This window comes from Electrona antarctica (assembly GCF_951216825.1).
Source record: "Electrona antarctica genome assembly, chromosome: 9".
Lineage (NCBI taxonomy): Eukaryota > Metazoa > Chordata > Actinopteri > Myctophiformes > Myctophidae > Electrona > Electrona antarctica.
In genome coordinates, this window is record NC_136790.1 from 32,806,088 (window position 1) to 32,950,266 (window position 144,179).

Sequence of the window (144,179 nt, forward strand, 5' to 3'; positions counted from 1 at the left end):
CCTGGCAAGCCGCACCCCGCGGTCATTTTCCGCTAACCGGAGCGGTGCTCCCTAGCCTGCTGGAGGGGTTCACATCATCCCATGCACCCTCGAGAGGAAAAAGAAGGAAAATAAATGCAGCCTTGAGCCTACCTACCAATGTGGTGTTGTGGAGCTTGATCACCTCCTCCTCCTCCTTTTCTCCCCAAATTGCCAATCCCAATAAATGCAAAAGTTGCCTAGTGTGAATACTTCCACAGCCTAATTACTAAAGGATAAACTATCAGTCTTCTCCGAAATCGGTCAATGTTTGTCAACTCAGCACGTGTTGACAACGCATAGTAAACAGAAGCCGTGTGTGTGTCACACCAAAAGTGGTGACCTATAGAATCCTGTACATAGAAGCATCACGCAATCGTCTCCCTCCCTGTGTGGGTCACGTGGTGGGCTTTGACCAATTGGGAGAGGGAATGTAGTGTTGCCAGGTCCGCGTATTGTAAGCGAGTGGTAGTGTGTGTAAGTAGCGTGTTGAATGGCACAGAAGCCGTGTGTGTGTCACACCAAAAGTGGTGACCTATAGAATCCTGTACATAGAAGCATCACGCAATCGTCTCCCTCCCTGTGTGGGTCACGTGGTGGGCTTTGACCAATTGGGAGAGGGAATGTAGTGTTGCCAGGTCCGCGTATTGTAAGCGAGTGGTAGTGTGTGTAAGTAGCGTGTTGAATGGCATTTTTTCTGTGCTTGTTTTCATAGACGTGGCAACAAATTAGGCGGGGGTGTCGGTGCTTGTGGCGTGTTTGTGTTTATTATTGATATTGATATTGTTTGCGAGTGTGGACGGGAGCCGGCTTTAGTGGCAGTGCGATGACAGTTTTTACGCGGCTGGTGTTGAGTGTGACCGTGCGGCGCGACATGAGGAGATAGGGAACGAACAACGCGGAGGGTAAGTGTGTGACGTGTTAGTGTGTTGTTGCAGTGTGTGTTGCAGCGTGTTGCAGCGTGTCAGTGACGTAGTAGCTGGTGACTTTCTTTTCGTGGTGGGCACACCTTTTCAAATGTATAATAGATATGAGAATACTGTAGATAGATAGATAGACAGACAGACAGACAGACAGACAGACAGGCAGGCAGGCAGGCAGGCAGGCAGGCAGGCAGACAGACAGACAGACAGACAGACAGACAGACAGACAGACAGACAGACAGACAGACAGACAGACAGACAGACAGACAGACCCTATTTACCCTCTTCTATGCAACACATCTGCATACACAACCTTCTCTTTTGAAAATGTCAGGCTGTCCTTACATTTCTGTTTGTTGCTGTTTTGAATCAGAGTAGGCCATAAGAAGAGTGTTACTCACAATCTTTCACAAAGTAGTGATTAGCAATATACTCTATAGTTTAATTTAAGTAAATTTGTGAACATAGTCATCTGCTGATTGACTACAATCACCGAATGAGATGTATCGAAGTGCCTGGTTGCCTGTGTGTGCGTATGTGCGTGCATGCGTGTGTGTGTGTGTGTGTGTGTGTGTGTGTGTGTGTGTGTGTGTGTGTGTGTGTGTGTGTGTGTGTGTGTGTGTGTGTGTGTGTGTGTGTGTGTGTGTGTGTGTGTGTGTGTGTGTGTGTGTGTGTGTATGAAATTGAGAGTGTGAATGAATGGGTGAATGTTGCACTCATTGTAAAGTGCTTTGGATAAATTCTCTATTGATCTGCATGCAATTATGTGGGCATTGATCGTTTGAAACTAAACCTTATCATACGATGCATATGCTTCAGCATGACAGTAGTGTTCAGGCTTGCCTGTAGCAAGTGCAATGATGGAATCCCATAAGCAACTGCTTCACCAAGAATGATTGCTGACAGACAAGAGCTCTGTATGGCTCTCTACAGTGTGAAGACTGTGTAATTCTATTTTTAACGCAGGAGAATCCGGCGGACAGTCTGTCAAATCCATCACATCACAGACACAATGCAAAGTGTTCTCATATTCTATGCTGGCACGAGAGCCTTTAATCCATACGCCTGCAGCAGCACATTGCTTGCAAGTTTCTCCACACCAATAACGCACACAACACTCTTCATGCCACTTCTGTTAGCAACATGAGATTACAGGGCATTTCCAGTGGTGGATGAAGTACTCTGTTACAAGCAAAAGGCCTGCATTACAGTTTTTTAATAACAGTAAATAAATTGTCATCAAGATACCTAAAGTATAAAAAGCTAAGCTATTATGCAGAATGCCCCATTCAAAAAATCTGATCATCTGATCTGATCATTTGTGATGCCACGTCTTCTGCTATAGTGAGATGAGATTTCAGGTTATATTGATATTTATTTTATTGGTAGGTAGTAGAAATGTCCAAAACCGTTCCTCTTTTATTGTTATTTAAAACATTTTAAAATAGTGAAAATAAACACGTCAGAGCTTGTAGATCAGCTATTTTCGCAGAGTTTTGTGTGACACCCATATGATGAAGTAGGCCCAGGGCATTCATTTTGAAGGTTTATAATATAAACCTTCAAAATGAAGGTGAGGATATGAAGATGGGTGTCACTGTTGGGATATGAGGATATGAAGATAGGTGTCACTGTTGGGTACCCAACAGTGACACCCATCTTCATATCCTCACTCATTTTAAAATGGTACAATTTTTGTCTACTCTGTCTGTGTCCAAGGAGGGCTTGGACAGTTCAGAAAACCCATCTAGAAAACAAAAAAGATTATCTGGGCATTTTTATAAATGCGTCAATTTGCACGCTAACTTTCCAGGAATAGAACGCCTGTGGTTTCTATTAGCTTGGATTCCCCGTCGATGATGTCACCAGTAGGGTTTCTGAACTGTCCACAGCCCTCCTCTGAGACACAGATGAGAATTGTACCATATTATAATGAGCATTAGTGAAGACCAATTACGGTATGAAGATACGGTAGGTTGTAAATGGTCATCCTTTAACCACTTAAATACCACCAACTGTCACAGGACAGGAAATAAATAAATAATAAATACATTTAAAACCCAAGACACATTTAAGACACAAGTTCTCTGCCCGACAGCAACGATATTTAACTTGCTTCTATACAGCTCGAAAATACAACGTTGTACCTGCATTTCTATGCGGACCTAAGGGATGCCATCACTAGCTCTATCAATATGCAGCAGTAGCTACAGCAGCATGAAGCGTCGGTACCTGCATATATAACGCATTAACGTGTATTTGATGGACTGATTTGGAACACATTACAATGAAAAGCCATACTGCATATGGAATCACATGCATGATGACATGAAAAGGCCTCCAACTGTGCATCTTTTTTTAGATTCTCTTATACAGTACAAGGACTTGTCATCAATCATAAAGCTCCATTTCAGCATAAATAATAAACAACATTATATCTATTATATCTATTATCTATAGAGCTCAACCGATATAATTTTGGCTGTTTATTTGACAAAATAAATAAATAAAATCAGTAGAAAGTTCTGTCCATTATATGTCATTGGCTGCTTGCTAATCACTTAGGACTTCCAAGTGTAGATTGGGGATCCCAGAGATAGGTGTAAAACATTGTCTCAAATGGGGGGGCCGTGGCCAAATGCATATCAAACTGTGGGTCCCTGAAATGGAGTAAAAAAGGGTTAAGAACCAGTGATCTACATGCATTCAATGTATTATGAATGACATGCATCCCAGACACAGAGAGATGCTGCATGGGAGTACAGTATTACATGGTGGGGGTTTCACTATGCATGTCATTTACTGTATACCGTACGTTTCAGGTTATCACACGGGGTCCTCAGGGACAGAATACTGTAGATGGATTTTCCATGTTGAAAGAGAAAGGCACATGAGTCACATACAGCACAGCCAGTGTATAAGCTCTGCTGAGGGGACACCGGTCTCGTCTACCCTCGAATTCTAATTCTCATGATAAGATATGATCAGATAAAACCTTTATAGGAAACTGAGTTGCCAAGGACAGTTAAAAAACACATACAGTTGTACTGTAGTGTAGAGATCCATGATGAACATCGCAGTCAAGGCAACATAGTCAGTAAGTAAAAAAATAAATACTAAAATATGCACATACAATATACATTAAACAACACTATACACCCTCAGCAGTGCCTGAACTGCTCGTTTAATAACAATTAGTTTGAGCGAGCTGAGCAGCTGAGCAACCATAACCATATATATATATATATATATATATATATATATATATATATATATATATATATATATATATATATATATTTAATGAAAACAGTAAATGAAGAATCATGGCCCGGCCCCTCACGTATTAGGAGGCCAGTATCAGTTACCAGAAAAAAGATGGATTTTCGATGAATCTATCATGGTTAAAATGGAGTTTGACGTTACAATGGGTTTGTGTAGGAAGGGGGGAGAGCTAAAATGAATATCAAATATCTAAATACTGAATCGAGCAACCTAAAATCTGCCTGGGTTGATCACATAAGCCTGAGTAGAAATATCCCTTGAAAGCACTACTTCGTCATACAAGAGTGTCGCACAAAAGTAGGCTAGTGAAAATAGCCAATCTACAAGCTCACAGCGGTCAATATATTTCTAAAAATGAAGGAATTTGATCACACCTTGCTATTCATTATACCACAGTAAACCATGTTTTCTATCAGTGGATGTATTATTTTTGATGATGAGATCCGCAGCCTCATAATTCAGACAGCGATATTGCAAAGGACTAATAACGGGTGAATGGCGCTTGTCTAAGCGCATCACATTTACTCCATTTCCCCTCCGGAGCTTGTGGCTTGTAGCTGTTTTCACTGCAGGCTCATTTCTGTGGACCACATCTGAAATAGACCTGTCAGACTGGCTTACTGAGAACATGGCCACTTCGCAACTTGTGAGCTTGTAGATCGGTTATATTTGCTGCACGACACTAGCGTAGGTAAATATTTGTTAAACGTATACTGTAGGCGTGGCTGATTTGTGAGAACCTTCGCCTATAATGACATGCCCAAAATAGGGATGCTATAGCTTTAAAGGTGCTTTGTTCAAATTGATGTTAAATATATTCTAATCAATGAGGGTTCTCCCCATCTCTCCAGCCCTTAATCTTAAGTGAATAGAAAATTAATTTTCAGGTTGGGATACCTAATGTTATCCAATCAGGAGGGAGAACTTGTGCAAGATACAGGATCAAGTACATTGGAAAACAGGAACTGGAACACTATAAAACATCACACCTGTGTGGGGGTCCCCAGGGGTCCCCGGGGGGTCCCTGGAACATCCAGAACCCCAGGAATGTGGCCAGGGGGCCGGGCCATTTCCGGCGAGCCGCCCCGCGCCCGAAACGGTTGAGAAATGACAGTTACCTGAAAACCAACCAATCTATTTTCGTGCTCGGACAGACCCAGGCAGCCAGGGACGGACCCAGGGACCTAGCCAGGGACGGACCCAGGGACCCAGCCAGCCAGGGACGGACCCAGGGACCCAGGGACACACATAACAAATGACAGAGTTACCTGAAAACCAACCATGCTATTTTCATGCTCGGACAGACTCAGGCAGCCAGGGACGGACCCAGGGACCCAGGGACACACATAGCTCTGTAATGGAGTGGTTGCACCACTCAAAGAATTTAAGCTGAGAAATGGGTTCTCACTTCTTAGTCTGACCAATAAATATCACTTACAGCACCTTTTAATGTGGATAATATGGCAGCAATCTCTTCTGATGGCGTTTCATATTTCTAACGACTAGGCATAATTCCCAGCCCCAAAAATGTTCCACTTAAGCCCGTCTTGCATATGCTCAATTTCATGCGTGCTGCTGTCCTTGATATGTCCCTCAAGGCCGGGATGTGTGAGGAACGACAAACGGTTTGATGAGTTAAACTGGCAGTCAGCGTCTCTTCAAGGACGCAGGTGCAGATGCCTAATTTATTCATCGAAAATAGCAGATCTACAAGCTATTTTCGGTGCGTGACACCGTCGTGAGATGAAATATAAATCAGGCTTTACTTTGGTGTGTACTTGAGTACAATTTTGAGGTACTTTTACCTTACTTGAGTATTTAAAAAACATTACATACAGTATATCAGAGGCAAATATTGTACTTTTTACTCTACTACAATTAACTTTAACATTTTTTTTATATATATAATTTTTATCCCACGAATTTGCAACCCATTTTTGAGTGGTGTAAACCACTCCTACAACTGGCTTTGTTGTGCAGAAAAAATGAGCATGGTTGCTATGTTCACCCTGTTCACCCGGGTGTGATTTCATACAACTGGCTTTGTTTGTGCAGAAAAAATGAGCATGGTTGCTATGTTCACCCTGTTCACCCGGGTGTGATTTCATTACGTCAGACATGATTTCATTACGTCAGACGGGCTAAGACCTTACACCACTCAGTTCACACGGGTGTGATTTTTTTATCTAATGATCACTTCCAGTTAGTAAATCATAATGGATGGCACTCTCTGTGTGTCAGGAGCCACATGATGAGTTCAATAGTAAGGAAACAACTGCGCTATCACTGCTCCAGCCGATAAGACCAACTTTGAAGCTGGTCTTCAACTCTTTGTGGAAGATTGCGCCCTGATTGCACCACACCGCAGCTCATTTTAATACGCCATTAGTAGGCGCAATATTATTTGAGGTCAATTAAATTAAGTCTCCTAGCTCACATCTGTATGCAAATTACCTCCTGCACATAATTATTCATTAAAACTCTGAAGTCTGACTGGGGAGGGAGTCTGGGAGATCTAATGATCATTACAATGTCCTGATGTGAAAGAAAATAGCTCAGAATAAGAAGAAAGAAAGTTATTATGTATATGGGAAATCAAAAGCTTGAAAGGAAAGTTGGAAATATTTGATGTGGTGTTATAATTTAACTTTGCTCCTTCTTGGAACGATGCAAGTTGGAAATTAATGCCCCACCCAGTTATTATGTCTGTGTCCCTTTTATGTCCATATATGGAGTTATTTGTCAGGCATGCCCAAATATGGAGTCTATGCAGATGTCAGAACATATTGTGATGTCAGAACAGGCCAGCTTCATATATGGAGATCTAGGGGTGATCAGGTGTGATCAATTGGCTAATTTGGGCCTTGTCCAGAGCCTGGGCAGGGGCCCTGTGCAGAGCCTGGGCAGGGGCCCTGTGCAGAGCCTGGGCAGGGGCCCTGTGCAGAGCCTGGGCAGGGGCCTTGTCCAGAGCCTGGGCAGGGGCCCTGTCCAGAGCCTGGGCAGGGGCCCTGTGCAGAGCCTGGGCAGGGGCCCTGCCCAGAGCCTGGGCAGGGGCCTTGTCCAGAGCCTGGGCAGGGGCCCTGTCCAGAGCCTGGGCAGGGGCCCTGTGCAGAGCCTGGGCAGGGGCCCTGCCCAGAGCCTGGGCAGGGGCCTTGTCCAGAGCCTGGGCAGGGGCCTTGTCCAGAGCCTGGGCAGGGGCCCTGTCCAGAGCCTGGGCAGGGGCTTTTGTGCTGGTTCTAGAGTTACGTGCATTACAGCCGTACAAACGTACGAACGTACAGATAGAGACGTGGTGCATTTATAGATAGATAGATAGATAGATAGATAGATAGATAGATAGATAGATAGATAGATAGATAGATAGATAGATAGATAGATAGATAGATAGATAGATAGATAGATAGATAGATAGATAGATAGATGTTGATATGGCACACAATCAACAACATGGCACTTCATGTAAAAAAGGTTGCAGACCCTGAAGGAATGCGGGATTGTCCGGAGGGGAGAGACACTTCGGACCATACAATCATGGAGCACATGCAGTATGCATGAAGAAGGTCATATTTTGACACCACAAAATGGATTGACAGCAACGGTTAATAATTCTCCTGGGAGGAAATTACTGGGATGGGGAAAGCAATGGGAATTGTAATGTAACAGGATTTACTGTGGAAAGGTACGGTCACAATTAGATCCACAGGGATGTGTGTTTGGTTGGGGAGCCCAAGGAACGCCTGAGGGGGGAATTACTTACACTACTTACACACATAGAACCTGGGAAATATTGTGATAATTGCCATAATACTGTATTATTGCAGTGACCGTTTCATCATGGTCTTATTTCATGAATGTATTTATAAATTAATTATGTAGCAGTTAATGTATTCATACATTCATTTACATTTAGTAGCAAATTACTCTTTCCACTTTTTATTTCTATTTTGCGTTATGCCAATCTACTGACTTACCTGCCAGTGAGGATCTCACACCGGGAGGAGCGACGCCTCCGCGTTGGTCCTGAGTCGGACCAACGTGTTGTCAAAATAGTGCACCGTCTGATCTGAATAATGACGCTGACCCCTCTGCCCCAGCCCATAGGAGTATATGTGCAGTGCACAAATATCACCTTCCGCGGAATCCCCGCCCCGGCTTTCCTCCTCTGTACACGGGTCAACTATATTCGTATGGATGCACTACGGTGGATTTGAACCATATTTGAATCTACATAAGACCTTAGGCTGATTATACAAAATAATGCATTCTCATCCTTTCAAGATTTTTCAAAAATGTTCAAAAATAAGCTTGCAGCGTGGCACAAAGTGATATCTGCTATTTTAACAATAGACACTAAAATCTAAGATGACACAAATGTTTTACCAGTTTTAATGGGCTAAACCACATATTATTCCACAAATAAATATTTTCCCTGGTCTTGTGAGCCTTGAAGTGAGGTTTCATAACGTTCTTGTAGAATTGAATTGAACTCAGGGATATAACAAAATACATGTCCAAGAATCTTATCTGTATGCAACTGTTGCTGTTGTCATCATGTGGTAGGATGTGTCACAGTCAGTGGAGGGATTTTGTGGCACTTGCTGCTGGTGCAGTGAGTGTTTGACAGGAGGATAAACAGATAGTATGAGATTTGAGATGAGAGGTGCATGGAGGTGCACGCGCCCAATGCGTCTGACGGACAGTAGGTCTCTGCTTGAGTGGATACGGGTCAGATAGCAGTGGCGGTTTGAAATACGATTCACACCTGATTTCTAAATGTGTGTCTCAGTGTAGACCAGCAGTTCTGTGGGCAGTGGACCGCGAGGATATTACAAGTGGGCCCTCAAATAATTGGCAAAACACTAAGATTTTAACAATGAACATTCATATGTTATCAAAGATAATGTAAAAAAATGCTTTCTGTAAAACATTGAAAATTGAGTTTTAATTGTTATACCGTTGAATAGGTACTGATCCAAGCAGAAATATAATCGATTGATTGAATTCATCATTAAAATAAACATGCACTGAAAATGCATGTAGCCCACCCATCTGAATACTTAACACGGCACGCTCGCTGAAAATAGCCAATCTCCAAGGCCACAGCATGTATTGTAAGCTTGCAAGATCTGCTATTTTCGGTGAGCAACAACAGAGCATATAAGTTACTCACAAATACAAAAGAAACAAATCAGATTGGCCTGCAGTCTGAACGGAGAAGACTTGAGAGAGAAGCTTGAGAGACTGACATACCGTCACTGTTGGGTGGAAACCAACCGCCCAAAACCAACCGCCCAAAACCGTACTGCAAAAGGAAGGGTTACCTTTTTTATTATTGCGAAGGCAGTGATTGCGAACGCAGTGAGCATTTACTATGAGACCCAGCAGATCATGTCTGTCTGTGTGTCTGTCACGCTGTAACACCACCCGCCCACCACCAGAGGGCGCAGCTGTATCGCACACAAAAACACACACACACGTGCACACACACACACACACACACACACACACACACACACACACACACACACACACACAACTTAACTTAAAAAAAACTTAACTTAAAAAAAACTTAACTTAAAAAAAACTTTAAAAGAAAAAACTTTAAAAAAAACTTAACTTAAAAAAAACTTTAAAAAAAACTTAACTTAAAAAAAAACTTAAAGAAAACACTTAAAAAAAATTAACTTAAAAAATCTTTAAAAAAAATCTTAAAAAAACAAAAAAAAGAGAACTTAAAAAAAAACCTTAAAAAAGTACGTAATTTATTCTAATTGTTGTTATTGCAATTTACGAGCTGCGTTCGCTTCCCGCGTTCGCGTGTCTTACTTGTTATAAAAAATAATATAGTGAAAATCACAATGCATCTCATCACGATGCGTTGTGACTGAGCTTATAGATCTATTTTCACTACTTTTGTGAGACACTGTAGTATGAGGGCATTCATTTACGGGAAAAAAAATATGAAATATGGAGATTCAAGGTTTCTGCATGACAGCATCAAGATGCTGTAGGATCACATGATGGGTTATTCTGATTGAAACGATTCATACGGGAGGGAATGTATTGTTTCAGGGCATTTCATCACTATTTGCAGGTTTTGTTGATGCACAGCAGTAACGAACGGTACAAGCTTACCAAAAATATATATTTTTAGGTGTCTAGCCAGATAGCCAGTATAAGAACGTCTGCAAGACGTGTCTGTGTCCACAGCACAAACTGTTGGACCAATCAGCCCCATGACATTTCTTGTGCACATTGCCAGCAGCTCACAGAAATACCTCCACTAAGTAGTTTTCTTATTATGTTAATTATACTTTTTAATTTTATAATGGAATTCAAGGCTGCTCTGATCGGGTTGAAACCACATTTGAAGTTATGCATCATAGATATGTCATAAACAACTGTCATCATAGATGATTGATGCTAGGCTCGTGTCCAAGATTCACACTGGAGTCTAAGTGGATTACTTAAAGATGGAGTGCCACAATTTTTGTATTTTCCCAGTTTTGCATGTGTCTATGAGGTGACAGTACTTCATTAGACACCCTGGAGTCGTTTTTATGTGCAATGATATATTCACTTTGTATTTAGGGTTTCTTCCTGGAGGCTGAACCCTTGACAGTCAAACGGGCCAATGAAATAAACAGTAAAATAGTCACATCACACTATCAGCCCCTCCCCTTTTATCATACAACTACAGCTGTGGGTGCGGCTTAAGTTCAGGTGGATCACCACCCACCAGGCAAACCAGGCATACTTAATGAACTGGTGGGCGTGCCCACATAAAAACAACATTTTAACAAATACTGTACACTTTTTTGAAAAAATTATACCTCCTTATATAACAATAAGACCTGATGATTATGTTTTAGGGTGGAAAAAAACCGTGGCACTCCATCTTTACGTTTTTGTTTAAAAAAAAATGGTAATTCAGCACATGCAATATGTCGTTCTATAAGCTAGCTTTGGACTCTAAAGTACCATATCTTTCTCCAGGTGGCCAACCTCCTCCGCCTGTTCCAGATCCCTCAGATCAGCTACGCCTCCACCAGTGCTAAGCTCAGCGATAAGACACGCTATGACTACTTTGCTCGCACCGTGCCTCCAGACTTCTACCAGGCCAAGGCCATGGCTGAGATCCTGGTCTACTACAACTGGACCTATGTGTCGACTGTAGCATCAGAGGGTGACTATGGTGAGACCGGAATCGATGCTTTCCAACAGGAGGCCCGCACTCGCCAGATCTGTATCGCCACTTCGGCCAAGGTGAGTCAAGTCACCAGTGTTGCATTAATTTATATTTGGAATATATTACTTATTACCATTTTTACTTTACATATTACTGTCTGAGCAAGAGTAATATATTAATATTACTTTACTTATTACTTGCTCAAATTGAACAATATTTAGTATTATTATTATAAATTAATATATTGCGTAGATAGACCTACCCCATCCTACTCAGCTATATGCACAGTTAACACAGGAGTTAATGTATTCCTTACATTCATGGAAGCCAATAATTTGATGACGATAGAAAATAAGTAATTATTTAACTCCTGCACACACACACACACACACACACACACACACACACACACACACACACACACACACACACACACACACACACACACACACACACACACACACACACACTGTATACACACACACACACACACACACACACACACACACACTGTATACACACACACACTGTAGACAGTGTACACGCACGCACACACGCACACACACACACACACACACACACACACACACACACACACACACACACACACACACACACACACACACACACACACACACACACACACACACACACACACACACACACTTTAAAATAACTTGCCTGGTAGGCTATGCTTCATCTTGTAGGCTATGCTTCATCACAGTTTGCTGTCCATAGCATCTTAAAATGCACTGTTTTCAGCATATCCACATCTCTCTCTTGCTAAACTAGCAACAGAGTTAGAGATCTGTCTCTCTGCACAAGTAGCAGACTCTAGCAGCTGCAAGCAATGTTATTTAACGACCAATTTATGCTCCTACGTACAAGACAACAGTGTTGTGTGACGCGTCCCGACTCCCAAATAAATATAATGCCATATGCCATGATGCCACTGCACAGCAAATTCAAGCCTGGACTATTTTTCATCGCACAATGGTGTTGTGCAGATAACATTATGTGATGTACAAGACCACAAGTGACACCTGTGCAAGACGTGTTGTCAGCTTGTAGATCAGCTCTGAGCCTCTGACAGTCACACGTGGCAAGACAAAGCGCAAAGAAATCAGGCAACAGTCTGCATCTCTCTCTCTCTCTCTCTCTCTCAGTGTAAGTGTGAGTGCGTGCGTGTGTGTGTGTGAGTGGCGTGCGTGTGTGCGTGTGTGCGTGCGTGCGTGCGTGCGTGCGTGCGTGCATGCGTGCGTGCCAAGGAGGTATGTGTGGCTGCTGTGAGTCCTGTGACTGTCTGGCTGCGGCTATAATGCGCTTTGTGGATGGATAAAAAGTTTGGTCGGTAACACGGAAAGTAATGCTGTAACGCTGAAAGATTTTTTTATCTTTTTTATATATTACAGATTTCTTTTAAAGTAATGTGTTATATTTAACCCATTATGGGCGGGAACCCCTTTTGGTGTTAGCATTATGTTATGCTTTAGCTATTGAAAAATAGCAGATCTACAAGCTCATAGCGCGCTACTTTTCTACCTTTCTTTGGGCAGAACGGTTGAGAATGAGATAGACAGGTAACAGGAAGAGAAGGACTAAGTAGTTACATGCAGCAAAGGTTGTGGGGCTTGGGTTTCGAACCCACGATACGCCGTCAGGCTGTATTCCGAGCCTATACTGTAGCCTATGTTTTATGCACTTTCACGACTAGGCCCTGGCCCCTCAGGTAAACAGAGAACCTAGCATCTGTCTAAACAACATGCACATTCTTAACACTGTGGAATGAATCTATTTAGGGGAAAACGTGGGCAAAAAGTTAAAATAATTTCTGTATTTCAAGGTGAGCCGCTCTATGAACCGGCAGGGATATGAGAACGTGATCCGCTCGCTGCAGCAGAAGTCCAACGCCAAGGTGGTCATCCTGTTCACGCGCAGCGAGGACGCGCGTGAGCTCCTGGTGGCTGCCACCCGAATGAACGTTACCTTCACCTGGGTGGCGAGCGATGGCTGGGGGGCGCAGGAGAGCATGGTGAAGGGCAGCGAGACTGCAGCCAACGGGGCCTTCACCATCGAGCTGGCCTCCTATCCCATCAGGGAGTTTGAGGACTACTTCACCAAACTGAATCCGTACACCAACACAAGAAACCCGTGGTTCAAGGAGTTCTGGGAGCACCGGTTTGGCTGCAGGTATGCTGCAACGCTTTTAAAAACCCTTTTTGTTGTTTTTTTGGAACCCCGGCCTGTTTCTGTTTTATTTTTACTTCTTTTGTTTTAATTGTGTTCAAAGGTCCTATTATGTGGTGTTTTCCTTTTTTTGCTTTGCCTCTGGAATACGTTTTCCTGTTAAGGAGATAGGTGTTTAACTTCTATTGTTCTCTCTCTCTCTCTCTTCCTTTAATATGTGCTTAAAGGTATATTCAGTGATTTGACTTAATCTAAATATCACTTATTTTTTCTTTTTTTCTGGATAATCCTCCCTACTATAGAGTGTGCTGACCATATAAGGAGTTCCTCCCTGTCCCCAGTGAGCCCCTGGGGTCAAAAAACCCTAGTTTCAGTTTTGGTGGCGGGTGGCAAAGCCTTCATCCAATCAGGATGAGAGAGGCCTTCCTCCAATCATGATCGAGTGGGGGCGGGCCTTGGTGCACATGCTGTTGGCCTGTTGCACTTTCCCCCACTGTAGAGCGTGCATGTGCACATTTTGTTACCGGGGCGGACTGGGTGGTTTTCCAAATCACTCAAATCACTGAATGCTCCTTTAATGTATTATTCTCAACATCCTGCTCCAAATGGACCCTTATGGGTCTATAACTAACTCTGACCCTTGCAGGTCCATTTGGTTGCCTTTGTACATTCTCAGAGTTAGGGGGGGGGGGGGTGAAAACGTTTCAGAACCACTGCTATACAACAAATGTGCCTTGCCTTGCAGTCTGGAGGAGCATGGGTGCAGTGAACACAGCCTGCGGGACGGCGTCTTTGAGCAGGAGTCTAAGATCATGTTCGTGGTGAACGCGGTATATGCCATGGCGTACGGCCTGCACAACATGAGGCAGGCCGTGTGCTCCAACACGTCCGGAGTGTGTGACGCCATGAAGCCTGGCAACGGAAAGAGATTCTACAAGGAGTTCATACTGAAGACCAAGTTTGAAGGTGAGACAAGAAATGAAAGCAAACATTAGGCCAGCTGTGCATCACATGTCACATGACACTTTGTGAGCTTGTAGATCTGCTATTTATTGTACGACGAACAGTAGTAGCCAGGAGGACATCAATAGTTTTCATCTTGATTCTGCTTCTGTCAACGTTGCTCTCTTGCTTCATCCCAGCTCCATTCAGACCTGGCGACACAGACGACATGGTCCGATTCGACGCCCACGGCGACAGCATCGGTCGCTACAACATCTTCCACTACCACAAAGAAGACGGCAAGTACATGTACAAGAAGGTGGGCTACTGGGCCCAGAACCTCACCTTGAACACCAGCCTGGTGCACTGGCCGGAGCTGCAGCCGCCCACCTCGCAGTGCAGTGACCCCTGCAGAAAGAACGAGATAAAGAGCATGCAGCCCGGAGACGTGTGCTGCTGGATCTGCATCCCCTGCCAGCCGTTCCAGTACCTGCAGGTAGGCCTATATACAATAAGCTCTATATGCACAGCAGCCATATTGCAAAGAAATTGAGCCTCTTCATAACTTCCTTCACAAGTTCACAGGTCTTACCAATTAAGGCTCTGTTCCATTCTGGTCAAACAGAGTCAGGGTGTTGATATTGTGCATGTCGGCTCTCTGGAAAGACTCTGCTACACCAGTGAGTCTCATGTTGTCCAGGGACCCTCATGGTTCCTTGAGGGAGTTTCAAATGGCCCCTTGGGCTAACTTTCCAGGAAGAGAAAGGCTGTAGTTTCTATTAGTTCGGAATCCCCATCGATGATATTATTTGTAGGCAGGTTTCTGAACTGTCCACAGTCCACCAATGAGACGCAGAGTAGAAATGGTGGCATCTTCTAATGTGTATTAGTGAGGACCAATTATTGAAAATGGGTGATGTCTGATGTGCTCCTTTAATTTTCAACAAAGATGTCATGATTGTGACAACGCTACCTTGTAGGACGAGTTCACCTGCGCTGACTGTGGCTACGGCCAGTGGCCGCTGGCCAACCTGACAGACTGCTACGATCTGCCCGAGGAGTATATCCGCTGGGAGGACGCCTGGGCCGTCGGGCCTGTCACCATCTCCTGTCTGGGGATTCTGTGCACCCTCACCGTGATCGCCGTGTTTTTCAAGAACAACGACACGCCCGTAGTGAAGGTCAGAACTGCAGACACACTTTCACTTTTCCACCATAGTCTAAAGACCTCTTTAGACTCCCCCTATCACTCACCTCTCCACCTCACCACCTCCTCATGTCACTCTCCTCATAATGCTAGATTACTATGCAAATCTAGGCACTGCTATCTCATGAATTTTAGATAGCAGTTGTTCAGACAGATGCTAGGTTCATTGTTCACCTTGTTTACCATCCTTGTTTCCTCTATTATTGACCTTGTTGTTTGTTGACTAAAGTTCATGCTTAATACATAGGTACTTCCAATGTCGGACAGGCTTACAGTTTACAAACTATAGTTAGACATCTGGAGGTGCACAAATTCAAATGAAAAGGTTCTGAGACAGCTCATCCGAAATTCAGAATGATGCCAATTTGTAGTTGTATCACCTCCCATTCCGGATAAAAGTTCGGACGTCGGAAGGAATATGGACAGCGCTTTACTCTGCTTATTCCGATCTCGCATGTGTAAGTCACTGGATTAGAGTGTCTGCTAAATGCCTAAACTTCCTAAAGTGTGAATTGTGATTGTGAATTGCAGGCCAGCGGACGCGAGCTCTCCTACATCCTGCTGCTGGGCGTGTTGATGTGCTACAGCATGACGTTCATCTACATCATCAAGCCGTCCACGGCGGTGTGCACATTGCGTCGCCTCGGCCTGGGCGGGTCCTTCGCCGTGTGCTACTCGGCGCTGCTCACCAAGACCAATCGGATCGCTCGCATCTTCAGTGGCGTCAAGGACGGCGCCCAGCGGCCGCGCTTCATCAGCCCGGGATCCCAGGTGCAGTGGCGGATGAAATAAACAACTCTGTTACGTGTTACTATATTTTAAAAATTAATTTTTTTTTGAACATTCAGTAGTTCTCACACTCGGCCTCAGGTCTAAAAATGGGTTAAGTCAGTGGATGAGTACAGTTCACGAGTACTGTAAATATACTGAGTTACTTATACTATCCCGACACTGCTCCAGGTGGCCATCTGCACGGCTCTGATCTCCTGCCAGCTCTTGGTGACCATGGTGTGGCTCCTGGTTGAGACGCCGGGGGTCCGCAAGGAGGTGAACCCGGACAGGAGGGACGTGGTGACCCTCAAGTGCAACAGCAAGGACTCCAGCATGCTGCTGTCGCTCACCTACAACTGCATCCTCATCATCCTCTGCACCGTCTACGCCTTCAAGACCCGCAAGTGTCCCGAGAACTTCAACGAGGCCAAGTTCATCGGCTTTACCATGTACACCACCTGCATCATCTGGCTGGCCTTCCAGCCCATCTTCTACGTCACCGCTAGTGATTATAGAGTGAGTAACGGCGATGCTGTATAGTGGCAGTTCTCAAAGTTGGGGTCCAGGGCAGGCTAGTAATTTATGGAACCAAATGGACCCTTATAGGTCTGTCACTCTGAGAGTGTACAAATGAGTCCATTTGGTAACATCTGTACATTACTGCTCAAATGACTATTCCAGCACAATTATGAAGGAAAAAATGCCATCAGCACAGCATTATCACATAATGCAAAGCTAGTCTATAAATTACTTATCCCATGGGTGTTTACTATACACGTAAAGGAACTGGGAGTCATTTTCTAATTCTATTTGATCAGCCCTCTTATAAAACTCCTGAAACTTCCTTTCATGTGGCTTGCAGAATCTTTCAAGGCAAGACCAAATACCTTTGAATACATAAACCAATATACAGTATGCATAATATGCCCACTATTTCCACCCACTGTCCATCTGGGCTATGGAACTGAGGAGAAAACGTGGTTCCAGACAGACAGACAGACAGTTTTCTTATAGCAGGATAAAAAATATATATATTGCATTGAATTAAAATCTATTTAATAGGGATGATGCCGTTTAGCATAGTTTCAGTACACATAATTAAACTCATGTGCTGCAGCTATAGGGGTTTATAGCAATTGCAAATTTTCAACATGTTTTGGTTTCAGAAAACAATGTATTGTATTAGGAGGTCCAATGAGACATGTATGTGCAACTTATGCACACAATTTGCATGGCCGAATACATCTTAACCCATTTTGACCTGAGATCAGATTCTAAAAATGTCTTCTACATCCTGACAGTTTTCTGAAAAAGCTATGTTTCTATGTCAGTCGTTCTTCGATTTTTCAAAAATAGCAGACCTGATCTGCTATTTTTCAATAGCTAAAGCATAACATAATGCTAACAACAAAAGGGGTTCCCGCCCAAAATGGGTTAATTTGGGGGTCCTTGACATGAAAACATTTGTGAACCACAGCTATAAAACAACATTACAATAACGGGGAATAATACCTGGGCACTTCAGGAGATACTGGAACACTCTACTGGTCTGCATGTATTTTATTATTTTGCAGGAGTGACTGATGTTTCGACTTGCGTCCTCACCTCAGAGTCAAACAGGACTGTTCTACCTTCAACTGGCTGAAGTGCGCTGGACCTCTCTTTGTAACATTACAATCACGTTTAGCTGGCCTGCCCTAGTTGCTTATTTTGGGCTTGTTTTTATAGACCTGGTTGCTAGTTTCTCTCGCAAAATCTGGCAATACTGCTTGCAATCTCTGTTTCAAATAGATCCATGACCATATTGTAGACAATTAAGGGACATGATGATCTGATGTAGTCTTTGTAAAACGTTCTTCCTTGCTGCAGAGGATGCAAGGTTTCATGTGTTTATATGAAATGGACTATTAACGGTCTACTGTGTACATGTACTGTATGCAGCCTTTAGTCATTGATCACACAAAAATCACCACAAAGTAGCGTAGCGAGTTAGAATACATTGTTGTGGCGTGTTGAAAATGTGAAGGTGTCCGGTAGCAAAATAAAATAAGGCAAAACAATGGGCATATACTATACAACTGACAAAGGATATAAGTTGGGAGTACTAATGCTGCCTTGGGTTGACTTGAGTGAATAAGCTAGAGGCTACTGTGCCACACTACTTGGCCAGGGTGTACAACAAGGCCTTAGCTACACAGAATGCTAGACTCTACTCAGTGGTACTGTACCTCAGGCTCTTCGTGTCTGTAGTAGAAACAAGATGAACCTGATAGTAATAATCATCACCAGGGGCGTCATTTGGGCTCCCAGGGGATGGTGAACATCCAGCGTTTGCATTCAACCTCAAATTCAATCATTTTATGCACATTTTCTCAATTTCTTTGCAGATTAAACTGATTTAGATCAGTGCTGAGTACATCTCAATCCACTCACATTATAGTCACGTTTTCCTGGTCATTAGGCACTTTCAAGCTGGTGTCTCTATAAAGGGACATGTCATTATAGGTAAACATTTAGATTTTTCTTTTATTATTTTTGTTTATAGCTTGAGACCCAAAAGAGACATTTGGTGTATCTCAATATACAAGCTCATAACAAGTATTTTTTTTTTTTTTTTGGGATAATTTTTCTTTTTTTTTTAACTTTTTTTTACCCATAAAAATGTGTCCTCGACCCCAAAATCGAGTCCCAAACCACTGTTTGGGAAACAGTGATCTACAGGGCTTGAGAGTGCTTACTATTTTTTGCCACCCTCTAGTTTTTCTGACAGTGCCATATGAACAAATGTTTGTTGTGTTTCTGTCATAAAATGCCCAGTGAGTGTCAAAAAATAGCTCCCATAATGAAGGCTGCAGCATTCCCATAGACAATGTCACCATAATCCAAAACTGATAGGAACACTATGACAAGTAGATACTAGCTGTGAAATGCTCGTGAATACAAGCGGCCAAAAAGAGTTTTCTCAAACGGGTGGATGGCGTCCCCCTTAGGGATAGGGTGAGGAGTTCAGTCACGCGGGAGACGCCGGGAGAGACTCAGAGTAGAGCACTGCTCCTTCATGTGGAAATGAGCCAGTGAAGGTGGTTTGGGCATCTACTGTATAGTACGGAGCGTCTACCTATGGGGGAGGTCCTCTGGACATATGCTCATCTGAGGAAGCCCTGCAGGGACAGACCAGATGGGGGGGTATGGATGGATGGATGGATGGATGGATGGGTGGGTGGGTGGATGGATGGATGGATGGATGGATGGATGGATGGATGGATGGATGGATGGATGGATGGATGGATGGATGGATGGATGGATGGATGGATGGATGGACGGACTTTGTTTAGTGGGTCGGGCAGGCCCCATGTGGCTCAATGTGCTAATCCCCTCTAGCACACATTAGAAGGGACGATAGGTTCCAGCTTCCTCCTCATCCACCCGTTCACAACCACCTCTATTATTATCCTGTTTAAAGGCCAATACACATGCTCCTTCCAACGTTGGAAAATACGTCCGGTTCAGACAGGCTTTCCGAACTAGTTGGGAACGTCAGGACATCTGGGGACGTTCTAAGAGTGTCAATCAGAACGTCAGGACATCTGGGGACGTTCTTAGAGTGTCAATCAGAACGTCAGGACATCTGGGGACGTTCTAAGAGTGTCAATCAGAACGTCAGGACATCTGGGGACGTTCTAAGAGTGTCAATCGGAAGTTCTGAATGACGTCAAATTGTAGTTACAGTATATCATGTCACCTCCATTACTGAACAAATGTTCAGACACAGTACGACTCCAACTACAGAGCTGGTCGTAGTTGGAGTGCAGGAGTTCTATATTGAAGAGTTTTACTCATTGGTGTTTTCAGGCCTTCTCTCCCTTTTGTTTTTTGGATCGCTATTTCATCAAATATATGACAAAAAGTGCAATATGCTGTGTGGTTACATCATGTCAGCCTGATCTTCTTCATATCATTTAGCCTTCAGCTAGCAGTGTCATTTGGGGTGGATAGCAGTTGCTAGCCTCATGGCATACATACACATTTAAGCTGAAATTCTGTTATTTTATCCATTTTGTTCTCCACCTCTGGTTTTTGTCTGATTTGATATCACCACTGGGTGCATGTCAATCCAAGCCTGTCCATCTATGTGACGTATGTTATGGTCACACATGTTCTTGTCTGCAATCATTCATTCATTAATCACTTACAGTATACCTGTATGTCATTGTCATTATAGGTGAACATAAAAAGTTAAATATATTGAATTTAATTTAATAAGTATAGATGGTTCAAGGGTTACAAATCAAACCCTGGTGGTGTGAGATTAAAAGGCTAATGAATTACAAACAGTTTTTGTAGTGATTCCACTGACTGGCCATTTCCTAATGTGCATATTTAAACAAGCTTTCTGGGTGGTTTATGCATCGTGGCTACACATGGCATGTTTCTAAGTGATTTCACATCTAGCTGTGGGGGTCTGCAAACAGGAGACCCTGCCTGCATGGCCCCTGGACTGCAGGGCTGACCGGTGGCTGGGAGAGACTCACGGCCGCCTGCACGGCGTATGACCTCGGCAGTCAGCTCACATTAAGCGGCTGAAATATGACATTGCTGTCGGGCAGAAACCTTGTATCTCCATATTTGAATGAGAGCATCACGCATAAGTAGTGAACATAGATGATCTAAAAGATCTACACACAATTGTCCGTTTGTAGAGCTGCTATTTTCACTACTTAAACAAATACAAATAAAATAAAAAAAGAACAGGTTTGGACATACAAGGTTTCCACCTGACAGCAGCGATGACTAGGCTTTGACTTGGCCAGGACAGACAGCAGTGATTAGAGCCTAAACCTTGACCTTTATTTTGCCCTGTTATCCAAGAACATACAAGTACTGCAGTGTACATAATGTATGTAGGCCTACACTTGTAGTGTAACTAGTATAACACCAGTCAAATAAATATGCATGACCACTGGATACAAGGGCGTTTCTGCCGTTATCTTTTGTGAATGTTTCTGGTTGCTTGTGCATTTCAAGCATAAATGTTTGGAATTGCGCATTATAGGCTAAATAAAGAATATGGCACAACAAATGTGTCATCCTCATTTGAATTATAAGATCTACAGGCTGCAGCATGTCATTTATTTAAAATGAGCAATCCAGCAACGGTAATATTATATAATATAAGTAACCACTAACCAGGCAGTGAGTAAAAGTTATAACATCTGCCATATGAAATGTTGTGAACGATGTGTACTGAGAGGTTACTGATGGCACGGTGTGCACGGATCTGTACTCATAGACTTGTATTGAATAAGAATGCACACGGTGCATTTAACAGTGGTGCGTTTAACAGCGCGACCACTAATGCATAATTAATAGCCTACTTACTACCAGTAAGATGCCTGAGGGCGAGAAGGTCGTGCACGCATCCGCCTGGGTGACAGCAGACTGCTGGGCGAGTGCTGGCGTTTTGGCATGGGGGGTCAGATCAACATATGGAATGAATTCTGTACTGGCCATATATGGAGCGTGTCTTGAGTATACAGGGTTTGATGAGGTCCGATCAACATATGGAATGTCAGAACAGGTCAGCTCCATATATGGAGATCTAAGGGTTTGAGGTTTGAGGTCAGATGTAGAGTTGCTGGCCGGCTCCATATATGCATATCGATCCAGTCTTCTCCATGTATTGTATGGATATCCGGGGTTTGATGAAATCAGTGTCGTGGATTCATATCTCATATAGTCATATATGGAGACGGCCATTGAGTGTGTTACGAGGCGTGACGTGTTACGAGGCGTGGCGGATATATATTAATATATGTAGCTGGAGACCGGTGTTCGATTGCTGCTTTAAGGAGCTTAGAAAGAACTTTATTTATTTTTTCATACTGTGCATTGTGTGGTCAGCAGGGTTCATTTACCCGTACTAATTGTCCTACTTTAAATTAAAGGTCCTTCTACACTGGGAGCGCTAGGAATAAACACTCCCAGAGTAAACACACCCATCACACCCACTTTAGCTGCTCTTCACTGGTTACGTACAATATAATAGATTTTACTGATGAAAGCACTGAAGGCTCCCAGTTATATCTCAGACATGCTGACACCAGCATGTGCAGAGCCTTAGATCCTCTCTTGGTAATTCCCAAAGCCTGCCTAATTACAACGGGCGACCGGGCCTTTGCAGTCCGGGCGGGTACATGCTTTAGTTCCGACACTATTATTGGTCCGACAGACCGTCAACCTACCTAAAACGGTAACCTAACCATAACCGCAAGCACGGGAGCAGCGCATGTTCGAGCGGTAGTCCGACCGTTGTTCCCGCATGTCGGACTAATGCTCTGTCGGAATTACCATCGGATCCCATCCGGGCTCCTATAAACTTTGGAACACTCTACATGAGGACCTAAGACTTGTGAAATCAGTGTCATCCTTTAAATCACTTCTGAAAACTCACGCCTGTGTTAAGTCCTTTTCTTAACAAGTCTTCGCGCCATTTCAGTGTGGCGCGAAGTGTGTGTTTATTGTTTTATATAATGTTATTTTATTCACTGATCTTATGTTGTAGTTTTACATCTCTTGCCATGCTGCTCTTTTACCATATTCCGCAAAGCACTTAACTAATACATTCATTGTCATTTATCATTCTCAGGTGCAGACCACCACCATGTGTATCTCGGTCAGTCTCAGCGGGTCAGTGGTTCTGGGGTGCCTCTTCTCCCCCAAAGTCCACATCATCATGTTCCAGCCGCAGAAGAACGTCACCTCACTCAGGGCCGCAGGCAACCGCTTTGGCACCACAGTGTCGGCTGCTTCAGCTCCCAGCTCCAGCTACTCAAAAGGTAGCATGGGCCAGCCCGTGTGATTTCTGGTCTAGTGGGGTGGGTGCCGACACGAAAAAAAAGCAGTGGATCCTATTGGTTCGCGTGAATCTATTCTACATCCGAGCATAGACATGGCAACGCCCCCTGCCTCTGATTGGCCTACCGACACTACCCATCTTGCCCCCATGGTCTCACCAGACTGTCCTCCGAGAATGACAGCTTGGCACATGACAGGCTGCAGCCTTGTAACTAACTTGTAACTTTTATTTTTGTAGAAGAGGCAAACTAATATTGTTTATGCCGTTTGCTTTGATTGAATAATTGATTGAACATGTATGTTGTACTATGATTTGATTGGGTGTGTTGTGTTCTAAATAAAGTGTTGATTAATCTAATTATAGTAAACTAATACTATTATACTAAAAAAGATAAAGAATCAATGGAAAAGAGACGTTACAGTACAATAATGTTTCAAGTTTACACATACAAATACATTACACAATAATCAACACACTATATTTAGAACACAATCAATTATTCCATCAAAGCAAACGACATAAACAATATTAGTTTGCCTCTTCTACAAAAATAAAAGTTACTGTCACGAGTGCCAAGCTGTCATTCTCTTGTATTATATTGTACAGACTATCCAGCATGTATCTTCCACCTCGGAGGAAAGTCTGGTGCGGCCGGCAGTGTCGGTAGGCCAATCAGAGGCAGGCGGGGTGTTACCATGTCTATGCTCAGACGTAGAAAAGATTCACGCTATTGGTTCACCGATATGAGCGCCCGCCCTCGCCCCCTCCTCCCCAGACCCTCCCCTCCCCGATAGAAAACAGCGGAGTACACTGACGTCACCAAATTTGGAGCGACGCCCCTCTGCACTGTTTTAGCGAAATACAAGGAAGTGGGCTTCCTATGCCAGATCTTCCAATGCGTTTCCCCAGGCTTTTCTTTTTGAGACGAATGCAAACGAAAATAAAAGCCTGGGTACCGAGGCTACTCAAAAGGTAACTTCCACTTACTTATTTAAGTAAAAGTATCAATACTGCAACGCAGAAATGCTCTGTTACAAGTACATATCCGGTATTCAAAATGTACTTGAGTAAAAGTACCAAAGTACTCATGCAGAATGTCCCATTTCAGGTTTCAAATGTATCAAATTCATAAAAATCTTTTGAAAATAGCAGATCTACAAGATCGGCTATTTTCAAATGGCTGAAATGTATATAGAGCTGAAGTGGTTAATGTATGTTTTGTAATAATACAAATCTACAAAGTAACTAATGACTTAAGTTTTCAAATAATTGTAGTGAAGTAGAAGTATATTTGTTCCTGAGATGTACGTAGTGGAGTAGAAGTACTTTCAGTACTGTAGAAAACTACAGTACTGAAAACTGCTCACAGCCAGTCCATAATTGCAGTAATAGCTCTCCCCTATAATGGAATTCTACTTCCAATTATCACTACAATTGCATTTCTATAGCTTATATTAATGAATACAATGTTAAACTCTACCATTCAGCTGCCGTGTTAAGTGGTCAGATGGGTGGGCCGCATGTATTTTTAGAGCATGTTTATTTTATTGATCATTCAATCGATTGTGTTCTGGCTTGGATCAATGGAACTAACAGCATACTTACATTCCTATTTATCGGTATAACAAAGAAAACTACATTTTTCATGGCTTAAAAGAACATGCCATTTTTTATAATTTATTTGTTATATTAATGTTATATGATCGTCAAAATCCCAATTGACCAATTTGGGGGCCCATTTGCAACATCCTCACGGCTCACCAATGGTCCCTGACTCACAGGTTGAGAACTGTTGATAGTAGCCTAAAGGTGGTTGCACACTGGACGCGTGTTTCGGAAAACTGATGGAGAAACGCTGCTAAAAATCAGAAAAACGCTCTCTGTGTGCATGGACCTTAACTGTGATTTTGTTTGTGCAGGATCAGGATCAGGATCAGCCTCCAACTACGTGCCAGCGGTTTGTAACGGTCGCGAGGTGCTGGACTCCACCACATCTTCCTTGTGAACCAGATCCCGTTCCGTTTCCAAGCACAAGACAACATCATTCCTTCACAGTCATCCCTGCATCCAACAAGACTGCCCTCCGCAGTCACCCCCTCATCCCAGGGGTCACCACCATGCTGGCTTGACATGGCCATATTTGTTCAACTTTCATTCTTGCCACAGACATACAAAATGGGCGGGCAATAATATGACTAGAAACCATCAGCTGTAAAACATATGGCCTAAGTGAACGGTGACGGTCGGGTCACCCATTGGTTTCGACAGACCCGTTTTGAAGCCACTGTTTCTGCTAATTCAAATCCACCATCTTGGAACTTCCGATCTCGAAAAAGCAACCCTAAATGAATGCTGTTGGCTGGAAGGACAGCGGGGGCGGGTCTTCACTCATGGAGAGCCAGTAGAAGCCCTAGAAGCATACCATACTATATTATCAATTTTTAAATGAATGGGACCGCATTCCACAAAAGAATGCACATCATGGTAATTGATAGAAGACTTTAAACTATAACGACTGGAAGCATAATGTCGTATTTATTATGACAATGATTACTGAGGTAATAAGATCAAGTGTAAATTCCGGTCAAATCAACATTGCAAACAATGGTGTGGGAGTCTAGGGGGAGGGATGAATGAGAACGGCACTTCCTTATTGGCTTCATAATAAAATAAAAAACATTTGCAGCTTGCCAGAAACACATAGACCTAGTGGACTCCTAATGTCTCATTGTGTCTATGACAATGGGCTATACTGTATACACATTTTTAAATTTCTCCATTAATTAAATCAGTGTAGGCCTATACCTATTTTGACTGCATGGCAACTCAGCCACTGCAGTCAAAGACTATTCCGTGTTTGGGATTTTAATAATTGCGTCTTATCATCATAAGTCAGTCGGTGCTTTCATTGCATATTATAAGATCAGAAAGTAATAAAATAAATAAAAAAGTAAAAACTATTGTGGAGGGAGACCACCGTAAAATGCAAAAGGATATTTGCATTGGAGTTTTTGCCACCTTGGGAATGCTAGGACTTTTGTGTGGCGAAAAAATAATGAAAGGTTTGCCATGGACATGGAAAAGTCTTGTCATTTGTTTGTCTGTGTACAGAACAGACACATTGACGTCCCCTGCGACCCCGTCCAACGAGACTCAGCATTCATCTCTTGACTCATGAAACAAGACTGGCCGTGATAGTAAAAAAAAAGAAAACTGTTCCAGAAAACTAGCTACAGAGAGACAATTCTGTTTGTATTGACTGAATGTGGCAACAGTAGGCTGCTTGAAACTGTGAAATGATGTTGGTGTGACAGACACATGTGTGCCAACTGTAAAGCCTTTTTGTATAGATTGATCATTGCTGTGGTGTCCTTGGTTTACAGGTTTAGACGTGTTGAATGCACTGTGCCTTGTCATGAGGTCTCGTTAACTTGAGTGGTTGTGTAACAATCATTGTGTGATACATTTGATCTTGTCCTTACAGTGCTGTGAATAATATCCAAATGTTTCTTTAGATAACAGTTTAAATATATATATACATAATATCAAATAAATTGTCCCCTTTCCTTTTAAAAGGCAGTGATATCCAATTAATCATATTGTGATAACAAAACTAGACGACTACTTGATATAAAGGACAATGTTTTAATGTTTTAGACTATTGTGAAAGAGTTTGTGCTTGTAATTTATGTAAATAAAATGTTTGTTTTTTAATATTAAAACATGACATGGCATTTTGTTATTTAATTCATCCAAGAATTGTTTTTGTCCAATGTCATGTTATTTTTTAAATACATTTTGGCTCCATTTACACTAGCCGCCAAATCTAGCCTGAATCAGATCTGTGCCACATCCAAGATTGACATCCGATTTGTTTGTGTCTAAATGCAGACAGGTCACATGGAATCTGATTTTTACAAATGTGACTTGAGTCACATTTAGAGGTGGTTTCAAATCTGATTTGAGGAGATCTCAGTCTGAATGCAACCTGATCCCAGTTTTCATGCAAGATTTCATGCAACTTGTATGTGACTTGTTTGTGTTTAGGAAGAAGTCTGCACACTGTGTTTCAGCTCCCAGGATCATTTATTGTTTGTGTTTAGATTTACCGGTATATAAACAGCTCGGATTCCAATCTGGATGTGGCACATGTTCAGGCTGGATTTTGCTGCCAGTCTGAACACACACTTACAAATGCAGTGTGATGGTCAGGCCAAAAGATCAGATTTGAGAAATAAATCAGTTTTGATTCAGATTTGACTGGATGTGACTGCAGACTAAATGGGGCCTAAGTCTCACATGCAGCTTTGATGCTAACTACTTCACAGTATTAAAGTTACCTCGGAAAGACAACATTACAATATAGAAACAAGATATAATTGTATATTGCTGTCGGCAGATAAACCTTATAGGCCTATCTCCAAAAGTAGTGAAAATAGCAGATCTACAAGCTCACAACACATCACATAGATCTGACTATTTTCTTTTTTTTAACAACAATACAAAAGGAACAGTTTCCACGAGAGCCAAATTATGACATTTCAAATCACAGGAGAAAGAGCATGTTTGAATCTGGTTTAATAACTCAGACACATGTTCACTTGAGTTTGTTACATCACACTGCCTCACAGCACTTGAGTCCATAATTGAGTCCAAGTCAGCCACAGAAAGTATAAATAAGCCCTTGTACCTATTTGAAGTATTTGAAGACACATTTGTCCTTGTTTTGCCTCATGTTGACATCGGTTCAACATTGTTCCGGTTTAGCCTGATGAAATGCCTGATCCAAGTCAGGGGTTGTCACGATTGTCACAAAGTTTTAGTTGTCAGGCAATTGTCATAAAAATAAGTACCAGTAGGCTTACATGTGTTTTTGGTGGTTGGTCAGTCACATTGGGGACATATACGGGTCTAAATAAAAAGTAAATTTTTGTTTGCCTTTTAGGTAAATTGCACAGGGGCTGGCAGGCAGACTACTAATAAATTCAGTACACACACATACGCACGCACGCACGCACGCACGCACGCACAGGCAGGCAGGCACGCACAAGCAGGCAGGCGCACACGCATGCACGCACAGGCAGGCGCGCACGCACACATGCACGCACGCGCACACACACACACACACACACACACACACACACACACACACACACACAGACACACACGCACACACAGTATGTGCGTGCATATGCATTTGTGACAAATATAGATTATACTGAAAGCCTTTATAGTCCAACATGACATTTCTTTAAATATGAATAGCTTACTTTATTCCTCCATGTTACATTGCTTCCACTGAGTAGCCAAAAAAGGTGCATGCACTGCCCATGACAACATGCTTATTCTTACAGTACAGGGTACAGTCAACCACAGCATTGGTCCAGAGGACAGCACTTTTTTTTTTAAAGGAAACCAGTGATTTGCTTGTTTTGAGGGAAGGGGGCATTCCACACCTGAGTGGCAGCGCTGGATGGTAATTTACCCATATTTGTTCTAAAAATGGGTGGCACCAGATCAATATTTACGTTCCCTCTAGTGTTGTGTTTTTTTTTTTTTAGCTAATCAGTCAGGTAAATGGGAACTGAGGGCATGGAGGGCAGAGCTGCATTTACAATCTTGGGACCAATTCTCAACAAAGATGAGAATTTGAACATTAGGGCTCCATTTTTGTCACCGCCGTTTCCCGCGATGCGGCCCGCAATGCAGCCGCTGCCCGAAAATTACGAGTATATGAGCTTGCTCTGTCCCTTAATGGTATTTTGGTCCAGCGTCACCCGCTATCTATTTAGCCGACACCGGTATTTGCACCTAGAGGTGTGGTCATGGGCGTATTGGCACGCTTTCCCCTAAATTGCTATTTTGGTCACATACATTTGGGAAGGCGATAGTGGAGTTTAAAAGCACCCGTAAGCCGTGCCAAATTAGTTTGGTAGAGCGGCGCGCACGCCTCAATGGCGATGTCCAGACTAGTCAGGCTGCCTCATCTCTCCTTATTCTCTTATTGCATCTCTTTGTAATTTTCCTATAATCATCAGAAGTGAGTGCCTGCCACTTCCTTGTGTCCATTGTGTTTATATAATTGTATAGTCAAAGAAGTTATTTGTGCCAGGCGTTGTGCGGCGTGCGCGACTCCATTTGCTCGTTTAGTTCATCACCCCATAGCGCAGCAAATGGGGTTTAATCCGATTGACCAAACTTTCGCTTCATACCGCTCAAACTTCATACTTCAAAACCGCTCTCAAAGGGCACCTACGGATGGCTGCAATTCGAAACTGGCCCCCGTAAAATCTGAATTCCCCCCCCACCGCCCCCCCCCTTTTTCCCCTCACTGTATATGTTTCTTTTCCCTTTTTACCTCCATTATGATGAATTCCTGTACTGTTCTTTGTCTATATAGAAGTGTCTATTTGTACGTCTCTAAATGTTTTGATGAATTGAACATGGTGGACCCTGTTGTAAACAAGTGTAATGCTTAATTGGGTCGTCCACTCACAGTTAACAGCCTTTGTATTGAGTTTGTGCTTGAAATGTACTGTAATTCTGCAAACTGTTAATAAAATTTTCAATCAATCAATCAAACCGTTCCATAGAAACGGCCTACACGCACAATCTATATACCAAATGAAAGGGTGCATCACAGGTCAGACTTCAAGGAAGCAGCACATCACTCTTCCATGGGCTATAGACCGTAAGGCTATGAAGCAATATAGAACTGGGCATAACGGGCAACGGATATGGTAAAAGGCAATGGCACGTGGACCGGTGATTGGTTTAATTATTGTAATGCCCAAACCACACCTATGGCTATGCATAATATAACGGGTAACGGAGGTGCAGTTTTAGGGATTTAGACAGGTAACCAAAATACCAACTTTAGTGGGGGAACACCCCTTCCCCACTGCTAAATCCCAAAACAGTGTATTTAGAAAGATCGAACGAAAATGGAGCCCTAAGGGCTCCATCTTGCGCCACCCCTTAACCCTTATCCCTAAACTAATTCGCCATTTTTTTTACTATTTAAAAAAACCTTTTAAAATAGTTCAAATAGCCGATCTACAAGCTCACAATGTCTCGATGTAGATCGGCTAGTTGAACTATTTAAAAATGTTTTTCAAAATAGTAAAAAATGGCAAATACGTTTAGGGATAAGGGTGGCGCAAGATGAACCCCATATAATATGTTTCTCTGTGTGTGTGTGTGTGTGTGTGTGTGTGTGTGTGTGTGTGTGTGTGTGTGTGTGTGTGTGTGTGTGAATACCATAATAATGGTCCTTTGCCAATGATTCTTGCAACTAACAATAGGCTACATATTTCATAGGCAAGTTTTTTTTGTGTCACTTACATTTTTATTAATTCATAGGCAAGGTTTATGTCACAGTATACCACCAAATAAAAATAGCAGATTCGAGTACTTGACCAGCGTCCCAGGAGGTCTACACACTGAAAATAGTTGATCTGCAACTGCAAGCTTGTAGATCTGCTGTGCTTTGCTGAATGTCCCAAAGGGACGCTGGGGTTCATGGATAGGAATATATGAATGAAAAAACGTTAAGACTGAATAAAAACCATCAGCAATTTGCTGGACGTTGCTGGCCCTCGACTCCTATCTGGCCCGAGTCAAACTTCATTAGACTCTGAGGCTGAGCTGGGTGTGACAAGACACCTGTTGTGCATCGATCTAATAGATGCGTGCAAGATCAATCAGTCAACCTTACTCACCCTCAAGAGAGGCTGTGTATGTGTCATGACATCCTCTACATGCTGCTCTGGCAAATGTACCATCTTGTCCTAAGTTCCTTACTTTCTACAATAAAAATGTATCCTTGACTAAGTTGACTCTGGGTCTTCATATCCCTTTTCAGTTGCCAGTGTAGCAGTCTGTTTGCCATTTTTCTTAGCAGTTTTTTTTATCTGGTCTAGTGTATTTTGCAAGAGAAATAAGCAACCAGGTGTTTGAAAACACGTCCAAATAAGCAAATAGGTGCACTTTAAACCTGTTATTGATCTGCTATTTGAGCTTGTAGATCTGCAATTTTAAAAATATTTTTTGGAAACTTGTGAAAAAGGTGGAGTTCCTGGCACAAAATATTTCCAGATGGTCCCTGGACAAGTTGGGGAACCTTGACATGAAAATGCTTGAGAATAACTGGTTTAAGCAACATTAGGAAGCAAGCCCAAATATTAAGCAACTACAATTTATTATATTGTAAATATTGGTAGTTTTGTATTGGTTATTTTTTTGGCTTATTTCTAAACAGACATGGCAACAGTGAGAATCAGTGGATACAGATATCGATTGTGCTCCCACAAATAATTCCCTCAGAAACCAGTTATCACAAATCGTATGCATCCGGCAGGTTTGGGCTGGGATGGACAGTGAGAATATTGAAAATGGGCCCCCAAATAACAGGCAAAATACTACACTTTATATATAAGAAAAGCCTTCATGGTGTTTCATTTAAAACCTTAAAAATGACTGAGTTTTCATTATGGTAAATAGGAGGTATATTATTCCAAGCTAGAACACAATCGGTTGACTGATCATTACAATATACTAGGAAAATGCACATGGCCCACCCATCTGACTCCATAGCCTAAATGGCATTGTAGGGTTATGTTGTGGTCAGATGGGTGGGCTGCGAAAAGGTAGCTGTTTGAGTAGCCTAGTGAGAACTAGAAAGGTCGCAATTTTAAAAAATTGCAGAGTGTGGTTGCCTCAATCCCCAATATAGGACCCTCCCAGTAATTTCTTAATCATGCTTTCATGTTGCGCCACTTCTGTTTTCCCATGCTGTCAGTGAGCACTATACTAACAAATCAAATTCTACTACCCAATCTGTAGCCATCCAATCAGCGATCGGGTTCCACCATTGTTTCAAATATCCCTGCTTCTTGCCTGTCATCTTGTCCTTTTAGTCAGCATCCAATCACCTCCTCCAGCCCCACCTCAGTGCTGGAGGTAGTTCATGTCTGCACTGTCAGATGCATGGGCAAGGGGATTGCTCTCTTTATTTCAAATCGGTGTGATTTCTTCTTTTATTGAAATGTATTTAGTACACAAAATTACTTTACAAGGTTGTCATACGGACGGACAGAGACAGTGTCCAAGATCTACTGGTGTCGCTCATTGTTCTGCCTAAATTGACCACATTAAGAAGAGCTCCACCATTTCACACATAGTAAAGGATGTCTTGTTCCAGCATTCAGCAACTGTCCTCGACCATTTCAGTGTCAAATAGTGATTCTTATATGGACCAATGCACTGAATGCAGTAATATTATTTGAAAAGGCAAATCAATGAACATGTTTACTCATGTTCATTGTAGGTCTCAAAATACAAATTTCGAACCGTATTGTTCTCATGTGAATTAGTGTTGTGGGTAAATAAGACTGTACCCTGTTTATATAGTAATTGGTTAACATATCAGAAGTTTTCTTGTACCATGTCTTCTGTTCGTAGCATGAATCATAATATACACACATCTGGTAACATTCACAATAAAAGCATGTCAGCCATTACCAGTGAGAAAATACCTGTAGTAATGTATGACTAAAAGATTAAGTACTTTATTTTTCCAGCTTGAGAATATATGAATTACCTTGTAATTCATTTTGTATAGGGTCATACTTTGTGTGTATGGGCTTATGCAATAATGACATAGCATTTATTCCAAAGTTAACATTTTTGTTCAGCTTCAGTTTTGATGAACCCTTCCGATTGTGAATAGTAATTTCAAAAGAACCCAAAACACATCTGTATTCATTGTAAATATTTAGACAAAACAATTACCAAACTTCACATTTCAAACACATAGTAAAAATAAGTAGAGACAAAGCACAGCAGATATAGTTTAAAATGTTTATTAACAAAAATGTATTATTTGTACTTTTATTTTATATATATGGTTGTATTTAAAGATTATATATATATATATATATATATATATATATATATATATATATATATATATATATATATATATATATAGGCAAATTATAGTTATATATAATGGTAAGTATTATAATGCCATTAAACCGATATTTTATGTTAGACGTTATCATGGTTATTATTACTACTATTATCAAGTTATATTCTAACCTTTTACTGAATTAAACATTTTCCAGAGTGAAGCAAAAAACCTGCCTCCTATTTCAGCCAATTTAGGAGTGCACAGGGAAAAATTCTTGCACCGACCCCTTTGTTAAAAAGGCGATCAAGCAAGCTCCTGGAAAATATATTCTACAAACAAGCTAATAAATCTAACTTTCTGAAAGATAGGTAAAACTATAGGGTTGCAACTATATTGAGAAAATGTATTAGTATAATTAAGCACTTAAGCCTATTTAAAGGTCATTTATTTGTCTACAATTTTAAAATAGGATTTTTTTTAAAGAAATAAGTATGTATTCTGTTAAGCCATTATTTTATTAATACATTATTTAAAGTTTAGAATTATTTTAACCATGTTATTATGATTATTAATCTCCCAAACTACTTTAGTCCAATAAAGTGTTACAGCCCTAAAAACAAAAGGTGAGTAAAAACATTATGACATGAACATGCAAATATAAGGTAGTGGCTCATGAACAAGCAGTATACAATGAAAAATGGTGTTAAGTATTTGTTAGAGATAATCATTTTATGGTGTTGTGTGGGGGGTGTGTGTGTTATATTAAATTCAGGGATGATATTATGGGAGTTTATACAAATTGACTACTACAGGTTCATGAGCTGCAACCTAAATGGAATGCAATTAACAAAAAAAAATCCTGAAAAGTAGAAAAGGTTAAAGGCAAAAAAAATCAAACACTGTCAGCACTGCAGAATCACTCAACGGCTTCTGAAAAACAGAGAAAGAAGTGTTAGTTTTCTAACAAATGCAAACGATTCACATAAATATAAATACTTACTATCTACTCCTGAAAAGCAAAAGTGTTAAACACAAATCAAGGCCATAATATGAAATATACTCTCAAGTCAAATCTTTATTGATATAGCACATTTAACATCACAACGTCAAAAAAACTTATCACAAGGTCAAAACAAACATTACAGTATTGATTGATTTATTGAAACCATACAATACATATAATACAATACTCTCAAATCTTACATTTACCATCACAAGGTCAATAATAATACATTCGGAAACTTGTCCTCACAGGTTAAACAACTGTGAAAAACCTGGGTGTTATTCTAGACCACGAGTTAAACCTTGAAAAGCACATTAGTAATGTCACAAAAATATATTTTTACCACCTAAGAAACATCGCAAGAGTCAGACCTTTCCTCTCATTGGAGGACCCTGTATAGACCATCTACAACTAATCCAAAACGCAGCAGCCAGAATTGTAACAAACACCAGGAAAAGGGACCACATTATCCCACTACTATAAATAAAGATTATTATTACCATTATATTTTCTCATCGGACACCAGAGCATGGTCACCGTGTGGCTATGAAGAACATAACCGGTGCGAAAACATGTCTGTGGAGCGTGTCAGATGAAACGTGTTGCGGTGGTTATCATTATTATATTTTCTCATCGGACACCAGAGCATGGTCACCGTCTGGCTATGAAGAACATAACCGGTGCGAAAACATGTCTGTGGAGCGTGTCAGATGAAACGTGTTGCGGTGGTTATCATTATTATATTTTCTCATCGGACACCAGAGCATGGTCACCGTCTGGCTATGAAGAACATAACCGGTGCGAAAACATGTCTGTGGAGCGTGTCAGATGAAACATGTTGCGGTGGTTATCATTATTATATTTTCTCATCGGACACCAGAGCATGGTCACCGTCTGGCTATGAAGAACATAACCGGTGCGAAAACATGTCTGTGGAGCGTGTCAGATGAAACGTGTTGCGGTGGTTATCATTATATTTTCTCATTGGACACCAGAGCATGGTCACCGTCTGGCTATGAAGAACATAACCGGTGCGAAAACATGTCTGTGGAGCGTGTCAGATGAAACGTGTTGCGGTGGTTATTATTATTATATTTTCTCATCGGACACCAGAGCATGGTCACCGTCTGGCTATGAAGAACATAACCGGTGCGAAAACATGTCTGTGGAGCGTGTCAGATGAAACGTGTTGCGGTGGTTATCATTATATTTTCTCATCGGACACCAGAGCATGGTCACCGTCTGGCTATGAAGAACATAACCGGTGCGAAAACATGTCTGTGGAGCGTGTCAGATGAAACGTGTTGCGGTGGTTATCATTATTATATTTTCTCATCGGACACCAGAGCATGGTCACCGTCTGGCTATGAAGAACATAACCGGTGCGAAAACATGTCTGTGGAGCGTGTCAGATGAAACGTGTTGCGGTGGTTATCATTATATTTTCTCATCGGACACCAGAGCATGGTCACCGTCTGGCTATGAAGAACATAACCGGTGCGAAAACATGTCTGTGGAGCGTGTCAGATGAAACGTGTTGCGGTGGTTATTATTATTATATTTTCTCATCGGACACCAGAGCATGGTCACCGTCTGGCTATGAAGAACATAACCGGTGCGAAAACATGTCTGTGGAGCGTGTCAGATGAAACGTGTTGCGGTGGTTATCATTATATTTTCTCATCGGACACCAGAGCATGGTCACCGTCTGGCTATGAAGAACATAACCGGTGCGAAAACATGTCTGTGGAGCGTGTCAGATGAAACGTGTTGCGGTGGTTATCATTATTATATTTTCTCATCGGACACCAGAGCATGGTCACCGTCTGGCTATGAAGAACATAACCGGTGCGAAAACATGTCTGTGGAGCGTGTCAGATGAAACGTGTTGCGGTGGTTATTATTATTATTATTCTCGCTCCTATGCCACCAAAATGTGGTACGCCCTACCAACAGTCATTAAGACATGCGAATCCCTTGACTCCTTCAAAACCGCTCTCAAAGGGCACTTACGGACGGCTGCAATTCGAAACTGGCCCCTGTAAAATCGGAATCCCTCAAACACGGACGCAAGGACAACACAAGAGACGGTCGCGGCCACACAGCCAACTCAAGGTATGGCCACTGAGCCGACTTGGGGACCCAACGCAAGGACAACACAAGAGACGGTCACGGCCACACAGCCAACTCAAGGTACGGCCACTGAGCCGACTTGGGGACCCAACGCAAGGACAACACAAGAGACGGTCACGGCCACACAGCCAACTCAAGGTACGGCCACTGAGCCGACTTGGGGACCCAACGCAAGGACAACACAAGAGACGGTCACGGACACACAGCCAACTCAAGGTACGGCCACTGAGCCGACTTGGGGACCCAACACAAGGACAACACAAGAAATGGTCACGGCCACACAGCCAACTCAAGGTACAGCCACTGAGCCGACTTGGGGACCCAACGCAAGGACAACACAAGAGACGGTCACGGCCACACAGCCAACTCAAGGTACGGCCACTGAGCCGACTTGGGGACCCAACACAAGGACAACACAAGAAATGGTCACAGCCACACAGCCAACTCAAGGTACGGCCACGGAGCCGACTTGGGGACCCAACGCAGCTCCTCCAAGGAAATCAAACAAATGAATGGAGCTGAACTTGAATCCCCCCCACCAATCAATCAATCAATCAATCATATTTTCTCATCGGACACCAGAGAATCGTGTGGCTTCACTACTCATGTTCGGAGGATAATACGCAATACACAGGATTGTGGTAGCTGTAGTAAGTACGCAGCACTCCAGACTGTAGACATTGCTGTGGTCTGGAGATGTACATGTGATCCAACAGCGTGTTCTTGTCTGTGGTCGCCTCCTTGATGAGTTGTGCATATCCTCTGGAGTCTAGCAGCCTGCTTATGGGCCCACCAAAAGTGGGCCCTTGAAGTAGATCTTCATTAAAATCTCCACAGAGTACGATGGGATGGTGGTCCATAATTTCTAAGCCGTCCAGGAGGGCCTTCAGGTTGTCCAGGAACGGGTCACCGTAACGTGGTGGTCTGTACACCGCAGCGATCAGAAGCTTGACAGGGGACTCGATCTTGACGACCACAAACTCCATGTTTGTCACATTGAAAATGTTCCGCCTTTCACTAGCCTGGAAATGGTCCTTCACATACACAGCCACACCTCCGCCGTTCTGTTCTGCACGGTCAGGGTTGCTTGCGTATGACACGTGTCTGTTGCGGCTGAACATGGTGTACCCATCCAATTGCAGACCGTCATCCACAACAGAGCCAGTGAGATGGGTTTCTGTCAAGCACAGGACATCTGCAAGTGGAAATTCGTGATGTTGCCTGATGTCCTGAATGTGAGCCCGTAAGCTTTGCGTGTTGTGATGGACAATCGTCAGCGTTTGCGCTTGGCCCATCTTCTCTCGAAAATGCAACAGTGGCATGACACTGTCCAGTGAGGCGGTCTTCATGGATTCCAGGGCGGCTGTGATTTCCGGATCAGCGTAGATTTTCTTCTCATCAAAGTCGATGATGTGCAATCCTTGCAATGACGTTGTCCTACTGAGGGCAACGTAGGCCATGCCTGGTTGGAAGATCCGTTTCAGGGAAACCACGGCGGATTGCGTAGTCATGCCTTGGACTTTGTGAGCTGTGCAAGCATATGCCAACTTGATGGGAAATTGCCTGCGAATCACTTTCTGGTCACTCAGGTATTCCTCCACCCTTATGATGTGCACTTGCTTAGCGCCAGGTGTAGTTCTGCGATATTTCAGCCCGGCATCAGGCTTGTCTAGCAGAAGCCAAAGCTTGGCTACCGTAGTGCCGTCCTGGTTCACCAGATACTCGACACTATCGATCTTGCCAAATGTCCCGTTGACAAGGCCATCTTCCACATCTATGTTCCTGATGATCATGACAGGGGCGCCTTCTGCAACTTGCAAATTGTCAAGAAGGTCCTTTTGCTGTCCTGTACAGGCTCTGTTAAGACGAGTCATCTGGTGATTTCGCTCATCTCTCCTGTAGTCTTCTGCAGGTATGTCAACGATGTGGGTGTGGAGCTCAGACAAGGACTTGTTGTTGTGTGCCGCAACTTCTTTGTTGGTTGCGAAGATGTGCACAACATCCTTGGGACAAAGGTGACGCTCAGTCACTCTCTGAGCAAGAAGATCTTTGTCTGCAACACTCAGCGGATCCTTCTTCCCTTTGACTCTCAGCCGATTGAGAAGTTCTGCGTAGGGCACATCATCTTTCTGTCGCATGATCTCCGTCAACGTGATCATCTGAAAGTGTTCGTGCAAAAGGTCCGGTTTGCATTCCTCGAGCACGCAGAGCGGTTTCCCTTGTGACGTTGGAGGGAGCTGGTGAAAGTCACCTACTGCAAGCACAGACATGCCTCCGAATGGCATCTTGCTGCCTTTAATCTCTTGCAGTCTCCAGTGGACGAAGGCAAACAAGTCTTTGGAAATCATCGACACCTCATCAATGACGATGATCTGCGCATTCCCCAGCTTCGCTCGCATGTCATCCAATCTATTTCCCAAGCCTGTGTAGGGGGGTTTGAGGCTTCTTGGCAACTTCAACAGGGAGTGCAGAGTGTTCCCTGAGATGTTGTATGCTGCAGTTCCAGTGAACGCAGACAGCAGCACTGTGGGCGTAGATGGATCAGTGTCTTCAAACAGTCTGGGGAGTCGACGGAGAATTCTTGTTCCCTCACCGTAGACGCACCTTATCAGGTGTGATTTGCCAGTTCCAGCACCTCCAGTGACAAAGTAAAAGAACGGGTCGGGGTTCTGCTCGTTCACGCTCTTCAAGCACCAGTCACGTACAGAGTGAAAGATGGAGGCTTGTGTCTGGTTGAGGTTTCGACACATAGTGAGCAGATGATCCAGGCTCACCTGTGGGGCCGATACAGCAACATGTGTAATATTAGGCACGTCTTGAGCACTGAACTCTGGCACGTCGTCTCGTTCCTCATCATCCAGCGGAATTTCATCTTGTTGGGCAAGACATTCCAATCGATCGAGCTCATTTTCTGCTGCAATGTCGGCCCACGCGTCTTCAGCAGGGCCATTCTTCAGGAACTCCTCCATGGCTTCTTCGATCGATTCACTGTGTTTCTCGAACTTCTTCCTGTTCCTAGCAACAATTATATTGGCTCCCCAAACCTCATCTGTTCCAGGTAATCTCACAGACGCGTTGTGGTAGAACTCTGTGTAGGAGGGGAAGGTTTCGGTTTTCAGCGATGTTTGGTAGCGATGGGGAAGGTAGACTTTAAGCAGGGTGCCATAGTATTTTTCGGGTTCCTTCTGTTCCGAAAATTTCGCATATCTGATGACTGCGGGGTAGCCAACCTTTTTGCGCTTCCTCATGGTTCCCATGTTGTCGGCGAGCTTTACGCAATCCCGCTGTTTAGCTTCATCACCGTACACAACCCTGTAGTCGGATGCAAATTCAGCTAGACACATGTTGTCAAACTCGGGGGATTTGGGTCTGGCATTGTATCTGTCCAGACATCCTGTCATCCATACGTGTTCTGAATCGTCTGGTCTTTTCTGCAGCGTGCTGAGCGGGAGGCTCATTCTCATGGCATTGTCATCCGTGGGGAGGAAGATAACTTGCCGGGAGCATTTCTTCAAATGCAAACTGCAAGTCCGGGCGACTGCCTCCTGTGCACTAACCTGTCTGTTTTTGACATAGGAGTGAACCAGTTGGTTCATTGCATCTCTCTCGCTCACTTTCGTGGGGTCTATTCCAACCACTACTTGCTTGAGAAGTTCGCCCATCTCACTTTCGGCCTTGGATATGTAGGACAGCATGTAGGAGATGCAGACATAGTGGTCCAGGACAAACTGGATATCCATGTTCGCATTCCAGGCCTTCAGCAAAACTGGGTTGTAGTTATTCACAAAGCCGTCCTTCACTCCACGCTTCATCAAGAGGACATGTGTCTTCCTCATGTCTTGAAGAGAGGCATTGTACTCTTCCCGAGTCAAATTGCACTTTGCCAGCAAGTCCGCTAGGTCAGTCACTTCTGATGTGCCATCAATCAGCATATCAAACAGTGGTTTGAGTTTGGCCATAGAAGCTTGCGTCTGTGCCGTCCGTTTTTTGCCTAAGCCTTTTGCACCGTCCTTTGCCTCCTTTCTTGCACTCTTATTTGCTGCATCATTTCCAGCCGTTGCGCCATCATCCAAATCTTTTTCAAGTTCTTCCTGAATTGGATCAACTGGCGTCGGGTTTGTGATCCACGTTTTGTCCACTGGTGGTTTTGGGAATCCAAACCTGCATGTCTTGCGACCTTTCCTACACGATTTGGTATGGTTTCTGCTGTGCATCTGAACCTCTGTGACAATTTTGTAGAGTATGGGATCTTCGTTCGGATCAGGCAGCTGGCACTTAATGTAGCGGTCTGCAAACTCGCAAATCTTCTCGTCTGAGTCTTCTCCATATACGGGGGCGTCGGCTATCCACATTAAACAATGCAAATGTGGGGACCCTCTTGCTTGATATTCCACGCGATGGAACCAATCGATGACGCGTCCAATTGGAAGAGCCTCCTTATCAAACAGCACGTTTCTATAATACGAACTAACTCGCTTGTCAAACATGCGCATGGTCGTCACTGCATTGCTTCTGAGGATGTCGCATTTGTCATTCCAGTCCAGCTTGTCGAAGTCCACTATTTGGCCTTGCTGTGCTTTGATTGCCTTTATAACCTCCGGCCATCTGAACTCTGCAGCACTTATGGTCAAAAAGAAGGTGGGTGGACCTATCTGACGGACCATGGCAAACAAATCCAACATGGTCTTCTGCCAGTAAGCTGGAGTCCCCCTCATTGGCGACATGAATCTTGTTGCGTCGCGGTTTTTGACCAGTCGCTCGACTTCAGACTTGTTCTGCAACATCTTGTTGTTGATCCGGCGACCATCTTTGGTTTTGGGTTTGCCTTTTCTCAATTGGATTGAGATGGTGTTTTTTGCCAAGTGTGTCTCTGAGACAAACTGTGCAAAGAAGAGATAGGTTTGGTCTCTTGCAAAACGTGCGTCAACACCGAAAAGTCTCGCGTTGAAGTACCTGCTTGGGGACAGTTTGACCCTTCTCTTCCGATCAAACGTGTTCTCTCCAGTGGGAAACAATGTCGGGAAGGCCTTTGCTTCGAGGTTAGGGACTGTGCTGTAGCTGACAGGCTTGTTTCCTTCCGCTGGGGCTATGGTGAATATGCCATCTCCATATGTCATCATGTCCTGCCCAATGTCGTCGGGTTGCAGGCAACTGTCTAGGCCATGTCCAGGTCTCAGCACATCTTGCTCATCCTCAGCACTGGGTGGATGCTGATCCACTGTCCGTGATGAGTCGAGAGCTTCCGTAGAATCAGCCACTTCCATCATTTCGGCCTCATCACAACTGTCCATGCCGTCGTCTGTGGCCGTCTGTTCAGAAGCGGGTAGTTCTTCAAGCGGGTCTACCACAGCTTCACCACTGATGTCGTCCTCGTCTCGGATTGTGATGTTCCTGTAGTCGGGGTGTGTCTCGATGAGTTTCCTCAGAGCCAAAACTACATTCCTCACATTGACAGTGTGAAACAAATGATGGCCTTTGTACCGCAGACGTCGCTTCAGCTTCACTCTGTACAAACCAGATGAGTCGAGCCTTCTGGGTAAGGCGTTTATGGTGGTTTCCACGTTTGATGGTACACACACCACAGCACCATGTACAGCTCCTTGTTTGCCTTTAGGGAGAGTGAGAATCTTGGCAAATGGGATGTCTAATGCTGTCATTTGTCTTTCCAGAACATTCAGTTGGCAAAGCTCTGGAGGAATGGCTGCTAGCTCCAAGTTGTTTGCAACAGCTATGTCTGGCATTCTTCCTGCTAATACAATTCTCTTACAGCAATGACATATCCACTCTCTATGTCTTTCTTTGGGTACAGTGCACTCTGCTGGGCCTCCGCATTCATTGTCACAGAAATGAACGTATTTTCCAGTCAAGCATGCTGCAACTAGGTCAGGGTTTTTCTTGTAGTCTTCCCGGTGACAAGGGTACACTTGACCAGAGAACAGCGCCCGGTGACATGTTGTGCACACAAATGTTGGTCCATCTTCTATGTCTGCGTGGAACTTTGCTATACAGCAGTCTTGGAGCTGCTTTTCTTGTAAAGCTTCCCTTGCTTCATTTTCAACACGCCTTTCTTCTGCTTCAACGCGCCTCTTGTTGTCTTCAACGCGCAATCTGAGCTGCACTCGACATAACTCCATGTACCTTCTTTTTAACTTCAAGGCTTGGCGCATGTCACGGCGCATCTTGAAAAACGCGTCTGTTTTGCATTTGTGGGCCATGTAAAACTTCATGTGTTTCCTGACCTTTTCTTTGAACGCCTCATCTGTATTGTACCTCATTTTTTTATTAGCCTTCCGCTTCCCTCTGAACGCCTCATCTGTATTATACCTACTTTTGTAAAAAGCCTTCCGCTTCCCTCTGAACGCCTCATTTGTATTGTACCTAATGTTGTCATAAGCCTTCCGCTTTTCTTTGAACGCCTCATTTGTATTGTACCTAATGTTGTCATAAGCCTTCCGCTTCCCTTTGAACGCCTCATTTGTATTGTACCTAATGTTGTCATAAGCCTTCCGCTTTTCTTTGAACGCCTCATCTGTATTGTACCTACCTTTGTCATAAGCAATCTTATTCCCCCTGTACAGCTCATCTTTAATGTACCTGTCCCTCTGCTTCTTCCGTGTTTCCCCTCTGAAATCGAGATCTTTGCTGCATTTTCTTCTGAAGTACGCACTGTTGTGTTCATTTAGCTTAGCCCTGAATTCTTTATCTATGATACACCTCTTTGCCATATACATTTTCATATACTCCCTCTTCCTGGCCCTAATCTCTTCAATTGGTTTCGTTTGTATTTGAGGAGTCGTTTTCTGTGAATTTCTGCTCACTTTTCGTTTCCTGGCTTTGCTCACTTTGTTAAAAGTGTTTGACCTGACTTGTGTGGATGATGAAATGCCTGACTGCAGAGACGGCTTGGTGCTTGATGGCACAGTGTTTGTTTCATCCTCACTAGTTGCGAGTGATGGGGCATTTGTCTGTACAAATGTCACTGGCATGAAGTCAAACTGCAATCTGTCAATCGATATTGAATGTACGCTGGCAGTTAGATCGTCAATTTTTGCAATCAGATCATCCAAGTGAGTGAAGGTCATCATTACTGCTGTTCCTCCTCTCCACGGAGCTAAAGGTACGCCATCAGCATTTCTGCTGTGCGGGTCAAACATGCCATATCTTCCTAATGCGTCTCTAAATACAGCAATTGTGTATGGCGATATTGTAAGCAGTGCATGCGTCACATTTGCAGACAAACACTGGAGTCTTGAATGAAGATTCAGCCACCAATGCTGCCGTCTAGTCGGTCCTGCTTCTCTCATGTATCCCGTGTGTACAGTAGATTTGATCACAGAGTAGCGATTGTGTTCCGTTTCCACATCGAGAGGCGTTTCCTCCATCGACAGGAATTTGCTCTGAAACAGGTTCTGTCTTTTTAGTTTATTGATTGTTCTTCTATACAGACGGTCGCCCATGTCTAATATCTTGTCGAGATCATCCCTCCTCAACTCAAGTCCCTCATTTTGCTGTGCCAAAAATGTGAGAGCCATGCATGTACACTGCTTATTCCTTGAAAATGGAGGATATAAATGATGATCCTGGCTTCTGGATGCTTGCACAGATATCACAGCGGGTTGTGAAACGAGTGGTTCTTGTACAGGGTCCCTGTGGGAAAGGTCCATGGACTGCACACCACCGTCTTGTTCATGAACATCATGACGCAGAGCTTCTTTTGGAGAAGGCACCACGAGTGGAGAAATTGTCTCCTGTTTATTTGCATCGACTTCCTCGACTGAAGCGCTACCGTTTGGCGATTGTGAAAGGTTGGCCTTAGCAGGGCTATTAAGCCAGAATTTCTTTTTAGCTACAGATCGCTGCTTTGGGCGAGGCATGATGTCACAATGTTATGGGACAAAATAATGATCACAATGTACCTGTAAATATGCAGTCCACTAACTCTAATCAAGAATTGACTTACTTACCGTTAATATATGTAGTCTTCAACTAACCAAGAATTAACGTACTTACCGTTAAATATAAGTAGTCTCTAACTAAGAATGAACTTACTTACCCCAATATATGAAGTCACTGGTGTAGGTGTTCAGACCTGGTGACAAAAAGAAAAAAGAAGTTCAGGACAACTTCATTGACTTTTTGATAACAGTGGAAAAGTACAATTGGAGTGAAGCAATATATAAGCATAGTTACTGAAGATAGTATAAATGTTAAGTAAACCACAGAATGGAAGGGAGCATGAATTGCAGTGACACTCATATTATCCGAAATAGGCAAAATTATAATAGCAATGTGGTATAATTTTAGGACTACTTAATTGGTCTGAAAAATGGTCTGAATAAATATCTCAACTATTTCTGTCATGGCGGCAAGACTAACATTTTTTCTTTTTTTATACAAAATCAGTTAATAGCACAGGCAGACTCTTAACATACTAGAGCATGTCTGGAAAAAAATGTCAGACCTGAAATGTAAATATTAAATAATTGCTTAAACATGTAGCTAGGTGTAATGTTAGAGACCTTAGAAGTGAACCTTTCAAGCCTGTTTTCTCAAATCACTGTTTTCTGCAAGACATTACTCAGTCTTATCCCCAAAACTGGTAGGCCAAACTGAACCAATTTATGATTCCATACACACACATTTAGTTTTAATATATATATATATATTAAAACAGAAGTGTATATGATTTCATTAAGAAATGTTTTGGTGCGTCATCAAATGAACATTGGTATTTGTATTAAGGCTGTCAAAATTTATGCGTATTTTAACGGCTGTGCGCAGTCTTGACCCGCAGTGTTGTCCCTGAACATGTGTGAACGTCAGTCTCTGACAGTTCACTTCGTTCAACAGTGTCCCAGATTTCCATTGTCTTCTAGGCGAAAACCCAGCAAACACACCCTAAACAGGTCTTAATATGTAGCTGAAAAAAAATCAATCTGTCCAGACTCCTAACAGCAAATTAAACATAATCACTCTGATGCACGCAGCTCAGAGAAAATAAATGTTTTCACAAATCAGCTTCCTGATGCCAATATAAAGCTCACTTTGTCACAATGTGTCGCTTACAAGGGATAGCATTTCTGACAAATGTACTTATAACTGATTATCTGTAGCAGTTATGAACAGTTGAACACAGTCTAAGCTGTATTTATGGCAGCATAAATTCTGATGCCAAGTGTTGTGTGATTAATCATATTTACAGTACAATACCCATTTCTAAGACCACCAGCCATGGGGCCAGTCCAATTCACAGTGACACACGCATTACATGAACCACACGACCGGGATGATTTCCAACCACTCAGCTTCTGCTCCACACCAGCTCATCCTACCTCAGCCCCCTCCCCCTCTGGCTGTGTGCCGGACAGGTGAACACTCCACCTCAGTAACAGTACGCATCAACAAAATCCATGTTGTGTTGACTAGACTACACTAATAAGGACCCGTGACGGCGGCCACCACCAGCAACAACACGCCGGCAACAACCCGAAAGACACGGCAAATGCCACACAACTACGCTTGGTGAACGCAGCTAAAGCAGCTGCCGTACAACATGGACCTCGCATCAGTGCCACAGGTTCACAACTTCACAGTACACTGTGGAGGATTTTTGTATTGCATCGTGATATCAGGGGGACTTGAATTGGCGAGTGAGTGTGTGCGCAGTACACATACTATTTATGCGTGTGTCTACGATGTGTAGCCATCTGTTACTACATGTGATAGCAACAATACTTGGTTTTCAAACACAGCTGAAACATGCAGTGGAGGCTGGTCAGCCAGCCACACAAACACCACCTCTCATCGCCACAAAATGCGGATGCAAAGTTCTTCTTATTTCCCAGTCCCACCACGGATTCAAAGTAACCAGTGACTGTGTACTGTACACTACTATACTAGCTGTTGAAATATAGCAGATCTACAAGCTCAGTTCTACTTTAGCTGTTGGAAAATAGCAGATCTACAAGCTCATAGCGTGGCACCGAAGCCACGCTACGAGCTTGTAGATCTGCTCTTTTTGAAAAATGTGTTGCAAGTCTTTGAATATATATTCTCTCAGATTGAATGTTTTTAACTCAAATATTGGCTTCTAGGGGGGGGGGGGGGTCTCTGGAACAACATATTTTCAGATAGTTCTTCTTATTTCCCAGTCCCACCACGGATTCAAAGTAACCAGTGACTGTGTGTGTGTGTACACTACTATACTAGCTGTTGAAATATAGCAGATCTACAAGCTCAGTTCTACTTTAGCTGTTGGAAAATAGCAGATCTACAAGCTCATAGCGTGGCACCGAAGCCACGCTACGAGCTTGTAGATCTGCTCTTTTTGAAAAATGTGTTGCAAGTCTTTGAATATATATTGGTACGCAAAGGCGCTTCCCGGCGCTTGATTGACAGCGCAGAATTAATTTTGACGACGCATGCGCACTGGCGGACCGCCTGTGTGCGGCCCTGGTTATAGCGGCACCATGAGTGGTGAAAATGTTCTGAGTGGCACTGTGCATGCAAAAGTTCCCTCAAATTGCACTCTGCGTTCATGATTTGAAGCATTTTGTTCATAACAGACCAACCCTGCAAACTTTGGAAGGCAATCTTAGCCAATGAGGATTGAATATGACGAAGCAGACAGAACTATGGAGATTGTGTATACAGATTGGCGTGATGTATGAATAAAATGTGTACCAGTAATGTAAAGAAATGTGTTTAGCAAAGGTTGGGCTCATGGTGGCACTTCAACAGGCCGTGGTTGAAAAATTGGGGCATCGAGAAAGTATGTGTTCATTTTGACATAGGCCGGGCCAAGGGTGCTGGAGATTAGCTGTATATAGACGGACGGACATGCACAAGGACACACAGACGGCAAAACATACTCTCCCCCTGCCTCTGCCTTGTGATCAGCCTTTGTACAGGTCAAAATTTGAAGATCTGCAAGCCTGCGACAGGTTGCGAGCTTGTAGATCTGCTCGTTTTGACGTCTATCCGGTCAATATGGAGTTGCCGTTCATCCATGCGTGTTGTGTATACGTCAGGACAAATGTGACAAAAACAAACCTGAGTGTGGGTTCACTACAGTAGACCAGGACGGGACTGGACCACGATCAATCTCCAGATGTCTGTCAGCAGCTGTGAATTGTCACGGAAAAAATATTTTTAGGCAAGTGGCTATGGCCGTTTACTACTAATCCTTGGAATGGATTCAGAATCATGAAAACCCCCTAGTTTGACATGTCACATGCTACTTAAAGCAAAAGGAAAGTTTGACATTTTTGACTGCTATAGGATGTTAATGGTAGGGTCACAAGAAACCCCTATAAAACAAATTGCCCAATACCAACAGGTCAGGTCAGCAAGTGGATTCATTAATATATAGACAATATTTTAGGCCAATGAAGAAAGACTATATACCAAATTTCCCACCCGTCCACCTCGACTGCCAGACTATTTGTATTTTAGACAGTTTCTTATTTATTGTAAGTAAATATTTGAACCCCAGCATTCAAGAATAGCCAAAAATAGCTGATCTACAAGCGCACAACATGTGGCAGCATAGACAGGAACCAAACAGAACAAAATCGAGGTTTCAGAGGGGAAAAAATATTTGTTTTTGCAAAATCGTGCAGCCCTAGCTAACATTACATAACATTGTGTGAGCGACAAACCTAGTGCAGTGACGGACCAGTCCGGTCACCACAGCCTGTGGTGACGTGACGGCTACTTCCAACGGGAATGGGATGTCCACACACCTGTAATTATGGACAGTAATTTAGTTCTAATTTAGTACCAGGGACACTGTATGAGTGCTCAGTATTGCAGTGGTTGTCAAAGTGGTAATTTTTTTCTTCATTAGAACCAGGGGGTCCCCAGTTAAATTATATATAGATAGGAACCAAATGGACCCTTATGTCTGGAACTCAGTCAGAGAATGTACAAATGGACCAACCATATTGGAGTACACACACTTGAAGTAATAGCTGGGGGGGGGGGGGGGGGTCAGATTACCTCAACCCCCCAGGTGGGGCAGTATTGAGTCGAAAACACAAACATTTCATTCTGGTATTAGCATAGCCATTCTGCCATTAATGCACCTTATCCATTACACAATGCACATACAAGTGAATTTCACAACTGCCTTGTACTGTACCTTACATGCCAAAAAAATACCCAAATGGGTCCATTTGTTTCCATTAGTAGCCTACACTGTCATTGTGTGAATTTACAATAATAATGTTGCTATAGTAACCTTGGTTTGGCCTAGGATTAAGTTACTTCAGTAGTGGAAAAAGTACCAAATTGTTTCTTAAAGTATCTCGACTCCTACCATATTCATACCAATGAAAAATATCTCAATGTTTTTAGCACTGGGTGACAGACAATGTACCTAAAGATATAATACAGAATATGCAATGTGATTAGTGATATAGCAACTTGGGGTGGATTCAAATAATCAAAGATGAATACATGTGCAGTTCCCACATAGTGTTACTGCATTAAACTTGCCCCGGTTCGTTTTTTGACGCACGCGATTGAGACGCAAAGCGTCCGGTGCAGAGTAATGTAGTAAGAGAGTGGTGACACGCTTTGATCTCGCCGCAAAGCGGGTGCCTATGGGCGATAGTTCCAAACATTGCTCCTATGGCTGGAACTATTCCATTGAGATAGAATGAGCACTTCCGCATTCCATTGTTACAATGAGAGTCAACGGGAGTGTCAATACTCTTACTAGATTACTCTGGTCCGGTGGAGCCCCGGCGTTAGCCGTTAGCTACCGCCGCTAGCCAAATAGTACTAAGTCAGTTTTTAGCAAAACGCGGAAATGTCCAGGCTAAATTACTTATCGACGGGAGTCGTGTTCGTATTCATTTAATCGTCATTGTCATGTACATTCCCAATAAGCAAGTATTAAGCACTTATGATGATATAAGGTTATCATGGAAATAAAGTAATAAAGGATAGAGACCGAACGGGGTAGACTACTTCCGCGAAGTCAACAAAGGCCAGCCAATCATAGACGCCTGCGTCATACGGCAACTCTGGCCGGACAAACTCCATATGTTTGACATAATAAATGTATTTATCAACATAACGTGGCTAATATTTGTTCATTTTGAATATACGTTGGCTGGTATTTACTGTAAGAATAACGTGACTCGTGTCGATTGGTAGTTTGGAGCCAATATCTCGCCATTTACGTACACACGTTGTCTGTGTTGAAGTATGCTAACTAAATTAGCCTAGTCATGCTAATGGCTATGCGAGCGGATACACGTTACTTCCGCGTTTTCAGGAAGTCAACAAAGGCCAGAGCCAATCACAGACGCCTGCGTCATACGGCATTAGCCAATCACTGGTCGCTGAGACAAACTCCGGAATAAATGTTTTAAAAACAATAAATGTATTTAGCAACATAACGTGTCTAATTATTGTTCATTTTGAATATACGTTGGCTGGTATTTACTGTAAGAATAACGTGACTCGTGTCGATTGGTAGTTTGGAGCCAATATCTCGCCATTTACGTCCACACGTTGTCTCAGTGTTGAAGTATGCTAACTAAATTAGCAGTCATGCTAATGGCTGTAGGACGGAACAATGCTCGCGTTTAAAAACCAGCGAAGAAGAAACCGTAATGTTTAAGATACAATATATGCATGGAATACCATTACGTGGCTAATATTTATAGTTTATTTGAAATGTAATTTGGCTGGTATTTACGGTAAAAATAACGTGACTCGTGTCGATTGGTGACGAGGCCCGTTTAGCTCATTACTTAGTACTTATAGCTCTTTTTTGTAGCATTCATTGTTACATTAATTTCATACCAACTCTTTTAACTGATTAAGAATGGAGTTTAACATACCTGCAAGTCTTGGCCTGTAAACGGGGAAAAACACACAAAAACAAGGCAAAAGCACAACAAGAAACAAACAAACAATAGGCCTACTACTAATACGGAGTAGATACGATACAGATCCAAAAAAGACAAAAGCACACGAGAAACACCAAAACAATACTACGAATATGGAGTAGATAAGACAAAAATTCAAATAAATCGCTTAATTTCGCTCAGAGAACAGTTGTGCGTCGCTCTGTGTCTATGAGGAAACTAAACAGCCTTCAAAGTGGGGATTTCAAAAAACTCACACCATGGCAATTCGGCCAATAGGAAAGCAGCTCACGTAACCAGATGACTCACCCGCGCTGCTGGCCAATGGACGGAGACGTCGCTGCGTGGCGGCCATCTTACGGACATTGTGTGTGCATGTACTTTTTAAATAACCACAACTTTCTCAATTTTAAACCGATTTTCAAACGGTTTGGTTTGTTATAAACGACAGAGACGTCCGCATACTTATGTGCTTTTATATGACGTTCATATAAAAAAATATCATTAAGCAGATAAGCAACCTGAATCATAGCCAAATAACATTATAGTCCAATACTTGGCATTTATATTAGAAATGTTGAGGATGGGTCCCACTCCCCAGCATGTAGAAACTGCCAGATGCTAACTTTTTATAATTGGCATGTATGTGACCATACCATTAACAACCTATAGAAGGCAAAATATTCAAAATTTCATCATGCTTTAAGTAGCATGTGAAATGTCAATCTAGGGGGTTTTCATGATGCTGAATCCATTCCAAGCATTAGTTTTGCACAAAAACACTCCTTGGGCTAAAAACGGCCACAGCCGTCATCACAAATGTGATGATGTCAGCACATTTGGGCAAGTGGATAATGCCGTTCCATTTTCATTTGTATAACACAGTAGTATATTTAGCTAAATACAAAAGTAATGAAAACACAATAGGCAGGTTGATGTATTTATTAGTACAAATGGTTGGGCAATTTATTATGATAATAATAATAATAATAAGTTATAGAATTTGCATCATTGTAAGTATTTCAAAAATCATGTTTTGGCTACAAATGGTTACGTTTTTCGTATTTGCGTGGGGAAAAAAGCCCTCCCAGTAATTGTGCTAGCCAATTACAATTTCAAGCCCCAAAAAAATCATGTTTTTGCGAGAAATGGTTAAAGTTTTCGCATTTGCGGCGCCCCCTATAGATGAAAATGGAATTGCTTTTGGCTTTTGGTTGATTGAACCACCCCAGATATGTGATTCAAATTTGGGATGGATTGGACATTCCGTTCGTGATTTATGGCATTTTTTGTGATATAAGCCCCTCCTACTAACTTCGGACGACGATTACGGCCGAACGATACGCACTACCAAAATTCTGCCGATGGTGTTTCAATCGGAAAGGTCCAGAGATCATGTGTACCAATTTTTGTGATATTTGGACAAAATCTGTAGGAGGAGGAGCAAAAAGTGTGTTTTGGAGAAAATTCAAAATGGCGGAAAATCTATCATGACGCAAATGGGCGTGGCCTATATGAGGAGATGCGTCATGACCCAAGGAAGTCAGGGAAAAAATAATTTTGATTTTACGACTTACGGTTCAAGAGTTATAAGCCAAAACGTAAAGTGGGCTGTTATAGCGCCACCACGAGGCCGACCAATAACATTATAAGTTAATTAATTTTAGTAATTATTATGAATCTACCCTCCAAGTTTTGTAACTATAGCCCTTACAGTCTCAGAGGAAAAAATACTTGAATGTGATTTTTCGCACTTTCCCATTCATGTCAATGGGGAAATTTAATTCACTAATAAATTAATATCAATTAAACTATACAACATTTCTCTTAAAAAAATACAAGCACATCCTTCCCAATGCAGCCGGTCAATTTGAGATATGGCTCAAGTGCGTACAGTCAAAACGGTGGGAGGAGTAGTGCGTCAAACAAAAGACTAATCCTATGGAATAATAAGAAAGCAGTTCCTGTAGAAACTGCGTGGGCTCGCTAAAAACGCAATGTATAAAGTTATAGCTGTGTCTGTGGGACCACCCACCAAGTCTGAACACTGGTTTTTCATTTTTAAGTTTTCTTTTAAGTTTTTTTTTTATGTTTAAAAAAAAAAAAGGTAAAAAAAAAAAAAAGTTTAGAAAAAAAAGAAATTTAAAAAAAAAAAAGTTTTTAAAAAAAAAAGTTTAAAAAAAAAAAGTTTAAAAAAAAAAAGTTTAAAAAAAAAAAAGTTTTTTAAAAAAAAAGTTAAAAAAAAAAGATAAAAAAAAAAAAGTTTTAAAAAAAAAAGTAAAAAAAAAAAAAAAAGTTTAAAAAAAAAATATTTTTTACGTTTATATTAGTGTTCCTATTGGTGGTGTAAGTCCATAAACAAATTTTCAGGACTGTATCATGCTGCAAACAAAAGTTAGAGCTGTGTAAAGGCCAGCCAATGGGAAGACAGAAGGGCGGGGCTTAAGCAATTAATTAAGTACAGCGTGCTCCTATTGGTGGTCTAAGCCCATGGAGCAAATTGCAAGACTGTAGCATGCTGCAAGCAAAAGACAGGGTTTTTGTGTGTGTGTGTGTGTGTGCGTGTGTGCGTGTGCGTGTGTGTGCGTGCGCGTGCACGTGCGTGTGCACGTGCGTGCGTGTGCATGCATGCGTGTGTCTGTGACTCTGTGTGTATGTGTAGAGCCTAATTGCACAAATAGCAGACCTACAAGCTGTGTGCGTGCGTGCGTGCGTGCGTGCGTGCGTGCGTGCTTGCGTATGCATGCGTGTGTCTGTGACTGCACAAATAGCAGACCTACAAGCTCACAAGGTTTCGCAGAGCAACTCATTGAGATCTTGTAACTCTAATGTCAGCCCTGTAATTAAGCCCTTATACGTCTCAGCTGTGGGAGAGTAAAACAGTGCTTCACTATGACTGGGAGATTTCAATGGGCCTGAATAGGGAAAAACCTATGCCCGAACAAATTGCTCTATCGCAAAAAGTAAAAGTCGAATGCAAATATTATTTTCACTTTGAGTGGCCTGAGACATTGAGGTACAACATGTGCGATGGTGGTGTTGGTACGATCGAAAATGTGGTTATAAGAGCGAGTTAAGAATTGTCTTCACGATACTTTCCTCGTAAGAATTATACAATGGAGGTCAATGGGCAGCTTGACTGTATTTGTGTCACTTAAAGGCCGTAGTTCACATTCTGTATGTATCTGTGCTTTGGTGGTTACATTGTGTGAAAGAGGACATGTGTGGCTACAAAATGACCAAAGAACATCCATGTAAAGTGAATATTTTGGCCGGGACGACAATTTGTTTGGTAAATTTCCAAGGAAAGAATTTCAGTTTCCACACTCTACTCAAGGAGGCCCCACACTCTAAGGGGACACTGATTACGCGAAACGGCCTGCGATTGAACTGCGATTTCGGAAAAACCGTGTAACATATTCGAATACGGTTTGAACCACGAAAAAGTCCACAGTCGTGTGAGCTAGCTAAAGTTTAAATCACGTTTCTACGACAAAGTATGCCAGAGTAATGAGGCTGCAAAAGTGAGGTTGATTTAGAGATAAAATCCCATACATTGTCTATGAGAGAAACATTTTATAAATAAAGTTAAATATTTTAAAAAGTATAAACTTTTTCAAAAAAACGTTTTCACCGATGAAAATTCAAAGATTGATGAACATTTTAAAGTTTGAATGGAGTTTCAAAGTGAAAGTATGACAGAGTAATAAGAGCACAAAAAAGTCAACTGTGAAAAATGGGACGTTTCTCCCATCGACTCTCATTATAAAGAATGTAAAAAAAAGTTTAAAAGTTTAAAAGTTAAAAAAGTATAAACAATTGTAAAAATAAAAATACAAGCACACATAACTGCAAAGAGCTGAACAGTTTGAAGTTTGAACTAAATTTCTAGCATAAAGTGTGTGAAAGTAGTAGGAGTGCGAAGAAAGTGGCGGAATAAATAGGAATAATAAATATAAACTGGCAATAACTAGTGTGTGCTCGCTGTTGCGAGCCCACAACTAGAAAGCAGTTCCTGTAGAAACTGCGTGGGCTCGCTAAAAACGCAATGTATAAAGTTATAGCTGTGTCTGTGGGACCAACCACCAAGTTTGAAACCTGGGGACCGGAGTACAAAAAGTTGAAAAGTATAACAATTTGTAAAAAATAATAATATACCGTAAGCAGTAAAGTATGTGGAAGTAGTATGATGCCCAAAAAGTGGCAGAATAAAGTAAGTAAAGTTATAACTGTGTCTACTAATGATTTGTAATGTATGAATAATGCTTTACAATGTATTATTGATTAATTAAGAAAAGGTAAAAAGAAAAAAATACAACATCAATGGATATGAAAGCATTAATGAGCAGAAATTGTATTAAATAGCATACGTTTACATGTAAAAAAAGGGTCAAATAGCATATAGGCCTATCTTTAAAAGCATAAACACAATGATTATTGACAATGGTCTAAGACTTTTCTTTCATTTTTGTGTTTTTAAGTTTTTTTAAGTTTTTGTTTTAAGTTTATTTTTTTTAAGTTTATTTTTTAAGTTCATTTGTTTTAAGTTTTTTTTAAGTATTTAAGTTTTTTTTAAGTTTTTCTTTAAATGTTTTTTTAAGTTCTTTTTTAAAAGTTTTTTTTTCTTTTAAGTTTTTTTTAAGTTTTTCATTTTTAAGTTTTCTTTTTTAAGTTTTTTATTTTTAAGTTTTTAAAAAAAGTTTTTAAAAAAAAAAGTTTTTAAAAAAAAAAGTTTAAAAAAAAAAAAGTTTTTAAAAAAAAAAGTTTTTAAAAAAAAAAGTTAAAAAAAAAAAAAGTTAAAAAAAAAATGTTTAAAAAAAAAAAAAGTTAAAAAAAAAAAAAGTTTTTAATTTTTTTTTTTTAAATTATTATGGTGTAAGTCCATAAACAAATTTTCAGGACTGTATCATGCTGCAAACAAAAGTTAGAGCTGTGTAAAGGCCAGCCAATGGGAAGACAGAAGGGCGGGGCTTAAGCAATTAATTAAGTACAGCGTGCTCCTATTGGTGGTCTAAGCCCATGGAGCAAATTGCAAGACTGTAGCATGCTGCAAGCAAAAGACAGGGTTTTTGTGTGTGTGTGTGTGCGTGCGTGCGTGTGCGTGCGTGTGCGTGCACGTGCGTGCGTGTGCGTGTGCATGCATGCGTGTGTCTGTGACTGTGTGTAGAGCCTAATTGCACAAATAGCAGACCTACAAGCTCACAAGGTTTCACAGAGCAACTCATTGAGATCTTGTAACTCTAATGTCAGCCCTGTAATTAAGCCCTTATATGTCTCAGCTGTGGGAGAGTAAAACAGTGCTTCACTATGACTGGGAGATTTCAATGGGCCTGAATAGGGAAAAACCTATGCCCGAACAAATTGCTCTATCGCAAAAAGTAAAAGTCGAATGCAAATATCTTTTTCACTTTGAGTGGCCTGAGCCATTGAGGTACAACATGTGCGATGGTGGTGTTGGTACGATCGAAAATGTGGTTATAAGAGCGAGTTAAGAATTGTCTTCACGATACTTTCCTCGTAAGAATTATACAATGGAGGTCAATGGGCAGCTTGACTGTATTTGTGTCACTTAAAAGGCCGTAGTTGACATTCTGTATGTATCTGTGCTTTGGTGGTTACATTGTGTGAAAGAGGACATGTGTGGCTACAAAATGACCAAAGAACATCCGTGTAAAGTGAATATTTTGGCCAGGACGACAATTTGTTTGGTAGATTTCCGAGGGAAGCATTTCAGTTTCCACACTCTACTCAAGGAGGCCCCGCACTCTAAGGGGACACTGATTAGGCGAAACGGCCTGCGATTGAACTGCGATTTCAGAAAAAACGTGTAACATATTCGAATACGGTTTGAACCACGAAAAAGTCCACAGTCGTGTGAGCTAGCTAAAGTTTAAATCACGTTTCTACGACAAAGTATGCCAGAGTAATGAGGGTGCAAAAGTGAGGTGGATTTAGAGATTGCATCCCATACATTGTCTATGAGAGAAAGATTTTATAAATAAAGTTAAATATTTTAAAAAGTATAAACTTTTTCAAAAAAACTTTTTCACCAATGAAAATTCAAAGATAGATGAACATTTTAAAGTTTGAATGGAGTTTCAAAGTGAAAGTATGACAGAGTAATAAGAGCACAAAAAAGTCAACTGTGAAAAATGGGACGTTTCTCCCATCGACTCTCATTATAAAGAATGTAAAAAAAAGTTAAAAAGTTAAACAGTTAAAAAAGTATAAACAATTGTAAAAATTAAAATACAAGCACACATAACTGCAAAGAGCTGAACAGTTTGAAGTTTGAACTAAATTTCTAGCATAAAGTGTGTGAAAGTAGTAGGAGTGCGAAAAAAGTGGCGGAATAAATAGGAATAATAAATATAAACTGGCAATAACTAGTGTGTGCTCGCTGTTGCGAGCCCACAACTAGAAAGCAGTTCCTGTAGAAACTGCGTGGGCTCGCTAAAAACGCAATGTATAAAGTTATAGCTGTGTCTGTGGGACCACCCACCAAGTCTGAACACTGGTTTTTCATTTTTAAGTTTTCTTTTTTAAGTTTAAAAAAAAAAAGTTTTTAAAAAAAAAAGTTAAAAAAAAAGAAGTTTAAAAAAAAAAAAGTTAAAAAAAAAGAAGTTTAAAAAAAAAAAAGTTAAAAAAAAAAGTTTAAAAAAAAAAGTTAAAAAAAAAAAAGTTTAAAAAAAAAAAGTTTAAAAAAAAAAAAGTTAAAAAAAAAAAAAAAAGTTTAAAAAAAATATATTTTTTAAGTTTATATTAGTGTTCCTATTGGTGGTGTAAGTCCATAAACAAATTTTCAGGACTGTATCATGCTGCAAACAAAAGTTAGAGCTGTGTAAAGGCCAGCCAATGGGAAGACAGAAGGGCGGGGCTTAAGCAATTAATTAAGTACAGCGTGCTCCTATTGGTGGTCTAAGCCCATGGAGCAAATTGCAAGACTGTAGCATGCTGCAAGCAAAAGACAGGGTTTTTGTGTGTGTGTGTGTGTGTGTGTGTGTGTGTGTGTGTGTGTGTGTGTGTGCGCGTGTGTGTGTGCGTGCGCGTGCGTGTGCACGTGCGTGCGTGTGCATGCATGCGTGTGTCTGTGACTCTGTGTGTAGAGCCTAATTGCACAAATAGCAGACCTACAAGCTGTGTGCGTGCGTGCGTGCGTGCGTGCTTGCGTATGCATGCGTGTGTCTGTGACTGCACAAATAGCAGACCTACAAGCTCACAAGGTTTCGCAGAGCAACTCATTGAGATCTTGTAACTCTAATGTCAGCCCTGTAATTAAGCCCTTATATGTCTCAGCTGTGGGAGAGTAAAACAGTGCTTCACTATGACTGGGAGATTTCAATGGGCCTGAATAGGGAAAAACCTATGCCCGAACAAATTGCTCTATCGCAAAAAGTAAAAGTCGAATGCAAATATTGTTTTCACTTTGAGTGGCCTGAGCCATTGAGGTACAACATGTGCGATGGTGGTGTTGGTACGATCGAAAATGTGGTTATAAGAGCGAGTTAAGAATTGTCTTCACGATACTTTCCTCGTAAGAATTATACAATGGAGGTCAATGGGCAGCTTGACTGTATTTGTGTCACTTAAAAGGCTGTAGTTCACATTCTGTATGTATCTGTGCTTTGGTGGTTACATTGTGTGAAAGAGGACATGTGTGGCTACAAAATGACCAAAGAACATCTGTGTAAAGTGAATATTTTGGCCGGGACGACAATTTGTTTGGTACATTTCCAAGGAAAGAATTTCAGTTTCCACACTCTACTCAAGGAGGCCCCACACTCTAAGGGGACACTGATTACGCGAAACGGCCTGCGATTGAACTGCGATTTCGGAAAAACCGTGTAACATATTCGAATACGGTTTGAACCACGAAAAAGTCCACAGCCGTGTGAGCTAGCTAAAGTTTAAATCACGTTTCTACGACAAAGTATGCCAGAGTAATGAGGCTGCAAAAGTGAGGTTGATTTAGAGATAAAATCCCATACATTGTCTATGAGAGAAACATTTTATAAATAAAGTTAAATATTTTAAAAAGTATAAACTTTTTCAAAAAAACTTTTTCACCAATGAAAATTCAAAGATTGATGAACATTTTAAAGTTTGAATGGAGTTTCAAAGTGAAAGTATGACAGAGTAATAAGAGCACAAAAAAGTCAACTGTGAAAAATGGGACGTTTCTCCCATCGACTCTCATTATAAAGAATGTAAAAAAAAGTTTAAAAGTTTAAAAGTTAAAAAAGTATAAACAATTGTAAAAATAAAAATACAAGCACACATAACTGCAAAGAGCTGAACAGTTTGAAGTTTGAACTAAATTTCTAGCATAAAGTGTGTGAAAGTAGTAGGAGTGCGAAGAAAGTGGCGGAATAAATAGGAATAATAACTAGAAAGCAGTTCCTGTAGAAACTGCGTGGGCTCGCTAAAAACGCAATGTATAAAGTTATAGCTGTGTCTGTGGGACCACCCACCAAGTCTGAACACTGGTTTTTCATTTTTAAGTTTTCTTTTTTAAGTTTTTTTTTAAGTTAAAAAAAAAAACGTTTTTAAAAAAAAAAGTTTAAAAAAAAAAAGTTTAAAAAAAAAAAGAAGTTTTTAAAAAAAAAAGTTTTAAAAAAAAAAGTTTAAAAAAAAAAAGTTTAAAAAAAAAAAGTTTTTTAAAAAAAAAGTTTAAAAAAAAAAAAGTTTAAAAAAAAAAAAGTTTAAAAAAAAAAAGTTTAAAAAAAAAAAGTTTAAAAAAAAAAAGTTTAAAAAAAAAAAAAGTTTAAAAAAAAAAAAAGTTAAAAAAAAAAAAAGTTTAAAAAAAAAAAAATTTAAAAAAAAAAAGTTTAAAAAAAATATATTTTTTAAGTTTATATTAGTGTTCCTATTGGTGGTGTAAGTCCATAAACAAATTTTCAGGACTGTATCATGCTGCAAACAAAAGTTAGAGCTGTGTAAAGGCCAGCCAATGGGAAGACAGAAGGGCGGGGCTTAAGCAATTAATTAAGTACAGCGTGCTCCTATTGGTGGTCTAAGCCCATGGAGCAAATTGCAAGACTGTAGCATGCTGCAAGCAAAAGACAGGGTTTTTGTGTGTGTGTGTGTGTGTGTGTGTGTGTGTGTGTGTGTGTGTGTGTGCGTGTGCGTGCGCGTGCACGTGCGTGTGCACGTGCGTGCGTGTGCATGCATGCGTGTGTCTGTGACTCTGTGTGTAGAGCCTAATTGCACAAATAGCAGACCTACAAGCTGCGTGCGTGCGTGCGTGCGTGCGTGCTTGCGTATGCATGCGTGTGTCTGTGACTGCACAAATAGCAGACCTACAAGCTCACAAGGTTTCGCAGAGCAACTCATTGAGATCTTGTAACTCTAATGTCAAGCCCTGTAATTAAGCCCTTATATGTCTCAGCTGTGGGAGAGTAAAACAGTGCTTCACTATGACTGGGAGATTTCAATGGGCCTGAATAGGGAAAAACCTATGCCCGAACAAATTGCTCTATCGCAAAAAGTAAAAGTCGAATGCAAATATTGTTTTCACTTTGAGTGGCCTGAGCCATTGAGGTACAACATGTGCGATGGTGGTGTTGGTACGATCGAAAATGTGGTTATAAGAGCGAGTTAAGAATTGTCTTCACGATACTTTCCTCGTAAGAATTATACAATGGAGGTCAATGGGCAGCTTGACTGTATTTGTGTCACTTAAAAGGCCGTAGTTCACATTCTGTATGTATCTGTGCTTTGGTGGTTACATTGTGTGAAAGAGGACATGTGTGGCTACAAAATGACCAAAGAACATCCATGTAAAGTGAATATTTTGGCCGGGACGACAATTTGTTTGGTAAATTTCCAAGGAAAGAATTTCAGTTTCCACACTCTACTCAAGGAGGCCCCACACTCTAAGGGGACACTGATTACGCGAAACGGCCTGCGATTGAACTGCGATTTCGGAAAAACCGTGTAACATATTCGAATACGGTTTGAACCACGAAAAAGTCCACAGTCGTGTGAGCTAGCTAAAGTTTAAATCACGTTTCTACGACAAAGTATGCCAGAGTAATGAGGGTGCAAAAGTGAGGTGGATTTAGAGATTGCATCCCATACATTGTCTATGAGAGAAACATTTTATAAATAAAGTTAAATATTTTAAAAAGTATAAACATTTTCAAAAAAACGTTTTCACCAATGAAAATTCAAAGATAGATGAACATTTTAAAGTTTGAATGGAGTTTCAAAGTGAAAGTATGACAGAGTAATAAGAGCACAAAAAAGTCAACTGTGAAAAATGGGACGTTTCTCCCATCGACTCTCATTATAAAGAATGTAAAAAAAAGTTTAAAAGTTTAAAAGTTAAAAAAGTATAAACAATTGTAAAAATAAAAATACAAGCATAAATAACTGCAGAGAGCTGAACAGTTTGAAGTTTGAACTAAATTTCTAGCATAAAGTGTGTGAAAGTAGTAGGAGGACGAAAAAAGGGCGGAAATTGGAATAAAGAAGTATAACTAGAAAGCAGTTCCTGTAGAAACTGCGTGGGCTCGCTAAAAACGCAATGTATAAAGTTATAGCTGTGTCTGTGGGACCACCCACCAAGTCTGAACACTGGTTTTTCATTTTTAAGTTTTCTTTTTTAAGTTTTTTTTTAAGTTAAAAAAAAAAACGTTTTTAAAAAAAAAAGTTTAAAAAAAAAAAGTTTAAAAAAAAAAAGAAGTTTTTAAAAAAAAAAGTTTAAAAAAAAAAAGTTTAAAAAAAAAAAAGTTTAAAAAAAAAAAGTTTTTTAAAAAAAAAGTTTTAAAAAAAAAAAGTTTACAAAAAAAAAAGTTTAAAAAAAAAAATTTAAAAAAAAAAAAAGTTTAAAAAAAAAAAGTTAAAAAAAAAAAAAAGTTTAAAAAAAAAAAAGTTTAAAAAAAAAAAGTTTAAAAAAAAAAAAAGTTTAAAAAAAATAAGTTTAAAAAAAATATATTTTTTAAGTTTATATTAGTGTTCCTATTGGTGGTGTAAGTCCATAAACAAATTTTCAGGACTGTATCATGCTGCAAACAAAAGTTAGAGCTGTGTAAAGGCCAGCCAATGGGAAGACAGAAGGGCGGGGCTTAAGCAATTAATTAAGTACAGCGTGCTCCTATTGGTGGTCTAAGCCCATGGAGCAAATTGCAAGACTGTAGCATGCTGCAAGCAAAAGACAGGGTTTTTGTGTGTGTGTGTGTGTGTGTGTGTGTGTGTGTGTGTGTGTGTGTGTGTGTGTGTGTGCGTGTGCGTGCGCGTGCACGTGCGTGTGCACGTGCGTGCGTGTGCATGCATGCGTGTGTCTGTGACTCTGTGTGTAGAGCCTAATTGCACAAATAGCAGACCTACAAGCTGCGTGCGTGCGTGCGTGCGTGCGTGCTTGCGTATGCATGCGTGTGTCTGTGACTGCACAAATAGCAGACCTACAAGCTCACAAGGTTTCGCAGAGCAACTCATTGAGATCTTGTAACTCTAATGTCAAGCCCTGTAATTAAGCCCTTATATGTCTCAGCTGTGGGAGAGTAAAACAGTGCTTCACTATGACTGGGAGATTTCAATGGGCCTGAATAGGGAAAAACCTATGCCCGAACAAATTGCTCTATCGCAAAAAGTAAAAGTCGAATGCAAATATTGTTTTCACTTTGAGTGGCCTGAGCCATTGAGGTACAACATGTGCGATGGTGGTGTTGGTACGATCGAAAATGTGGTTATAAGAGCGAGTTAAGAATTGTCTTCACGATACTTTCCTCGTAAGAATTATACAATGGAGGTCAATGGGCAGCTTGACTGTATTTGTGTCACTTAAAAGGCCGTAGTTCACATTCTGTATGTATCTGTGCTTTGGTGGTTACATTGTGTGAAAGAGGACATGTGTGGCTACAAAATGACCAAAGAACATCCATGTAAAGTGAATATTTTGGCCGGGACGACAATTTGTTTGGTAAATTTCCAAGGAAAGAATTTCAGTTTCCACACTCTACTCAAGGAGGCCCCACACTCTAAGGGGACACTGATTACGCGAAACGGCCTGCGATTGAACTGCGATTTCGGAAAAACCGTGTAACATATTCGAATACGGTTTGAACCACGAAAAAGTCCACAGTCGTGTGAGCTAGCTAAAGTTTAAATCACGTTTCTACGACAAAGTATGCCAGAGTAATGAGGGTGCAAAAGTGAGGTGGATTTAGAGATTGCATCCCATACATTGTCTATGAGAGAAACATTTTATAAATAAAGTTAAATATTTTAAAAAGTATAAACATTTTCAAAAAAACGTTTTCACCAATGAAAATTCAAAGATAGATGAACATTTTAAAGTTTGAATGGAGTTTCAAAGTGAAAGTATGACAGAGTAATAAGAGCACAAAAAAGTCAACTGTGAAAAATGGGACGTTTCTCCCATCGACTCTCATTATAAAGAATGTAAAAAAAAGTTTAAAAGTTTAAAAGTTAAAAAAGTATAAACAATTGTAAAAATAAAAATACAAGCATAAATAACTGCAGAGAGCTGAACAGTTTGAAGTTTGAACTAAATTTCTAGCATAAAGTGTGTGAAAGTAGTAGGAGGACGAAAAAAGGGCGGAAATTGGAATAAAGAAGAAGTATAAATATAAACTGGCAATAACTAGTGTGTGCTCGCTGTTGCGAGCCCACAAATATAAACTGGCAATAACTAGTGTGTGCTCGCTGTTGCGAGCCCACAAATATAAACTGGCAATAACTAGTGTGTGCTCGCTGTTGCGAGCCCACAATAAATATAAACTGGCAATAACTAGTGTGTGCTCGCTGTTGCGAGCCCACAATAATAAGTATAAAGTGTTCCAATTACAATAGTCTGGTTGCCCCGTTAGGGCAACCACACTAATTACTGAGGCAGATGATACAAACATGTTTATTGTAGAGGGAGCGAGGGTACAATGCCACAACAGATGGACATGTGCCGTCATGACAGAGGCAGTGTGAATGTGACTGATTGATCCTGTATATTGATTAGATCGATGCATAACAGGTGTCTTCACACCCAGCAGTCTAATTAGTTTGACTCTGGCCAGATGTGACTGATAAAATCAGCTGTCACAATGATCACAATACAGTATTAAGCATGCCCCAATTCAGAACAAATGACACTTAACAAACCAGGAACAACAGTGTCCATGTCAAGGGCCCCCTAAATAGCCTTGACCTCTGGCTTGACTTTTCTAGGGTAAACAAAAAGACAATTAGTCAGAACTCTCCTCAAAGTAAAATGAAGTTAATGAACAGAAGACAAATATTGACTGATAATCCAATGAGAACAGAACCGGTTGCCTTCAATACGATTCAACTCCTAAGAGACCTTTCCTAAAACAGTCCTCACCAACTGTGCAGGATTAATCTCTCAAAACCATCATTGCTCTGTCCCAGCCGTTGCAATCTGATGGATGTATTAGCTGAAACCTTGTATCTCCATATTTAAACCTTTTATGCTTTCTTTGGGAAAATGAATACTCTGCTTCGCAAGAAAGTAGTAAAAATATATTATCTACAAGCTCACTATGCATCACATCGTGACATGTTGTGAGCTTGTAGATCAGCTATTTTCACCACTTAAGGTAAAAAAAATCACACCCGTGTGAACTGAGTGGTGTAAGGTCTTATATAGACTGATCAGCTGTGGTCTGACGTAATGTCTGACGTAATGAAATCACACCTGTGTGAACTGGGTGACCATAGCAACCATGCTCATTTTTTTTGGTACGGACAGACACGTAAACTAACAAAGCCAGTTTACACCACTCAAAAATGGGTTTTTTGGGCATACATGGTTTCCACCAGACAGCAACGACTTCTATCTCCAGGTCACTTATCTACACAAAGATAAAATCAAGTCACAAGGCAATCGGTGTGACTGTTGAGAAATAGTATATCCTGTATTGGCAGAAAAGGTACAGGTGTACTTTCACACAATGTGGACGGCAAATCAAAAGGTGAAAAGGAGGTGATAATTCCTTATTTTATTTATAGTATTGGTGTGCTGCTTTTCCCTAAAGGGAACATTGAACTGTACAATATAACAGGAATTTTATAAAGCTCTCCAGTGGAACTAACTTTCTGAAAAAAACAAAAGAGCAAGTTCAATGCAAAATAAAAGAAATGGAATACATATTAAACAGTCTCCTGTTCTCTTGGCTCCACGTTATCATCAGGCTTGGACTCATCCTTTTGAAGAGCGTCTTCAGTTTGAGGAGGGTCTTCGCTTTGAGGAGGGTCTTCGTTTTGAGGAGGGTCTTCGCTTTGAGGGTCTTCGTTTTGAGGAGGGTCTTCGTTTTGAGGAGGGTCTTCGCTTTGAGGGTCTTCGTTTTGAGGAGGGTCTTCGCTTTGAGGAGGGTCTTCGTTTTGTCTTTTAAGAGGAATAATGTAGATCCCATTCTTTGCTTCTTTCAATCTCCACCACCTGCCCAACCTTGAAGAAATGCAAAGAACACACACATCAGAGAGAAAGAGAGGCACAGCGATACAGAGAGAGAGGGCGAGAAAGAAGTCTGTCTGTTGGCAACCAAACACTGAGGATGTTATGCATGCTGATGCATTAGATTAGAGCTTCATTAAAACAAATATATATATACAGTATATTATTTTTTAACAATACCAAAATAAAACGCAATTTCAAATCTAAAGCAATTACACCATGCAGCTCTGGAGATCCACGTCGAAACTGCATCACAGAGCTGTGTGGGCAGGCGATGAGCGTCATAGATGACATATCCATGATGTATGCATTGCTATTAAAATGTATATGTGTGTAATTATGTATCAGCAACAAAAAAATGCCTTCGAGTACAATCCCATAGCATAGTGCCATCATGTACTGTAGCTTCTATTTGAGCATAACATTCTCTGCCATTTTTCATATTAACCTCTAGGGGGGGAATAAGGCAAATTAATAATCCTTCTGTACTGTTAGAATGTACTAATGTAGTGATAATTAATAGGGATTCAGTTCCCATGTAGTGCCTTGTAAAATGTCGCTATGAAATTTTAATCCAATCAAAACGAATACGGGCAGCGATTATATGAAATAAATATTTTATGCATTGAATACAACATAATGTATCTGCTTAAAAGAAAGCTTCATAACAACTTTATAATACAATACCAATTGAGTCTGTCATAACATGCTGTCAATATGCCAACTATGGAAGACATAACAATTACAAAACAATTGAATCTTCACAATAATCCATTGATTGAACTTGAATCCATTGATAATCACAAATTGGAAATTGGGATTGATATTCTATGTCAATCTGTTGTCAATCTACGCGCCGGATGGCCCGCCCAGTACCGGCAAAGTAGTTCTGGAGCAGCGGATTGTGTGTCCCTGATCGAGGGTAGCTACTGGGACGTAAATCGGGACTTGATCACCCCCCGGCTGGGTCACCCGAGTGAGGGGTAGGATGTTGAGACCCGAAACCCAGATGACCGTGGGATACATCACTGAGGTCCCAGGTGCATCCTTGCGATGTTTGTTAGTTCTTTGTTTGTTACTAAACATGATTAGCCTAGTGTGCAACACACTGCCTATAAACAGTAGGCTAATCATACCATTAAAAGTCTCCTATGGCTTAATAGTGCCATCTAGTGGCTATCTATGTGTCATTGACACATGCAATGCACCATCAATGACATGAACACTATTCTGCCCCTATTCTGGGCCTGTCATAATAGGTGAGCAATGCATTCAGCAACAATAGCTGATCTACAAGCTCACAACAAGTTACAACACGGAAAGTTGTTAAGCTTGTAGATTTGATGTAGAGGGAAAAGGGAGAGGGACAGGAATAGATCTGGGGACCCCGGTCAAGTGGACAGGATTTAAGTGGATACAACTATTTCAGAACCACCAATAACAGTCATATTTAAAATGTGTTTAAAATAATAAACTAAATAAAGTGCCCCTTGGGGCACAAGTCTCCACCAGGGCAGGTCAGGTTGTGACCTTTTACCCAGCCAACATTGAAACATATCTTAATTACGTCACCATCAACAGCCAATTAGGGGTATGGATACCACTTTTGGTCCAGGCGACCACAATACTTGCATGCTCTAATTGCACACGTAATAAACATAACGTGCCAAGCACATGTTTGAGCCCATATCCATTACTCCATTTACCTGTGCTCTTGTCCCACACCTGCCACCAGGAACTGACCAGAGCTTGAAAACTTCAGGCTGTTGACAAAGCCCGTCTGGGATAATGAGGAGAGACACACAAAATGAGAGTGCTTCAGGAATTAAAAATGTTAGCATTTCACAGAGTGAAAATTCAAGAATCAATTCGTTCCCGGGTAAAATTCAGAACCAGGTTAACATGGCTGGCAAAGTATGCAGCATCTTTTCTTTTTAGTAGCCGAAAGGGGGTCAAAACGAGGTGCTTACTCACCACTGGTATGCTGAAGAGAGGCTTCAACCCTTTGAAGCCCTGGCCACACTTCCACAGTTGCACCTTTGAGTTGTGGGAACCTGAAGACAGAATCATTGTCAATTTTGAAATATGAACTTTAAGTGGACAAGGGGCTTTAACCACATGAACCCTAGCAACCCTATTCTGGCCATGTCATAATAGGCGAGAATTTGGCCAAAATGAGCAAATGTTCAGCACAACTAGCCAATCAACAAGCTCATACTGTTTTGCGTTATGCCACAACAAAGCAAAATTAAGAAAAAAAATTTCAGGGAGTTACTTCCTGGGCCAGCTTGAATAAGAAAGTTGGCACAAATCAGGTTCAGTGGTTTGTGATATTAGCCCTGGACTCAGACTCAGGGGCACTTAGGGGCTCTTTGCCATCCTTAAAGATTTTGTGTGACCATTTTGCATAGATAGAATGTGAGCATGTGCCATGTCTACAGTCAGGTTACACAGTCAAGTTAGTCAATGAATTAATGTAAAGTGAAAAACATGGTGTATCTTCTTGTTGTTACTCTCCCACACAACATAGACATGCTATGTTGTGTGCTGCCCATGTTTGTTTAGAAAATGACTCTCACAGCTAGAACCACCTGAGGCGACTGTGTCAGAGTTGTGAAGCGCTGCTACCGATGACACCCAATGAGGCTGCTCCAGCCCCACCTCGCCTTGGCACCCGTGGGCCTGCTTCACAGTTCCCAAGGGCTTCTTCTTGTTGACACTCCAAAGAGACAGAGAGCTGTGAAACAAAGTAACTAAACATAAGTAAGTAGCCTTGAGAACCGCTGGTTCAAGTAACTACACATAAGTTCCCGTGCCATGTAACCCATAGGATTAGGAGCCTATCTTCTGTTTGATGTAAAAGTACACTGCCTGGACATGGCGCTAGTATGTCATATGATGTACAAGCACAGCCCCTGGACATGACGCTAGTATGTCATATGATGTACAAGCACAGCCCCTGGGCATGGCGCTAGTATGTCATATGATGTACAAGCACAGCCCCTGGACATGACGCTAGTATGTCATATGATGTACAAGCACAGCCCCTGGGCATGACGCTAGTATGTCATATGATGTACAAGCACAGCCCCTGGGCATGACGCTAGTATGTCATATGATGTACAAGCACAGCCCCTGGACATGACGCTAGTATGTCATATGATGTACAAGCACAGCCCCTGGGCATGACGCTAGTATGTCATATGATGTACAAGCACAGCCCCTGGACATAAATGGTAAATGGTGCATTTATATAGCGCCTTTATCCAAGGCGCTTTACATAGATTGTGCATTACATTCACCTATTCACACACACATTCATACACCGATTGCAGCGGAAGCCATGCAAGGTACCAACCAGCACATCGGGAGCAATTTGGGGTTCAGTGTCTTGCCCAAGGACACTTCGACATGTAGACAGGAGGAGCCGGGATTCGAACCGCCAACCCATGGATCATTGGACGACCTGCTCTACCTCCTGAGCCACAGCCGCCCCTAGTATGTCATATGATGTACAAGCACAGCCCCTGGACATGACGCTAGTATGTCATATGATGTACAAGCACAGCCCCTGGACATGACGCTAGTATGTCATATGATGTACAAGCACAGCCCCTGGACATGACGCTAGTATGTCATATGATGTACAAGCACAGCCCCTGGACATGACGCTAGTATGTCATATGATGTACAAGCACAGCCCCTGGACATGACGCTAGTATGTCATATGATGTACAAGCACAGCCCCTGGGCATGGCGCTAGTATGTGTCACAGGGACTTACTCACAATACGACCCTTGATGCTGAGTGCCAAGCAGGCAGGCAGTGTGTTGGCCAGGGGCTGAATCCCTAACACTTTAACCATAAGGCCACTGAGCTGGTAGTGAGTTGTACCTGGTGAAAACAAACTTGCTATTGGGCGATACAGTGGAAGACTTACCCGTCATCTGCTCCGGTTATCATGTGTTCCTCGTTGATGAGCTGGATACAGTCAATTGAGCCACTGGAAATGATCAAAGCGGAGGCAGTTACAATACTAGGCAAGCCAATTAAAAGACTAATTATGTCATAGTCAAGGTTTATTCTGAAATAAGTGGTGGACAGATTGTGGACTCTGCTCTCCACCCACACTAAACAGTAAAGTTACTCACTCGTGGCCATTAAACACCAGCTGAGACTCTTCTGCGATCTTCCACACCCTCACAGTTCTGTCTCTCCCACCTGAAGTCACACAGCGCTCACGACTCAGGCAGTCCAGTCCAGTGATGACATCTTGGTGGCCAAACCTACACACATTCACAATGATAAACCAGTGATTCTCAAACTTTCTCAAGGACCCCTAGTTTGATTTGCTCATAACTGGGAGTGTAAAAGATGAAAATGTGGTTCTATCCATCATTAAGCTGGTGACCCCCTAGAACCCCCTCAAGGAACCTTGGGCTGGGCATCCCGGGACCCCACTTTGAGAAGCACTGTGATAGACATGCATTCCCAATTTAGACAAATTCACCTGGGGGCATAAAACAACATCCAAGGCTACTAAATTGTAGCCTCGGAAACCCAGACGTTTACTAAATTGTGACCTTGATGTTTTCAAGCCAAAATAATAATCTCTTCGGGAGCCAACTGATAATTCCCACTGGGTTCCATGACAATATGGCCATTCACCCTTAAGTAATTTAGCTAACCTTTTAAATCATCAAAATGTTTATCATCTCATCTCGTGTATTGATAATTCCCTCCTAGTGTCGTGAACATTTGTCATACAGTTATCAAACGAACACACAGACAGGACAGATTACCACTGCCACACATTTCTGCGGGAAGAGTAATCACATTATCACGGTCAAAGGAAATGGTGCGCAGGTACTCACAGAGTTTCCACGTAGGCATTCTCATCCACGTTCCACACCTTGACCGATCGATCATGAGACGCACTGTACAGATCATGAGTTCCCCTCCTGAACGAAAGACCCTGAATTAAAGTTGTTGAGGATTCACAAGAGGATGTTTCAGATAGTACACAAGACAATGTGATTGAATGCATACGATACTCTATGGAGAGAGAGATTTTTTAGATTCTAGTCTACACAAGACAATATGGTCAACAGAGACTATAGGCCGTGGCCACACGTGCAAAGGAACTCTGAATCGCTACTGCTTACAGTATGAGAGTTGACAAAAACGCTAAACACAGCTTACATTTGGGAAAAGTGAAGACAGGCTGTTACCGTCTTTGCTAATGTTCAATGTCTGTGTACAAGTTCAGATCAATTACTCATGAGGGAGAAAAATGCTGATCAGACAGAATGATACAGAGGTTATTTAAATATATGTAACATAGACAGAGAGAGAGACTTTTCAATGTGTGACACCTTAGCGGGGAGAGAAGAGAGAGACTTTTCAGCGTGTTAATGTGATTAGCGGGTCTTACCGACACAGGACCACGGTGTCCTGTGAACTTATATAGGTGTTTACACGTTGCTGCCTCCCAAATCATAATCAACTTGTTCATGTCTCCAGTGGCCTAAAAGGATTGAAATAGAGTAGATGTTGCTATCATTACATACGTCACATGTAACTGTACAATGAACAATGACCGTACCGAGCACTAGTAACTCACCAGGTATTTTCCATCTGATGAAATGGATATACAGAGGACATGGGCCGTGTGTCCAACGTGGCGAGCTTCTGTACCCTTCCGTCCACCGGCGATTGTGTGCAGTTTCTTACCACTCCCTACATCCCCTGAGAAACAGCATGATAGGGGATGGTCAACGATCAGAGGAATAGTCTTCCACTATGTACAGTACAAAAAGGACAAGACCACTTTAGGTCTTAACGGCAAATGTAGCCGATCTATTTAGCTACCATCGCTACTTTCGCACATGTGGTTACGGTGAATACTGACATTTAATAATGGAGCAGTCTTTAGCAGCAGAGAAGATGTACTTGTCATCAGGTGAGATGACCAGACACGTCACTGGCAGTTTGTGCCCTCTCAACATACGGATCTCAGAGGCATCGGGGGCCAGTAGCTGAAATGTCAGAACAAAACAGTCCGATTTAAAAGGGTGTCGTTATGTCACTGGTTTGAATTCACAGTCATTCAGATTAACCAACAGTCCTATTAGCTTTACTAATCAATCAATCTTAAATAAATAATAAATAAATAATTAATTTAGACAATGAACAAAGGCGAGGGAAGACACACTCACATCTTTGGCAATGAGTCGCTGCAGCTTTCCTTTCTGCTCAAGCTGTAGGGTCAGATCAAAAATCAATATTACATTATCATCAACACCACAAACAATGATAACAGCACATACAGATGAAAGCTCATTACAAAACAAAGTAATTCTTACAACTTCATCCTGAAGTCTTCCAGCAATTAAGTCATCCTGAAAGTCATCCTCTTCTGCTTTATTTTCCTCTGTTCAACAAAGATGCATACTTTATTTGATAATGACCACAACTGGTATTATGATTTCGTCACGTTGATGGTTAATACTGAATGGTTAACGGTGCAGACCATGAGACTCACCCTCGTCCTTTAATTGATCAAGATACAGTTTAGCTAATCTAAGTTTCTTCTCCTGTGGCGTTTCATCATATTCAATCTCATCTTTCGACGGCCTCTTCTTTTGCACTGCTGAGCTGTTGAGTAAGAAGTACAAAAACATTATTTAATATATCTTTTAGTAGACCGGTCAGATCCATATCAGTGAGAACAATCAGTTCTAGCCCTAGAATGGCTGTGATATTACATTTGTTTGTACATTTGATTTTGTTTCATATCCATGATGATGAGTCCCAAGATGAAGATGACAAGAGCTGACCCCAAATCGCAACAATCAATAATTGGGTGAGTACACAGTATTTAACCTATAGGTTAAATACTGGGCATTCTAACCTGGAGGGCATGTGATGGGAGTGATCTACAGTATAGCTCTCTGTGTTTGTTTGTTTGTTTGTTTGTGTGTTTGTGTGCACCTCTCTGTCTCTGAGTCACTGGAAATCTCTTCGTTGTATTTGGCCTTCATTTTCTTCACTTGTCCTTTACTAATAGTTCCTGCGCCTCCATTGATCTGTAACAATATCATAAATAAATAGATAGATAGATAGATAGATAGATAGATAGATAGATAGATAGTCAGTTGTCAAAATGCTCAATAAAATCCAGTAGTCAGTAGGTTTGATACCAAGACAGAACGCCTACTTGGCCAGGAGAGATTATTGCACTTATAAGCTTCAGGCAGTACTACTTGTCCACCAGAAGGTGACGTCCTACCCGACACAATGGTCTACATTTGCCAATGAAAGAGTAGTAGTATCATACAGAATGGTTAAAGCAGTGGTTCCAGTGGGGTCCAGGCCCAGGGACCCTCAGGGTGGGGGGTTCCTTGAAATCAAAACGTTTGAGGACCACATGTTTTTTTTAACTAACGCGTCATTCATTGAAGCAATTTAAGTTCTCTATTACTGTTTTAATGTCTGCAATGTTCTTACTGGGGAAGTTTAGCTAGGCAACACGACTGATAGTGAAAAGTGACCATTTGGAAAGACAACGTCAAACGTGTAGAATGAAGTATTGTTACAACTACTTACCACAAGTATCTTGATAACGTTAAGCTTACCTTTCTTTTTTTCGTTTGCTTTGCATCGCTTCCTTTTTGCGAAAGCTTCGGGTTGTCCTTCTTCTTCATAAAGAAAGAAGACATGACGAAAAATACAAGTCGACACGTCTAGATAATAAAGGTTTTTTTAAGGACGTGTTTCGCGATTTAAAGTCAACATTTATCCCACATGGGTTTTCTCCTCAACCACACATGAGCTCTGAAACCCCGCCCCCGCTGTATAAAGGTGGTTAGTGATTGGACGATACAGCCCATGTCCCGCCCTCTCTCCAAACGCAGGGGTTTCATTGGATGAGCACATATGAGCAGCGTAGCAATTTGAACAGGAAACTGGTACACCTGCCAAATGATTCCCCGTAAGATCATTTGCGTCTAGCAGGTTTCTTTCCAAAATAAAATATAACACACTACACATTTACTTGGTATAAATGTATCATATATGTAGTGAATATATGCCACTGTAAATGTTTAAATTTCTCAGCACATCGGGGAGTGTAGATTTTTTTTTTAAAGGAAGTAAACACACGTCGCCACTAGTCGCGTCACAGAGAGAGTGGTCCGTCCGCCAGAATTTCCAGAAGAATGCAGTCAGCTGAGGGGACTTGAGAGTACATGCTTCACTCTTCTCAACAACTATAAAATACAAAAATGCTTTTAAATGCATGAACACAACGAAGGACCACCCGGCGGTCCCCGAGAAGAAGGCACACCTCCCTCCGAAATAGTTGGAAGTTTTGTTTTCAATTCAACCATGACTCGGGAGAAGAGAGACCTGTTCAACGCGAAGTTGGACGCTTCTCTCGACTGCAAAACGAAAAGTGTGAACACGCCGGTGATCATGGCTCGTGAGACCTACAGCGGGATAGCAGCATCACTCGAGAGGCTGCAGGATGAAGAGGAGAAACCCAGATCCTCGCAGGAGCACAGCTGGCTGAGGAAGTACAAACTAGTCGATGTCGACGGGGTGAAGAAGATCGCCAGGAGAGGGATGGACACTTTGCTCGTGGCCAAAGAGGACCTGTTCGACGTTATCCAAGAAGCCCACGCCAAGACGGGACACGGGGGTCGTAAGGTGATGGACAAGGAGTTGCGTCGGTCCTTCTGTAATGTCACGCTGGAGATCATCAACATTTATCTGGAACTGTGTGAGGAATGCCAGCAAAGTAAACTGGTGAGAAAAGTTGTCGAATTATGTGTTGACCCCCCCCCCCTCACATTAAAAGTCACCATAATTGTACTGCAATATTCTGTGCACTTTACAACATATACGTGTAGTCAGGATCCACACTACGCACTGCAGTAAGGTTTTACTTCATCACAACACAAACAAATAATAGCTGAACATACTTTGTATAAGTCACTGGTTCTCAAGTGTGGTCTGAGTACCCCGCACCAAGGGTGTGTAACTCAGGGTCCATTTTGGTTCTATTTGTGCACTCCGAATTATAGAGGTGCTGGCCCTATGCATACCAATATTTGAATTTTGAAATTAAATGGTTTGAGAACCGCTGGTAACACAACTCCAACACTTTTCCAGACGAGTAAACCTATGGCACCAAAGAGGGACACGGTGTCACAAACAGGCCAGCCACCAGACAAGATGATCAAGAAAGAGACACTGCAGGACTTTGGAGGCGTTGCTGTTGAAGGTGGGTTAAGAAATTCCAAATGGGTCGATATATTTTTCAATACTTCATACTTCATACTACGCCACTCTACACTCTACTACGCCACTCTACATCTCGGAGGCTAATGTTATACTTGCTTTTACGCCACTACAATTGTTTGGCAGCTTTGGTTACTACTAGTTCAAATTCAGATTACCGCCACCAAGTGTGGACTGTGGAATGCCCTGACACCATCCCTTTTGATCACTGGTTTCCTTCAAAACAGGCCTGAATAGAAAATCCATCTTTCAGGAGGCCAAAGGGGGAGGTTAAGAAGATGATGTCATTCACTGCCCCCCCCTCTGTACATATAATGTCTTATATTTGTTGATGACCTTGCATTTGTGTGTTTTTACGCTGTTAATGAATTGAATACATAGGACCACAATGGAAACGAGTCCCCAGGACATTTTGTTGTACTTTTAGCCCAAATGTGTGAATACCTTGTTTTACTGTACCTTTTTGTATTTTTTTCTTTTTTTTATGTTCAAATAAAATATGAGTCTTCTTCCACCACTGCAGCCAACACAGCCAAGATGACCGAGGTTAACTCAGAAACACAGGACGTTGAAGGAGGTTATCCACCTGTTGTTGAAGATGATGAGTTCAGAGAACCTGAAGATCCAACCTACTCACCTTTTTCAAATCACGAGGTGAAGTATTGAACCTCTTGGTATTGTATTCATCTTAAATGCCTTGGATTACCAACATGTGTTTTTATTTCTTGGGCAGACTGAAGAAATTATCTTTGAAGACAATTCAACTCCCGGGACAGACACAGACACAATAAGGCTTCTGATGAAAGTAGAAAAACTGCAAGCAGAACTCCGATATGAACGCAGATGTAGAATGCTGGCTGAGCGAGAACTGAGGGAGCTGAAAGGTGGGTTGAATATTGAATATATTAATATATTTCCGCTGTCATGTGTAAAATGTTTATTTTTCAGGAAATTGAAACAAGAACCTGTGTTCGATTGGATCCAATGTAGCTATTATTTAGTTAAAAGCTCCTGTTAATACTTTACATTGGTTAAACATTTATAAAACCAAACCCACCGACAGACTTAAACCACTTTTACTTTCAAGATTTTTCTAAAATAGAGAAAATAGTTGACCTACATACATGTAGGCCCACCACATATCGCACACATATCGTGTACAACAAAGTAGACCATTATATAAAACATGGAGATACAAGGTTTCACCCAACATCATAATACAAGAACAAAACTATCAAAAAAACTAGGTGATTTTGATTATTGAATGGTTGTTGTTGTGGGTTTTGAATTTATCACATTCTGAGACATGGCAGAATGTGCCGATAATGTGTTTCTTTTTTCTTTTCTTTTTTTTAATGTTTCAGAGATGAATACCCTCATGATGCAGATGAGACACACAGCACATGAACTTCGTGTTGCCATGGACCAGGTCCGACATGGAAGTGATGCGGAACTTCCAACACAGAACAATGACGAGTCCATCTCATTTATTACTGACAATGAAACAGAAAATGAGACAGAAACAGCATTATCTAATCATATACCACAGGTCAGTGTACATGCATATGCACAGTGTTTCTCAGTCGGAACTGATCTTGGATGGCCCGGGCCGCTGTCGTAGCGGTCCCAGCACCTAGACTACGATGTAGCCTGACATTGTGCTGTGGGTTCGAGTCCTGATCCTGAGTCCTGAACAGGTCTGATGAATCCAAGAAAGCCTACTGGCTTGTTTCCATTGGGGGGGGGGGGGGCTACTTCCGAACTTCATGACTGTTGGTAGTACATTCCACATTTTGGTGGCGCAGCAGGAGAACGGATTTAAACCCTTGTTCATGCCAAATCTGGTTTGAACGTGATTTGTGGAGCTCTCTCTGGTGTTGTGATTGTGGACTTGTTGTCTACATGTTTTTGAAGTAGTTAGACAGGTACATGGGTGTCAATGAGGTGTAGTGTATCTTGTAGACCAGGCCCATTGCAAGTTGCTGTACTCTTGTCTCTTCTACCCTGAGCCATCCCACCCTAGCCGGGGTTAAATTACTTCTAGATTGAAGGCTGTCGTGTAATTCTGAATCAATCAGTAATCAATGAGGCAAATGGGAGTCGAGACAATATTCTCACATGTTGATGTTTATGCTTTATGTACATGATATCATGGGTAGAAGTACAATAACACTCAGGTCAGTTGTATGGTAGTTCTGTCAAGAACAGTCAAAACTCATAGTTATACTGTGTCTTTTGAATTCCAGCATGGTTCGGTGTTCACCCCTGATGAAATGATAGATCAGGTGACTTAAAATTAGAGCTATGGCAAGCTCTGATCAGAATTGGTCCTCATTTGCAGCCGTTCACTGCAAAGCGTATGTTGAGTGTTGTTACTGTAGGTTGTTGTGGAATCTTGCTGGCCACAGTTGGATAAGTGGGCTCCCTTCTGATTTATCTCCTCCGTGGGCAATGGTATTTGACAATGTGATATCCGCATGGCATAATCAATGTATCTGTCTGAGTCCCAGCACCTACCAGTGAAACGCCACCTGTATTTTGGAAACAAAACTCACACAGCGGTTTCCCTCCCCCATTCATCAACAATATATTTTCCCAAACAATATTTAATAACATTTTCATAACAAGTTCAACATGGTGTATGTGTCTGTAGCTATTTTGATTGATGCTCACCACTTCCACTCGTGGGTAACCTTGCAGCTGTAAACAAGGTGAGATTCAAGGTTGTTTTGGCTTCCTTACAGACAAAGGTGATAAGAAAAGCACACAGTAGTACATACATCTTGCATACATGTATAATTGTTCAATGAAATTAATTGTCATTGGGTTTTATTAAGGTTAGTGATTTGGTTAATTCATTTGCATTAACTTTGATTGACATACACAAAAAAGCAGTAGCCTGACCAGTTTGTTTTGGGATGTCTGAAGCCTTGTTTGTAAGGCCTTTGTGGTGCCTTTGCTGCGTGTCTCTCTCCCCATTTTCAGGTCTTATCCATAAAAGGCACAAAAGCCCCAAGAAGGAGGGGGGGGGGGAAAGGTCACTTGTCGGGCAGAAACATCATATCTCCACGTTTACATTTTATGTTTTTCTGTAAGTTAATGTCTTAATTAATCATACAAGAGAGTCACACAACATTAGTGAAAATAGCCAATCTGCAAGTTCACAGCTGCAAGCTCACAGTGAGTCATGCTCCATGTTCCTTATGTTTTTGAGTGGTGCAAACCACTCCAACAACCAGCTTTGTCTGTATCTATGTTTGTGTACCTGTGTACGTGTACGTGTCCGTGCACAGGTGAGCATGGTTGCTAGGGTCACTGACATTACGTCAGACCACAGCTGATCAGACTATATAAGACCTTGCACCACTCAGTTCACACGGGTGTGATCTTTAACATAAGGAACGGTTTTGAACAGGTTTCCACCCATTGGCAACAATATTTGACTATTTCAAATGTATATTCGTTGTATTTTCAATACATATTTGCCTTTATGAAACGTATGTTTTTCTTTTCATTCCCAGGATGATGATGAGAACTATCTGTATCTCTCAGAGGGTCTCAGAGTCCCACGGATCCTCTATGAGCGAATCCCACAGATCACAGACTACAAAAAATACGTTTCAGCCCTGCTGATGATACTGTTTGAGAGAGAAACCATGGCCACACATTCTCTGGGCGGTCGGACCAATGTCACACAGGATGATTCCCATAAGCCTCATCTCCCAGCTGACACCATGAAATGTATTATTGGTAATAATGAGTTTTATTCATAATGTGCTTTACATTTGGACAATATTTTTATTAAATAATAAGTAACACCACTGTAAAAACAAAGTTGAGGAGGTTAGTGTTTGTACAGCAGAGGTTGCGTGCCAAGGTTTGTGGGGAGACCATTTCTTTAAGGTAGGAAGGAAGGAGCGTTGTTGTGGATACTGTGTACTGCACATAAAAAGATCTTACTATGACTGAAATGTGTCCCAACAATTAAATATTTGAATCGTGTTTGTATCTAGTCAATCGTGCGAATCGTGCCAATTATATATATATATATATATATACATACACACACACACTTACACGCACGCATATACATACCCCTTAAAAACAGGATTCTACGAAATGTAATTAAATTGAGGATATTTTAGCCAATTGACCATTTTTATTTTTGACACAATGAAAAATTCTGTTACGTACCGGTATTTGAAAATTGATTAATCTTTTGACTGCTTCTTGCATCCCCCCCCAGATCATGTGGCGATGAAGTTTGGTGCACCTATCGGCCAAATAAAAATTGCAATCCGGACAAAACTAAGTAATGAGGATAAATTATTAAAGAAACGACAGGGAAAGCAAACGGACGTTGACCAAAAGCCTTCCTGAAGATTTACATTCCATTGATTCAGTGATTGTATATAATTTGTACCATTTATAGTTGATGATGCTGGTTATTTTTTATTGGGTTCCAGAAGGTAGGTACTGTATGCTTTGGTAGCCTGTGTTTTTTTTATGAATAATTTTGTACATTTGATATTGGAAATAACAAAAAAAAGATGATTCTTTGTACATTTTACAGCTTTGATTTTTGTCTCATTGTGTTTAAGTGTTGTCCTCTAGCCTGCCATGACCAGACTAATATATTAGTCTGGAACTTCGGTGTTGAAGATTTATTTCCAAGGGGCAATTACAAACAAATTCACATCACTGCAAAAACGTCTCGGATTGAATAGTGGGCTCTGATTGTAGAGTGCAAAACCAATTTCCCCATGGATTTTTTATTTTTTGAGTGGCCTTAGCCCTCGTATTGGCTGAGCAATGTGTGTACCCCATAGCAATGAGTGTGATTTTCTTTTTTCCTGTGGCAAATTTGTGGTTTCATGGCTAGTTGTCCTCAACATGTTGAAAATGTTTGCTTCAATTGATGAAAAGGTACATTTGCTGGTTTAGGACGCTGAAGTCATAGTATTGGGAAAAAAAATGTAATTTGAATCATGATAATATTTATAACTAACTAATGATTGTGCAGTAAAACAAATATAATATTCATTCAAATTATGTTAACACATAAGCTGTAATTCACAGCCATTATGTGTTTGTTCACACTAATGCTACTGTACTTAATGTTTGGGGTAATTATTATGTCTACTTTGGGTTCTGTGAGTTTTTTTTTTTTAGTTGTTTGATTCAGTATTTAGATATTTGATATTGATTTAATCAGACATGCCCCCTCCCTAGTCTATAAATCCATTCTAACTTCAAACTTAATTTTAACCATGATATATTCATTGAAAACATGCATCCTTAAGTTGATTATTATTATGTATTTTTTTTAATTATTTTTCCAAATGAATCAAACTTGAAAGAGTTAATTGAGGGGGGGAAATGACCCAAACGTGTTTGAAAGTGACATCTCTTTAAAGGTAATATAAGTTATATTGTTTGGTAAAAGAAAATTGTGAAAAGGTTAAAGCTATGTGATAGTAATCATTTCTATAGAGTGTTTGTGAGTGGCAAGCCTGAGCAGCAACACTGAGTTCAGTTGGAGTTGGACATGATTTGACGATGATGCACGAAAGAATAATTTCAGTGTTCCACTTCCAATTTTGTCTGCTTATTTCTTAGTGGCGATCCTGATTGGATAAAATTAGTATACTGACCTGAAAATGCATTTTCTATTTACTAGAAAACTGGAGATGCAGGAATACCCCTGAACAAACACTAGCAGTGATTACTCTCAGAATAGAGCAAATTAACATTATTTTAACCAAAGAAAATCACTTACTGCACCTTTAAACCCTTTGTGTTGTTGCAAAATGTACTTTTGCATCTACAATATCTGTCAGGCTGTCAAACTTGTTGTTTGCTATGTTATTGCCTTAAGAACCAATAAACTGTTCTGCTGTGTTCCTTCCTGCTTTCATTTTTCCCCCTACAATGAGTACAATATTATTGAAATGCCAATGTCAATAATGTAATCATAAAAAACAAAGAATGAGTCGATAATGCAACATGAACTAAACTAAATACGTTGTATGCATAAACAATACTGGTTAATGGTTGTATTTGATCAACTCATAGTCCAATCTGATGAGTCATCAGATGGATATAAAGTGATTCACCTAACTTAATTAGGTGAATCACCTTATATCCGATCTGTAAGTATACCAATAAGAAATATACATTTGAGTGCAGAGTGAACCATAATAGAGTGAACCCAGGCTTTTAATTGGATGACGTAGAACAAAATGTGAAATACGATTGGTTAGAAAACCAGCACGGACTCAGAGGAAACTGGTACAGCGGCGAAACGTTTCCTCAGGAGATCATGTATCTGCATTTTTGTTCCGCACATAATAGTACAAATAAAAATACTACACTGCATGTTTACTCGATGCAAATATGTCACACGTGTAGCCAAATATACATGACATATCAACGCCTACCCGTCCCCTTTTCTGGGAACATTCTGCGCACGTTACAACATGTATTTGTGAACAGGATCCATGTACGCGCACTACAGTAGTACTACTACTTCCTCTACTACGCAGTACTTCCATTTATACTGCGTCTGTTGTCTTTTGTCCTCAACTGACTCGCGGTCGTGTCATAGCATTGTCGAAAACCACTAACAAGTCAAGGTGAGAATATCATGCAAGAGGAGAAAAAACATAATATTATGTAGGCTACAGTTGTGTTTTACGAGTGTTCATTGACGCCCAGCTTGAAGACAAGTGGAGGTAGAAACGGGGAGGGAGGGTTTAAATGTAGACCCGGGGGTGGGGAGGAATGGATGATACACTAGGAACTTTTTCCTCATTCAAAAGCAACATACACAAGACAAACATTTATGATCCCCCGAAGGGAAATTCATGTGCCTAATTACCATCAATACCACTAAGCATGAAACAGCATAATATGTTTAAGAGTAGACAGATGAGAATAATGTGGAAACATGATAATGAAATAAAAATGAAATTGACAAAGTCTGTCTGACCCCAGACATTTGCACTTGGTCTGACTGAGTTAACAATGTAGGCCTATATTGTATCAATAAGTATATGTCTAGACTACCAGTAAATATGTACATTCTGCACATCACTTATGCATCGATATACAATACGGGTATCCGGGTAATATGAACACTACAACAGTGGGTAGGCTATTGGCTATGTGGATAATAATGTACAGCATATATTCAGTCAATCAGCACTGAATATAAATAACATTATTAACATACATCTATCAACAATTAAACTTGTACAGCAGTTAATTCCTTAACAAGCATCTGTAATGGTCTGACAATCCCAGTAGTCCCATGTTTTGAAGGTGCCAGGGTCAACCATTTATTCGTCCAAGAACAGAATAATAGAATGTAGGGTAAAGGCTGTGCCCAACTCTTTTCCAGATTAGTAAACCTATGCCACCCAAGAGGTACACTGTGTCACCAACAATACAGCCACCGCCCAAGATGATCAAGATTAACCCACAAACACACAACTTTGGAGGTGATCCTAACATTGTTGAAGATGGCTTCTCACAACTTGAAGAGCCAACCTACTCCCCTACTCATTTTGTAAATCACGAGGTGAAATACGAGGTGACATATTATGTTTATGTATATTTAACTCATTAAAACCTCTAAATCAGTATTTCTCACTATTGAGATTTTTAAAAAATGTTCAAAAATAGCTGCATGTACAAGCTTGGGCTGAAGTGACACACTGTGTGCTTGTATATCTGCTATTTTTGAATAGCCAACGCAAAAATCTAAAATGGATGCTATCCTCATATCACTTACACAAGTTTAACCCATGGGTTAAACTTAGTGTAAGTGATATATATTTATTTGTTTGTTTATTTTAAACTGCGGTATCAACGTCTTTCCTGCTATTAATATACAGAAAATCCATTTTTGGGTGGGTTGCCAATTTCAGCCAAGCAAGAAAGCCCAGTTATCAGCTTCAATTTGATAGTGTTCCAGTTCCAATTATGTGTCCTATGAGTTCTCTTGTGATTGGATAAAATTGTTATCCCACCTGAAAATGCAATCTCTGTTTACTAAAGACCTGGAGACACAGCCCTGTTACTGAACAAACACTATAGCAATAACACTTATTTTAACAAAGAATGATCACTTACTGCACTTTTAAATACCTTTGCCTAACATGTTTTTCTTTCTTGGGCAGACTGATGAAATTGGCTTTGAAGAAAATTGTGGAAGTCCTGGGATTAGAACAGACACAATAAGCCTTCTAATGAAAATAGAACAATTGCAAGCAGAACTCAAATATGAACGCAGATGTAGAATCTTGGCTGAGAAAGAACTGAGGGAGCTGAAGGGTGAGTTGATGGAGCAATAACATTCAAATATCCTTTATAAAATCACTCATATACTCAACTATCACAGTGATTGTTTATTGTATTTTATTGCGTGAATACTTTATTAACATGTTTATTAACAATACAGGTAGTAAAGTTAAATGTTACGCTAAAGGGATAGTACAAAAATCCCTATGAGCATGTTTCTATTGTGGTCCTTTGTACTCAATACAAAGGATAATACTCAGTAATACAAACCATACTATACAAAAATATACTACAAAACATTTTGGAGTAAAGATAAAGTAAGGGCGGGGGTCAGGGGAGTCTCCTAACAAGTTGTTCAAAGAGTTAAACTATGTGCACTTGTATTTTGAGTTTGGGTAGGGAGTCGAGCTCCTTTGTCTTTTTCACTTTCCACTTTTGGTGGCAGCATCGTAGAATGCATTCTTACTCATGTTTTGAGCCAAATATTTGGGGAATGAGGTCTGGTTCTTCTGATGTTATGTCCATGTACGTTAATCTTCAATGATTGTGTTCTTGTGAGGTTTGAATGTAAATTATCATTCTTAGACATGGCAGTAATGTATAATAACGTATAATTTAAAAATATGTAAAATTGTGTTTATATTTAATTCCAGACATGAACACCCTCATGATGCAGATGAGACACACAGCACATGAACTCCGTGTTACTCTCGACCATGTCCGGCATGAGAGTGACAGAGAATTTCCAACACAGAGCAATGACGAGTCCATCTCATTTATTACTGAAAATGAGACGGAAACAAGATTATCTCATCATATACCAGAGGTCAGTGCATGTTTCTCAGATCAAATCAGACTTGTATTGTTTAAACCACTGGAAAGGGGAATTTCAGATTTAGCCTGATAGTTGTTTTCAACAAAGTGTGTGTGTGTGTGTGTGTGCGTGTGTGCACATGCGCGCGCGCGCGGGTGGAACAGCGCATATCTTTGCCAAGAATATACAAAATATGAACATTACTAAAAGGATACAACAGAAGAGGAAAAAACAACAGTAAAAAAGACAATTTTGACCTAAAATACAAGACACTCAAGAAAACTAGCAGAATGGGGCACGGTGGCAAAGCTGGTACTCTGTAGGTTCCCGCTGGGGAAGGCTCTTCGCCTTTGTTTATGAAACTTAAACGGTTTTCTTTTTACTCCCAGGATGGTGACGAGAACTATATGTATCTCTCAGAGGGTCTCAGAGTCCCAAGGAATCTATATGAGCGAATCTCACGGATCACAGACTACAAAAAATATGTTTCAGCCCTGCTGATGCTGCTGTTTGACAGGGAGACCCTGGGTACACATTCACTACAAGGCCGTCGGACAAATGTCACTTCAGAAGATCTCCAAAAGCCTCAACTCCCACCTGACACTGTGAGAAGTCTTATTGGTAAGTAACCCTGTGGCCCGTAGGTCAGGAACCTATCTCCTGTTTCTGTTGCGTGAGGCAGCTTGATGGTACAAGTTCACCCCCTGGACATGACATTAGTGTGTCACATGATGTACAAACCCAGACATGCACTAGTATGTACAGTATAGGGGCCTGCCATCGGATCCAACTGCACTTGTGACAGTGGTGTGTCGCTACACACTATGCACAGTTATAACTAGTCGATGAAGCGACGTAATCTGGAACAAACTCTTAGAAAACTACACAAAACATCAAGCCAAGCAAACACATTAAAAAATGACATTAGGATTAAAGTTTAAATAAACTTGCCTTGCTTTCTAAACAAGGTTGATGTTTCAGCACAAATGCATTCATAATAAGATATGCCACCCAATCAGAATCAGTGTAAAAGTGGGTGCAATTAGTTTTTGTGCAAGGTTAAAATAAGAAATATGGTCTTTTAAAGGACCATAAAAGAAAAGTCTTTTAACCACGTCTTTTAAAAGTTTACTGTTCGCCCTGATGGCAGACACTATTAGACAGTGCACTTGTTTCCCTACATAAAGAGATTTCTGATCTCAATGGGATTCTACTGATCCTAAGAACGAAAAAACATTGCATGCATGCACCTGGGACGTATCCTCATTGATGTATCCCAAGGTGATCGGGGTTTCGGGTCTCGCCAACGGTGGTGCTGCAGGCTCCACCGGGGCCAACGGTGGTGCTGCAGGCTCCACCGGGGCCAACGGTGGTGCTGCAGGCTCCACCGGGGCCAACGGTGGTGCTGCAGGCTCCACCGGGGCCAACGGTGGTGCTGCAGGCTCCACCGGGGCCAACGGTGGTGCTGCAGGCTCCACCGGGGCCAACGGTGGTGCTGCAGGCTCCACCGGGGCCAACGGTGGTGCTGCAGGCTCCACCGGGGCCAACGGTGGTGCTGCAGGCTCCACCGGGGCCAACGGTGGTGCTGCAGGCTCCACCGGGGGCCAACGGTGGTGCTGCAGGCTCCACCAGGGCCAACGGTGGTGCTGCAGGCTCCGCTTGGCCCTCCTAATGACCCTCCTAAGGCCTTACCGTGTTCTGTTGGGCCTCCTCCTCACGGAAGACAGTCTTCCTCATTCCTGTTATCAAACATGTGGAATGTTCTTCCTCCATATTAAGGTCTTAATATGATTGATTATCTGTCATATTAATTAGCATGTCCATAGTCCTTTTACATATTAACGTCTTAGGTTATCTTTGATATTAACCTACTTTATTTCTAATCAGACATGGTGCCTGGCATTTTGTTTTATAATGCAATTTTGGGTCATGGTCATGGCTGGGATGGCCGGCTTGGAAGGATGTTCAAACATGTTTAGTAGTTCCGCCCGGTTTTGAGTTGACAACCCTGACACAAGTGCAGTTGGATCCAAAAGCACTCATCGCAGGGACTCAGTCTCAGGTCGGACACTCTAACCACAAGGTCAAGGCCACTGGGCTTTGTTATTGGTATTGTAGGTAAAAAGATCTCTCTATGACTGAAACGTATACACAAGTAACCCCTCTCAGTGCCTGGTAGTTCTGTTGCTGTATGTATTTGAATGTATTTGAAAAATGCAAAACCGTGATTCAACTTTTGACTGCATGCTTCTTTTCTTTCCAGATCATGTGGCGTTGAAATTCGGTGTGGATAACTGCCAAATCAAAATTGCAATTCGGACAAAACTGAATAATGAAGACAAATTATTAAAGAAACGACTGGGTTTAACAACTGTTAAACCTGAAAGCATCCCTTCGATTTCCAGTTGTTGATTCAGTCGTAGAAAATAATTGGCATCGTTTATTGTTGATGCTGGTTATTTTTCTTTGCCATGTCCTATTATGGTTGTCAGTATTTTATGGCAGGTATAGCTACTGTATTGGTAGCATGTGTTTTTATAGGACTTATTTAGTAGACTACATTTGATATTGAAATTTATGAATATTTTACAGCATTACGTTTTGTCTTATTTCATGTTACGGCTGTGATGTCCACAGTAGAAAAGGAGATATTGAATGTTTTCTGTTTCAGTTTAAAAAAAAATAGATAGATTTTAATTAGGACAAAGTCATCGTATGGAAAAGTAATTACAATTTGGGTCTTAATATAGGTACAGTACTATGTAGGTTTTGTAGGTGGGGAAAATTCGATTCACTCATGTATCGCGATTTTTAATGCCACGATTTGTTTCATGTCAGAAAGACTCACTGACATTATCTGGCTGCATTAAAGTGTATGATTCAACTTGTCATGGTTTATATTGTTTCTAATTGTTAATAATGTTCGAATCGCAACAATCGTTGAATCGCAGAATTGCAATATAATTAAGAATCGCAATATAAATCTAATTGGCACCCTAGCTATCGAGATAGTATCGAAGTGAATCGTCCCACCCCTACTTTAGAACTGTTGAGGCAAAAAGTATATACAATTTGCATTCAAATTGATGTAGTCTAGATTAGAATATATAAACTGTAATTCACACTCACAGCAGTTTGTGCGTTCACACTAAAGTGCTACTGTACTACCAAGTATTTAATTTATGTTGCAAACTAGGGTTGAAGATGCACTTCCTGCATCTAAAATATCTGTCACATCACTTGTTTGTCTGGTGTGTTATTGCCTTAAGAGCCAATAAACTGTTCCAGGTTATCCTGCAATTTGGGTTATGTTTTTATTTTATATTCAACAATTTAGCAATTCAGTATTTGCTTAGCCTTATCAGACTCTTTGAGAGTTCACTCAGTGCAGTGGGTGGGTCTATGCCTGGGCTGGGAAGTGGATACAACCAGGCTAGTATTTGCTCCGAATAAATGTGGGGTAGTTTTCCCAACAACCAACAGATGTCAGCGCAGAGCTGCAATTGTTTTATTTTTCTTTATTTTTTTATCAAGGTCTTTTTATTAGAGCTTTTTGCATAATACACAAAACCCACCCTTCAGATCCATAGGGAACAAGAAGGACAACACAATAACAAAACATACATGGTATGAAATACTTAATATTAAAAAAAGAAATGCACACAAAGGAAGAAGGCCAGGACATTACCTTTGGTAACCGTTGATCTATATGGAGATTTTAAAATCATTGATTGTGCTTTTATTACTTTACTATATAGAAGTGTCTATTTGTACGTAAATGTTTTTGATGAATTGAACAAGGTGGACCCTCTTGTAAACAAGTGTAATGCTTAATTGGGTCGTCCACTCACAGTTAAGTCTTTGTATTGAGTTTGTACTTTAAATGTACTGTAATTCTGCAAACTGTTAATAAATATTTCAATCAATCAATCTTTTTACAATCTTTTTTAAGACAACTAACATTTCAAAATGCAGGAACACACATTACAGAATATATAGCATCCTTATTCTGGCCATGTCATAATAAGCGAACTTTCTCTCAACAAAAACATTTGGTGAGGAGGGAAAGAAGAGGGGTCCCTGGGGTACTCCAGTCAACAATGTGTATGGGCCCGGAGTTAGAGTTTAAACCTGCATTCACATACTGTACTAAATGTCTGTATTTTCTTTGGTCGCGTGAGAGGCCTGGAGAAGTGGAGAGACAAGAGAACAGAGGAGAGTGTGTGTGCATGTGTGTGCCAACATATTGTACAATGTGTGACAGTCACGGCCACATACTGTTAGGTGTGTGTGTGTGTGTGTGTGTGTGTGTGTGTGTGTGTGTGTGTGTGTGTGTGTGTGTGTGTGTGTGTGTGTGTGTGTGTGTGCGCGCGCGCGTGGCTTGACTGGCTTCATAGAGTTTGAACAGTGAGCAGTGGCTGGCTCCTCCCCTCCCTCAGACAGCTGTGGAGTCTGAAAACAGCATGTGTGTGTGTGTGTGTGTGCGCGCTGTTACCATCCAACCCTGGAGTCCTTCTGTAAGCTTTATCCATCTGTCTGTCAGGGCAGGGAACCTGTCTCCGCAAGAGGTTGCAGGACTGCGTACATTTGGCCCTGAATGAGTTCCGTATCCTCCTAAGATAAGAAATAATTATAAGAAACACCTGGCTTTGATGTTTTGAAGGATTCCTTTGGAAGAAGACAAATTTGCCTTCTGAACTTTTATGTCCTTTGAGATCTGGAGAAATAAGAGTTTGGGAGGTGCTATACTAAAATGTCAACCATGAAAAAAGTTCTTTGGTAAGTTTCATCTCTATTCATCAGCAGAAGTAAATGTATAATGTATAATTCAGATAAATAAATATTAATTGATGCAGTTTTATTTATTTTAGGGTGGATATTTAGGAAGTACCGAAGCATAATAGCAAGAGTATAATAGCCTACTTAATAGGCTATTTAAAAGCTATATTTAAGTTTTGTTTATACAATTTGTGTGTGTGTGTGTGGGGGGGGTGGGGGGGGGGGGGGGGTGGTGAGGTACTGTAATAGCCTATAACTAAATTAATCTATCCTCAAGAAATTATATTGCAAGTCTTAATTTTATAATTCCCTTGTTTACGCTGTTATGCAAATAGAAAACCTTGCTGCATTTTGTCATGCAAATGACACATCCACTAAACTGGACTGTAATGTCATTGAATGTCACACTATTGTCACGTTTAGATTTAAACAATTAAATCAGGCATTATGACTGAATATGTTCATCATGGCTGTTAGTTATTCCAGAGGCTTTACTCTGCATGCTCAAATAAAATGTATATAGCAGCTCTGTTGTTGTTGAGTGAGTTCAACCATTAGGAAAAAAGGCTAATGATTGGAAATGGCCATCCACTTTAGAGGTGAGATTTGAACCATATGTCATGCTGCCACAATGAAAACGAGGACGCCCTTACATAACGTGCAGACTATGTCTACTGGTTCATCCTGCAGGGGATAAATCTCATTACCAACATGGCATGCCAATAGCTGTTCACCAGGAAGGATTACAGAGGGAGAGTAGGGTACAGTAGTAGATCATTGGTAGTGATAACAAAAAAAATGAAAATAGTAGCTTTAGGACAGTGATTCAACACTCAGTGAATAACACTCAGTTTGATATGCATTAGGCCACACGGACCCCCATTTGATACAATATTTTATATCTGACCGTGACACATCATATTATGGGTCATGTGTGTGCTCGCAGAGCTACTGACCCGTAAAGGCCTATTCATACTCCAGTTTTAGGTGATAAGGTGATTAGGTGATAAGGTGACCAGAGGTGGAGAGATGTGTTGAGCGGTGAGTTGCTTATCATTATCACTGCCGTGTGACGTCATGTTGTAGTTTTCGGTGGTCACCTTATCACCTAAAACTGGAGTATGAATAGGCCTTAAGCGGTATTCATAGTCTGGATTTTATGTGGTGAGGTGACCACCGAACTACAACATGACATCACAAGCCGCAGTGAAGAGCAAACCACCGCCACCAGCCCCGCTCAACGTTATTTCAGCTCCGGTGGTCAGCTCACCACCGGAGCGGTGGTCACCCCACCACAGAAAATCCAGACTATGAATGAGCCTTTAAAGGCTCATACATAGTCTGGATTTTCGGTGGTTAGGTGACCACCGAACTACAACATGACGTCACGAGCCGCGGTGAAGAACAAACCACCGCCACCGCTCCAGCCCTTCTCTCTGTTTTTACTCACCACCGCTCAACGTTATTTCAGCTCCGGTGGTCAGCTCACCACCGGAGCGGTGGTCACCTCACCACCGAAAATCCAGACTATGAATAGGCCTTAAGAGTCCATGGTGGTCCATGTACAAGGAAAACTCTGGGAGCTCAATGAATGCACTTGAACCCCAACATTCATATTCTGGGGGGAACATTAGCCATATCAGTACATTGCCGTACAGTAAGCAAACTACATGATTGATTGATTGATTCTTTATTTAAGTGTCATGCTTCTGAAGAAGCCCAGCCCATATGGACTTACAGGACACTTTTTACAATTTACATGAACAATTACAATAAACCGACATGACGGTTTGCAAACAATGATCAATTGAATACCATACACCATTAGGCCTGTGACAGGAGACACATGTACCTACTTGAAGAGCTGGGATTGTCTTCTACTCCAGGCTCTAGAAACAAACTGGGCTGTACTAAATACTTCATAATTAAATAACCAGTCTAACTTCTGTCCATCATCTTCCCAGAATAGATAAGGATTTCTTTGTTGCATTACCTCAAACAGTGGAACCCTCAAATCATCATACAGGGTACAATAAAACATAAAATGAAATTCATTTTCCACATAATTTAGGTCACATACAATGCATAATCTATTCTCTTCTGGGACCGCTGAAAACCGCCCTAGCTCAATAGCAAAAAAAAATAACTGTCACACACACACACACACACACACACACACACACACACACACACACACACACACACACACACACAGTAGAAATAAAAATAAATAAAATAAAAATAAAATAAAACTTAAAAAAAAGAAAACGTAAAAAATAATAAAAAAAAAACTTAAAAAAAAAAAAAAAAAAAAAAAAACTTTAAAAATAAATAAAAAAATAAGTAATTTATTCTAATTGTTGTTATTGCAATAATTAACGAGCGGCGTTCGCTTCCCGCGTTCGCGCGTCTTGTCATAATGATAAGCAAGGCAGCAGTGTTTTGAACAGCTCATAGTAGCATTGCTACACTGAAAGTTGATCTACTAATAGCCCACCTAACTTACATAGGCCTAATGAGGTTTAATGAGAGTAACCACAGCAAAATCTAAGTATGGTCACTGTTTGGTACAAAGATTGGCTATGTTCAAAACTGTTACTTTTCAAGGAAAAAAAAGAAAATAGCCTGTACTGAAAAATTTATTAGTCGCTCGCAAGCTTACTAAATACTAAATACTTACTAAATACTTTTCATTGGCTGTAAACCCACATAAAAACCCACAGACAGACTTACACCACTTGTGTCCCCCCCCCACACACACACACACACACCGCCCACAATGCATTGCATCACAAGCTTGTAGATCTGCTACTAAGTACTAAGTAAGCTTGACTCAGACTTGGTCTGCTCCTTTTCCCTCCGCCAACTCTCAGAAAATAGCATATCTATTGTGAGCTTGTAGATTTGCTATTTCTGGCTAATGTTCCCCATCACACAAAGATTTGACGGACCCCCTGTAGTTACTACAGGGTTTACAGGACCCCCTGTTCAAGACCCCTGATGTATACTGAAAATGATCAATGTTTCTGGGCTGGAGCCGAGGTTGTGTCTTTGATGGTGTTCTGCATGCAGGGTGAGTGTCACTGTGCACGTATGCTAATCAATGCAGTCAGCTCCCTGCAGCTGCACAGGCTAAACAAGAACACTCATTATCTTTCATTTCAAAAGGATGGGACGAATGAAGGAGAGACAGACAGGGTGACCTCTATGAATTATTCCTATTGATCATGACCCGTCCCTACCTCAGTGATTCCCAAGCTGTGGGCCCCCTGGTAGGCCGTGAGGATACTGCAAGTGGGTCCCCAAATAATGACCAAAACACTACGATATCATTGATAATATAACATTAAATATTTCAGTGTCGGGTGGAAGCCTCGTATCTCCTTTATTTTGATATAACACTTTTAACAGTGTCTCACACAAAAGTATTAACAGGAGCTTGCAATGTTTTGGATCCATTGGAAAACAGGTTATTTTTTCACATTTCCTGAAAAGTAACGGTGTTGGAGATACAAGGTGTTCACCTGACAGCGCCGATATAAACAATGAATGTAAAAACAAATGTTAAAGTATTTTTTTTCCTTCAAAACCAAGACAAATTACTTTTCATTTTGATACGATAAATATAACAAATTACTGTATAAGAACGTTAGTTCCATAATTGGGCCGAGCTGGAACACAATCGATTGATCGATCATTAAAATATATATGCTTTGAAAATGCACACGGCCCACCCATCTGACCACAAGCTCATAACACATTGCAGGCGACACATTTGTAAGCTTGTAGATCAGCTATTTTTCTATACACAGGTTTAATGTTTGTCTTTAGTTCAATGTTTGTTTTGTAAACGCATTGACAATGAAGGGAAAATTTACGTCATAATGTGTCATTTATGTCATATTGTCTCTTTATTGTTAATGGCGTTTAATGTTTGTGTCTGTGTCCCTTTTATGCCCATATATGGAGTTATTTGTCAGGCATGCCCAAATATGTAGAATATGCAGATGTCAGAACATCATTGTGTTGTCAGAAAAGGCCCGCTCCATATATGGAGATGTCCAGAGCCGGGGCAGGGGCCCAGTCCAGATCCCGGGCAGAGGCTTTTGTGCTGGTTTTGGACAAGAGGCACTGCACTCCCTGTGGGAGTGTGGAATGCGTGTGTCAAATTTGATGTCGGTGGGGCGAACGGTTCTCGAGTTATGTAGATTACAGACGTATGTACAGTACGTACACACAGAGACGTGGTGCATTTATATTAGGATATTCCCACAAATGTGTTATTGGTTCACTTCCCATAATGTAGCTTTTGGGGCAGGTATGTGTGAAAGCTAGAATTTCAAAGGGGCAGGTATGTTTGAAAGCTATAGAATTTCAAAGTAAAAGTGTCATTGTGGTTAAATATTAATTTATCTAGCCTATTACAGTAAGTACTGTATTACTTTTAAGGACTTTTTTGGAATGCTAGTTGCCTACAACTATAGCATGTCTTTGTTTCTTTGTTGTTTCTCTTCTGACACACTGGTTATTGTTGCCCCCATATATTCAAAGTCTGATCGGACTCTACAAACCTTCCCGTGCGCTCAGATCAGCCAACGCAGGGAAGCTGGAAGAACATTCACTAAACACGCGAGGACAACGCTGCACACACATCCCAAACTCTTCTCTCTTCTGGCGCCAAAACTATGGAATGCACTTCCCATTGCAATCAGAACTTCCACCGTAGTCTGAAAACCCACCTCTTCAGACTCCATCTTAGCCCGTAGCACTTGCCCTAGCTTCGACGACCTTACAGGCGTACGCAAAGGCTCAACTTATGTAACTTAGATAGCATTTTATGTAGACATAGCACTCTATAGTGTATGCATATTGCTTATTGTAAGTCGCTCTGGATTAAGAGTGTCTGCTAAATGCCTAAATTGTAAATTGTAGAGGAGTGAAGCTGTAATGTCATCATCCAACTTGTTGACTATTGACTCTTTGAAACATGCTTTTAAGTGTATAGTAAACACAAAGATGTCTTTAACATGCAACCCGATCTATAGCTTTAACACAATTCTATCCTCAATAGGAGCAATAACGGTGGCGCAAAGACGGAAGACCCTGGAAAGCAGAGCTTTGCCCTGAAGCCTGTGCTGTAAACCATGGAGGAGGCTGCCTCACCGTTCACCCATGCCTTCAACCACAGCACCAGCTCCTGGCCATCAGCTCCCGTGCCCTCCGCCCCCAGCAGACAGCTGGGCACCCTCTCCAACACCCAAACCCGTTTTAAGGACCTGTCCGGGATCTTGCTCATGGTCACCCTGAACATCCTCGCTCTCCTGGCCAACAGCGCCGTCCTGACCGTCATCATCAAAGCCCCGCAGCTCAGGAAGTTCGCCTTTGTGTGCCACCTGTGCGCGGTGGACCTGCTGTGTGCCTTGCTGCTCATGCCGCTGGGCATAGTGTCCAGCTCGCCGTTCTTCGCCACCGTGGCCTTCACCGTGCTGGAGTGCCAGGTCTACGTCTTCCTCAACGTGTTCCTCATCGCCGCCTCCATCTTCACCATCACGGCCATCAGTGTGGAGCGCTACTACTACATCGTCCACCCAATGCGCTACGAGGTCAAGATGACCTTCAAACTCACAGCTGCCGTCATGGTGCTGGTTTGGGTGGCCTCGGCGGTGCTGGGACTGTCCACCGTGTTTGGGTGGCCCACCTACGCCAACCTCAGCTCCATCAGTGCGTCCCACTGCTCCCTCCACTGGAGCCACAGCCACCACCGGCGGGCCTTCTCTGTGTTCTTCTGCGTGGCGTGCTTCTGCCTGCCGGCGGTCGTAATTTTTGCCGTCTACTGCAACGTGTATAAGGTGGCGCGTGTGGCCGCCCGCCAGCACGGCCCGCTGCCCTCGTGGACGACCAGCCAGATCAAGTCCCGTTCAGACTCCATTAACAGCCAGACGACCATCATCACCGCGCAGACCGCCCCGCGCAGAACAGCAGAGCGCCACCGGCCATTTGGAGGCGCCAAAGCCGCTCTCACTCTGGTGGTCATCGTGGGTCAGTTTCTGGTCTGCTGGTTACCTTACTTTGCCTTCCACTTTCGTTTGACATTGGACGATTCACCCACAATCCCAGATGACCTGGAGGAGGTGGTCACCTGGCTAGCGTACTCCTCGTTCGCCATGAACCCCTTCTTCTACGGCCTTCTCAACCGGCAGATCAGGGAAGAGCTTTGCAAGCTGCGGCGCTGCTACTCTGCGAGGCCGGTGGAGCTGGCCGGCGTGTCCAGCCACGACGGCTCCGGGCACGAGAACTTCCTGCAGTTCCTCCACAAGACGAGCTGTACGGTGGACACCCGGGCCAGCTTCACCACCACCTCCAGCCCCAGGAACACTCTGGATCAGAGTGGGCAGACTGGCTTTAGGATACCAGGACAGATCCCAGAGGAGTTCAGCTAGATCAGTGTTTCCCAAACACTGGGTCGGGACCCAATTGCACAGATCACAGACACATTCTTATGGGTCCCTTTATTTTTTGTTTCCTATACATTTTGTTTATTATCATTTCAAAACATTTTCAAAAAACTACCCAGCAGTCTGCTGTCACCCAGTTGGATATGTTGATCTGACCCCCCATTCCAAAGCGCCAGCACTCGCCCAGCACTCTGCTGTCACCCAGGCGGATGCGTGCGCCGTGCACGTGACCTCGCCCTTTCGCTTCTCGCCCTTAGGCGTCTTACTGGTAGAGGAAGGGGGTGTGTCTGCTTAAATGAATATCAATATGATATCTCCCCAGAAGTGTTTTAAAGTGAAATACCCCTTTGCTTTAAGTGATTAGAACCAGGAAAAGAAAACTCATACAGTATGCTACATCACAATATTACATCCCAGATGATAATAAGTCTCATATCACAACATGGATATTATATAATATAACATGGATATATTGCTCAGCCCTAAGATATAATGAAGATGCATTAGCAGCCTGAGGCCAGGGCTTTAGTAGCACTTACTGTATCGAACTGTAAAAGTTGGGATACAGCATGAAGAGATCATATTCATGTTTTTTTTTGTGTTTTTTGTTTTACATGCTTTCTATGTATAGATATTGTTTTTAAAGGACCACTTCACCCATTTCGCACTATGCTATAAGATGGTACCATGTCTGTACCCACTGTCTCAGAGCAGGGCTGTGGACAGTCCAGAAACCTGCCTACAAATGACATAATCCATAGCCTATTTACACAGGTTTAGTTTGGTTGTTTGAAACTAGATTTTAAACGTATCATTCATTTTTCTTTTCTTTGTTCCTTTTTTGTATTAATTTAACAGTGTCCGGTTCAGCATGCTAACTTTAAAGAAAGAAAGGCTGTAGTTTCTAATAGCTTGGAAAACCCTTCAAGCTGTCCACAGCCCACCAATGAGACGCTAAGTGAGTAGACGGAAATTGTGCCATCTCATAATGAGCATTAGTGAGGGCCAATACGACAAAAAGGTTGAAAATGGGTGACAAAGTTGAAGAAAATAAATAACTAATAAGTTATTAATGGATATTATTTATACGATTTTCTTTTTATAATATATATATTATTGCACTTGATTAGAACATTTATTCTATATCATATTATGTCCACTGAACAACTTGACTTTCTATTGAAGGAGTATTTGATTTACTGTGGATAAGAGAGTGTAATAATTTATATGACTAAGAGCCAGATGCTATTTGGTGTGAAATGTGTACAAATACTTTTGCAAATACAGGTCAACAGTTTTTTGTATTTATGTTGCAGGACATTTTGTCAGTTTTATTTATTTGACTCATAAGAGAGACTTTGAATGTTTGTTCCCAACTTGGCTGTACTTTTCCTGTTTTACTCATGTGTAAAGCAAAAGGAAATACAGAGGACAAACAATATCAAAGACTTGTGTTTAATAATTGGTCCTAATATCACATTGTGTGTGATGTTCATACCAAACATTATCAAAGGGGGCTAGAGCCCCTGCCCTTTTGCCTAAAAAAGTGCCCTCTCCATGTGAAGCTCGATCAGCCTGAGCTCTTAATCCCTTTGAATTTTGATCAATCACACTGACTGACAGACAATTCTAGATTAATACACGTAATAACAGCAACTGCTAATTATTATGAGCTTGAGTAGCGAGCCCACTATTGTTATCGCACATCTTTATTCCCGGGCCTGTTTTCTTGCTGGGCTGTGACGTCCTCTTTATTTCTCTTTAAAATAGAAATAGGAAGACAGGGACGTCATGTGGGTCACCATCGAGTAGAGCTACTGGAGCCCTCATTGTTTCTTCAGGAACATGATTTTCTTGTTATTAGTATTAGTAGTATTATAAAGTGTCATAGTAAATCAGTGGCATCCATATGCTGAAGAGAATCTGCAGACTAACATTCAGTAATTGGGACTTATGATCAAAACATGATGATGTTATGTAAAAACCAAATCTTTAATTTCCCACAGACAAGGCCAAGTCTTGCCACAGACAAATGTCTGTGTATAGGAACATATTGACCTAGCTCAAGGACACCCAGGGGTCCTTGAGATATAGGGAATTACAGGGTGTCCCCACAAAAGTATAATTTCATTTTAGTATCAAATTCAGTTAAAGCATACAATTTTCATACTTTTTCATTTCATTTTCATATTTCGGCTATTTGCGTAATGAACTTTTTAAATGGAAGCAACCATATGGATATGGCCAGGTTGTACCTTATATACTTTCACCTCTGTCTTCCAAGTCTGTGTGAAAAAGCCCTGTGCCCGAGACAGAGCCCCGTTTAGGTTATATAAGGCAAAAAATCCATTTCATAACAGCCCAGCGAGGTTGTCTATAATGCCCTCTTAATATGTGTACACTAGGAGATTATAAGCAATGTATGTTTGCATACGTTTCGTTTATTTAAGGATATGACATACTTATCACAGCCAGAATAAGAAAATACTAGTCTACTCAATTACAGTTAGCTTTCGTCAAAGTAGCCAACTAAAAACTTAACACCTTCCCGTAAGAATTATGTGTGGAGAATCTGGAGATGGTTTGATAAAATATTGATGGGAGGTTTTCTAGCAGAATATTTATTTGTGAGTGAATGTGCCGCCCGCCTACTCAACCAGATTAGATTTAAGGGATAATATATGGTATTGATGTCCTTGATCGAGCAAAAAAAGAACATGCCGTACTAGATTTTCATAGCTTTGTATAAGTAGAGTAGTCGCAATAGACTAGACAGACTCAGATGAAAAGATACATCACATTATAGGAAACAAATAAATAGATGAAATGGATGATATGATATGTATGAAATCTCTCATGCCATCTGCTTTTGTTGTCATGGGAATGAATGGGAAGGAAGGAAAAATGGAATGTGGAGCATTTTGGAACACTGCTGAAATACAGGCAGTACACACACACATGTGTTGCACGTGCGCACACAGAGAAACACTTTGCATTCTAAAAAACAGTGCAGTAATGTATAGGCCTAGATGTAATTTAAACGTGTCTGTCAGACAGAATATACAGTAGAGCAGAGTGATGCCTGTTCACAAATCACACAATCATCCAGTCATATAAACATATGCATACAGTATACTATAATATGTCAGTGTGTGCTCACAATCACATGGGCACGCACGCACGCACGCACGCACGCACGCACGCACGCACGCACGCACGCACGCACGCACGCACGCACGCACGCACGCACGCACGCACGCACGCACGCACGCACGCACGCACGCACGCACGCACGCACGCACGCACGCACGCACGCACGCACGCACGCACGCACGCACGCACGCACGCACGCACGCACGCACACACACACACACACACACACACACACACACACACACACACACACACACACACACACACACACACACACACACACACACACACACACACACACACACACACACACACACACACACACAGTAGGATTAATTCCATTTTAGGATTAAAGTGTGCTAGCATCATATGAGAAACAATTCCAATAAGCCATGATTAGAGGTATAGGAGTTTTGTACAGAGACAATAGACATGCACACACACACGCAAGTACACACTCACGCGCACAAAATTAAATGCATATGCACCATGTGGCATGCTCAAGAATGATGCTCCATAACTCGGTTAGGCCTTGAAGTTGACCGATCGGATTATAATTGGGGTACACTACAGACACAGACAGAATACACCGTGCATTTTCAGAAGATTATAAGCCTATTCTATTCTGCCTTCACACCTTCAGTGATTTTGTTTTCGCCAGCTGTCCTTCCTGCATTTGACCGCTGCAACGGTGTGACTCGTATCCATGGATGATGTGTTCGAATTGTTCGTATTTATATAATTCACAGTTTGCTCTTGATGTTTGAAATACATGTGCCACTAGATCTGTCCATGTTTGCTATTGGTCATTGTTGCAAACACTTCCCCTTTTATTGATTGGGAAATCCCGGCGTGACTTTATCGAGTTGATAACCACCGCCGTGTGACTCTGCTTAGTGTGATTATGGTTGTCAGGTGTTATGAAGCCAAACAAGGAAAATATATCATTGCTGTTGGGCTGAAAAACCTTGTGTTTCATAGCACAACATGATTTTGATTTTTTCGCAATTGAATGCCCTATATTGTACAAGTCATGAGTGCTACACAAAAGTAGCAAAAATAGATGATCTACAAGCTCACAATGTCGCACTCTGATGTAAACTTGTAGATCTGCTATGTTTGTTATTTATGGACATTTTGGAAAGTGAAAGTAGCTAAGTGTATCTATGGATTTTATAAACAAGATTATAAACAGGAGCTTAATTGTGACTAAAATAATACTACATTGGAACATTATTAGAACACAGGTTCGGTTTCCCATTTCCTGAGATATAAATGGTTTTGGACATGCAAGGTCTCCATCCGACAGCGGTGACATCCTGCATGGTATCACAGGCCTCATGCAGTGCTGCTGAGTTTTGACCTTTGGCCTTTCATCAGTATCCCTTCTATAGCCCCTAGGCCAAATCCTCCTTATACTGTCTGTTTTTTAACACTAGCAAAACAATTGGTTTAAAAAAAGAAAAAAAAGGAGTCTATGATTATGGTCTGTCTGTCTGTCTGTCTGTCTGTCTGTCTGTCTGTCTGTCTGTCTGTCTGTCTGTCTGTCTGCCTGCCTGCCTGCCTGCCTGCCTGTCGGTATATTGTGAAGAGGAAGGTGTGAGACATGAGGCTCAACAATACAAATTAATTTACGGCTGTTATCAAACAAACCTGGGCTTCCGTCAATAAGGAAGTGAGGAAGAGATGATAGGTCCGCTCACCTGTCCAGCTAGTATGGATGTAAACAAACACTCAGGCAGCCCATATATGCTGAAGTGTGCAAGTGTCCATTAGCATACCACTGTCTCTTACCAGGCTGTGCACGTGCACGCACGCACGCACGCACGCACGCACGCACGCACGCACGCACGCACACATGCATGCGTGGGGTGACATAGCCCTGCCACCTCTGCCTCACTGTAGGCTATTGACGATATGCACACGGCTGCCATCTTGCCAGGAAGCCAGCAAGGTGCTAACTTGGTGCAACTTCCCATAGACAGCCGATTCATCCAAACAGAAAAGTCCTATCTAATTGTATTAAATAATGTCAAACTCACCAACATTGCAGCTGGACGGAAAGCTTGAATTATTCTCTTTCTATCGGCATTGTGTTTGTTTCATAAAAATCCACCGTAGACATGTTATGAGCTACTTCCTGTCAAGAAGTTCCTTGCAGATGTTTTTTTCCCAAGTGCTGGAGTTTGGAAGTGCTCTTTGACTATCACTCAACAGCCGTACCACCTGTTTTAAATTTGCACATAATGCAGGAGGCAGCAGGAGGTTGCTTTACTGATAACGAGTGCTTCCAAAAATACAAAGGCTGTGTCTCTAGACTGCAGTGTCAGGCTTCCACTTTATTAATTGCCTGTTATTGTCAAGTTATCAAAGTTTAAAAAGGACATGGTATCTATGTGGTTTTGTTTATCCCTACAGATTTCACTTTACAAATTCACTTTGTTTAGCTATAGGAAATCATAATCATGAATCCCTTATTTTGACACAGATCGAGCCTTTCAGATGAGCTTTATTGTAAACAGGGTGATAAGGTCAGCGCCGATGTGTAAGGATATTCTTTTATATAAATCAAAGTTTAAAATCTATTTACGAGATTATGCCATCCAGGATGCCTCACAATTTTATGAAAATGAAGATGAGGGCAAAACCTGGGAATTGAAAGCTGGCAGTTCATTTGAATGCACTATACCTCACTGCCATGCATGGGCCGGTCTATTAATAGCAGTGTGAGGATAATTTCTTAATGGGTCCAAAGGTTGAGACTTGAGAGTAGGCCAAAGAGAAGGGATTTTCCCTAAAAGCATGTTGCGAAATATACCTTATACCTGAGAGCATAGAAAGCATATAGAATAGAAAGCATTTTTCACATTATCCCGGCCCAGAGCAGCACATTGAGTCATCTGTCTCCTGAAGCTTCCTCATGGAGATTGATGCCTTTAATGACCTGGGCAGGAGGAGACAAAGCCATTGGTGGAAAAGTACAGTATATTATGTCATTAAATACTAGATATCACTTTGCTTGAGTATTTCCATCTTCAATACTTTATACTTCTCTACGACACTACATCTCAGAGGCAAATACTGTAGGCCTACTTTGTTTTGCTACCAGTTGTACTTTGTAATCCTTATTTTCTATTTAGTCTAGAAAATAGCCAATCTACAAGCTCACAATGTGTTGGGATTCAATGCGTTGTGAGCTTGCTGTCTGTCCTATTCTGAGGGAGCGGAGCTTCCTCATAGAGATTGATACCATTGATGACCTGGGGAGGAGACAGCCTCTTTCAGCCAGGCCCGGCTGAATCATTCACTACTTCGGAACTTCCGGACCAGAATAAACCATCGTTCTTTCTCTGGCCAGAATCTATAGCCAAAGCTTTCCTGTTTAATCTTGGAGATGTTTCTCTTCAAGATGAGCGTTAAAAACAGATCTGGGAAGCCGAATAGGGACAGGTGCCGGTGAACGTGACAAGGCTGAGAGGTGAACTTGACAGGGCCATGCGATTCATGGCTCTTTTTGATTACAGAACAGGCCATATGTAACGTATTTCACTGTTTTTTTGCCATGCTCAGGTGATATCACTAACTAAATCTTCTCAACATTGTTTTTGTAGTTGGCATAATTCCCTGATGCAGTCACAACTCACAACTTCAGTTAAATAGCTAGCGTTTGTCAGCACTATGTTGGCTAAAATTGTTAGGTTAAGGACACCCTTGATAAAAATGCACAAAAAGGCTGTATAATATGTAACAGCAGTGGCTCTACTGTGCTAAAACCAGGGCCGGAATAAGACTTTGTATACCCTTGGGCCTTATATATACCCACACTGAAGGCCTAAAAACAAAACAATACAGCCTACAATACAACATGAAAACAATAGCCCCCCCCCCCCCCCCCCCCCCCCCCAAGTACACAAACCATCATATCAGCGACAGCGAGGCAGTTTGTATAGTGCTGTAATCGTTGAGTGGATACAAACAGAAGAGAAAAGGCAACAGTAAAAAAGATAAAAATACAAAGGCTGTGTCTCTAGACTGCAGTCAGTGTCAGGATTCCACTTTATAAATTGCTTGTTTAAAGAGCTTCCAGTTATCAAAGTTTAAAAAGGACATGGTATCTATGTGGTTTTGTTTATCAAATACCTATATGGCTCTCTTATATAACTGTTTCAAACAATTCGAGTTTGGTTTTGATAGACAATTGCGGTCACCATATGGAGTACGTCTCTCAGTTAGGTAGTAGTAAAGCTCTGTCTGTTTTCCGAAAAACATGTGCAGTGTGCAACCATCTTAACTGTACATACACTTAATATACTATAAAACAGTGATATATCATGATAGTTATTATAAAATACTATTATTATTACTAAATGGTATAGTAATGGGTAGTAGCTATTATAAAAATGAAACATACAAATAGACTATATGTATAGTACTATAGTAATTAGTATAAGGTATACTAATTGTTCTAGTTCTGCTTTTTTCTGATTGATGAAGCCCAATATGTTTATTTTCATTCTGTTTTATTTTCATTTTGTTTTTCATTTTGCTTTTGTTTCCATTTTTCTATGTGACAATCAATTTAAATATTAATAAGGTGGGCATAATAAACTTAGCTTCAGACCATACGTTTTTGCTCTTATTGTAATTTTGTAACCTTTATTCTGTATGTTCAACTGCATGCTTAAATCATGACCGAGAAAACTATCTAACTAACTAACTAACTAACTAACTAACTAACTAACTAACTAACTAACTAACTAACTAACTAACTAACTAACTAACTAACTAACTAACTAACTAACTAACTAACTAACTAACTAACTAACTAACTAACTAACTAACTTACTGTCGTAGCTACTGTTTGTGTTTGTCATAAATGAGGAGTTCTGTGGTGTGGAGCACTGGTTGTTAAAAGGGACGTAATGTTCTCCCTAGTCCAGACGGGGGCAGTATTGAACTATAATTAATCTCTTGACCCATTTTGTGAGCTGAGGTCAGCAACATTTCTGTCCAGCTGAATACAGATACAGATAGATCATTTGATTGATTGATTGATTGATTGATTGATTGATTGAATACTTTATTGGCAGAAATGTAAACAGTACAGAGTACAGTCAAACACTTGGTCAGTGGTCCAAAAGTGGTTGGCCAGTCTGCCTAATGTAAGACTTGGGATTCATGGAGCCTCTATTATGAAATCATGCCTGTTCACAGTCTTCTAATATGGAATTCATTTATTTATTTATAAATTATACTCATGTGCTGCATCATGTATGTAGGTCCTCATATCATTGTCCTCAAGCTGTGTCTGGTAGATGTGAAGAGCAAAAGTGTGTCGTTGTGTTGTGTTGTGTTGTGTCTGCGTTCCCAACAGAGTATCAGTGTCCACAGAGAAGCTCCCTGGTATTTATATCCTGCTACATAGGCGGCTCTCCCTAGGCACGGGGGAAGTGATCCACACATGCAAGAGAAAGACCATCTGCAAATGCCATCCAGGCCACTGCCACGGTCCCAATATAAACCCCTCTGCAATGCCAGCTAGAGGGGGCTGGTCAGCCCACGGCACGGTCTGAGCATGAGCTTCACACTACGGTACATGAATCGGAGTGAGACGCAGTGACCCGCTTGTTGCCCGTACGTTGTTTGGCTTTTCCCCTCATGTTTGAATGGACACCATGATGAAAGGGGAAGATTCGGAGGAAGTGGAGATTGACCTGGGGGACTCGGATGAGCTGGAAGACTCTGATGAGCAGGAGGAGCCTGTGGCGCTGTGGAAGGCCTCTCCTGTCCAGGACGAAGAGGAGAACATCCACACGTCTACTTTGGTGGAGATCAGTGACACCAAGCCGCTGCTTAATAACAGAGATCCCCGTGGAATCAATGACATCCTCAAGGTATTTTGATTTGGGCCATGGTCTTGGTATAGTCACATGGATTTCTAGTAAAACTATATCTGATCAGGCAAAAACCCAGTGATATGCACCAACCATCCCTATAATATGCTGTAGAGGCTAACAAATAGTTAAACCATTTTTGCTACTATTTTGCTACTACTTCAAAACATTATTCTATGAAAATATAATGATGCAAGTGGTTAAGCCAGAAACCAAATCTGATGTCCTCGAGTCCAATGGATATGTAAGGTTGAGAACGCAGTAGGCCTATAGGCGTTATGAAAGAAATACGTTATTTTTCAGGTTAAAACAAAAACTTGTTTCGATATTCTGAATGAAAATGCATTTTCTGTTTTACTGAAGAGCTGGAGAGACGGGGAGACCCCTGCTGCTGAACAAACACTAACGAAAATCACTTACTGCACCTCCGAGCAGTGCATTACAGATTACGCTGATAAGTAACACCATCCCCTCCGTCCATGTGTGACAGTTGCATGTCTCTCGCCTCCATGCAGGTGACCTTTGAGGATGTGATAGCAGAGCCTGTGTCAGTACGCAGCGGGGACAGGGTGTGGATCTGGAGCAACGCTCTGTTTGAGGTGTCCAGGGTGTGGATCTACAGGATAGTAACAGTGCTACTGGCCATTCCAACGTCCATCTTCTCTGGCCTCCTGTTTGGCATTCTCAGCTGCCTCCACATTTGGTGCGTGGAGGCTAATTCATGTGTCACCACTCCATGGTGTCATTCATTGAAAATAGACAGGCAGGCATTTAATTGATCCCATTTGTAGTCACACCTAGCTCAGAGTCCATTCATTTTTTTACTTAGACCAGGTGGTAAAATCACCCACACCCACTCTACACTATAAGCATAAATTAGTTTATCAAATACTTTCTACAATGTTTCAACATTACATAAGCCAATGCTTTTCCTCTGAATGTTTTTCTCCATTCACAGGTTGTTCAGCCCATGTGTCCAGTGCCTCCTGGTGTGTACCCGCTGGTTACAGAGTCTCTGGAGCATTGTTATGGGCATTATTGTGCAGCCCTTCTTCACCAGTGCTAGCAGGTGCTGCGGCGGTTTCAGCGTTCACCTGGCTAGAGAATGACACCTTTATTTTTCACACATGAGGGACATACTGTATGAAGGTTGGGATAATGGCCTGCATCACTGGTTCCCAACCAACGTACCCAGAGTACACTGCTGCCTCATGGACTGAGATTTGGGTTGAATTATGTTTCATTATTGTTATTGATGTTCAATTTTTATTTTATGTTTGTGTGATCAAAGGTTGCACATTTTCTGTTATCGTGTTGTTCTTGTCTGTTGTTTTTATACTGCTTAGGCCTTGTCTTGGCCAAACCTCAATGTGATTTTTCTGGTAAAATAAAGATTACATGTATATGATACCTACACATACTTCCATTATGGTAACAATTACCAATCATCACACCCAACGAAGATCAGTCTCTGGGCCTTTCCATGTTCACAGAGATCAGTGTGATATTCCAGCTGGGATGCTGTGGGCGCTGGGGGCATGTTCTCTCATTCATGTCATGCAGTTCCCATACCCTGGGTGGGGTTGGCAAAAGGGCCTTCCTGTGTGGAGTTTGCATGTTCTTCCCGTGTCCCCTAGGGTAGGTAACGTCACAAAAAACATGCAGTAATCCTGGTCTCTATACTGCCTTCATGTGGCCAGCCGAGGCACCTGATGGAGGGGAAATGAACTGGTTGGAATAACATGTTCCTTCCACGCGTGACATCCTACAGGAGAAACTCCTCCCTGGTTAAAAGAAGCGGCTTGGACGGCTTGCTCTCCCCAGGTTGGAAGAGGGAGTGTAGCGCCCAGGATTACATTAGATAATTGACACTGGATGAAAAAATGTGTTGCAAAATCGTCGGATAAAAATGTATAGAGATCAGTGTGATATTAACTGAAGACAGACAATGATGCTATTATAAGGAGTTAAGACTTGTAGGTGATCAAAGTGTGAGGGACGTGATTTTTTACCACCCTAAAACGTGATCATCAGGTATTATTATCTTGTTTAATCCCCTTTTTAACTGTTTGCTGAAGGGATGCTACTAAAATCAGAAGTACACGTCTTTAGATATTCAGAAATGTCTTTATTGTTTTGTGGATTATTGTAATTCACTTTTTACTTATCAGTCAAGGAGCCGTGGCTCGTCTCTAACAGCTCCTCTTGTTAATAACTTAATAAGGCCAAGCATTACTCCAGCGCTATCAGCCTCCTTTCAGTGGTTGCCTTAAATTCAGAATGTAATTACACATTCTTGTAATTGCATACATACCAGCCATTTCAATAGTGAAGCTACTGATCTTAAATGTTAGGGATTAAAATTGTCTTGCTCAGGGACACTGCTATGGCTTGGACATGTGGCGTGCATGTGCGTGTGCGTATGTGTCTCTCGTGTGTGAAAAGTGGACAGAATGAATGTGTGTGTGTGTGTGTGTGTGTGTGTGTGTGTGTGTGTGTGTGTGTGTGTGTGTGTGTGTGTGTGTGTGTGTGTGTGTGTGTGTGTGTGTGTGAAAAGTGGACAGAATTAATGTGCGTGCGTGCGTGCGTGCGTGCGTGCGTGCGTGCGTGCGTGCGTGCGTGCGTGCGTGCGTGCGTGCGGTTAGAGAGAGAGAGAGAGCGCGTAAGAGAGAGAGAGAGAGAGAGTAAGAGAGAGCGGGCATGACTTTGTGTGGAGCCACTGTACTGTGCGTGCTACTGTAAGTCTGCAGTGCTTTAGACTAGTTGATAGCTCTCATTGACAGCTGCCTGCTGACATTCCTGGAGAGCCAGAACACTGACTGGTCCGGAGGCCTATATACAGCCACTCCTTGACCCGGCTAGCTGCAATTGAAGGCTTTCGCCGCTGCGTTTGCAGGCCAAGTGCAATCGTTTCTCTTTCTTCGTATAGACGTCCGGCCCGGGTTCCTCAACCTCCAGGCAGGAGCCAGGAGGACCATGGCTGACATTAACTACAACCAGGAGCAGAAGATCAAGCTGGACAGACACACCAAAGAGATAGACCTCATCAATAGGGATCCCCATCAGATCAATGAGGATGTAGTGAAGGTACAGTACAGAGCACAAGCTTCTTCTCAAACTTTTTATTTATTTCAACGACCCCCATAACTCTGAGTGTGTAAAAATGGAACGAAATCGACCCATGGGGGTCTATTTGGTTCCATTTGTACATAGTTACAGACCCATAATGGTGCATACTTTGTTTCCTAATAACAATAATTTAGCTGGACCCATAACAGCCTATTCAATACTCTTCCAGTTGTAGGTGATAAGGTGACCACCAAAACGGTGCTTTAGTTTCTATGTCAGCTCAACCTTTTTCATGTCAAGGACTCCCAGAATTATCTGATGTGTTTGGGTGACTGTGCAGCGATTACCACCGCTGTGTGACGGCATGTTCTAGTTTTCGGTGGTTACATTTCACCTAAAACTGGAGTATGAATAGGCCTTAACTCTATGACTGGACCCCCTCAAGGAGGCCCCCGGACCCTACATTGAGAACCACAAGTGTTCTTTTTTTCTTCTTTTTCCTTTGGCCTTGATGTTGCACTGGTCCTATTAAAATTGCTCCCATAAATAGCTAATAGCATGGCATGACTAACTCTGCTAGCTATTTCTGAATGAGGGTGTGGCAAAATATTATATTTACACATAAAGTATCAGCTTCACATTGGTTTTCTGTACATATCCATGCCCATATTACTAGTGAGTGATAGTTTAGCTTTTAGCCTATATGACACCTATGCCTACACACGCACGCACGCACGCACGCACGCACGCACATACACACACACACACACACACACACACACACACACACACACACTCACACACACACACACACACATGTACGTACACACACACACACACACACACACACACACACACACACACACACACACACACACACACACACACACACACACACACACACACACACACACACACACACACACATTGGTCCTTTCTTTCTTTCTTTCTTCCTTCACAAATGCTGACAGAATATTTCATATATGACGTTTTTTCCCTTTTCTCCTAGTGTTGATAACATAATGCATTGAATACACCTGTAGGACCACAATGGAAAGTAGTCCCCAGGAATTTATTATGTTAAGCTGTGAGATGCCAAGGACGTCACAGACAGTGTAACACTTTTAACACTTTTGGAAAACCAGATCCCCCTACTGTTAACTACTGTATAAAGGAGAGCATGTTTGAGGAGAGGATACATTGGGATTTGAACTTCATGCAGAGCCTCATGTCAACCAGTTGTGGTCCTACTGTATCTAGTCAGTTCAGTATAGCCTACATTTCAGCTGGTGCTAACTTCATCCAAGGGAAAACTGAGGTGTTGGGGAAAAAATACATCAAATCAAATATATCGAGTTGATGCTTTCACCAAATATTTACGCAAATGAGAATTTTGCGATGCCTATAAGACTTGACGCCATATCACGACATTACAAAAATCTGATTATCACACTATCATTATAAATATTGCCTAAATAGTTTCCTAATGAATCATAATCACATCATTGTGATGTCAGACATTAAGGCTGTACAAATAAACTTCCCTTGCCTTGCCTATAGGTTGATTTTGAGGACGTGATTGCAGAGCCCGAGGGCACGCACAGTATGGACGGGGTGTGGAAAGCCAGCTACACCACCTTCACCGTGTCCAAGTACTGGTGCTACCGCGTGCTGACCGCTGTCTTCGGTGTACCAGTGGCACTGCTCTGGGGCTTCCTGTTTGCCTGCCTGTCGTTCTGCCACGTGTGGGCGGTCATGCCCTGCATCAAGAGCTGCCTAATTGAATCAATGTGCCTGAGTCGCATCTACTCGCTGGCCGTGCACACCTTCTGTGACCCGGTCTTTGAGGCCCTGGGGAAGATCTGCAGCAACGTGAGAGTGTCGCTGCACAAGGAGGTGTGAATGATGCTGCTCTCTGACCACGAGAGCGGAAACTGTGTGATGATCCTATAATGAGCATTAGCGAGGACCAATTGTATGATATGGTTGAAAATGGGTGAGATGCCACTTCTTTAGTGAATAACAATGTATTTTAACCAGTTGTAGTTATAGTTGTAGTTTGGTCTAATCATGTATTGAGAAATGTATAGGCCTAGTGGACGGGTACTGCAGAGGTAGGCCTATTGCATGAAGATAAAATCACAATGCATCCTCTGCCCAAACTTGGTCTCTTTTCTAGGTCAATAGTAGAATTTCTGGTGCTCACGTGGGGGACATAAAAGTTATGGATTCCGGCTTTAAGGCTATTTCATATTTCATCCTCGTTAGCGGTGTGGTGTCCAGTGTGTTGTGTGTCAAAAGTAGACACACTTGTGAGCTTGTAGATCTGCTATTTTCAGTGAGCAACACCATCAAATAACAGACCATGAATCAAGCATTAGGCTGCACACAGTAGACTTTATGAGTGAATGAATTGAATTATTTTTGCTCTTTTTGCACTCTCTCTCTTTCTTTAATGTTTTAAAAATATTTTTACAGTTTTATTATTATTAATTATTGTTATTAATATTAGCCTACCTTGCTGCTGCATTGTCTGAAGGAAGCTAAATAAAATAACTCACTCTTATGTATCTGTCCTGTACACAAGATGTAACAATAAAGCACATGCCTTGAACTCTTTTTGCAATATTTAGCAATTTTAGCAATATTGATCAATATTGGCTGTAGCCTAGGCATACTGTGTTCTTGACAGCCTAATGTAATTATAAGATCACATTGTTCGTAAGAGATTTTATTATTGTTTTTCTTAAATAGAGTCCCTCTGAATAGCCTATTGTTTTTAACCCTTAGACAGATTACTACTGGAAAACACGTGGAGTTTTGCATTAGTCTTTTCTGCCCTGTACGTGATTTTCCGTAGTTCTCTTTTTTTATTAATACCAATATATTAATTCGGTCCGCACCTCTGTATATAGTATTGAGCATAAATATCAACTACATTTCCCAGAATTCCCGTGTCACGTGACACACGTGTATGCTTTCCTATTGGAAACTGACGCCCAGCCCCCAGTGAACAGGGGGGTTGGTTGACTCCTCCGAGGTGGGCACTGGAGGAAGAGTTTTTCAGCCAGGTTTGCAGTCGCCGCAAAAAAAACAATCTGAAAAATGATCCATCCGTGTCCAGTGGCATTCTCCAGTCCCAGACCGTTGGCCGGGCTGCAACATCCACCCTCGCGGATTACACGTGTGCAATGTTTTTTCTTCTCCCCACCGGAGTTACCACCAAGGCTGATGCCTTCGCTAAAAGGTAATTTTATTGTATTCGAAAATGCCCTAATATGACATGTCTAGTAAGACGATCCCTATATTTGGCCCGAGCCGACCTAGTGCTGATATCAGATAGATGTGGTAGAACCATATATGGATAGATCTAACTGGTTTAGTCATCGTGACATGCATAGTCGGAGAATATATAACAAGGGTCGGTACTATAGGTGATCGACGTAGCTAACAAAAACATCTGATCAAATGAATGTATTGTACTGTGTCTTTGTGGGCCGAATCGTGGCATCGTGGCATACAAATAGATGTTTGTATAATTAGTATCACGATAAAATAATATGGCGACGTTAGAATGACACCACCAATGAGTGATCGCGTGTAATGTAGCTGCCCAGCGTATATCCAGCACCATCACGTCACCACATTCCACTGGCTGTTGGCTAGTAGTAGTTGCTAACAAACACTGCACAAATGGTACTGGCTATTGGCCGGGCCACAAGCCCGGGCAATAGCCAGTACCAATGTTGCTGGATGATTGCGACGCAATGGTGCTGGATATACCCTGGGCAGCTAGCTACATTACCACCGATCACTCATTGGTGTTTCATTCTAACGTTGCCATATTATTTTATCGTGATACTACTTATACAAGCATCTATTTGTATTTGTCATGCCACGACTCGGCCCACAAAGACACTGCACAATAAAATCATTGATCGCCAGCAGCCGGGTAAAACGCCATGTAATAGTAGCGTGCACTGACTACAGCTAAAATGTTTATTTCTTTTTATATATTTAGAACTGGCATCAGATGAGGAGGAGGAGGAGGAGGATGAAGAGTCAAGACTGCGATGGCGTTCTCCGACACTGAACCGGATTCATTCATTCATTCATTTCAGGGGGGGCAGTTTTTGGGTGTTTTTTTTATTTAGCCTACTCACACATAACCTGACTCCGCCAGATGGGGCAGCAGAGAGTACACTGGGTTCCCCCCTCCTGCTCCCATCTGGGAACTCTCAGGCAGACTTGATGCCCGGCCACAAAACGGCCTGGCCAATCAGCAGCAGCTAGAAGCGAAGTTGCTCACAAAACGGCCTGGCCAATCAGCAGCAGCTAGTAGAAGCTAGAAGCTGCTGCTAGAAGTTGCTAGAAGCTGCTGCTGATTGGCCAGGCCGTTTTGTGGCCGGGCATCAAGTCTGCCTGAGAGTTCCCAGATGGGAGCAGGAGGGGGGAACACAGTGTACACTCTGCTGCCCCATATGGCGGAGTCAGGTTAACTCACACACACACACCGTCAAGGACTGGGTTTGGGGACATTTGGGAGGAGTAGCTCTGATCCATAGCTCTAAATGCGCATTTAGAGCTATGGATCAGAGCTAGGGGAGGAGTAACTGTTTTGTATGTAGGCCTATTTATTTTCTGTAATATTTATCATTTTATTATGTTAGTAGTCGTAAAAAATAAAAGACGCTTTTACAATGAGTTAGACCTGTCATGACTATTTTGTTCACTATTGTGAGGTTTATTGTATATGACTAAGCAAGTTTCAACTGTGATTTACTCTGTAACGGTAGATGGTAATAACTCAATTTCTTTTTTATAATACAGTATACATTCAAGTCTATATTTTGATACATATCATGGGCACCAAGTCATATCAAAACAATGTCCTTGGATGTGTTTTTTATCAAAACTGTGTTTCTTCATAACAGGTTTTTGAGATACATGCATGAATAGACAAGGTACTGGTAAGACTATGTAAACATGGTATATATCAAAATGTGCGTTAGAATGTCTAATTTTACCCCAAAAAAGAATTGAGTTTATATGATGTTCCAATTTCAGAGCTATGGGGACTTTTAGCTGGATAGGTCAGATTGATCATGACTGACCATGCTATTTATAGATGGCAAAATATCTACAGTGGTACATGTGAGAAACTTTTTATTTTATTTTAATTGAACTAGACAACTCACCCTTTAAAATGAGATATTGCATGGCTATGTATGCCCAGCAGAAAAAAAGTTATTTAGAAAATAAAACTTCAACCGGGCATAACTTTTTTTGGTTGTCCTAGAAACAGAAACAGTGTAAATGCAGGCTCTTTTAAATGGCTTCCAACACAAGAACTAAACATTTTATCAACTCAGTTCATTTTTTTCCTGGAAGCAGACAAGTCAAGCTTTCTCTGAAGGTCTTTCGTTGTCACACATTCACAACAGAGAATTTTCAATAAATCATTTAAAAACGCCATTCTGGCCATAGAGAAGTCTACCTACTATATAGAAATCCTTGAAACGCTCAAAGAGTTAAACAGTGGGCTCATTTATTCAGTGTTTTTAGTGTTTTTAGTGTGCACACACACACGCACGTATGCAAGCATGCACGCACGCACATGCACACACACTCTTTCAATCTGTAAAGTTTTTGTTTCATAAAAATCCACCGTAGACATATTATGATCTTCCTACTTCCTGTCAATAATTTCTGTGCATGATATTGTTTTTCTAAGTGTCTAAGTGAGTTTGGGAGTGCTCAACAGCCCTGCGTACCACCTGTTTTCAATTTGCACATAATGCAGGAGGCAGCAGGAGGGCTTCCAAACTCCAATACTTAGGAAAAAAAATCACACCCGTGTGAACTGAGTGGTGTAAGGTCTTATATAGACTGATCAGCTGTGGTCTGACGTAATGTCTGACGTAATGAAATCACACCCGTGTGAACTGGGTGACCATAGCAACCATGCTCATTTTTTGGTACGAACAGACAGACCGACACGTAAACTAACAAAGCCAGTTGTAGGAGTGGTTTACACCACTCCTACAACAACAAAAATCACCTGCAAGGAATTTCTTGACATGAAGTAGCACATAACAAGTCTACAGTGGATTTTTATGAAACAAACACTTTGCCGGAAAGAGGATAATTCAAGCTTTTCGCACAGCTGCAATGTTGGTGAGTTTGACATTGTTTAATACAATCAGATAGGACTTTTCTGTTTGGATGGGCTGTCAATGGGAAGTTGCACCTAGTTTGCACCTTTCTGGCACTGAATATCGTCAATACTCGTAGGCCTACCTGTGTCAGAGTACCTGTTCCATCCATCTGGCTGTGTCCATTTTATGCCCATATATATGGAGATTTCTGTATGTCTCTCTGTGTCCCTTTATTCCTATGAGTTCTGTGTCAGGCATGCCCAAATATGGAGTGTTGTGATGTCAGAACAGGCCTGCTCCATATATGGAGCCTGGGCAGGCCGGGCCCTGGCCGGGCAGAGGCCTCTTGTGGCGGTTCTGGACAACCGTGGGTCTGACCGACTCGACGGGCACTAAACTCCCTGCGGGGGTCTGGAAGGCGTGTGTCGAATTTGAAGTCGGTGGGGCGAACGGTTCTCGAGTTATGTGGATTACAGACATACGTACAGACATACAGAGACATGGTGCATTTATAGATAGACTGGTGCCCGGCTGTAGAGAATCGAGTCGGTAACGATGGAAGTTGGAGTTCCATGCCCCACCCGGCTATGCAATACCCGTTGTACCCGTGTCAGAGTACCGTTCCACCCATCTGTCTGTGTCCCTTTTATGCCCATATATGGAGCTATGTATCTGTCTCTCTGTGTCCCTTTATTCCTATAGATAGAGTTCTGTGTCATAGAGTGTCAGAACAGGAGCCTGGAGACAGACAGACAGACAGACAGACAGACAGACAGACAGACAGACAGACAGACAGACAGACAGACAGACAGACAGAGACATGGTGCATTTATAGATGGAAAGATCCTCATGTTGGCCACTAGGCAGTGCCATTGTCAGATTTACCACTCAGCTAGTTGTTCCCTCAACCTTTTCCATTTCAAAGACCCCCAGATTGATATGCATTAGCCTACGGCCCTACACCCATATCAAATGGGAGTAGGCATCTCTGGTATGTTGTGTTTGATTCATCTTATTTCAGATATGTGTATTTTGTGTGAATAATGTACATTGCGTTTTCTAACATTTAATTACTGTTTGCAACTCGTAGGTTTTGTATAATGAGGAACTTGCCTTAGTATATTTACCTGCTGTATGCTTTCCTGTATGGATACATAATACCCGAATGTGTTAATGTATGCAAGCTAAACTGAAGTTTATTTTCTACATGCTTTACATTATGATTATTGTTGAAGTATACAACACTTATTGTAATTTATGTTCTTTGTAGTTTTTACCCTACACTTGATGACACATTAAAACAGTGAAGACTTCATACAGTGTGATTATTGAAGGAGTTATCTGCCTGTGTGAAATTCTGAAAATATACGGTCGTTCTGTGACCCAATTATTTTTCCTGACCCATTGTTTCATTTGGGAAACACTGATATGGAATTTATATTATTTACACATTCACTTGATGATTTGTTACTAGAAAATGAGTCAAAAAATATAATAATAATACTATTTTGAATGAACCACCTCTTTATTTCAGCATACAGTATTGTGAACAATTCTTTTTTCTGTACACAAAATAATCCTGTATATAAAACAGTTTGCAATCCATTCATAGTATATAATTAGGCTACAGACTCTGGTGGTGAACAACAGTTGATCAAATAGCAGGTGATTCTCATTATAGGATAAGCGATGGCACTGTGCAATAATTATTTGGCACCATGTCACAAGAATACTGTAAATATGAACACATTTGCAAAGGAAGAAGGCGATCTTTTTCATAATAAACCATGCTGGATGGAGATATTAGGATAAATAATCTGATAATATTTATATAAACATATCCCCAAATGGAGCTTTTATTGTTAGGAGTTCAAAGTGCGGCAAGTGATATTTCTTGGTTAAAACCAAAAGTTTGTTGAAAAGTTAAAGCTGTATATTCTGATAGCAATCATTGCTATCGGGTGTTTGTTCAATAACAGTCGCCTCTGCCTCTCCACTCTCTCCAGCTCGTTCTTAAACCCAAAATACATTTTCAGGTGGGACGCCAATCTCCAGTTTAATATGTTTAGTTTTTGTTTCATCACTTCCAGTTTCACTTGTTTATATTGTATGCTGTATGAGTATTCTCTCTCTCTGTTTACTGAAGATGGAGACCCCCCATTATATATTATAATATATGAACAAGCAATATATAGCAATGATTACTATGGGAATATAAAGCTATTGAACCCTTATTGTTGCATTAAAATATCACATCACATTTAAATTAACACTGAGGATATATTATAAATCTAGTGTACATGTCATGCATTTTACAAATCACAGTTCCTAAAATTCTAAAAGCAGGACAACAACCATTTACAGTAAAGCTGAACATCAAAACTAAACAAAAACAAAACAAATGTGCATCGATCACTTGAAAATCTGAAAAGCATCACCAGCTCACCCTCTGACCCCCATGTTAAGTGGTCAGATGGGTGGGCAGCGTGCATTTTCAGAGCATGCTTATTTAAATGATCAATCAACCATGTCCATGTGTTCTGGCTTTGATCAATGGAACAAACATACTTTACATTCTTTTTAAAAAGTTCTATTGTTAATGTATTATATTTTGGAAAATTGGATCCTGAAGTCCCACCAGTGGACCAGATGTTGAGAATCACTTACAACTAGTCATGCAGTAGAACAGATCTTAAAATAAACCTGGAACAGTACATCTCCTACACAAAACAAGAAAATAGAATTTTGGCTTTGAAAATCCCTCTGGATCCCTCTATAATATCTTAGAGAATGGAACAATTTGTACACAATATCATAATTGGATCCGTTCTACATGACGTATACACATGACACAGGAAATGTGTGCAAGGTTCCCATGGTTGAAACAGCTGGCCATGCCTGACAGACAGTAGACTTAATGAAATGTGATTTAAGAGCCCTCGGATGCTTCATGAGCAGTTGTGGACAGTAACCAAGAAAACTAACAGTAACTAAGTATAGGCCTATACATATGAGGCTAGATGGGAAAACCGTGAGGTTCCCAGTTAGATCACGGGCTCCCCCAGAGTTAGTGTCAATGTGTCCTTGAGCAAGACTCTGAAGCCCTAATTGCTCCCGATGTGCAGGTTGGTGCCTTGCATGGTTTCCTCCGCCATCGGTGTATGAATGTGTGTATGAATGGGTGAATGTAATGCACAATCTATGTAAAGCGCTTTGGATACATGCGCTATACTGTATATAAATTAACCATTTACAATGTTTTAGTATAGTTGTACTTTACTAGAGTATTTGGTATACTTATAACTTTCACTCCACTACATTTCAAAGACAAATATCGTACTTTTACGCACCCACTTTTAACTCCCCCTAAATGTTTAGGAAGCACAATATGAATGAACCACTTATTTTATAGTGAAAATAGCAGATCTATAAGCTCACAACAAAATTGTAGATCTGCTTGTGGAGCAAGTAAAAATTGACAGAGCAACTTTCAACTGTAGTGGAGTAATATATGACCAGGAGGGAGTATCTAAAGCAGGCCTGGCACCAAGGGGGTGCCAGAGGGGGCCTGGCACCCTCAGTTGCAAATTATTTCCCCTCAGTTTAACCATTCTGGGCGGGAACCCCTTTTGGTGTTTTTAGCATTTTGTTATACTTTAGCTATTGAAAAATAACAGATCTACAAGCTCATAGCGTGGCACCGAGTGCTGCGCTTGTACTGCTATTTTTTTTAAATCGTGAAAATGTGGCGCAAATCTTTGAATAAATATTAGTTTTTAATCTTTGCTTCTGGGGGGTCCCTGGAACAACATATTTTGAGATGGGGTCGGGGGCCAATTACATATAATATTGGGGGTCCTTGACATGAAAATGTTTGAGAACCACTGACATAGAAACATTCAGAAAACTGTCATGATTTAGAAGACATTTGTAGAATCGACGTCAGGTCTAAATGGGTTAAGCATGTATTGTTTTACTATATAGAAATGATGTGTGCCCCCATGCCATTTTCAACTACCGCCTCAGTCATTTCATCCTGGAGCTGAGCCTGATCTAGTGTTTGATCCAAGTACTGGAGTTGAGTAGGCCTACTTTGTCCACCAATGAAATACATATTTGTACACGATACCTAAATTGGTCCATCCTATGTTTAGTTACTGCACAGAAATGTTCTGTGTCCATGGTTCCCATGGTCTTGGCATCTGGCCGTGGCTGACGGAAGACTGAAATTGGCACAGCTCCGGTTAGCATGGTCCACCGATGGCATCTCTCACCAGTAATGGTACATGCTCCTTGATTATCATGTAATTTACAGAGCCACTTCACCCATTTTCAACCTTATATTCATACGTTTGTATATTGGTCATCAATAATGATCATTATAAGATGCCACAATTTCCATAACTATACTCACTCTGGGTCATTGGTGGGCTGTGGACAGTTCAGAAACCTCCTAATCTCTCAGGACAGATTCTGCTAATTACAAACCCCAATACATACCCGTTCTGTGATATGAGCACCCAAAGTAACAGTTCCATTGTTCCAACACATGCACACACATAGCCTTGGAAGGCTGAAATAGAATCACTTGTTCTTGCATTTAAATAATACAATCACAATCGCATTTGATATGTTGTTTGAAATGACCAAATCTGCCTACCGATGATGTCACTGGTAGGCAGGTTTCTGAACTGTCCACAGCTCTCCTCTGAGACAGACAAAGATTGTGCCATCTTGTAATGAGCATATTAATGAGGACTAATTATTATGAAGATAGGTTGAAATATGTTCAAAAAGTGTTACTTTAGTACAGTTGTTCTAGAATGTTCCACGTTTTGGCTGCGTCCAGTGAAAGTGCCATTGTTTTGTTCCCTTTTCATGTCTTCACAAGATGCACAGAATACGATCTTGCAAACAGCTGGTTTGAGAAAGCGATAATTCAGTTATTTTTGGAACAGATGATTTAGACTGCAGTGCAAACACTATAATAGCAGTGAAGATAAGATGCAGGAATACATGAACCACGTATAGTGTTTCTGACCCAACTGTTTCCATCTCAAGGGCTCTGGTTCCGTCCGAGGGCTCTGGTTCAGTCCTACCTGCTGTGAAGGAGGCTCCTCTGATTGAGTCCTACCTGCTGTGAAGGAGGCTCCTCTGATTGAGTCCTACCTGCTGTGAAGGAGGCTCCTCTGATTGAGTCCTACCTGTTGTGAAGGAGGCTCCTCTGATTGAGTGTGTGTGTGTGTGTGTGTGTGTGTGTGTGTGTGTGTGTGTGTGTGTGTGTGTGTGTGTGTGTGTGTGTGTGTGTGTGTGTGTGTGTGTGTGCGTGCGGTGCGCGTATGTGTGCGTATGTGCGCACGCACGTGTGTGTGTGTTGGGGGTTCCAGTAGGTCCCCATGCAGTAAAATGTGATAAAATCACAATCTACATGTCACTTGTAGATCGACTATTTTTGAAAGATTTTGAAAAATCTTGAAGAATAGAAAAATAAAAAAATAATACTTATAATCTCTCTTATGGGGGTCCATGGCAAAAAAAAGGAAATTCAGATGAGGGTCCGCCGCCAAATAAATATCAATTTGAGGGTCCTTGGACATGACGATGTTTAAGAACCACTGCGTGATCCGGACCCTTCGTTGACGCTTGAACTGTTTCCATCTCAGGGGCAGTGGCTCTGCGCGTGTCCCCCCCCTGTTACAGAGGAGCTCTGTGTCAAACTGTGTCCCCCTGCTGAGGAGTTCTGTGTCAAACTGTGTGTCCCCCCTGCTACAGAGGAGCTCTGTGTCAAACTGTGTGTCCCCCCTGCTACAGAGGAGCTCTGTGTCAAACTGTGTGTCCCCCCTGCTACAGAGGAGCTCTGTGTCAAACTTCTCTGGCTGCCGGTGGTCTTGGACACGGTGATGGTGGTGGTGGTGGAAGAGGATGTCTGAGGCTCGCACCTGCGGTGTGAGGGCGTAGTGTACCGTCTGGAGCAGCAGAGGGCGCTGCACTGCAACGTCAGGTCGTGAAACAGGTGGCTGGCGAAGGCCATGTAGATCCACGGGTTGCAGCAGCTGTTGAGGCTGGCCAGCAGCATGGCGATGATGAATGCCATGTCTGGAGAAATGAGAACGAACGAACGCACGCACGCACGCACGCACGCACGCACACACACATATACACACACACACACACACACACACACACACACACACACACACACACACACACACACACACACACACACACACACACACACACACACACAGAGGATGCAATTGATTCTAAAACATTTTCATGCCAAGGACCCCCACATTTAAATGTATTTGGCTGCAATATGTGAAAATATTTTGTGCCCTGCAGACAAAGACCCACAGAAGGGAAATTTGTGGTAAAAAATGCTAAATTATTCAACATTTTCCAATGCTTATTTAGTTATTTTAATGACACATGTGCAAGCTCGCAGCGTGGCACAAAGTGACGCGCTGTGAACTTGAATATCTGCAATTGTTGTAATCACTGCGTGCACCTGAACACAGTGGTAAAAAGAAGAGGAAGGAAAAAAAAAGAAAAGAAAGAAAGGACACCCAGTTTGGTATAGATTAGGCCAACTGAGAGTGTACATGGAATCAAATGTACCCACCCGTAAGGGTCTATTTGGTTCCATTCCTATACTCTCAGAGTTACAGACCTGTTAAGGACCATTTGGTTCCTAATTATCCATCCATTGGAGGTCCCCAGACACTACTTACTGACTTACTGGTATTTCTGGATGAACGTGCACGCACGCACGCACGCACGCACGCACGCACGCACGCACGCACGCACGCACGCACGCACTAATAGTAGTAATACCAGTAAGACGCCTGAGGAAGAAGCCGGCCAGGTTGCGTGCACTGGCCATATATGGAGCGTGTCTTGAGTGTACAGGGTGTGATGAGGTCAGCTCAACATATGGAATGTCAGAAAAGGTCAGCTCCATATATGGGCATACAGGGATTGACTGATACCTGTCCATTTAAACTCTAGACAGGCCTGCCCCAAAGTTATTTATGCATCCGTGCCTGGCAGCCGGCGAAAACTAGACTTCTCAACAGGCCTGAAAATTAAGGCCCGGCCTTACCTGGGCCCTCATCAAACCCTGTACATTCAAGACACTGCCCCCGCTGCCACCCTTAGATCTCTGTGACCATATATGGAGATGTGATATCACGATACGTGACCATATATGGAGGCGTGGGTTGTGATGTCACCATGGGTATTCCCATATATGGTCATGCTATCCAACAAACCAACCAACACACTGACAGGAATGCACAATTCCATAGTAAATGCGACCTGCGACAAGGGAGACATCGAAGAGGAAGGATCAACATATGGAATGTCAGAACAGGCTCTCACATGGAGATCTAAGGGTTTGAGGTTTGAGGTCAGATGTAGAATTGCTGGCCAATATTAATGACATCAGGGATCTCCATATATGGACTTAAGTGCGACAGCAGGTCGCATTTACTCTGATGATGTCACGTGATGTCACGATTTCCTGGGGGCTTGCCTGATGTGACCAACCAACACACTGACAGGAAATGCACGATTCAATAGTAAATGGGACCTGCGATCGCAATCAAAAATGATTTATAATGTGTAATACTAGAGTTTTCATATTTGAAGGAATATTGAATGTGTGTGTGTGTGTGTGTGTGTGTGTGTGTGTGTGTGTGTGTGTGTGTGTGTGTGTCCAGCTCACCTATTCTATATCCCTTCAAATATCAAAAGTCTCTATTGCACATTAGAAATCCTTTTGATATTACTACTAACCTGTGTGTGTGTGTGTGTGTGTGTGTGTGTGTGTGTGTGTGTGTGTGTGTGTGTGTGTGTGTGTGTGTGTGTGCGTGTGCATTGCGTGTGTGTACGTGTATGCGTCCATCAGTGTGTGTGTGTCTGTGTATGTGCGTGAAGTCTTCATCTCTTTACTTTCAAATGTCACAGTTCAGTTCAGCTTTGAAACGCGAGGCGTTCAACTTTGACCGTGTTTAAACTCAATTAGTCTGAGCCATGACAGGAGTGCATACATCACCGACTCAACCATCTCCCTCTTCATTCCACCTCTTATCCTCCACAATATGGCCCCAATCCAGGCCAGCTCTGAACCCGTCATACAGGCATTTGTAGTACAATTTTGAGGTACTTCACTTTACTTGGGTATTTCCATGTTTTGATACTTTATGCTTCCGCTCCGCTACATCTCAGAGATAAATATTATACCCTATTTTATACTTTGGCTATTAGAAAATAGCCAATCAAGCTCACAATGCATCACAACATTGTGAGCTTGTAGATCAGCACATTTTACACATTTGGGATACTTTTACATTGGTGCTTTGGTATAAGTGGATTTTGAGGCCAATACTTTCGTACTTTTACTCAAGTACAAATTTGAATACGGGCTCTTAAAAGTAGAGTAAAAACATCTGAGTACTTCTTCCACCACTGCAAACACTGAATATCAGACTGATGAACCTCTATAGCAGCACGTAACCCTAAGACTGATGGACGCGGTGCGAATAACCTTTTGATGCTCACCGATCCTCGAATAATAGCTATGATATTTAGACCTATAGCGCTTAAACTTTGAAAGCAGACACATTCCAGTCGTGCCTATAATGGAGTGAGAGAGATTTAGAGAGTGCCGTCTCCCTCACTCCCTGGAGAATATGAGGAAATGTTCATGCACTGATGTCGTTTCCTACAATCTCCTGGTTCAGACAGAGGTGTTTAGTAAATGTGCCGTGCAAACATCCTGTCCAAGGAATTAGAGAACTGACCCAAAGGGGAATCTATGACCAGTCAGAGTTAATACACCTCAACGATTCGGCACAACATTTGATATTTGCGCTGTTGAGTGGAAACCATGTATGTTCAAAAATGCTATTATTCATGAATCAAATAAAGAAATAACCTGTGTTTCAATGGAACCAAGCTCTTGGTTTGGTCAGAATTTTATTGGGAGGATTTTAAATAGGATTTTAAAAGTTTAAATATGTATAATAAAAAACACACAGACTTAACCACTGTCAACCCATGGTATGTAGTAGGCCTACTGTAATTTTAGAACAAAATACGAAATAATGAAAATAGCGGATCTACAAGCGCACAATGCATCACATTGCAATGCGTTGTGAGCTTAAAGCTTATAGATCAGCTATTATTTGGTTCCATTTGTACACTCGGGAGAGTGTACAAATGGAACTTGTGGTTTAGGGACTTGTAAGGGTCCATTTAGTAATTATCAATAACTAGAGTGGTGCCCGTTGGGCACTGGCCTTCTTGGAACGATGCAAGTTGGAAATGCATGCCCCACTCAGTTATTACGTGGATTACAGACGTACGTACAGACGTACAGAGACATGGTGCATTTGGATAATTGGAGGATATTTTGAACAAACTCTCTGCAAGTCGACAATGTCATTGTCACTTCATTGTCACTGCAGCATCTCTAGACTGTAGTTTTTGAGCGGTGCCTCCGCTCCATTGCGCAGCTATGTGTGTATGTGTGTCCGAGCACGGACATCTGGAACACCTAAAGTGGCCAGTAGAGTACAGCACAGAGTAAAGTGGCACAGAGTACGAGCCCTGAGCGCGTTCCTGGGGGTCTGGATGTTCCGGGGATTCCCCGGGGACCCCCACATGGTAACTGTGTCCATTTCTCGACTGTTTCGGACACGGGGCGGCTCGCCAGAACCGGCTAGCACCCTGGGCGGCGGGCACGTTCCTGGGGGACTGGATGTTCCGGGGACCCCTACACGGTAACTCTGTCATTTCTTTTTCCAAACATAATTAAGTACAGTAGAGAGCACAGTACACTACAATTCAGTATACAGAGCACAGTACAGTACAGTAACTATAAATAAATGTATAGTTGCACCGCTCAGTTCACACAGGTGTGATTTGATGTCACAGATTACAATGAGTTTTATGGTTTGTGGAACTGTTTGTTAGGTGTGTGGACATGGGACACATTGGAACAGTGAACAGACAAGAATGTTAGAGTAGTGTATGCAACAGACACCAGACCTTGTGAGGTGCTAGCCAACGAAATAAACACTGAAGAATCAAAGACTTGCCGCACACTCGTAGCTGCATGCCGATGCCAAAAATGTATTGTGTACTCAGAGACTTAAAAACACTCCAACCTTTCGGATAGACTTCTTCAGTTGACGTAGTGTATGCAAACAGAACCCAGGACACTACAATTACTGTACAGTTGTAGCAACAGTGATTCTAAACTTTTTTTAATTTCACAGATCCCCAGGGTTCTGCAGATTAAATGTCTTGCCAAGATGAAGTATTGTACCTACAGTACAAAATGTGTGTATTGGCCACTGTTAAATGTAGTTAAATGTCTCACCACGATTAAGTATTGTACCTACACAATGTGTGTTGGCCACTGTTGTCGATCTGAGCACTGACTGTAAATGGACCTTTCATGCTGAACGCCACTAAGCTGTGAAACTCATCAACTGCTGCGTCAAGCCGACAGCAGATTGGTGTGTTGGCTTCATAGCAATAGGACAACTCTATACCTGCTTTGCATAGAGACCACTTGCATCAACTCTGCCGTGTAGCAGCTATAAACATAAACAGAGAGGGGTAGCTGAAAATGATTAAAGAAAGTCATTATTCAAAAGTAAAGTTATTTGTTTCGCCATGGTGGTGCTTCTGGGGATTTAAAGAACAGTCCTGGCAATTGACATCCTATTAACACCCCGAACGCCCAGGGTTATTTAATCCATTAAATTAGAGCGCCCAGCGATTTATAGCAGCGGAGCACATTTAGCAACGGACCAGGTGCTATCACGGATGTAGCTGAAGTAGCTAGATGTAGCCAAAACACTCCTGAGGCGACCGACAACAACGGGAGGTATGGTTAATTCTACCGCCACTAGCGACGGGACCGCGATGGGCCGTCTAACACATAATCTTTGCTTAGAACTGGACGTTATGATTTAGACCAAGAGTTATTCACGTTTTAAGATTTTCGGTCTCATCGGCTAAAATGGGGGGGAACATTTTCGATGACGTCCCACCGGAAAATAACATTGAATGTTGCGCAACATATGCTCCCAGTCTGTGGGGTGATGCGATCGGTTTTGATATCAATACAGCTCCGTCCTTTTATCAATCTCCGTCCTGAGCGCTGGGTGTTACTAATCGATTGAACGGAGAACTCCGTCCTTGCCGCTCGGGGTGTTAAGAAGGTTAACATCTCTCAGAATGTGAAAATGTAATTATTGAAATGTTCGAGTTTGTGTTTCAAATAATGGAATCAAGTTTCTCTCAGTGTGGTTAACCAGCGATCTCGCCCCTGTATGTTTTACACAAACCATTGCAAATTGACAATGTTACTTTTTTATGCTACAGATGTTGAGACTAGAAAGGAGCATAAATCAACATATCTTTGTCTCCACCAGGCCGAAGGCATGGGGAGAGAGTATGTTTTGCACTCCGTCCATGTGTGTGTCCGTGTGTGTGTGTGTGTGTCCGTCCTTCCGTCCGTCTGTTACCAGCTAATCTCCGGCACCGTTAACCCGGTCGATGCCAAACTTTGCACACACACTCCCTGGATGCCAACGATGAACCTCTGCCCCACATTTTCCAGAACGGCCTGTTATAGCACCACCATGAGGCAGCTTTTCACATTTTTTACCTAAAACTGCACCGATCTGCGTGAAACGTTGCATGCACACTCCCTAGAGGCCAAGGACAAATCTTTGACCTGCATTTTCCGCATCTGCCTTTTATAGCGCCACCAGGATGCCGACTTTTGTAAAACAATTTTTTTGATATTACTCCTCCAGATTCTGTCCAAAAATCGCACAAATCGTTACACAGTATCTCTATGGTCATGTGCTCAAGTCGGATCTGTCCGATATTTCATATTCCATCCTAATTGGCTATAATTGCCTTTCACAGTTTGCAAGATTGCCCCGTTTTGAACAAAAGCCTCAAATCATGAACGCAGCATGCAATTTACGTGAAATCTTTCACACATTTTCTTACTAGGCTGAGGAACCCTTTTCACATTGGCCTGTTATAGCGCCACCATTTTTGCAAAACACATTTTTGGAACAAAATGCCTCAAATCATCCAATTGCCATTAAAGGCGTATGAAGAAATGGCACCCTTTTCACATTGGCCTATTATACTGCCACCAGGCACTCTGCATTTCCTCAACAAAATGAAGAAAATTGTTGCAAAAAACTAACAAACAAAAACACACGTTTATATTACTCCTAAACATTTTGCCAAACATCTCACACAGTCCTATCCTCCTGGTGGAGACCTGTGCCCAGAAGGGCACTTTTTCTAGTTTAACTCTGCAGCCCTACTGCTACAGTTGCAAAATATATTTTCTGTTCATTATTCGTTTCGTTAATCGTTTCATGCATTCTTCTTTTCGTTAATAAATGTTGTTAAACTTCATTATTTGGTGGTGTGGTCCTTGATAGTTAACTAACACATTACAGTGACCCATTAGTTAATTAAACTCAGAACTAAGAGTGTAACTTAACCATTGATTGACGGTGAAGGGTGCTTAAGGGTGGGCACCCGGGGCCTGTTCGGAAATCGCGCTAAGTATAGAGGAGTCCCAGGGGCGGGCTGTTCTTTTGGCCGCGGGACCCCACCTCTTAAGGCCCAGGAGGGGTGCTTAATGTCCCCCTCCACATCATCAATCCGGCACCTAGACTAGATTAGACTAGACAACAAACTGAGGTGATTTTATCTCTGGGATTGCAATCGAAACGGCAAAATCCTCAGTATTAATTTAACCTCCAGGTTAGTTTATCTCAGTAACACTTAGTAGCACTTCACCCATTTTCAGCCTATCTTCATACAATTGGTCCCCACTAATGATCATTATAAGATGACACTGTTTCTGAGTAATTTCTCTGTCCCTCAGAGGAGGGCAAGTCTACAGTATAGAACGCTCCACAAGATCCCAGATCTTCAGATTCACCATGATGTACACATACAGTATCCAAGATACTGTATATGTACACCATACCATGTACACATACCATGTACACATACGGTATCCAAGATACTGTATATGTACACCATACCATGTACACATACCATGTACACATACCATGTACACATACGGTATCCAAGATACTGTATATGTACACCATACCATGTACACATACCATGTACACATACTATGTACACATACGGTATCCAAGATACTGTATATGTACACCATACCATGTACACATACCATGTACACATACCATGTACACATACAGTATCCAAGATACTGTATATGTACACCATACCATGTATACCATACCAAAACACATTGTGAGTAGCACAGGCCCACCCACAAAAAGGAAACAAGAACACACACATGTGCATGTTATGTCTGGTGCTAGTGTGTACGTGTACGTGTGGACTTCACAGAGCTCTACTCAAATCAATGGAGATAATCAGGGGCAGGGCATAAACACACACGCACGCACACTCGCGCGCGCACACACACACACACACACACACACACACACACACACACACACACACACACACACACACACACACACACACACACACACACACACAAACACACACACACACACACACACACACACACCAGCCTACATCACATGATGTACACACCCCCTAGACATGATGCTAGTATGTCTTTGTCACATGTAGAAGTGCGACTTGACTGGAGATTGAACACCCAACCTCCCATGCAGAGTCTTGAGGAAGGTCCTATATATGACCAAAATGCCATAATACATTTTTGATTACATTTGTTTGATTTATATTAATTTGTGGGTCTATATGAAAATTATGCAATGTTTCACTAAGAAATGATGAAGGCCTATTTTATTTACATTCAAAATCAGATTATTCAATATTTCTTATTATGATCTGACATAATTGTGTCACATGCACCACCCTGGCAAGAAAACAAGGCAGGACGTTTTAACCAGTTATTTCGTAGATAAACTATAAAAAATACTATCACTACAATTTAAAGCAAAATACTATTTAAAATGTCAATGTTCCAACAGATCATAACTATGCGTTTGGCGCATTATTATTATTATTATTAGGCCTATTCTTTTTTTTTAGAATATTAGGTCTAATCAAAACGATTAATGTCTTTGCAATTATTTTTCTTTTAAAACAGATGACATGTAGGCCGATATAGGATATCCTTTAACCTTTTAGAACCATGTCAGTGTGCGTATTATGCGTAAAATGGATTTCTATACCTTCTCTCGGCGCAGCGGGATCCCATGCAGACCACATCTGGACGAAGAAAAACGGAGTCCAGCACACAATGTAGCCGAGCACTATTACAAACGCCACTTTCACCGTTCTGATCTTGGCTTTGGAAATTAGCTTCACGCTGCTCACACGAGTCAGCGCGGCGCTTTTGGTCGCTCTTGGAGTGAGAGACATGCACCTTTTCGTTTTCAACTTAAAATTCTGCCATATTTTAAAACTAATCAAGCCGTAACAAATGGTTAAAATCACCACGGGGAAGACGTAAATCGTAAGACTCATCCAAGTGATGTACGCCTTGGCACCCCACGGCTGCACGAAGTCCCCCCAGCAGTCGTAAACCCCGTTCCCAACGTCCCGCAGCGAAAAGATGTACACCTGTGGAGTGCTGAAGATCAAGCTAAGCATCCACGAAGTAACCACGTAGTGACGGTCCTTTCTCTTGTGCAAGGAGCGCAGCGGCTGGCAGATCGCCAAGCACCTGTCTATGGACATCAGGACCAGCATGTAGGTGGACGCGAACATCCCGACCACCTGCAGGTACTTGACCAGCCTGCACAGCAGGTCGGGGCCGTAGAACCTAAAGGTGATGTCCCAGATCAGCTGCGGCAGCACCTGGAACACGGCCACCATCAGGTCCGCGATGCTCAGGTGTTTCATGAAGTAGTACATTCTGGACTGGCCGTGCTTGCTCTTCTGAATGGCCAGCAAGACGTACAGGTTGCCGAACAACGCGAGGATCAGCACCACCACCAGCACCGTCACCTCCACCTTGGCCACTTCCTCGTTGCGTTTCAGAGGATTCACCGTCTTGTTGCTGCTGTAATCCGTCTCGTTCACACAACTCGAGTTGGTCCACGACGAGTCGTTCATCGCCGCCCGGCAGAGACCCAGCTGCTGTTGTTCGCCTGACGCGTCCTGCTCCATCGCGCGTAAGATGCGCCACTTGGGCGCAAGCAAGCAGGCCGGTTTGGTGATGTGTTGTGATTTATACCCTGCAGGTTACATTCTGTCGTTTTGTGGAATAATCCGTCTGGAAAGGAAGACATCAAGCAAGCTGTACATTATTGTCAACTTTAGCAAAGTTAGCCTATACAAATTAGGCCTACAATACAAATACAGTTTCAGTGTTTCAGCTGTTTTTCTTAAATAACTATAACTTACCATTACAGACAAAAGCCTTTAGTTTGTTCCACTACTTTACAGAGACACGACCACCGCTGTCACCTGCTGCAGCATGCATTGTGGACATGTGGCGCATTTGCTCAAGCAGTTAACCTCTCTAGTGCCCTCCCTCTTTCTGCAAGCACACGCATCCTCCTACGTTGTTTTCCCTCTAAAAAAACTAACATCACCGGAGTACGGGGGTACAGTTAGTGCAGTGGTATTGTTTTGTTGTCTGTATTAAAGAAAAAATCTAGATCTGACCTTGTAGTTATATTAAAATTGCAGATTTACAAGGTCGCCGCATTGTGAGCTTTTGGCTATTTTCAAATAGCCAATGTGTGGTTAAACATATTTTGATACTATTAGCTATAATATATAATAGCGATATCGTGCTTTTACTGTGGCTGCCCCTATAGGCTCTGGAATAGCCTTCCTCTTCACATCAGTCTCTGCTTAAAACCCATTTTTTCGACCTAGCTTTTAATCACAACCTATAGTTTAATTTCCAACCGTTTATTTTGAGCACCTCTTATTTTAGTGTCTATTATATTCATATGTACCCACTTGACATTTATGTATTGATTTTATTTGATTGTATTGCTGTTGCTATATGTTTTTTGACTTGTACAGCACTTTGGTCGATGACAGTCGTTTTTAAATGTGCTTTATAAATAAAGTTTGATTTGATGTGATATTCCACCTGACACTGGTGTCGTCTTTTTCTGCACACTCGAGACTCAATTTAACAATCACTCCCCCCACACTTACATTAGAGGGACAGTCTTTGGGCCTCATGCAGAGGAACTCACACCAATTACAATCAGTTAACAATAAACATTTTGATTTAATACAAAATATCACTTAATGTACTAATGTCTTTTGAACACGTCAATCAATACACACATGTTAAACAACAACTGTGTTGCCTTAGGCTAAGCCTATTGATATATTATAGTGTATTTCAGCTTTGATCATGTACAAAAGGTCTTTCATTCTTTCTTTCTTTTTCCAGACAGATATTAAAAGGTTTTCCGCGTGTTTTCTTATCATTTCTTTGTGATGTGATAGGTGTTTTGTCTGAGCCACAAGTGCACATAACCTGCACTAGTCAAAACTATCCACAGCTGGTTGCTTTTACTCACAGAAACTGAGATGTTTTTGTCAAAGGAGAAAAGAAAAGGTGGTGACTGCGTTGCAGTGGAATCTTTTAGACTTGAACCATACTTTCAAAAACAAGTTAAAAAGGTGTACAGATTCAACCCAGATATTCAACGTTAGCAACACCATACCTCACAACAGGAGTGCTTTTTTCCCAGCTGGCCACAAACACTCTTGACAGCTCTCAGACACTAAAACCCTTGGCTGAAAGGCCAATAGTTAACATCACTTGTAATAGTACAAAAGCTTGGTTTACTTTGAAGAAATGTGCAGATGCTTACCTCATCTTTAAGGTTTTAAAATTCTCCACTAAATCAGTTCATAAATCAGATCAGATGGATAGTGGTAAGGCATCAAGGGCAACTAACAGAGGGGACTGTGTTGTACAATATGGACATAGCATGTTCTCTGTTAGAGCCACCCACCCGGTGGCAATTGCCATTGCCTAAGCTGTAATCCTGGGTGCTACTCTCCCTCTGCCAACCTGGGGAGAGCCCCGAACTGGGCTCGTGCCTCCTTCAATGCATGCAGGCCGCTTCTTACCACAGAAGCGGGGGGGAGTAGGAGTTACATTTCCACAGTAGGACATAGCCCGTGGAAGGAACACATTATCAGGTGCCCCGGCTGACCAGTGGGAGGCAGTAGCCTATAGAGAATTTTTATAATAAAAAAACAGGTTCTTTGGTGTAGTGGTTATCACATCTGAACCAAGTAAAAAAAACAGGTTCTATGGTGTAGTGGTTATCATGTCTGCTTTACATGCAGAAGGTCCTGGGTTCAGTCCCCAGTAGAACCAGTGCTCTGTTTGGTCATGGTGCCATAATTTATATTCAAATTTCAAACATTTTCTATGGAGTAGTGGTTATCACATCTGAACCATGTAAAAAAACAGGTTATATGGTGTAGTCTGTAGTGGTTATCAAGTCTGCTTTACATGCAGAAGGTCCTGGGTTCAATCCCCAGTAGAACCAGTGCTTTGTTGGGTCATGGTGCCATAATTCAGATTCCAACACGTTCTATGGTGTAGTCGTTATCACATCTGCTTTACACCCAAGAGGAAAATTAGCAAGAGAGGCCAACTTTGCTTCACTTCCCCTTATCTGCGTGAGGTGGGCGGTAACATTATTAGGAGACGGGAAGAATGTTAGAGTCTATTCATTTCCAATGGGAGAATGAACGTGAACACAGCTTCTGAACCATTCCTTAACTCCATGGTCACTGAACTAAATACTGGACCCAAAAAACACTTTTTCGCTTGAAGGTGGCGGATTTGGGGCTATATCGAAAAAGTAAAATGCGCAAATGGGGTATGGAAACACTAGATTTCTAATTAGAAAGCATTGAACTTGCATTATATCGCTTTTGAACACGTGATGGTTTGATCATGGAAGTTTGAAAGGATTACCTTTCGTATCACGATGGTGTTGTAGATGGTTCTATGGTGTAGTGGTTATCACGTCTGCTTTACAAGCAGAAGGTCCTGTGTTCAATGCCCAGTAGAACCAGTGCTTTGTTGGGTAATGGTGCCATAATTCAGATTCCAACACGTTCTTTGGTGTAGTGGTTATCACATCTGAACCAAGTCAAAATAAAGGTTCAATGGTGTAGTGGTTCTCACGTCTGCTTTACACACAGAAGGGCCTGGGTTCAATCCCCATTATAACCTGTGCTTTGTTGTGTCATGGTACCATAATTCATATTCAAACATTTTCTATGGCGTAGTGGTAATCACATCTCATCCCAATAAAAAACAGGTTCTATGGTGTAGTGATTATCACGTCTGCTTTACATGCAGAATGTCCTGGGTTCAAACCCCAGTAGAACCTGTGCTTTTTTGTGTCATGATACCATAATTCATATTCAAACATGCTCTATGCCGTAGTGGTAATCACATCTCATCCCAATCAAAAAACAGGTTCTATGGTGTAGTGGTTATCATGTCTGCTTTACACGCAGAGCGTCCTGGGTTCAAACCCTAGTAGAACCTCGTATTTGTTGTTTCATGGTATATAATTCATATTCAAACATTTTCTATGGCATAGTGGTAATCACATCTCATCCCAAGCGGAAACAGGTTATATGGTGTAGTGGTTATCACGTCTGCTTTACATGCAGAAGGTCCTGGGTTCAATCCCCAGTCGAACCTGTGCTTTGTTGTGTCATGATACCATAATTCATATTCAAACATGCTCTATGCCGTAGTGGTAATCACATCTCATCCCAATCAAAAAACAGGTTCTATGGTGTAGTGGTTATCATGTCTGCTTTACACGCAGAGCGTCCGGTGTTCAAACCCTAGTAGAACCTCGTATTTGTTGTTTCATGGTATATAATTCATATTCAAACATTTTCTATGGCATAGTGGTAATCACATCTCATCCCAAGCGGAAACAGGTTATATGGTGTAGTGGTTATCACGTCTGCTTTACACGCAGAAGGTCCTGGGTTCAATCCCCAGTCGAACCTGTTTAATATTAAAACATGTTCTATGCCGTAGTAGTTAATCCCATTAAATAACAGACCGCTATGGTTTAGTGGTTATCACATCCCAACCCTGTCAACAAACAGGTTCTTTGGTGTAGTGGTTATCACGTCTGCCTTACATGCAGAATGTCCTGTGTTCAATCCCCAGTAGAACCAGTGCTCTGTTGGGTCATGGTGCCATAATTCAGACACAACACATTCTATGGTGTAGTGGTTATCACATCTGAACCAAATGAATAAACAGGTTCTATGGTGTAGTGGTTATCATGTCTGCTTTACACGCAGAAAGTCCTGGGTTCAATCCCTAGTAGAACCTGTGCTTTAGTGTAACATACTGTTTGTAGATTGTTCTTTTCCCACTGTTTTCTCCCAATCAACCCTATGTAGTCACGTTGCCAATTCCGGAGTTCCCCACACATTTGTGAAATAAGTAGCCTACTCGTTATTTCTACATAAGTGTAGCACTGCCCCTAGTGCATAAATGTGGTGACCAGGTTTGAGGCCTTATGTTTGGCCAGAAGCCTGATTTGAGTGTTTGTTGGGGACGTGGAGGCATGACGTGTACAGCCTAGTACTTGGTAAGAGAAAACCTAAAAGATTGTTGATTGCTTTGATAATTCATTTTGATTATATGGGGTTACATTTTAATTCCAAAAGCCTCAAAATAAATTTAAAAAAAGTATGTCAGGGTAGATAACGCTGGCTGGCACGCCTGATTCAAAATGTATGCTAAGTATAATTAACACAACCAAATTAAAAGTACTCCTTATCGCTGATTACTTTAAATTTATTTTTATGTTCATACATTTTCCAAAAGTTGTAGATGTACGAAGAGCTGCAGTAGGCTAAAATGAAATTAATGAAAGTAAATTTATACTCAAGTAAAGTAAAACAGAAACAGAAATAAGAAAAAGAAAAAGAGACCATTGCTGCATCAAAAGACCGTTCCTCACCCAGGAATCATCCCAGCTCCTAATCCAGACAACAGTCCTGTCAAAACTTGACTATTGTAACTCTCTCCTTACTGGCCTACCGGCATGTGCACTGAAGCCTCTCCAACTGATCCAAAATGCCGCAGCTCGCTTGGTCTTCAACCAGCCAAAATTCTCACATGTCTCGGTGTCTCCCCCCTGCTCCGCTCCCTGCACTGGCTCCCGGTCGCTGCCCGCACAGAATACAAAACTCTGATGTTGGCATTTAAAGCAACCAAAGGTATGGCTCCCCCATATCTTGCCAGCATGATTGAACCCTACAAACCCTCCCGCGCACTCAGATCAGCCAACGCAGGGAAGCTGGAAGTACCCTCACTAAAAACGCCGGGACAACGCTCCACACGTCCCAAACTCTTCTCCCTTCTGGCCCCAAAACTGTGGAATGCACTTCCCGTTGCAATCAGAACTGCAGCATCACTCCCGATCTTCCGCCGTCGTCTGAAAACCCACCTTTTCAGACTCCATCATGGCCCATAGCACTTACCCTACCCCCCTTAGACAGCACTTCTTAGACTTATATAGCATTTGAAACAGACTTATAGCATGTCATGTAGACAGCACAATAAGTGCATTGTATGTAGTCATAGCACTTCATAGTATATATGTACAGCATAGTATAGCATATATGTATAGTTTATATGTATAGTGTCATTATATAGATATGTTCTAGTTATAGTTTATATGTATAGTGTCATTATATAGATATGTTCCAGTCACGTTCTTAGCTTACGCATGTTTCGCGATAAATGCATTTTACATATGTGATGTATTCCCATGCTTTTTGTTCTTGCTTAATGTAAGTCGCTCTGGATTAAGAGCGTCTGCTAAATGCCTAAATTGTAAATTGTAAAAGTATCAAACAAAAAAAAAACTGGTCAAACATTGGCCAAATAATATAAGAAAGAGGCAAACATTTTGAAAATAGCCGATCTACAAGCTGACAACGCCCTTTATGTGCTTGTAGATAAATGTAGGTCAGCCATGTTCACAATGTGTATCTGTGGGAACTGAGTCAAACAGATATACATTGCATTCAACGAAAATGGTCAGACAACCTTTCTTTGTCTGTTCATGGTACGTTGCTGTGTGGACAAGGGAGATAAATTCGAGGTGTGTGTTTGTGACTGTGTGTGACTGTGTGTGTGTGTGCGCGTGTGCCTCGCATAGTGAGGCTCGTCTGCAAACAAATGCACTGAACTTTTGTATTCAACCAAAATATATATTTTACAAACACGGAGATTGAATGTCCAACTATGATGCGAGTGTCACTGTTTGCAACTCAAACAAAGGCAGGACAAGAAGATCACAAACTTGACTTTACTTGGGAAATGACATAGGATAACAGCAGTACATACACTGAACATAAAACCTGACACTAACTTAAGATCCAGCACTGAACAAACACAAGGAGTTTAAATAGTCACTGGAGCTCATCACCCAACCTGGCTCAGCTGGTCCCCACAGGTGATGGCACTCAGGGCAATCAGAGTCAGAGGAGCAGGACTTGGGAGAGACAGGAAAATCATGGACAAACGGAGGGGCTCAGGACGTGACCATGACAGTACCTCCCACCAAGGGACAGATCCCAGATGTCCTTCTATAGGCCACTCTGGACCACAGGACAACTCAGAATGACAGGGGTAGAACATGGAGATCCTCAGGTAGGTGGGGCAGGAGGAACTGGGAAGAAGTGGTCAGCAAGGGCTCTGGTGGGGGTCATCACAGAGACGTGTCAACACGGAGCAGAGGGCACATGCTGGTCATCAAGGGAGAGAGGACATCAGGGCGTCGGTCAGCCAGGGCTCTGGCGCGGTTCATCAACAAGACACTCAACACAGAGCAGAGGGCACAAGCTGGCCGTCGCCTTGTCGGGGGAGGAGGGGACATCAGGATAATGGCTAGCCAGGGCTCTGGCGCGGTTCATCAAGACACTCAACGCGGAGCAGAGGGCACAAGCTGGTCATTAGGGTAGGTAGGGTGCTGCACAGGCTGGCCTCCCAGGTCAGCGCAGGCAGGAAGACAGGACTTGACAGGAGCAGAAGGGTGGGGTCTCCAAGTCTCAGGAAGGCAAGACAAGGGGGACAGAGGAAGTTAGGATCCTGGACAGTGACATCAGTTGTGGAGTGCAGGGAGAGAAAGGCCAAAGTGTGCTCTGTTCAGCACTGGTGAGTTCTGCTGGGTCCAATGATGGCTGTCACGGTTTGCAGGTGTTAGGACCCAAGTGCAGGAAACTCAAACAAAGGCAGGACAAAAAGATCACATAAACTTGACTTTACTTGGGAAATGACATAGGATAACAGAAGTACATACACTGAACATAAAACCTGACACTAACTTAAGATCCAGCACTGAACAAACACAAGGCAGAGTTTAAATAGTCACTGGAGCTCATCACCCAACCTGGCTCAGCTGGTCCCCACAGGTGATGGCACTCAGGGCAATCAGAGTCAGAGGAGCAGGACTTAGGAGAGACAGGAAAATCATGGACAAACGGAGGGGCTCAGGACGTGACCATGACAGCGAGTTATACAAGTAATGTTACGATGTGGTATACATATAGGGAGAGAGACAGAGAGAAAGAGAAGAGAGACGCTGACAGATTAAAGTTAAATTAGCCGGTCTACCCACATTTTCTCATGCTTTCCTTGTTGTACGAAACATGTCCCTACATCCTCGCTATGCCGTGCCTGTTACACTGGTGTAGTGAACTGCACCTTATGAACACTGCACCTGCTGCTTTACTCAGTATGGCACCTGATGTACACATCTGCTATGGTTGCTGTCGGGAGGAAACCACCTAAGATTTATTTGCATAAACCAATGCTATTGAACACACTTTACATCTGTGTGTTAGTTAAAACAATATTAAACCAATGAAAAGTATTAAAAAGTGCTTCCGGCAAACCTCAGACTGTCTGCTAAAGCAACTAACTAAAGCACCCCCTCTCATGCAAGTACTTTACAATAATATAATGTTATGTCACAGTACCAACTTTGATGAGGCTTTGTTTGTTTCCTGAAAAATGAACACTTTTGAGTTAGGTGGTTACTTTGTTTAATTGACATGTTTCCCCCCCTTGTAACTCTTTCCTCTTTCTTCTCATGAAAACTACATACTGTATGATGGACCATAATTCATAAGTTTCTGAGCCGACATTCAAATGCTCAAGTGCTCTAGATTGTAGAGTGTGTTATTATTCAGAGACAGCACTTATGGAAAACAGATTACTTCTACAACACGCTCAAGCTTTATTTGTCCTATACTCCTCTCACCCAACACTCCCCGCTGACAGATACTGCCCCAACCAGACACATTTCTCCCTCTCTGCCCAGCTTCCCTCCTGTGAACATGGGCCAATTGTGTTCGAATGTTGTACAGGACTCAGACTGTAGCCGCAGCAACATGTCTTCTGTGGCTAAGGCTGATGATTTAGAGTCGTGTACTGGCAATGTCCTGGTCCATTTTGATAGCCTTCCTCTGAATATTGTCAAATGGACCAAGATGAGTAGGTAGAGCACTCTCATCCAGCTGAGTGAGACATATACTGCATGACACTGTGGACCTGTAGCTTATAGACAGTTGCTCGGCTCTCAGTGGTGAGTTTACTGGTCACTCTCCTCAGTGCTGCCAGCTTACCAGCCCGGATGGAGATTTTGGTCAGGTGTTTTGACCAAGACAGCTTGTGGTCTATTTTGACAACCAGGATGTCAAGCTCATTTGTGATGGCCAGCCTGTGCCCATTGAATTGCACGTCCAGCTGGGATGGAATCCTCTTTCTTGAGAGTGTAATGAAGATGCACTTCGACTGTTCAAAGGTGGTCTTCCATCAGTCTCCCCAGATGGTTATTTTTTGGAGATGCCAGTTCAGGCTATAGAGCGTCGCAGTCCTGCCCTTTCATGACGACGACAGGCCCGGAAAATAATTTCCCATGCATTTTTCCCAAGATCTGTAAGCCTCGGACAAAGCCAACTCTGATTGTGACAAATCATGACAATAAACACAGTATTTGGGCTGAACAAATAATTACAAAGAAGAAAAACAACAAAAAAGTGTTGTACCCTGCCCTTTTCCTTACGGAGCTGTGTGTGGGTGGGTGGCTGGTGCGTCTGAGCACGAAAACAGCATGGTTGTTTTTCACCACCTGTGCGCAACCTAATGCACACACAAACACACACGCACATATTAACGCAAGTTACGAATGTAACTATGGTTATGTGAATTCCTGGATGACTGCCAGTAGGCAGTAAACAATAGTGGAATATACCTCTCGCGCTCCGCGTAGGTCGAGTCTTAATATAAACAAAGTCATGTGACGTGTAGGCTGACCGTGCGTCCCGGTAGGCTATATAAGCACGTGACAGCCCACACCCGGCCTCTTAAGAATCTTCTCGCCCTGAAAGATTCCGAGTGACCGTTATTACTGGCAGTCATCCAGGAATTCACATAACCATAGTTACATTCGTAACTTGCGTTATGTTTCATTCCTTACTGACTGCCAGTAGGCAGTAAACAATAGTGGATGACTCATACCAGAAGTGTCACGAGGAATCGAACCAACCTACTAGACTGCTGTAGCAGCCAGTGGCAGGATCGCTGACGTCAGTGAGGATCCAGAGGCCACATCAAGGCGATAGAACCTCGAGAACGTGCAAGGGGCTGTCCAAGACGCCGCCGCACAGACGTCCGCCAGTGACACCCCTCTCATCGCCGCCCAGGACGTGGCAACGCCCCTGGTAGAATGGCAGATGACCTCGGAGGGGGCAGGTTTACCAGATGCTTCATAAGCCTTCTTAATCGCATCCACTGCCCAGTGGGATAGCCGCTGTTTAGACAGCGCGCCTCCTCTATTCTTTCCGCCGTAGCACACAAACAGTTGCTCTGAGCGTCTAATATCCCGTGTTGCCTGAATGTACAGTTGCAACGCACGGACTGGACACAGTAAGTGGGCCCTTTCCTCCACCTCGGATGTAACGGGGGAGGATGGAATGCCGCCAACTCTATGGCCTGGTTAACATAATCAGGGGGCAGAACCTTAGGCATGAATGACACATTCGGCCAAAGTGTGACCCCAGTGCCACTAGCCTTCCACCGAAGGCATGTGGGGCTAATAGAAAGTGCGTGGAGCTCACTCACACGCTTAGCTGTCGTAACTGCCAACAGAAAGGCAGTCTTAATCGATAACGAGCTCAAGGACGACCCAGCCATAGGCTCAAAGGGCGCCCTGCTCAATGCCTGCAGGACCAGAGGCAGGTCCCAAGCTGCAGTACGCCTCACCCTAGGGGGGCGTAACCTCTTGGCACCGCGCAGAAACTGTGTCACCCAGTAATGCGCACCAACTGACCTGCCATCAATATGGCTATGATTGAAGGATATAGCGGACGTGTGCACCTTCAAGGTGGAGGCTGCACGGCCGGCATCCAGTAGACACTGTAAATAATGTAGTACGTGTTGTATAGGGCAAGAGACTGGGTCCAGACCCCTGTCGCTGCACCATAATGAGAAAGCAGCCCAGCAATTCGAGTACACCAACCTTGTGGAAGGGGCCCTTGCATTTCGCAAGGTCTCACATATTGAGGGGCCTAGCCCACTCAAGAGTGACTGATCCCTTTCAGTGGCCATACCCAAAGCTGAAGGAGGCTCGGCGATGGATGCCACACCTTCCCGTCCAGCTGGGACAGGAGGTCTATCCTCACTGGAAGCTGCCATCGATCCCCGTTCAACAGACTGAGGAGCGTTGAATACCATATTCTCGAGGGCCACCTGGGGGCCACCAAGAGAACTCTGTCATCTGACGATCTCACCCTGTGAAGCACAGGCAACAACAGGTGGATCGGGGGAAATGCATAAAGGAGCGCTCTCGGCCAAGCGTTGGCGAGAGCGTCCATCCCGAGTGGGGCACTGGTCTCTGCCAGGCTGAACCACAGAGGACAATGAGTCGTGCCTTTTGAGGCGAAAGGATCTACGTAGGCTACCCCGTGCCGATCCGATATCAACTGTGCCACCTGGGGGTGCAATCTCCACTCCCCAGGGGGCAGTCTCTGACGAGACAGATAATCTGCCACAGAGTTTACTCTGCCTGGCAGGAGCATAGCCCTCATCGAGGAAAGTAGAGGATAAGCCCACGTCCACAGGCGATGGGCTTCCCTCAGGGACTCCAGAGACCTGGTCCCTCCCTGATGGTTGACATGAAACACCACTGAGGTGCTGTCTGTCCGAATGAGCACGTGCTTCCCCCTGAGAAAGGGCAAGAAGTGCTTCAGCGCCAGGGAAACAGTCCGGAGTTCTAGCACATTGATATGGCGTCCTCTCCATCGAGAGCGCCATACCCCCTGGACTGACCTCCTCTGCCATACCGCGCCCCAACCTTGAGGCGAGGCATCTGTTGTCACCACCTCTCGTCTCGCCGGGACCAAGCCGAGAGGGACTCCACTCAGCAGGAATGCATTGTCCCGCCAGCGGCGGAGAACCAAGGCACCTGCGAGTGACTCTGACCTTGACCCCCCTGTGTAGACAGGGGTCCATGTGAAGGCCATTGAACCACCTCTGTAATGGGCGTAGATGTAGCAGCCCCAGAGGAGTGATTGCTGAGACTGCAGTCAGCATGCCGAGCAGTCTGAGCCATGTTAGGACGGTCAACCTCGCCCCCAGGCGGAAAGACCGCAGGAGGTTCTGAATTCTCCCCACCCTCTGTGCAGTCGGTCGTGCCTGCATCGATACCGAAGCTAGGGACATGCCGAGGAAGGTGGTCTGTTGCGTTGGGAGCAACGAGCTCTTTTCGAGGTTTACGGTCATGCCCAGTGCCTCGATGTGAGCGAGGACTCTGCAGCATCCGAAACGGAAGGACCTTGAGGTACCTTTAACCCTCTTAGGTCTAGTATAGGCCTGAGAGACCCTTCTTTCCTTGGGATCAGAAAGTAGGTGGAGTAGAACCCTTCGTTCTGTGAACGTGGGTGAACCGTTGTTATTGCTCGTTTGTCCAAGAGCTTGGCCACCTCTTGAGACAAACACTGGGCCTTCACGGGGTCTGTGACTGAAGTCACCCTGACCCGTGAAGGTGGTGGGGGTCGGCGGCGGAACTGCAGCCTGTAACCTTGGGACATTGTTGTAACGACCCATGCATCCCTGGCATGGTCTGCCCAGTAATTCAGGTGCTGTGAAAAACTGCCCCAGACCCTCAGGCTGTGCCTGGGGGGTTATATGGGGGCTTGGGGGGGGGGGGGGGGCACCGGCTATGTCCTCGCCCACGCTGGGGCTGGCGAAGCCGCTGCCCACCTCTGGGCTGATATTGCCCTCCGCCTGCTGCCGCCTGGTCACGTTGCCAGGTCTGCGGCTGAGGATTCAAGTAGCCCAGGCGTCGCGGATCCCGTGCGCCACGTGGCTTAGAGGGTCGACCGGGCGGTGCCCTCGAGCCTCTGGCCCGTTGACCCCAGTCCTCTGAGGCTGCCTTGACTGCTGCCTACGCTGCAGTGCCTCGTTTGCCTCCGGGCCAAACAACTGGCCCGGCCCCACCGGCAGCTTCCGTAGCGCCTGTCTGCAACTGTCAGACATAGGCGCCTGAGCAAGCCACACCCGTTCGGGGGAGGGGCCCCCCTGGGGATATCATCCTCGTCATGGAACATAGAGTCTGAAGCTCTAGTTGACATGGCGTCATCATCATCGTAACCGTAATCTAATTCTAGATCATCATCGCCCTCCGGCTCCTGGACCGCCTGTGGCGGAGGAGCCGGTGGCTGCTGGACCGCCTGTGGCGGGGGAGGAGGTGGCCGTACTATTGCCTTAAGGCGCTCTATTTCAGCCCTCAAATCGTCCATTTCATGGCGATATGGAGCAGTCGTGACAGCCGCCGTTGAACTCTTCCGGGCCAGGTGACCGCGCTCTGTGCGAGACCCGCGTTTTGAGCTTCACCCTCCCGCCAGAAGGGACCCCAGCGGGGACCCCAGAAGGTGGGAGGTTTCCTTTGACCAGGAGGTTCTCCACCTCACGCAGCCTAGCCTCTCTCACAGAGAGTGGTAGAGTGCCACAGTTCATACATGGGTCAGTCAGGGCTTCCCTGGGATGACCGACCCCCAAGCATGTCGGACACAAGTCATGTCCATCGTCGACTTGGAGCTGAGCGCTACAGGACGTACACGCCATAGCTCAGTAGTCTCAAGCCAGTTGTATAGCCAGGCAATACCAGCGAGAACTGTACGATCACAGAACGCGTCAGTAACCTCCAGCAAACAGAGTAGCTAACCGGTCAGGCTAAGATGGCCTGCTGTTAGCTTAATGTCAATTTGACACTTAACTGGGCAATCCCCGCGAGAGCTGTGCAACCACAGAATGCGTGGGAACCTCCAGTAACCAAAGGTCTTTTTTTTTTTTTTTTTTTTTTTAGTTATTTGGATTGATTAATTAATTAAATTAATCAAACAAAAATGTCAATCAGATATTTAACTAGGCAATCCCAGCGAGGACTGTGCAGGCACAGACCCTGTGGGAACCTCTAGTAATCTGAATTGTCTTTAAACAATTTAAGTTATTTAGATTAACTAATTAATTAGATTAAACATCAAACAAAAATGTCAATCAGATATTCAACTAGGCAATCCCAGCGAGGACTGTGCAGGCACAGACCGCGTGGGAACCTCCAGTAATCTGAATTTTTTAAACAATTCAGTTATTTAGATGAATTAATTGATTAGATTAATCATCAAACAACAAATGTCCATCAGATATTTAACTAGGCAATCCCAGCGAGGACTGTGCAGGCACAGACCGCGTGGGAACCTCCAGTAATCTGATTTTTTTAAACAATTCAGTTATTTAGATGAATTAATTGATTAGATTAATCATCAAACAACAAATGTCCATCAGATATTTAACTAGGCAATCCCAGCGAGGACTGTGCAGGCACAGACCGCGTGGGAACCTCCAGTAATCTGAATTTTTTAAACAATTCAGTTATTTAGATGAATTAATTGATTAGATTAATCATCAAACAACAAATGTCCATCAGATATTTAACTAGGCAATCCCAGCGAGGACTGTGCAGGCACAGACCGCGTGGGAACCTCCAGTAATCTGATTTTTTTAAACAATTCAGTTATTTAGATGAATTAATTGATTAGATTAATCATCAAACAACAAATGTCCATCAGATATTTAACTAGGCAATCCCAGCGAGGACTGTGCAGGCACAGACCATGTGGGAACCTCCAGTAATCTGAATTTGTTTTAAACAAATTAAGTTATTTAGATTAACTAATTAATTAGATTAATCATCAAACAAAAATGTCAATCAGATATTTAACTAGGCAATCCCAGCGAGGACTGTGCAGGCACAGACCATGTGGGAACCTCCAGTAATCTGAATTTGTTTTAAACAAATTAAGTTATTTAGATTAACTAATAAATTAGATTAATCATCAACAAAAATGTCAATCAGATATTTAACTAGGCAATCCCAGCGAGGACTGTGCAGGCACAGACCATGCGGGAACCTCCAGTAATCTGAATTTGTTTTAAACAAATTAAGTTATTTAGATTAACTAATTAATTAGATTAATCATCAAACAAAAATGTCAATCAGATATTTAACTAGGCAATCCCAGCGAGGACTGTGCAGGCACAGACCATGTGGGAACCTCCAGTAATCTGAATCTATTTATATATTCTTAATCAAATTAAGAATTAAATAATATAGTTTAATTGTCAAACAAACAATTATAACTAGGTAAATTAGGCGAGTGCTGTGGGAAACCGGCAGCACGCGGCCAACACCCAGTGTGGAGGAAGCCCTTTAACAACAATACATGAGAGTGTTTGTAGCTAGGGATCCTCAAGACAAACAAAGAGAAATGGTGATAATTTGACAACCACAGCCTTGAGAGGACAACAATTTGCGCTCTCGGCAAAGCCACAGGCAGGATGTCAACACCACGACACATATAGTGTCTTAACAACTCTTTGGACCTGCAATACAGAACTGATGTACAGATTCTAGGAGCTACACTTACCTACGATACTCACGTCAGGTAGCGAGAAGAAAAAAGAGGCCGGGTGTGGGCTGTCACGTGCTTATATAGCCTACCGGGACGCACGGTCAGCCTACACGTCACATGACTTTGTTTATATTAAGACTCGACCTACGCGGAGCGCGAGAGGTATATTCCACTATTGTTTACTGCCTACTGGCAGTCAGTAAGGAATGAAACATAACTGTATATATGGTGATTTCGGGTGTGCCAGTACAGTATAGTGACAGTACAGTACAGAGGGACCCCCACACGGTAACTCTGTCATTTCTCAACCATTTCAGACGCGGGGCGGCTCGCCGGAATCGGGCCAGCACCTTGGTGCGTTCCTGTGGGTCTGGAACTTCTGCCCCCCCACCCCACACCCACACGGAGTTGCACCACTCACTTTACACGGGTGTGATTTTTTTCTTCTTTCTTCTCTTATACAGATCTTTAAATAAATACTTTTTAAAATGTCAATGGGAAAAATGCATCATGGGAAATTCTATTGTCGTTGTCGTTGTCATGAAAGGGGGTGGGACTGCAATGCTCTATAGCCTCAGCCCTATCTGCTGGACATCTTATGCCAGTGGTTCCCAAAGTGGGGTCCGGGGACCCCCAGGGGTCCTTGAGGGAGTTCCAGGGGGTCCCCAGCTAAATGGTAGTTTGGAACCAAATGGACCGTTATGGGTCTGTTAAATTAACATTGATTGGCGGTCCCAGAGATGCCATTAAATGGGGGTCCATAGCCTAATGCATGTCAAACTGGGGGTCCTTGAAATTAAACGGGTTGAGAATTACTGCTAGCGCCGTAAAAACCTTCTCTTATGGGGGTCCCTGGCATATCTTTTCAAATAGGGGTCCACGGGCTAATTAGTGTCAGTTTGGGGGTCCTTGACATGTAAAAGTTTGGGAACCACTGTCTTATGCCATATGCATGCATAGATAGTGGATTAGAAGTTTAAAGTATCCACAAATTGTGATTTGTAATATAATATATATTACAGCATCACTACTGAAATTTAATTCAGAGCAGTGAGTCATGCAATACTGACTGTCTGAACCATTGATGATAATGCCAAGTCACGTCAGCCTCCGATGCAAATATTTTAGTAATTCAATTTAGAAGGATCCCTCTCAACTGTGACAATGTATGAATGCACACATCATACATAGTCAAATTAACTTAAAATAGCATTCTTTCACAGTTGTGTTATATGAGTGTAGCAGAGAACCTCAGCCTGATGGCCTAAAAGTCTTGCGCAAGCACATCACGCAAGTACTGCGATTGGCTGGGTATGCATGTATGTCGGGGTAATGGGGGTATGTATGTCCTCTGCTGTTTAGCCGTAGCCCAATCAGGGACCAGCAACTCTGGCAACGTCATTATTAACTAGCCTCGGTCCCAGGCTTACTCAAGAGAAAAGCCTGGTC

At 42.2% G+C, this 144,179-nt stretch overlaps 8 protein-coding genes and 1 long non-coding RNA gene across 12 annotated transcripts; 7 read left to right on the top strand and 2 right to left on the bottom strand.

Annotated features, from left to right (window-relative positions):
* The first annotated feature begins 789 nt into the window (after positions 1 to 789).
* Positions 790 to 27,068, top strand: grm2b (glutamate receptor, metabotropic 2b). Its single transcript, XM_079511343.1, has 10 exons — positions 790 to 923; positions 11,223 to 11,492; positions 13,259 to 13,605; positions 14,348 to 14,568; positions 14,745 to 15,040; positions 15,525 to 15,725; positions 16,283 to 16,522; positions 16,712 to 17,038; positions 23,169 to 23,358; positions 25,298 to 27,068. Exons 2-10 carry the CDS (start codon positions 11,355 to 11,357, stop codon positions 25,381 to 25,383), a joined length of 2,046 nt encoding a protein of 681 aa, XP_079367469.1. The 5' UTR covers positions 790 to 923; positions 11,223 to 11,354; the 3' UTR covers positions 25,384 to 27,068.
* A 4,660-nt stretch (positions 27,069 to 31,728) lies between these two features.
* On the top strand, positions 31,729 to 64,379 carry LOC306928900. Its single transcript, XR_013790728.1, has 2 exons — positions 31,729 to 32,061; positions 63,166 to 64,379. It is a non-coding gene; the product is annotated as an uncharacterized lncRNA (long non-coding RNA).
* Positions 64,253 to 72,589, bottom strand: rrp9 (ribosomal RNA processing 9, U3 small nucleolar RNA binding protein). Of its 2 annotated transcripts, none has more exons than XM_079509196.1 (15): positions 72,379 to 72,589; positions 71,735 to 71,829; positions 71,286 to 71,398; positions 71,107 to 71,174; positions 70,960 to 71,001; positions 70,653 to 70,779; positions 70,365 to 70,489; positions 70,176 to 70,268; positions 69,616 to 69,716; positions 68,893 to 69,027; positions 68,682 to 68,744; positions 67,321 to 67,478; positions 66,716 to 66,795; positions 66,448 to 66,521; positions 64,253 to 64,735 (listed from the first exon to the last, which is right to left on the bottom strand). In XM_079509196.1, exons 1-15 carry the CDS (start codon positions 72,460 to 72,462, stop codon positions 64,438 to 64,440), a joined length of 1,656 nt encoding a protein of 551 aa, XP_079365322.1. In that variant the 5' UTR covers positions 72,463 to 72,589; the 3' UTR covers positions 64,253 to 64,437. The 2 variants fall into 2 exon arrangements, with proteins under 2 accessions (XP_079365322.1, XP_079365323.1); XM_079509197.1 differs by having other exon boundaries at positions 67,333 to 67,478; positions 72,379 to 72,585.
* A 65-nt stretch (positions 72,590 to 72,654) lies between these two features.
* On the top strand, positions 72,655 to 79,947 carry LOC306928899 (uncharacterized protein). Of its 2 annotated transcripts, none has more exons than XM_079509198.1 (7): positions 72,655 to 73,549; positions 73,916 to 74,027; positions 74,568 to 74,698; positions 74,778 to 74,928; positions 75,409 to 75,593; positions 77,566 to 77,794; positions 78,291 to 79,947. In XM_079509198.1, exons 1-7 carry the CDS (start codon positions 73,037 to 73,039, stop codon positions 78,422 to 78,424), a joined length of 1,455 nt encoding a protein of 484 aa, XP_079365324.1. In that variant the 5' UTR covers positions 72,655 to 73,036; the 3' UTR covers positions 78,425 to 79,947. The 2 variants fall into 2 exon arrangements, with proteins under 2 accessions (XP_079365324.1, XP_079365325.1); XM_079509199.1 differs by having other exon boundaries at positions 77,566 to 77,785.
* A 483-nt stretch (positions 79,948 to 80,430) lies between these two features.
* Positions 80,431 to 86,462, top strand: LOC306929635 (uncharacterized protein). 2 transcript variants are annotated; one of them, XM_079510248.1, is made up of 6 exons: positions 80,431 to 80,679; positions 81,447 to 81,626; positions 82,228 to 82,381; positions 83,002 to 83,174; positions 83,552 to 83,783; positions 85,426 to 86,462. In XM_079510248.1, exons 2-6 carry the CDS (start codon positions 81,459 to 81,461, stop codon positions 85,572 to 85,574), a joined length of 876 nt encoding a protein of 291 aa, XP_079366374.1. In that variant the 5' UTR covers positions 80,431 to 80,679; positions 81,447 to 81,458; the 3' UTR covers positions 85,575 to 86,462. The 2 variants fall into 2 exon arrangements, with proteins under 2 accessions (XP_079366374.1, XP_079366373.1); XM_079510247.1 differs by having other exon boundaries at positions 80,440 to 80,679; positions 81,447 to 81,638.
* A 1,369-nt stretch (positions 86,463 to 87,831) lies between these two features.
* LOC306929087 (putative G-protein coupled receptor) lies at positions 87,832 to 94,381 on the top strand (the record flags this gene model as incomplete). The annotated part of the gene is made up of 2 exons (XM_079509477.1): positions 87,832 to 87,941; positions 93,013 to 94,381. The coding sequence occupies exon 2, from the start codon at positions 93,086 to 93,088 to the stop codon at positions 94,379 to 94,381; it is 1,296 nt and encodes a 431-aa protein (XP_079365603.1). The 5' UTR covers positions 87,832 to 87,941; positions 93,013 to 93,085.
* An 8,722-nt stretch (positions 94,382 to 103,103) lies between these two features.
* Positions 103,104 to 104,869, top strand: cav4a (caveolin 4a). The gene is made up of 3 exons (XM_079509990.1): positions 103,104 to 103,443; positions 103,959 to 104,146; positions 104,402 to 104,869. Exons 1-3 carry the CDS (start codon positions 103,216 to 103,218, stop codon positions 104,550 to 104,552), a joined length of 567 nt encoding a protein of 188 aa, XP_079366116.1. The 5' UTR covers positions 103,104 to 103,215; the 3' UTR covers positions 104,553 to 104,869.
* Positions 104,870 to 106,176: 1,307 nt separating this feature from the next.
* On the top strand, positions 106,177 to 109,122 carry LOC306929618 (caveolin-3-like). The gene is made up of 2 exons (XM_079510224.1): positions 106,177 to 106,530; positions 108,073 to 109,122. Exons 1-2 carry the CDS (start codon positions 106,420 to 106,422, stop codon positions 108,412 to 108,414), a joined length of 453 nt encoding a protein of 150 aa, XP_079366350.1. The 5' UTR covers positions 106,177 to 106,419; the 3' UTR covers positions 108,415 to 109,122.
* Positions 109,123 to 118,329: 9,207 nt separating this feature from the next.
* On the bottom strand, positions 118,330 to 127,911 carry LOC306929918 (isotocin receptor-like; the record flags this gene model as incomplete). Its single annotated transcript, XM_079510649.1, has 2 exons — positions 126,932 to 127,911; positions 118,330 to 118,766 (listed from the first exon to the last, which is right to left on the bottom strand). The coding sequence occupies exons 1-2, from the start codon at positions 127,869 to 127,871 to the stop codon at positions 118,330 to 118,332; spliced, it is 1,377 nt and encodes a 458-aa protein (XP_079366775.1). The 5' UTR covers positions 127,872 to 127,911.
* Positions 127,912 to 144,179: the final 16,268 nt, after the last annotated feature.

Coding starts and splice junctions, on each gene's coding strand:
- grm2b (XM_079511343.1), top strand. CDS start 11,355: ATGGCTGAGATCCTGGTCTACTACAACTGGACCTATGTGTCGACTGTA. Junction 13,606..14,347: donor GAGCACCGGTTTGGCTGCAG/GTATGCTGCAAC, acceptor CTTGCCTTGCAG/TCTGGAGGAGCATGGGTGCA. Junction 15,041..15,524: donor AGCCGTTCCAGTACCTGCAG/GTAGGCCTATAT, acceptor GCTACCTTGTAG/GACGAGTTCACCTGCGCTGA.
- rrp9 (XM_079509196.1), bottom strand. CDS start 72,462: ATGTCTTCTTTCTTTATGAAGAAGAAGGACAACCCGAAGCTTTCGCAA. Junction 71,399..71,734: donor AGTGACTCAGAGACAGAGAG/GTGCACACAAAC, acceptor CTTACTCAACAG/CTCAGCAGTGCAAAAGAAGA. Junction 66,796..67,320: donor CGCCTCAGGTGGTTCTAGCT/GTGAGAGTCATT, acceptor TTCTGTCTTCAG/GTTCCCACAACTCAAAGGTG.
- LOC306928899 (XM_079509198.1), top strand. CDS start 73,037: ATGCATGAACACAACGAAGGACCACCCGGCGGTCCCCGAGAAGAAGGC. Junction 73,550..73,915: donor AATGCCAGCAAAGTAAACTG/GTGAGAAAAGTT, acceptor ACACTTTTCCAG/ACGAGTAAACCTATGGCACC. Junction 77,795..78,290: donor CACCATGAAATGTATTATTG/GTAATAATGAGT, acceptor ATCCCCCCCCAG/ATCATGTGGCGATGAAGTTT.
- LOC306929635 (XM_079510247.1), top strand. CDS start 81,459: ATGCCACCCAAGAGGTACACTGTGTCACCAACAATACAGCCACCGCCC. Junction 83,175..83,551: donor TATCTCATCATATACCAGAG/GTCAGTGCATGT, acceptor TTTTACTCCCAG/GATGGTGACGAGAACTATAT. Junction 83,784..85,425: donor CACTGTGAGAAGTCTTATTG/GTAAGTAACCCT, acceptor TTTTCTTTCCAG/ATCATGTGGCGTTGAAATTC.
- cav4a (XM_079509990.1), top strand. CDS start 103,216: ATGGACACCATGATGAAAGGGGAAGATTCGGAGGAAGTGGAGATTGAC. Junction 103,444..103,958: donor GAATCAATGACATCCTCAAG/GTATTTTGATTT, acceptor GCCTCCATGCAG/GTGACCTTTGAGGATGTGAT. Junction 104,147..104,401: donor CTCAGCTGCCTCCACATTTG/GTGCGTGGAGGC, acceptor CTCCATTCACAG/GTTGTTCAGCCCATGTGTCC.
- LOC306929618 (XM_079510224.1), top strand. CDS start 106,420: ATGGCTGACATTAACTACAACCAGGAGCAGAAGATCAAGCTGGACAGA. Junction 106,531..108,072: donor TCAATGAGGATGTAGTGAAG/GTACAGTACAGA, acceptor CCTTGCCTATAG/GTTGATTTTGAGGACGTGAT.